General features: G+C 50.8%; 2 protein-coding genes and 1 long non-coding RNA gene across 3 annotated transcripts; 2 read left to right on the top strand and 1 right to left on the bottom strand.

The window, feature by feature from the left end:
• Window positions 1–8,915: 8,915 nt before the first annotated feature.
• Window positions 8,916–35,496, bottom strand: WNT9A (Wnt family member 9A). Its single transcript, XM_070460943.1, has 4 exons — window positions 34,951–35,496; window positions 15,070–15,326; window positions 14,057–14,319; window positions 8,916–11,883 (listed from the first exon to the last, which is right to left on the bottom strand). The coding sequence occupies exons 1-4, from the start codon at window positions 35,043–35,045 to the stop codon at window positions 11,401–11,403; spliced, it is 1,098 nt and encodes a 365-aa protein (XP_070317044.1). The 5' UTR covers window positions 35,046–35,496; the 3' UTR covers window positions 8,916–11,400.
• Window positions 35,497–35,575: 79 nt separating this feature from the next.
• LOC110140800 (uncharacterized) lies at window positions 35,576–40,841 on the top strand. Its single transcript, XR_002314855.2, has 3 exons — window positions 35,576–35,976; window positions 36,372–36,478; window positions 39,572–40,841. It is a non-coding gene; the product is annotated as an uncharacterized lncRNA (long non-coding RNA).
• A 27,839-nt stretch (window positions 40,842–68,680) lies between these two features.
• WNT3A (Wnt family member 3A) lies at window positions 68,681–135,505 on the top strand. The gene is made up of 4 exons (XM_020899425.2): window positions 68,681–68,783; window positions 91,837–92,078; window positions 128,040–128,305; window positions 134,935–135,505. The coding sequence occupies exons 1-4, from the start codon at window positions 68,713–68,715 to the stop codon at window positions 135,412–135,414; spliced, it is 1,059 nt and encodes a 352-aa protein (XP_020755084.1). The 5' UTR covers window positions 68,681–68,712; the 3' UTR covers window positions 135,415–135,505.
• Window positions 135,506–142,597: the final 7,092 nt, after the last annotated feature.

The following is a 142,597-nucleotide window of genomic DNA, read 5'->3' as shown; positions in this document are numbered from 1 at the left end:
GTTCGGATCTTGCTCTGCACCTGACCTTTTCCTCCGGTCCAGGCTACTGGGCTCCGCGGGGCGGGCTCTCTGAGGACCTACTTGGCAGAGTGCAGACCCAAGAGACAACAGCACCATTCACTCTCTGCCCCTGCAACTCCCAGCTCACCTGCGTTGTGACCAGCACTCAGGTGTGAGTCCTTCCCTATGGTGAGCAGTGCGGGGGAGGTCACTGGGCCAGGCCCGCTAACATCTCCACACCTCGCACTGCAAGCCTGTTTGCCGTTGGGTGGTATGCTTCTTCAGGCACCGCCAGGGGCTCCTCTGCGGGCAGAAACTGGAGACGTCTTTCCCATTACTCTCTTCACAGTGGCCAGCAGAAATGCTTCTCCCGATACAACCAGCCATCTGTTTTTTCCTTATGGGTTGTGATCTTGTGGTGTGTCCGTAAAGCTTTCACACACATATTTTCCTCCGTTAAGCTGACGGCTTCGGTTCTAATGTTTACATCCTTAGTGTCAGCATCTGCACATATCAGGCGCTCAATAGGCATTTGTGCGATGAGTGAGTGAGTGAGGCGGGCGTGAGTGAAGATTCTTTAAAGAAAAGTCTTCTGGACCCCACGACCCTCTTCCCGCTGTGTCTCTTCCCAGCCTGGCTCCACAAGGGGACTGCATTCCTGCCCCACTGGCCCTCAGCCTTTCCCGGGAAGCCCTCTGTGGCCTGGCCACTTACTTGCTGGGGCCAAATCCACCTGCCTGTCCTTCCTTTCTTCTCTTGTCACCTCAGAGCATCGGTGAGATTGTCCATACCTCCTTCACTTTCAGGATGTCTTTTTAAAGAGACGAGATTGGTTAATGCCACGTATCTTTTTTAAACAAGCAAAACTAAAATGCACTGTGAAAGTAAATCATGACCCCAGACTCCTCATTCAAAAGTAAACCTTGTTAACAGAAAGTAGATTTCCAGGCAACGCACACAGTCCAGGTATCAACACAGAGGCAGAACTATCTACAGCCTAATTGAATTGATAGTGTTAACTGTGAAAATTATTTTCTGTGTAAATGAAGAAAAGAGGAAGGAAGAAAGGAAAAAGAGGGAGAGGGAAGGAGGAGGGAGAAAGTAGAGAGAAGGAGGGACGGAGAAAGGAGGAAGGGGGAGCCAAGTGAGGCAATGAGACGCAAAGATTTATTTGCTGAACTTGGGATAAATGTCTCGTCAACCCATGAGATACGTGCATGTTTCTAAATAATCCTTCTAGGATTGAGAGAGAGAATATGCGAATGAGGACATCGGGCTGGCTTCCGTTTCGCCAGCTCTGCATCTGAGCAGGGTCTGTCCCTGCGCCTGGCCCACTCCATGTGTACCCTCCAGAGTCTCCTGACTTTGCCAGCTTTCTGCAGTTTGCCGCACTTCCTTGCTTACATTTCAATGGGCTCAAAACTCACACCTTTCCCTCAACCCATGCTTTTGACCAAAAATCTCCCCATTCTAAGCTCTGTACTTCGGTTTGTGTTTCCAGTGTGTGTGTTCAGTCGCCAGTCGTGTCCAGCTCTTTGTGACTCCCAGGGAATGTAGCTCACCAGGCTCCTCTGTCCATGGGATTTTTTAGGCAAGAATACTGGAGTGCATTGTCATTTCCTCCACCAGGGGATCTTCCCAACCCTGGGATCAAGCCTGCATCTCCTGTGTCTCCTACAAGGCAGGCAGGCTCCTAACTGCTAAGCCACCAGGGAAGCTGTCTTTCCAGTGACTGGATCCAATCACAAGCAGCGGACCTGTTTTGTATTGTTTTTCATGAGGACCCACACATCCTGAATTTCATCAGTCCTGGGACACCTGCCATCTTCTTTGCACCCCACCCTGCTCACGCCTCTTGGGTCCCCCCGCCCCAGCCCCAGCCACCCCAAGGTTTCCTGCTGCTCTTTGGGTGGAGCCTTGTTCTCTGCATCCCTTTGGTTGCTCTGTGCAGCACATCAAATAGTTTACTAGAAAGGGTGTGTAACAGAAGTGAACTTTCTGAGAACTGGCCTGCCCAAAGTGCCTCTGGTCACTTTTTTATGTAAGCTTGGCTAGCCGTGGACTTCTAGGTTGGAGATGACTATCCCTCAGAGCTTGAAAGCCACGGCTCCATTTCAATCTAGCACCCTCCACTGCGGATGATATCCAGTACCTGTTTAATCCTCTGGGCTCTATGTGTGCGTGAGTTAGGAATGACCTGGGTAGCAGATAAGAAAACCCAATCAACGGGACCCTAAGCAAACAGATGTTCATTTGTTTTATTTTATTTTACTTATTTATTTATCTGTTTATTTTTACTCATTTTTTCCTTTTGGCTGCACCACATGGCATGTAGAATCTTAGTTCCCTGACCAGGGATTGAACCCATGCCCACTGCAGAAGAAGCACAGAATCCTACCTTCCCAAGTTCATTTGTTTCAAATCACATACACGCAACAGAAATAGAAGAGGCAGAGCAGGTTTAGAGTAAGAGATTTACCAGGTCACTGGGGACCTAAGCCTTTTCTGTTTTTGCCCATTCATCCTTCATGTGTGGCTTCTATACTCATGATCCCAGTATGACTGTTGCAACTCCTCCATCACAGCCTGTGTTTGAGCAAGGAAAAGGATGGAAGGATATGCAGGTGATGAGGAAAACGGGCATCCTCTTAAGGAAGCTTTTCCTTTCTGTTAGAGAAAGAACCCTGAACCCTCTCCACAGGAACTTGTCACCACATCTCCTTGGCCAAAACAGATGACCAACCTGGCTGAAAGCTATTCAACAAGAAGTTGACCTTCCATCACTAGATTTCTCGAGCTTTATCTTTCATTTTTTATTTAAAAAGATTTTTTATTCCACTAGCCATATTTTCATTTCCAAGAGTTCACTTTCATTTTTAGTGTTCCTTTTCCAATAGATTCTATTCTTGTTTTATGTAATTCCTTCACAAATCTTTCTAATGATACTTATGAGTTAATTTAAAACTCCTTTCTGTGCCCAATTATTTCTGTTTTTCCTTATGACTTTTTTTTTAGGAATATGTCTCTTGAGTCCCCAGAGTGACTTTCTGAACACTTTCACTTCTGTTTAAAAATTCTGGAATCCATAAAGCAAAGAAGTCTGCATAGATGGATAGGACAAAGAAGACAGCGGGGTGGCAGGGGGCGGGAGGGTTCCTCCTAGCCAAATTTGGAAAAATGTGAATACTAGAAGAGTAACAAATGTCATGGCATTGTGATCTTTTGGATTTAAAAAAAAGAATCTGTATGTTCTTGAAAATGGGAAAAAGCAAACAAAAGTTGGGGAGGGAAATTTTCTTCACAGAACAGTGACATGTAATGAATGTAGCAGGAATGATAGAATTTGTAAATTGCCTTTTCACAGGCACTAGAGCAATCACTACTTAGAGCAGAGTACCCATGAGTCCCAGGACCGCTGGTGGCCTGGCTTGCCCACCAGTCACAGGGAGACCACGTGCATGCACAGCCAGAGAAAGGGCAGTTACTGCTTCATTGAGGCTCACCCTCAGGTTCCCCACAGGGGCGAACAGCTACATCCTTGATTGGCCCTGGATTAGAAAACAAAAGCAGGGCTTCCCCGGTGGCTCAGTGGTAAAGGATCCTGCTAGTGCAGGAGACGGGTTCAGGCCCTGATCTGAGAAGATCCCACATGCCTCGGAGCTACCCAGCTTGCGTGCCACAACTGTTGAGCCTGTGCTCCAGAGTCCAGGGACAGAACGACTGAGCCCGCGTGCAGCAGCTCCGGAGCCCACGTACCTAGAGCCCTTGCCCCGCAAGAGAAGCCACTGCAATGAGAAGCCAGCATGCTGCAAAGACAATAGCCCGTGCTCGACTCAACTAGAGAAAAGCCGGAGCAGCAACAGAGACCCAGCACAGCCCACACAAACAAACCAAACACAGCCAGGCAACGACGCTGTCCCACTGATGTTCAGCGGTCAGGGTGAAGACAGGAGGGAGGTCCATGGGTAAGTGTCCATGTTGCAGGTAGATACACTGGAGAATTACAAGGGCAGACTGTCAGGATGTCACCAACACACTCTCAAAAGGTAAAAAGAGATGTGCCATGTTTTTTGAGAGTAAACAAAGTAAACGTGAGTGAATTAACAACTGTTGGACCAGCGCAGGACACACAGGCGTGTGGCAGGTCGACTCCCAGACAGTCCTGTGACGCCTGGCCCTGGGCTTTAAAGCACAGCCCCTGATAATTTCCATGTAACAGCAGATGACGGCTGCTGTTCGTAGGAGGGCCGCAAATTCTCTTTCCAAGCTGCGGAGGGAATCATGTGGCGATGCACAGTTGCCCCTGTGTTAAAATCCACGCTGAGACCTTGCTGGCTGGCCCCAGCCCGCCCTGCCCCCAGGACTTGGGCGCACTCTAGGCCTTGACCCAGCTGCCCCAGGTCTGGGCCATCCCCGCTCTTCCCAGGCAGGCTGTGAGGCTGCCCCACCTGCCCATGGCAGCAGGGCCTCCTGCCGCCCACTCCAGAATCAGCAACCCCCAGCTGCCCTGGCTTCTCCCTCCTCTGCCCCCCACCCCCTCCTTCCCTCCCCTCCCCCCACCGTCCCCCTCCTCCCTCCCCCTGCTTCCCACCCATCTCCTCTCCCCTCCCCTCCCCGCCCTCCCCCTCTGTCCCCTCCCCTCCTCTCCCTGCTCTGGGAGGTGGGCCTCTGGCTGCCCAGCTAATAACCACAGCAGGAGCCTCCCGGCTCTGCTCCCCAGCTCCAGCCGTTTCCATGGACCAGGGCCCACACAAACACAGGATGCTGCAGCTCCCCACTGCCAGCCCAGGACCCCCCACAGCACAGGGTTGGTGGCAGATGAGGTCATTGCCACAGGGGCCCTGCAGGCTTGTTGGGGGGACTATTTGTTTGGCCTTGTTTCTGTGGCAACCTGCTAGACCTCCTTCACTCCATCCACAGAGGTGTTTGCTGGTGTAAGGGATGAAGCTGCCCCGGAGCCCCCAGCTCCACCTCCAAGGGAAACAGGCTCAAGAATCAGGCAGAGGCAAGACCATGCAGCATGAGGACACTTGTCCCCAGACCAGACCGAGGTCTCCCTCTGCCAGGGGGCTCAGGCAACACGGGTCAAACGGGTCCCAGGCGTGCAGCTCACTGCCCAGAGCAGGGGCTCTAGCTCTGTCCAGCCTCTGTCCTGCCTGGGCATCCGGCCCCTCACCTCAGTGCTGACAGGGGGCTGGGAGGGTCCTGTCCCGAGAGAAGAGGCCTTGGGCAGTGATCAAGGAGGGGCGCAGAGGGCAAGGTTGCTTCCAGAAAAGACGCAGAAGCCAGGCACCGGAGAGGACCCGGCGGGCAGCCGGGTGGGGAGGGGGAGGCGGGGAGGCCAGTCACAGGCTGAGGCGGCTCCAAGAGGAGGGGCATGGGGACAGGAAGCTGGGGGGGCGCTGGGGAGCAGGAAGGCGAGTCAAAGCCAGGCTGTGTGTCCAGGGCACCAGCACACAAGCCCAACGCACACAGTGCCACCGTCCATCCGTCCAGTGGTCTTTGCAGCAGCCAAGAGCCTCCACAGCTGGGGGCAGGCCTGTGAGGGGCAGGGTAGGCTCGGGCCAGGCCAGGAATGGGGGCTACATGCTCACTGGGCTGGGGTCCAGACCCACCCACCCGACCCACCCACAGGCTCCCAGCCTTCGGTACCTCGGGGCTCTGGGCCTTGAGCCTTTCTGGGGGCCTCCTCACTCAGGGTTGCTCCCCGAGCACCTGCTGTGTGTGGCCCAGCCCGACCCTGACAGGGCAGCGAGCATGATTTCCTGTGGTCCCTGCGGTCCCAGGGCCTCCAGGGTCTCACAGCAAGATGAAACAGGGCCCCACCACTGCCTGTCTGGGCTATCTGGCCATGGTAAAGTGGCCTCACTTTTTCCACCCTTTCCCTCCCCCTCTTCTTCCTCTCCCTCCTCCCCTTCATCTTCCTCTGCCTCCTCCCCTCTTTCCCTCCTCCCCCTGCCCCTTTCTCCATCTCCTTGCTCCTCCCCTCCCCCTTCATCTCCCTCTCCCCCTCATGCTGTCTCTGAAGTCATCTTGGAAGGCAGGTGGGATCCAGCTGAATACCTTCCCAATGTGCAGGCCCGTCTGAGACGTTACCTAACCGCACCTTCTTACCTAATCCCCCAGCCATCTCCTGCCTCCTGTGCTTGCCCCAAACCCAGCAGGGCCAACCTGGGCTCGAGCCCAGACTTGCCTCTGGCCACCTGTGGTCCTGGGCCGCCTCCCCAGGATGTGGCCTGACAGGACAGGCCTTCCCCTGCCTCAGTTGAAGGAGGCCAGACACAGGGACAGGAGAGACTGTGGCCACTGGGCAAAGCAGGTGGCAGGAAAGGAGAGGGATAACCCAGCACTTTGTCCTCACCGTGTGCACATGCATGCACATGCATGCACAAGCATGTACACATTTGCACGGGCATGCACACATGTGCAGGCACACAGGCACATGGACCCAGCGCCCCCATGTGCCACGTTTGCACATACGCACACACACAGGCACATGCAGGATTCGCCACAGAGCTTATTCCAGCGTATCCCAAGAACCTAGGCTGGAGGGGAGACCTGGGTGTCCAGACAAGGATACTCTGCAGGGGGCTGCATGAAGCAGGAGGAGATTGGCCATGGCAGGAGGCTGTGCAGAGGGACAGCCTATGCTATCCTGACTGGCCCGTCTCCCCTCTGGAGCCCCCACTCACTTGCAGCCTGCAGTATGTACCTGGGTTGGTTTCAGCTACAGTTTCAGCCACCCTTTACCGTGGAAGAATGGCCCCATTCAGGCTGCCTGCTCTCTACCCCAGGCAGCTTGCAACCCTCTCCCACCCAGGGCACAGGGGCCTGAGTCCCTGGCCTGCCACTTCATTGCAGTGCCGGAGGAGGAGGTTCTGTGTTCACAACGTGCAACAAGGACGTGGGACCCGTGTCCCGTGGGTCCCCTACCCCCATGGATCCCACACGTAGCGGGGTGTCCTTGAGCCCCCCTCTGCCCTGTTACCACCCACCCCTGTCTCTCACCTGTGGATCCTGGTGCCCGGCCGGGGGGCCTCTTAGGTCAGGTCACCTGCAGCCTGGCAGAGGGTTTGGCACCAGGAGGAACCATTCAGTCTCTAGGGCAGTGCTCAGGAGGCCAGAGAGGGGGTGCTGTGCCCTCCTTCCTGATCATGGTGTCAGGCGGGCGGTTCCAATTCCTCAGGGGGCAGCCCCTCTCCTGGGTGTCCAGAGACACCTGGACAAGACCCGGGACGGCAGGAAGGTGACCTCCCAGGAGAGGGGCCACCAGGGGTCCAGCAGGCACACCTCAGGGGTGGGGAGACAGAGGCCAGCGGGGAGGGTAGGAGAGTAGGGACTGGAGACAAACGCAGGGGGAGGGCGTTGTGTTGGACCCAGAGGACCCCACACTCAGAGAAGGTGGACAGACAGATGGACAGGTTATGTCAGTGCTGCTACTCAGCGCTGGGCTGAAGCACAAGGGAACTGCTTCTGGAAGAGGCTGCAGGCTTAGGGTGGGGGAGGGAAACCTGGGTGTCTGGCAGGTTCCCTAAGAGGAAGCAGAGGCGCCCTCCAGCTGGCCAAGGGCCCCACACAATGGAGGGGGTCACACCTGGGGTAGAGAGACGGCAGCCAAGGCAGGAGCCTAATGCGTGCATAGCCAGGCGAGCCACGCTGCCAGCAGCCTCACGGCCTTGGCCCGCTGCCCCAGAAGGACACAGGCCTTGAGGTGATGGAGGAAGAACTACCCAGAAAGAGGATGCCTTTCCTGATGAGGCAAGAGGAGGAGGCGTGCTCTGTCCTGCCCACCACAGCGCCTGGCCCCACCCTTGCTCCATTCCAACAAAACACACTCCTTTTCCTCCTACGAACTTCAGGATATGGTTTTATTTGGGCAAGGGTCTTTGCAGATATACTTAGTTACCTATGTGTGTGTGTGTGCTAAGTCGCTTGTCATATCCGACTCTTTGCGATCCCATGGACTGTAGCCCGCCAGGCTCCTCTGTCCATGGGGATTCTCCAGGCAAGAATACTGGAGTGGGTTGCCATGCCCTCTTCCAGGGGATCTTCCAGACACAGGGATTGAACCTGAGTCTCCCTCCTGAACTGGCAGGCAAGTTCTTTACCATGAGCACCAGCTGGAAAGCCCCTGTGATTTCAAGATCAGAACATCCTGGACTGTCTAGACATGCCCTATGTCCCATGACAGGTATCCTCATAAGAGGCAGAAGGGGAGAAGACAAAGAAGACATGAAGATGGCCACATGAAGATGGAGGCGTAGACAGGAATGATGTGGCCACAAGCCCAGGAATGCCGGGAGCGCCAGCAGCTGGAAGAGGCAGGAAGGATCACCCTCTGGAGCCTCCCGAGGGAGCTGGGCCTGCCCACATCTTGATCTCAGACTTCTGGCCTCCAGAGCTTGGACAGAACAGATCCCTGTCACTGTAAGCCATGTCTCTCAGCTTACTTGTGGTCATCTGTTATGCCTGCTCCCCTAACACAGGGAGCAAAGCAACCCAGCGGTCCCTACACTCCTTTTCCAGGGCAAAGCGTGGGAGAGTCCGTCTCTGTGTGGCACTTTGTTAGAAGCAGGGGCCTGGGGCTCACTGCGTGAGGGAGTGCTGGGACAGAGGCCAAGCCAGATGGAGCTGGGCACCTTGTCCTCCAGGACCAGCCAGTGAGCGGGTCCGCAGGGCCACTCGGTGACTGGGGACCTGGGATACGGCCTCTGCACGTGAGAGCTGCTGCCTTTCCGGATGCTAACCGGGAGCTACCGCGCCCTCCCACCTTCGGGCAGGGCTGGGCTGGACTCGGTCTGCGAGAGACCCCTTTACTCCACAAACCCTCTCACCTCTCTGGGCCCTGCTCCTCCTCCAGGCCCATCTCCCCAGGGCCCCTGGGACCCCTCTGAAGGCAGCCGCGGAGAGGAGGCTATAATTTAAAAATACATTTATTTAGTGTTTCCATTTGTTTCTGTTCTGTTACACAAGGCCATTAAATAAATACATTCTCCAAGTCACTCGAGTACACACCTACTCACTATACAGATGAGGTAGAGAAATCGGTAGGCTCACACAAGACTCCTCTCGTGTGTGAATGCCCCTCTCCTCCCGCCCGCCTCCACCTGGCCTGATCGAGCACGCTGAGCAGAGAGCAGGTGGCCGGGACCTGCCTGGCCCCTCAGCATGGCTCTGCCCCTGCAGCCCCGGGGCTGGGGGTCTGGACCCCACCACAGACGTGTGTTCTTTGAGAGATCCTTTGCTGCACAGACAAGAAGCGTGTTAATAAGAGGCTCCGTCTGCGGGAGTGCTCCTTCGCGTAGCAAGACATTCTGATATATATTTATGTATAAACAAACCAGCCAGCAGACGTTTTCAATCTGCTTTGTTTAAAAAAATACTTTTCTTAATATTTATGACATAGAGCTAAATGTGGTATTTGACTTAGAAAAAATCCTTCCTCTGACTTGCTGCCCTTCCAACCCAGTAGTGACCGAGCTACAGTCTTGTCATAGAAACATGGCCAGCTCTGCCTGCTCCAGGCCCCAGCAGGTGGGAATACTTGGGGACAACTGGGACGCGCCCCCGCCTCTCCCCGCCCTCCAGCCAAGTGTGGAGGAGACCAGGCTGCAGGCCCGCGTCCCCCACGGCCACAGAGCCCACCCCAGCTCCCTCCCAGGGGACATGCCTTGGCTGCACCACTGTCAGCACGCAGTTCTTCACGGGGACGTTCTCTGAACCACAGGAGAAAAGACTCAACTATTTACACTATAGAACAGGGACAAAGAGACCCACATCCACATAAATAGGTTTTCTTTTACAAACACAGTCTCCAGGGTACCTGAAGCGCCCCCTGGACTCCGAGGAATCCCTTCACTCAGTAGTTCCCGCGTCCACACTGCCTGCCCCAGCTCCGTGCCTGCCCAAACCCCAGTGCACACCCTCTGGGCAGAGTCATAGAGCTGAGCAGGACGGGGCCAGGGCTAGAGGCCCTACCAACATGGGCAGGAGAGCTCCACACCTAGGAACAGTGCCCGAGCCAACCACTGACCACACCCACACACAGGCACACACAGGCACATAGACCACACATGCACAAACACACGCACATGGCCACACACACACATGCACCCACGTACGTAATGCACACCCATGCAGACATGCACTCTCATGCACAAATACACACTACACACGTGGAAACATGTGTGTGCGCACACACAAGCATGCATCTGCACTTATACACAGCACATACTCACAGATGGACATTCATGCATTCACACAAACATGCTCATGCACACACACCACACACTCATGCATGCACACACGTGTGCACACACCCTCAACCACATCAGGTCAGTGATGGCCATACTTTTCCCTTCTTTGCAAAATCGACAGCATGACCAAGAACACTTTCCATTTGCCAAATCCTATCTCCAAACTCTCTCCATCCATGTCTGCCCCCACCCTGCCTCTCCTACAGTGACAGAGGACAAGCTGTGTCCTCCTCATGAAATGAACCTCCAAGAGGCTGGCCCTGACCCTCTGCCCATGCCCACCTCTGGGGGAAGAACAGGCTGCCTTCTGCCACCCCCAGTCCCAGAATCTGCATTGAGGAGTCTCGAGTGTGGATCCACGTGCCCTCGGGGTGCAAAGGAGGGCCCATCCACCTCCCTGGTCAGCCTTGCTACGGGTAGCCAACCTGGACCATTGGACCTGGCTTCCAGAAACCCTGAGGGTGGTGGCCAGACACAGCTTGCTTTACTTCTTTAAAAACAACAACAGCAATGTCTCTCTTGATTTAGTGGTTTCAAACGACAAAGCAGATCAGGCAAACAGGTCAGGAGGGGGTTCGGAGGGGAGGGAGGAAGGGGCTCCTCCAGACCAGGCTCTGCTGAGAAGGGGAGGAGCCACAGCCTGGGAGGCTGCAGGGACGGAGAAAATAATATTATATATTAGTTAAATAAAAATAACTTAAAAGTCACTGATACTACTCCAAAGAGAAGTACGTGATGTCAGAGGGGCCAGCGGAATACCCCCCACAGCCGGGCGGCCAGGCGCCTGCTCTCTCTCCTAGTGGTTTGACTCTAAGCCAGTGCTGCTGCAGGTCAGCCCACACAGAGGTCGTGTGGTCACGAGGTGTGCCCGCCGCTCCTCAGAGGGCACCCAGCGCACAACAGGCGGCTGGTGACTTGGGGGGACACAACTTGGAAAGCATCCGTGCAAAGCTCTCAGGTCACGGGGCGGGACAAGCAGGGAGGACGCAGGGGTCAGACTAGGCCTCTGAGAGGCGGAGCTAAAGGGCTGGAGACGGCCCTCTCAGCCAGCCCCCAGGCCTCTGCCCACGCCCTGCAGCCAAGCGTGCTGGGGGCGCCCAGGCCGGGGACGCAGCCCCTGCAGCAGCCTGGCCAGGCCCGGGGCTCAGCCCTTGCAGGTGTAGACCTCCTCCCGCTGGGTGCACTGCCTGCACTCCACGTAGCAGCACCAGCGCACCTGGCACTGACAGGGCCGGGTCACCACCCGGCTCTGTGTGTTGTGGCCACGCCCGCAGCAGATGCTCTCGCAGTTCTTCTCGCGGTGGCACCTGCGGCCGGCGGTGCCGGGGGAGAAGCGGCCGGCCACGCAGAAGCTGGGGGAGTCGTCCAGGTGCACCAGCTCCGGTGTGCGGGGCAGCGGGTCGCCGCCACCCGGCCCGGTGCCCCGGCCCCGCGGGGCCGAGATGGCGCCGGCCTCGCCGGTGGCCTCGTTGGTGGTGCTGCCCACCTTGAGGGCCGTCTCGTACTTGTGCTTCAGGCGCTTGCCCACCTCGTGGAAGGGCGCCAGCTGCCGCCAGCACGTCCGCACGGTGCATGAGCCGGACACGCCATGGCATTTGCACGTCGTCTCCACCCCGGCCTTGATCACCTGGCGAGAGTGGGGGAGGTGGGCGTGAGGGCCCCCCTGAGCAGACGAGACCAGCCCCCGAGGCAGCTCGCAGAGGGGCTGGCGCTGCCAGGCCTCACGGCCAAGCGGGCCACCACTGTTTATCACCCAGGCTTCCTGGCTCCCACAAGCAGCCCTTCCTCTCCAAGCCATGGGTCACCCAGGACAGAAACCCCACCGCCAGCACAACCCCAGAGGGGCCGCCACAGCACCTGCACTGCCGAGGCGCCCCCTTCCCATCCCCATATCCCAGGATGTCCCCCGCCAGGGCAGGGCACCCCTCCCCGTGAGCCCTACTGTCAGCGACCCCAGGACCACACAGCCTGTCCTCAGCAGTCTGTTCCTTGAAAATTTAAGGACAAGCACATCAGTATGCCTAGGGGACAGAACTGGCCACCACAGTGTACCTTCTGAGTTGACTATGTCTCTGCTTGGGCATAGGGACCAGATGCAGCTGCATGCGCAGGCACCAGCTGCCACCCTGCTGAGCAGAACTTGGACAGAGGGAGAAAGCCTCCAGCGAGGAGCAGAGAGGACAGGGCTGCACCCACCCCCGCACACGGCGGGGGCAGGCGCGGCCTAGCACCAGCCTCCTGCTCTGCCCAAGACTCAGGCTGGCCCTTCTCCTCGCAGGACTCGGGACCCACGTGCAAAGCCATGGAGTCAGGCCAGCTGTCCCACAGGGCCTCCTGCCTGACTTCCCACACTGGGGTCCCAGGAGGGACGTGGGGACAAGGAACGGCAAGGAAGGGGGAGGTTCCTCTCCCAGCGGGGCCCCAAGCCAGGCCTGAGCTCCCACACAGCCCCCAGGGAGAGCCAACTCAAGGGGGATTAAGAAACATAGCTGCCCTCCAGCCAGGCAACAGAAGAGTCACATTTAATGATACTTTGCTGAGAAACCCGGACAAATTTAATTAAAATGTGGCTTACCCAGGACCAGTGGAGCTAATGGAGCACTTTCATATTCTGACTTTTCATTAATAGCTCACAAAAGGGCGAGTGCAGAGGAAAAGAAAGGGCCTCCCCTGGGGGATTTAATCAGCCTGCACCCCTCCCCAGAGGGTGGAAGGACAGGCAGAGCTCCTGTGGCAAAGGGGGAAATTGATTCTTTAATAAGCCCATACCTCAGAACCCTGGCTTCTCAATAAAGAGGGGCTCAGAAAGGGGCCGGTATTAATTACCTCATCACCCCCTCCAGCCCCCAGGCTGGGACTCCAAATCCCAAGGGCTGCCCCACAAGCACGCAGATCCCACTCCCGCCCCTGACGGCCCCACAGCCCAGGCTGAGCCTTGGGAGGCATCCGATTGTCCAGGCGGTGCAGGGGCTGAGAGGGTGGGGGGCTCTGTGCACAGTGAAGGTGGTGGGGCCCGAAGCCTCCTCCAGGGTGTGGGGCTGAGGGGCTGCCGGGGGGCGGGTTGGGGTAGAGAGTGGCTGCCCACAGCAAGAGAGCTGCAACACTCCTTTCTAGTTTGAGTCTTCTGTCTTGAGTTTCCTCAGAACAGAGTCCTGGCCACAGACAGGGCCCCTGAGGCAGAAGCAGCCTCCCCAGCTTGGGCCAGCCACACCCCTAGCATTTCCCCAAAACACCTGAACTACACACTGACCCATCTACCATTCACCTAGGTCCCTGGTGACAGGACCACCCACCCCTCAGCCCCAACAGGTAAGGTCTAGTCCAATCTCCACCTGGTTAGATGGTGCCCAGGAGACGAGACCCTCCTTGTGGCCTTGACCACCCAGGACGCCCCTCCCTGCCCCCCAGCCAGCAGCAAGCAGGACTTCTGGCTCTGCCCAACCCTGCAAGACCTTGAGGCACCCCATCCACAGAGCTCCCCACGACAACTAGCACCCTGCCCATCGGGTAAGTAATGAGCCTTGTAAGCAGAAGGGCTGGAGGCCCCAGCTGTCCCCAGAGGCTGGAACAGACATACCATGGCAGCCACCTTCACCTCCTCTCCGACCCCCAGCCCTCTCCCAGACTGGTGCCCTGCCCCTCAGCCCCTGCCCCCCCTCAAACACATGTGCACTCTGCCCACCACCTGCACTTTCCCACGCTGAGCCCCAGCGCATGCTAACTGCACCCACACCATGCCCTGCCCTGCCCCGGGCCCTGGACCCTACACCCTTTCCCGCCCCGCGCCCCGCCCGGCTTGCCTTCACACCCACGAGGTTGTTGTGGAAGTCCACGCGGGCTCGCAGATCCTTGCTAGACCGCCGGCCCAGGAACTCCTTGACGAACTTGCTGCTGTACTTGAGGTTGTCTCCGCAGCCACCCCACTGCCAGGCCTCGCGGTTCTCCAAGTCAGGCGCCTCATCGCAAGTGCAGCGTTCCATGCGGCCTGCACTGCAAGCCTTGGCCAGCGCGTGCGTCAGGCCAGCGGAGGAGATGGCGTAAAGGAAGGCTGTCTCCTTGAAGCCTGGGGGTGAGGGCAGGGGCAGGTCAGTGGGCCGGAGCGGCCCCATCTCACTCGGATGCAGCCAAAGCACAGTCTCCCCGCGCACATTCCACATAAAGCAGGGTTTGCGGGAAGGATCCTCCAGGGTGCGGGCCACAGGGAACCTGGGCAGACATGCGCTCCTGGGGTTCGGAGGTACCCTCTCATGCCCCAGACACAGGACCGCTCAGGGGCAGAGAACGCAGATGTACTGCAGCCACAGCGGTGCCCAGCACTCAGAGACCCCATCCCTCTGGGTCTCGAACCTACTGGACTGGCCAGGGGCCTCCATAAGCCTTGCCATGCCCTGCGCCCCAGGTCCCTAGGTTTCAAACAAAGCTGTTGAGAGATTCAGATGAGAGTCCCCCTTGGCACCCTCATACGGAAGGAGACGCGAAAGAGGAACTCCACGCTAAGAACTAGGGCGCCAGCTGGACCCCTGCCCCTGCGTCCAGGCACTCGGCCTCAGTCCCGGCCATGTGGCAAGAGCCGTCAGAGCTGCCTCGGGCCCTGTCACAGCTGTCCACATGCGCCTGTGCCACCAGCAACTGTTCCACGCAGGTGTGAGCGGGGCCAGGCGTTGGGGAGAGGGCAGGAGGCGGGGGGCGGGGAGCTGCGAGTTCAAATCCCACCCACCGCCCAGCCACCCGAACTCCGCTGAGGAGCCGCACGGGGGCACCCCAGGCTGGAGCCCCGCCCCCCGGCGCCCATCCAGGGGCCTGGCACACTCACCTCGCTTGAGGAGGCTGGCCCGGTAGCGGCCCTCCAAGGTGCAGTTCCAGCGTTCAAAGCGGAACTGGTACTGGCACTCGAGGGCACTCATGCTGACCGCCTCCACCAGCGTCTCGGCCACACCCGGGTCCCGGCGGCACATGCGCCGCTGCTTGCGCTCCAGCTTCAGCCGGTCACAGGCCTTGTAGTGGGCCTGGGCAACTGCTTCCGGCTCCAGGGTCAGCGGGAGGATGGTCAGGGGTTCACTGCCCGTCAGCCTGGGCACACAGAGGCCAAAATGAGCCCTGCTCCAGAGGTGGGACGTCGGCGCTGGGTGAGCTGCTGCAGACGCTGTGGCGGCAGCAGACCCTGGCTTCTGGAAAGCAGGGTGGCAGCGGGACGGGAGCCCCGGCGGGCCGCCCTGGAGGGCAGGAAGGGCAGCGAGCCCGGGGACAGGGCTAGGCAGGCCGCAGAGACCCAGCAGGGGAGGGGGCGAGCCCAGAGGACCCCTGCCCACCAGGCACGTCTCTGCGTCCGCTTGCCCCTGCCGACGGCGTAGGGACCCCAGCCCAGCCCCCTGTGTGCGCTGGGTTCTCACTCGGGCTGCCCCAGGAGCAGACCCCAGGCACCCGCGTGGCTGCTGAGCGCTCCCCAGCAACACTAGTCAGAAAGTGACACCCCAGCTGGCACCCGCCTCCTGCCCAGGTCTGATGACAGCGGAAGGGACAGAGAGCTAGAAACTCAAACACACACACCTGCGAGGGCTGCCCAGCCCGGGGCACTGGCCAGAGGCACAGACGACCAAGGCAGGGAGCGGACGGGAGTCACAGGCCGCGTGAGACAGACACCTACCACACCCTCCGCCACCCACTCCCGTGTCTGCTTATGCAGCTTGCTCCAGACCTCCAGCCTCTGCCATCTCCAGCTAGGGGTGCCCGGCCCTGCAGACCCTTTGGGGAGGCCCTGCTCCCTCTCTGTCCTCCTTTGTTCCCCATGGTTCCAGCCGGGTCTCCTGGAACACATGCACCAGTAAGGGCTCCCAGCCTAGGACCCGAGCGGTGCTCAGGAGGGAGCTGCTGGCTTGGGGCACCTCCATCCCCCCCTCCTGGCTGAGCCAAGGCCAGAGCTGGTCTCTGCCATCTGGCCTTCCTGCCCTAACTCCTTACCACCAGCTCTATCCAGGGACTGACCGGCCCTGGCCTTCTGCCTGCTCTGCGCAGAAGCACGGATCTCAGTGTCCCCAGACAGACAACTGCACATCTGAGATCCAGATACGTCCAAGCCAGCCCCACCCAGACCTTCAGCCCTTGGAAGGGAAAAGTGCCCACCTGGATGCGAACGGGGCTCAGCGCCCCCTACTAGAGCATCATTAGAAACAAGTCCACCCCCCATCTCTCACGCCAGCCAAACCCAGGCAACAGGGCTGGCAGGAGTCCACAGACGCTGAGCCCCACACCTGGCCCCATCCCCACTGCTGCTGTCCTTCCAAAACTCCCTCAGGGGAACGCTGGCCCTGGGCTGACAAAGAGAGCTGCAGCTTTCTGCAGGGGACAGGGTGTGGGCAGGGTCTCCAGCTGCAGGGGCAGGGAGGTAGGCGGGGCCTCCGAGACCCCACCCTCGAGCAGATGCCAGCACTCACGCAGCAGGCTGAGGCTCCTCTGGGGACAGCCTGGGGCACCACATTTTGTAGCTGCACACACACGCCTCTGCAGGCCCTGCCCTGCCTCATGGAGAGGGGCATCGCTGCATGTACCCTTAGGGTAAGGGTGGGGTCTTGTGCAAAGCAGAACCGGCCCTACTCTGAGACCCCCAGACCCCAGGCCCTAAAGGAGTTGCCCGTCTCAGCCTCACTGATCAGCTCCCTGAGAACAGGAAAGCAGGGTGCTGAGGCCCAGGCAGCAGCTGGACAAGGCAGCCGCCAGGACGCCCGAGCAGACTGGCCAGGTCTAGGGGTGTGCGGCAGGAAGGACCGCTACGCCCTGCCTCTGCACACCTAGGTGCAACACGAGCAAGGCCATGGTGGGCACCCTGAGAAGACCCGCCCCCCGCCTTGGCATTGCTCCCCACAATGCTGAGAACTACTGCGCCAGTGAGCAGAGGTGGCACCTGCTCCCGACCCTGCGACTGAGGGTGTGGGTGAGCAGCAAGCAGCGCTGCCAGCTCGAGTCCGTGCTGCAGAGCCTGTTCCTCTCTCCGTGAGCAACACTCGGAACCAGGAGGCTCCTGGGTATGCACTGGGAGGCCAGCGTGCGTGCTGGCTAGGAGAGAAGCTCCAAAGGTCCCTGAGATGCGGACACTTAACAGCAGTGGGAATCAGAAGCAGTGAGGCCTTCAGGGAGAAGACACAGGAGCCTGGAGCTGGGACAATGCATCAATGGGATAGCGGCCCATGCCAGCCCCAGGCCCTGGTTACCTGCACCCCTCACCAAGTGTTGGGACGTCATGCCTAAAAAGATGGGGGTGGGGCAGAAGCTGACATCAGAGGACGGCTCTGTATACTTCCAGGCCCCTGCCTGAGGACAGCTGCCACGCCAGGGCAGGGAGCAGGCAGTGGCCCGAGCACCCGGGGCCGGAGGCCGGGAGAGCCCCACTCCTCACACAAAGACAGCCCACACGGTGGAGACTTGTCCCCAGACAGGAATGCTAACAGCTGTGCCCGGAACTGCGTGCCACACAGCTAAAGCACTGTAGCGTCCCACCAGCACATCCCCCAGGCTGGATTCTCCCAGATTAACCGAGCTCCCACCACTGCCAAAACATTCGGCTTCCAGGAGGACCCCGACTGCCAGAGCCATCCTGGGGGAACGTAGGGCAGAGTTGGGAAGGGTAGCTGTGGGTGTGGACGAGGAGAGGTAGACAAATAGCAGGTGATGCTGCCTTCCAGTTCTCCAGGAGGCAGTGGGAGCACCTGTGTCCAAATTCTGTGCATGGGGAGGGAAGTCAGGGCCTCCTACCCACTTGGTACTAGCCTGTGTCCACACTGCACATGGGGAGCTGATTCAGGGGTCCCCCACACCCAGGGCCAGCCTGCAGAGCTACAGGTAGCTTCACTCCCATCTAACGTCAGCATGTCCATCAGGGGGTCAGAGGTGGCTCCGTAAACACAGCCACAGGCAAGCGGACCCTTTCCTGAGGCCAGGTGGTGTCTACATCTGTTCTGGGCAGAAGGATGTCCAGGTCCAGGAATGTCCGTCTGGCAGCCACGCAGCCACATGGCTGAGGCCGGAGGCCCAAGGGCCAGGCCTTCCTCTGAGCCACCACCCAGTTCCCATGGTGGGCATGAGGCTAGGACCCAAGGGGGCGACACTGCTCCATCCCCTAGCACCCTACCTCTTCAAGGAGGGCTCCAGGGCCCCTAACAATCAGGGTGGACACGGTGTGGCCAGCCTGTGAGCTTACAGCCTGGAACACAGCAACGGCGGACAAGGCCTCATGCAGGTGCTGGACTAGGGGTGCGGGGACCATGTGTGGGGTGCAGGGAGGAGGGCGGCCATCAGGTGAGCTGGGCTTAGCCGAGAAGGTGCCAGGGACAAGCAACAAGTCTCGCAGGACAGAAACCCCACCACAAAGAGGACCCACAGAAGTGCTGGAGGAAAAATGAGAGGTTCATAAAACATTCTTAGAATCAGGAAGGCCTTTATCAGAGCAACTCAGAATCCAAAATGCCTTGAAAATTTAATACATTTGACGAAATATACAAGAATCTCTGCACAGAAAAAAGTAGTATAGAGCCCAAAGACCAACAGACAAAGACCAGGGAAAATGCTGCATTCAGATCCCAGGCCAAGGGCCAAATTTCTTTGCTTGTGTGTGGGTATGTGCATGTGCACACACAGGTGTATCTTTTCCTCTAGATCAATAACTAAGGGATTAGCTGAATACAGGATATGAACGTACAGTTCAAGAGAAGGAAATACAGCTAGCTATTAAAAACATTTGCATTTCACTCAAAAAAACACAAAATAAAACTAAATTGATCAGTTATTTTTCATTCATCAGATAAGTGCAAATCAGTATCTGACTAATGTCAAGGACACAGGGAAAGAGGTGCTCCTCCTTGGCTGGAATTCTGGACACACCTACAAAAATTCACCACCAATCTCTTTTTAGAAATACAGCCTCCACATATTAATATGTTATCTTAAAATGTACAGGCAGGGACTTCCCTGATAGCCCAGTGGTTAAGATTTCATCTTCCAATGCAGGAGGTTGTGGGTTCAATCCTTGATCAGGAAGCTAAGATCCCATATGCATTGTGGCTAAAAAACCAGAAGCAATATTGCAACAAATTCAATAAGGGACTTTAAAAATGGTCCACATTTTTTTAAAGTACAAGTCAAAAAAAAATTTAATATCAGCAAGAAGAAACGTACAAGCATATGTCACTCATGTGTTACCCAATGCAATGCTGCCTAATCACTCAGTCGTGTCCAACTCTGCGACCCCAGGAACTATATCCCGCCAGGCTCCTCTGTCCATGGGATTCTCCGGGCAAGAACACTGGAGTGGGTTGCCATGCCCTCCTCCAGGGGACCTTCCCGACCCAGGAATTGAACCAGGGTCTCCTGCATGGCAAGCGGATTCTTTACCAGCTGAGCTACCAGGGAAGCCCATGCTATCATGCAGAAACACTGAAAGCGCTGATTGTTACAAAGACTGGAGACAGGCTGAATGAATGAATGGGACCCGTCCACTCCGGTGTTCAGCAGCCCTCAGAGGAGCCACGGCCCGCCTGCTGTGCACACTCGGGGCACAGGGGCGGGCCTCAATCTGCAGAGGATCTGTGTGCGCACGTGGGGGTGCCCGGGGTAACCCAAGACGAAGATGGCTCAGGGCGGAGGAAACCCGTCCTTCTCCTCACGGCCTGCGAGCCACGCGCATGCTGGCCTGTGCACATGTGGCCTATTTGAAATGACCAAGTCCAAACCAGGGGCCTGGAGAAGCACCCCCAGCAGGCTCTCAGCCCTGCAGCCCCACACAGCCCGTCTCCAGCCCAGACAGCGCCCAGGCCACTCGGCACAGCACAGCTCCTCCAAACACCCAGCTGTTCGTACCAGTACGCCTGCCACTGGGCCCGACAGAGCTGCCCCTCCCACCCCCGATGTCTGGCTGAGACAGGTGAGTGGATGGGCACAGAAGCCTGCCCGGGCGGCCCATGGAGGACCTGAGCCAAGGCTGGCTGTCCTTGCTCCATCCCACTGGCCTCTTCCAACGCTGGACCTACTTCCCAGGAAGAAACGAGATATACATGTTGGTCTGGCACTTCACAACACTCGAGGATTTTCAAGAGATGCAGTAAACACGTGGAAGGGAGTAGCACAACTGTGGAAAACAGCTCTCACGAAGCTCAAACAATAGCCCTGTGCACGGGCGCTCCCAGCTCCCACCACCAGTATCATAAACAAGCTCCCAAGCATCCTCCAAGAGCTGCCCAACTTGCCGTACACATCCAGCTCTCCGTCCAGCTGATGCCAACGTCTGCCCAAAAGAACTTGGTGGGGCCAGTGTCCCGCAGCATCCTGAAGGTCCTGTGTCCTCACCGCTGTGTGACGTCACAGCAGCCCCACCCGGGGCTCGCTCCCGGACTCCCCCCTGCTGGGCCCCTCACCGCTGTGTGACGTCACGGCAGCCCCACCCGGGGCTCGCTCCCGGACTCCCCCCTGCTGGGCCCCTCGCCGCTGTGTGACGTCACGGCAGCCCCACCCGGGGCTCGCTCCCGGACTCCCCCCCGCTGGGCCCCTCACTGCTGTGTGACGTCACGGCAGCCCCACCCGGGCTCGCTCCCGGACTCCCCCCTGCTGGGCCCCTCACTGCTGTGTGACGTCACGGCAGCCCCACCCGGGGCTCGCACTCCCCCCTGCTGGGCCCCTCACCGCTGTGTGACGTCACAGCAGCCCCACCCGGGGCTCGCTCCGGACTCCCCCCTGCTGGGCCCCTCGCCGCTGTGTGACGTCACGGCAGCCCCACCCGGGGCTCGCTCCCGGACTCCCCCCTGCTGGTTGAGCTGCCCGCATTTTACTGGGATTCCTTCGGGAGCTCCTTCCAATGACTCCAAGGTCACCTGCTGCCCCTGCATTTGCACACACACGGCAGGGTTTCCTGGGGCGGTTGTGACTGCTGTGTGTGCAATTCTGAGACTCTCCACTGGGGAAAACATTCTCTCTCCATTTACTCAGAATTCCTTCCTGCCTCTCTCTGAAGTCTTACAGTTTCCCCGACTGAAGTCTGAAGACTTACAGCCCCCCAAAGGGTGACCCTGGATTAGGCTCAGTCTGTTTTCCAGGGTGCGTGTGAGCGTAGTCGCTTCAGTCGTGTCCAAATCTTTGCGACCCTATGAACTGTAGTCCATCACGCTTCCCTGCTCATGGGATTCTCCAGGCAAGAATACTGGAGTGGGTTGCCATGACCTCCTCCAAGGGATCTTCCTGACCCAGGAATCCAACCCACGTCTCTTGCATTGGCAGGCAGGTTCTTTACCACTAATAGCATTTGTGTAAAAATAAAGTATCTTTATAAAGTCAGTCTTCTCTGTTGCTGACCTAAAAAATCCAACTGACCCTATGCTGATTTAGTATTTGGTGACCCTGCTACATGCTGTAATTCATTTCTGATGATTTTCAGATGCTCCATGTACAATCATGCAGTCTGCAGAGACTTTTATTATATTTTCTTACTACGTGATTCTTCCTGCCTTCCTATGCTGGCTAGGGCCATCAGCACAACTGTGCAGAATCTGCCAACTACCCTCTGGGGCCCAGCCTCCTGACCCCCCAGCTCCAGAGCCACCAGCCAGCACAGGCTATCCAATGCCCTTGCCAGCATGTTGGCCATAAGGTGAAGGAGAGAATCCTGGGCAACACCACCAGGAAGTGGGGACCCCCATCCTTGCTCATCTCCCCTCCACAAGCTCAAACTCATGTCTCTTCCACCCAGACCCACACTCCGGACATAAGAGCACCCTAAGAGCTGATACTATGGGGCCAGAGACCAGGAATCAGCGCCCTCACAGAGCCAGAACGTGACTGCTACGTGAGAGAAACAACTCCCACCACACTTCAGGGTCTGAGACAGTTGGCATCATTCAGATTCAGACAACGCTGATGACAGACATCCTTGTCTGACTCTTTGTCATAAAAGGGAAGGTTTTGCCATTTCACCACTAAGCATGAGGTCAGCTGTTTTTCTGGACACCCTGTAGCAAGTTAAAGAAGTTCCCTTCTGCTTTTAGTTTGCTAAGAGTGTTTTTAAAAATCACAAATGGATGCTGGACTTTATTAAATGCCATCTCTGCATCTTTTGATGTGTGATTTTTCTCCTTTAATCTGTTAAACTGAGGAATTTCACTAATCGATATTTCTAATGTCAGACATTAAGCATTCTTGGAATAAACCCAGTTGGCCATGATGGGTTTTATCCCTTCTCTGTATTGCTATGTAACTTGATCATGTTTTGTCTAGGATATTTGCATCCGTGCTTGTAATTTTCTTCTCCCATGCTCTTCCTGCTGAGTTTTGGTGCCTTAGCAAGAGCTGCCCTTTTTTCAATTTCCTAGAAGAGTTCTGTTAGATTAGAACCATGCCCTTTTGACTGCTTGGTGAAACTTGCCACGAAACCATGCAGCTTGATGTTTTCCTGGTGGAAAGATTTTCTTTCTGATCCAATTTCTTTTTTCTCTTGTTTAAAAACAGCTTTATTGAGATATAATTCACCTACCATAAAACTTGCCCATTTAAAGTATACAGTTCAACATTTGTAGTACATTTGCAGATATGTGCAAACACCACCATGTCAATTTTAGGATATTTTCATTGTTTTAAAAAGAAACTTTATAGGATTTTCCTGGTGGTCTAGTGGTTGGGAATCCTCCGACAATGCAGAGGACACAGGTTCAATCCCAGGTCCGGGAAGACTCCTCATGCTGTGCAGCACCTCAGCACACATGCCCCAACTACTGAAGCCCGAGGGCCTGTGCTGTGCAGTGAGAAGCCGCCACAGTGAGCTCCGCATGCCCGGCAATGAGAGCGTGGCCCCTGCTGACCACAGCCAGAGCAGGCCCATGAAAGGCACGGAAGACTCGGCGCAGCCAAAAGTAATAAACACACAGTGAAATTGTTTTTTAAAAGAAGAAACTCCATAATGTACTCTGTAACTATCAACTCCCTATTCCCCTCTCCCAACTCCTGGCAACCACTAATCTACCTTCATGTCTCTGTGGTCTGCCTGATCTGGACATTTCCTAAAAATGCAATCAAACAGTGTGTGGCCTTTTGTGACTGGCTTCTCTCACTTATCACAATGTTTTCAAGGTCCATCCATGCTGTAGCACATAGTAATATTCCGTTGTATGGATATACGACATTCTATTTTTCTGCTCCTCAAATGATGGACTTGTGAGTTGTTCGCTCTTTAGCTATTGTTCATAATGCCATTATGATCATTCAAGTACACATTTTTTCAAGAATATATGTTTTCATTTCTCAGGGGTATATACCCAGGAGTGGGAACTGCAGGGTCCTAGAGCAATTCCATGTTTAATTGTTTGAGGAACAATCAGATTGCTTTCCACAGTAGCTATATACCATTTTACAATCCCAATTTTTTTTTGATTACTATAACATTAGTCAATATTTTAAAATCTTGAATCTGTTTCTGTTACTTTTTTTGTTTTCTCCATTTCCCCTGCATTTGCATATTTATCAGCACGGAACTGCTCATTACATTCCCTTGTTTTTGCTTGCAGAATCCGTGATAATGTTCCCTTCGCCAGACCCTAGCACTCTGAGCCTCCTCTTCACTGGGTTAGTCTCCTCAGATGCTTCTGAGACCTTCATCCCAAAAAGGGATCTGTTCATCTTTAGTGCACATTTGTTTGTCAATTTCTGCACTACTTTAATTTTCTCTCAATTCACCTTTTTTCCCTCACTTTGGTGATGGGCACTTGCTGAGTCCTTTCAAGTGTCTTTCCACTTCTAAAATATGCATTTAGTTACCACTCTGGCAGCTTCAGGTCACCAGACTGAGCCTGATACAGCCCTTCCAGGGACCAGCTGAGGTCACTGTACTGAGCTGAGTCACAGCGCATCCTCTCTCTCTCATTTCCCTCTTTCCCTTGTGGCCCATTGAGCTGGTGCGTGCGTTCTCCCCCAGCCTCTCATCTTCTGTACCCTGACATCATGTATCCCTTACCCAGATCCCACAGTGAGACTAAGGACCTTACCACAACACCAATCACCGCAGTCTTATGCCTGGAGCATTTCATCCACTGGGGTCCTGGGGTCTGTTTATCCTTTCTGCTGGCCATGCCTCTTCCCATTTCTTTTTACCTCCTCTCTTGCCTTCTTTTGGGTTATTTTTATTACCCTGCTTTTCCTTTTGTTAACCTGAAGTCATATTTCCATTATTTTCATGGTTACCCTCAAAATTACAACTTGAGTCTGTAAGTTACCCATGTTCCATGTTGGTCAGGACTGCCCCCTTCTCAGTAACATGAGCCCTGAGTCAATCTTGTTGACTCCCTGGAATTATATGCTGTTGGGTATACGCTGTTAGTTCTACATTCAGGACCCAACAGGAAGCTGTTCCATGCTCCCTTATCCCTTCCTTCTTTTTGACTTTCTCTTTGCTCTTCACTCCTTTCTGTGTCTGGAACACGCAGGGCCATTTCCTATGTCTAAACTGCACTGTCAATGTTTCCTTCAGAGCAACTCTCAATTTGCCTGAAAACGTCTTTACTTCACCATCATTTTGCAGTAATCTTCACCGAGCACGGAGTTCTTGGCTGGCAGTCATTTTCTTTTCACGCACCAAGTGGATGGTCCTGCCGTCTTCTGGTTTTGCTCTCAGTTCTGAAGTCAGCTGTCAGCCTGATAATCCTTGGAAGGTGATCTATATTTTGTTTTTGGAGACTGCTTTGGTGTTTTGCAGTTACAATCTGTTATGTTATGGCATGATTTTTTTTTTTTTCCTGCTTAGAAAGACACTGGGCCTCTTGAATCTTCTTAATTGTTCTGATCAGTTTCAGAAAATTTTCAGCCATCCTCTCCAGACCTCACCCTGTTAATTTCCCCTCCTCCACCTCTGGGCCTCTGGTGGAGCGTGCAGGACCTCCTCACTGTGTTCCTAGGTTTCCCATCCTCTCTGTTGGCCGCATATCTGCCTGCCCATGCCATATTCTGTGTAATTTCTCTTGACCTATCTTACAATTTTCCAATTCGCTTCAACTGTTTCTAACCTGCTTTCAAATCAGTCTATTACTTAAATTTTCCCCCAGTTCTCTTTGGTTTTTCCAAACTTGCTGGGTCAGTTTTTGTGGCTTCTCATTCCTTACAGATATCCCTAGCTTATCTTGCTCCTGAAAGCACAGCGAGAATTGTTTTATTCAGTGTGGGACACTCTGTTTACTGGTCTGCTGCCATCAATTCCGCAAGTCCCTGGCTGCACTTGCTCACACACCAAGTTATCTCTGTCCATGTGCTGGTCACCATATTTGGGAACTGTCTGTAGGAATAACCTGAAGCAGAGGATAAAGGTGCCCAAAATTCACACCCACCTGGAACTTCAGAATGTACCTTATTTGGAATGAGGGTCCTTGTGGAAGTAATCAAGGTAAGGATCTTGAGACCAGATCATCCTGGACTAGGTCCCACATTGCTGAGGGCCCACCATCCAATCCCAACCAGCTCTGCAGAGTCCCCCACTCCAGCCCTGGGGGAGCCGGAAAGAACCTAGAATAGACAGAGCCAAGCTGGGGATGCCCAACACCCTCTGGACCAGGCCTAAGGCTGTCATGCCAGACTATGCTCTTGAGACTACCAGGCCTGCCCCTCTGAGCACCCCACCAGTCACACATCCTCACATCTGCCCTCCAGGGCAGCCAGGTGGCAGGACGGGCACTGTTGGAAGAGGGGGTGTGCAGGTTTGGCCCACGCAGGCACTGGGGCCACCCTGGTCCTCAGCACTCAGCCCCTAGAACACCTCACTCCTGCCCACTCACGGCTGGGGGTGGGCACAGGTTTTGATTTCCCTTCCTCCTGCCAGCAGGCCCAGCCACCCCAAGGGCCACCCTGCCCGCAAACCTAGCTCCTGGGGCATGGGGAGCTTAGACCCTGGGCTGGGCGGTCGGAAGGAGAGCAGGCCAGAGTTCCAGAAGCCACAGCGCCCTGCCAAGGAAACCTCAGCCCCACCAGACAGCGTTTAATTTCTGTGTGAATCAAATTCAAAACAAATTCCAGCCCTGAGAACCGGTTCTGAGATTAACCCTCCATCTGCCCGTGGCCTGCCGCCTCCCACCCAAGCACGTGGGGGTGGAGTAAGCACAGACCCCAGCAGCGCACGGGGCTCCCCGAGAGCGCCACCCTCCCTTGGCGCCCTGCTAAGGCACACGGGTGAGCAGCGCAGGAGGGAAGCCCCCTGTATAGGTCACACTGCGACACGGACTTTGTGTCCATGACGGCTGTCACCTCGGTCAGCAGAGAGAAGCACCCGGCCCCGCTTCCCCGTCTCAGGGGGCCCTGACATCCCAGGGCACAAATTGCTCCTGATCGGTCCCCGGCACCATCACCGACCGGCTACTCCAGGGAACTGCCTGGCCCCCCAGGAGTTGGCTGGCAGACCCAGGACTCGGCACACTCTGCTACCTGGGACCCGGAGCACTGCCCACCAGGCCTGGCATCCACCAGCCTCACAGAAATGCCCCCATCCACCCCTGGCTCCTGAAGTGAGCAGAACTCATGGGACCCCCCCAGACTCTAAGTGTCACCAGATAACGGTTCCCTTCCCAGACTAGGTTGATGGAGCCCCATTGGAGAATGGCGGGCCTGCAGGCCCCCAGGAGAGTGACTAAGGCTGCCTGCAACCCCCGAGACGCACTGCCTGCCGCAAGGAGAAGACGGGCTACAGTGGCTTCATGCAGGGACTAGAGGGGCCAGCGCACCTCTGTGTCCTGGCCACCACTTCCGCAGGCCTCAGAGACGGCTGTGGACTCACGGTGGGGTTGCCACAAAGGACAGGGGAGACTCAGGGCAGGTTGGGAGAATCCCAGGGCGCCCCCGCCCCACCATTCCCAGCATCGACGTGGTGGCCAGGCTCCTTCCCGGAGCTGGCCTCCCGGGGGCCCAGCACCACGCCAGACACAAAGGAAGGACGCTGGGACGGCCGTCATCAACACCCCGCCCTGGGGTGGCCTGGGGCAGCCACTGCTGCGCACTCTGTCCGAGCGGAAGCCAGGCTGCTGTGCTCTGGTCTGGGAGCCCCTGGCAGCCTCTACTCCTGGGCCAGACCACTTCCCTGGCCACGTCTACCTCAGGTATCGCTAAGAAAAACAAACGCAGCTTGAGGCTTGCCTTTTTCCATTCCCTCGTCCGGCGGCTGGTCTCGAGGCACAAGGCCTGCCAGCTGGGCGGCCGGGTTTCCTCCTGTGGCTAGAGGCACCAGGCCAGCCAGGAACCTCACTGGGAGGAGCAGGGCAGCATGGCGGACTGTGCCTGCAGGTCACGGAGCCAGATGGCCAGCAAACCACCCAGGTCGACACTGTCCAGAGTGGGGCTGTCCTCCTCTGGAGACCCTGGCCCAGCCCACGAATGTCCCTTATCATTAGCTCCTGCAGGAAGACAGGCTGGTCATCACCCAGACCATGCTACCAAGCCCCACTCCACATACCTGCTCAGACCTGCTACGTGACCTGGGCAGCCACCTGCCCCCACCTCCCCAACCCTTGCTCAACAGGACTTTCCGCTTCCCTCCTGCCCCCCGGGCGCTCCAACAGAGCTGCCCTCAGCACAGCACCCACAGCAATGGCCCACGAAGCCTCTGTCCAACGCTCAGGACCCAGGGTCTCAAGTCTGCGGTGCCCAGCCCACCATCTGTGTACTGGAAGGTGCACTGGTCCAGCCAGCAAGTGTGGGTACAGCGTGGTGGAGGCTGGGTGAGCAGAGAGCCAGGCTGCCTGGTGAACGAGCACATCAGACCCCACCCCAGACTCCTGGGTGCAGAGACAGGAAGCGGAAGGGAGATAGGATCCCCCACAGGACTTCGAAGAGCCAGCCCAGCGCAGTTTGCAGAAGACACCACAAGGGACCTACACCACAGGTATAGGGTGATACTACTGGGCTGTCCTGTGGCTTCCTGAAAGAGGCAACAGCTGAGGCAACCCCGGAGGATGGGCAGGCCCGTGAGGACAGTGGCCCTGCTCCCCACCCACCAGAGGCTGACCTCCAGGCAGGGACCTGGCCTCACTCACTTCCCTGACAACTGCACCTCCTCTGAAACCTCCTGCAGCCTGCTAAGCCAGGGTGGGCATTGCAGGGGCACCCCTACCACCGGGACAATACACAATGGGAGCCTGGTGCCCCCCAGCTGGGATTAAGGGGACTGAGTGCTGGGCCTGCTGACAGGTGTCACTTTTCTGCAGCCAGGAAAGCCAAGCCAGGCCCCTTATCAGCTCATCGCTCTGCCCCAAATTCAGGGCCCACTGCCCCCTAGGAGGAATCGTGTGCATGCATGCTTTTCCAGGAGAAAAAATACCCACACGTTTCTATTGTCCTTGATACTGCAAGGCCCCTGGGGTGGGTGGTGGGCACCAGCCTCAGGCTGGGGCCACCTGGAAGCTGGGCAGGACCCTGCTAGTGCCCATGGCCCGGGACTCAGGTCCTGGACCACAGTGGCGAGGAGAGGGTGAGATTAGGCCAGCTGTCCTCCCGTCCAGACGGCCGCCGGCTGTGGTGGGACACCTGCTCACACAGCTGAGGGGAGCCAGATGGCGGCGGCTTCCTCCTCACCTCAGGCCCCACCAGGAGGCTTCAGACCCCACCGCCTGTGCACATGGGCCCCCAGCCCCGAGGCCCAGGCCTGCCCTGATGCTCCCGCCTGCCTCTGTGTTAGGGGGCCGGGGCGGAGCCCCCACGGGAGCCTGCAGAAGGGGACAACGAGGGAGGCAGGAGCCAGTGGATTGGGAGTCCACAGACCCCCAGAGCAGAGTGGACCGGAGGAGGAGGACTCTGGAGACGAGAGATGCAACAGGCAGTCAGCCCACCAAGGGATCCCCTCCGCTTCCCCCACCTGCTCTTTCCACCTGCCTCCCCGTGTCCGCCCTGGACCCGAAGGCTGGGGAACTGGAACGCCTCGGTCCCTCTGCTGGCCACAGAGGTCCGAGACCGCAAGTCCAGAAAGAATCTCCCTTCCGCTGCGGGCAGGAAGCCCGGCCCGTCCACCACATCCCTCCGCCCTCTCCTGTCCCTGGAAGCCCTCCCCACATCGCCAGGCCCTTCCAGCAGCCTGCTGCCTCCACCCCCAGCCCCCAGCCCCCACTGCAGAACATTTCTTTGGGGGAAATGTCTCTTCTGTTTCTTTGCCTAATTTCTGGCTCAGTTGTTTATCTGTTGAGTTGTAAGAGCGCCTTTATGAAAGGGTGAGAGACAGCGTGCTGCCTCACAGGTCAAGAAAACAGGTTCTCCTGGGTCCAAGAACAGCTCTAGAACGCTTAAAGTAACCCGCAAGGCGACTTCCCAGGGGCGTCAGCAATCTCTCTGCCAGCCCCTCGGCGGCCCTGCACACTGTGGATAGGGCCCCATCGCCTGAGCCTCAGCTCACAGTGGAGGCCGACTCTCTCCTGACCCTCTGAAGCGCACTGCTCCCCATGGTCTCTCCCCCAGAGGCCATTTGCCTTGCCAGCCTTCTTAGGGCACGTCTGTCCTGAGGTGGGTCTCTGTGGGTAGCACCCGCCCTGCCACCCAGGCTCGCGTGACTCCCCGAATTCCGACTTACCTTACAGCACCCCCACTCCTGGCCAGGGGATCACCTGGGACACCTCACCCTGCCAGCCCCTCCCTAACCCCCGCGGACTCTGGGTCTCCCGAGCCCCCCACATCCCTCCCTGCCCCTACGAGGGCTGTGGCACTCTCAGCAGGTCTCCACCTCGCCCCCCGCCCTCTCACTGGCTCACCACGCAGCCTCATCCTTCTACCGTCAGGCCGGCTCCTCCCGCCCTGGAAGCCTTCTCTCCTCCTTTCTACTCCAGGGACCAGCTGGAAGCCTCTCCTTGAAGCAGCCAGCAGGCATGTGGCCACACAGGACCCCCAGTGGAACCCAAGGCTCAGTATTCAGAGAAGCGGAGGAGGTTGACCCTCCCTGACCTGCATTCAGAGACCACCCGCACCCCATGAAAGCACCCCTAAGCACAGTGCCAGGGGCCACAGCTAGCCCCAGTCTGCGGCAAAGCCCTAACCCCAGACCAAACCCCAGCAAGCGAACCTTCACCCCTGCCCCCACACAGTCCCCTGGGGGCCAAACAGGAAGGTCTGTTGTGACAGCCCAGGGATGCAAACCTTTAGGAAGGGCTGAGAGGCAGGTTCTGTGACCTGCTGGTTCACAGGTCAAGAAAACAGGTTCTCCTCGGTCCAAGAAGAGATCTAGGACATTTAAGGAGCTCTGACGTCTCAACAGAAAGACAAACAACTGTGCTAAAAATTAGGCAAAGAAACTGAATAGACATTTCCCCAAAAGCAGACATTGCAAATAGCCTCTATGCACATAAAAAGATGCTCAATATCACTAGCTCTCAGGGAAGTGTTAGTCACTCAGTCATGTCTGACTCTTTGCAACCCCATGGACTATAGCCCACCAGGGTCCTCTGTCCATGGAATTCTCCAGGCAAGAATAAGGAGTAAGTAGCCATTCCCTTACTCCAGGGGATCTTCCCAACCTAGAAACCGAACCTGGGTCTCCGGCATTGCAGGCAGAGTCTTTACCTTCTGAGACACTGTGGAAGCCAGTCATCAGGAAAATGTGAATGAACACTACAAGGAGATACTACCTCAAGTCTATCAGGATGGCCAGAATTTTAACAAAAAAAAAAAAAATGTTTTTTTAAAATCAGAGAATTAAGCATTGGTGAGGATGTGGAGAAATTGGAACCCTCATGCATTACTGGTGGGAATGTGAAATGATGCTGTGGAAAAAGAGTTTGGTGGTTCCTCAAAAAGTTAAACACAGCATTACTACATGATCCAGCAATTCTACTTTTAGGTATATACCCAGAAAAACTGAAAACATACATCCACAAAAAATAAAACTGTAAACCAATTTTCACGGGACCATATCCACAACCCAAAAAGTTGAAACTACCCAAGTACCTATCAACAGATGAATAGATGGAAGAGAACCATCATATGCCCCTCCAGTCGAATATTATTTAGTCACAAAAACGAATGATACAGTGAATCATCCTACAAATGTGAATAAACCTTGAAAACAGTATTCTCGGTGAAAAAAGCCAGATGCGAAAGGCCACATACGGTATGATTCCGTTTATATGAAATGTCCAGAACAGGCAAATCCACAGAAACAGAAAGTGGATTAGTGGTTGCCAGGGGCTGTGGGGGGGGGGGGGGGTATAAGGTTTCTGGGGTGATGAAAATGTTCTGGAATTAGATAGCAGTGCTGCTTGCACAGCCTTGTGGATGTATTAAAAACCACTGAACTGTATGCATCAACTAATAAGTTGAGAGGATGTGAGTTACATCTCAATAACAAAAAGCACTTGCCCCCCCCCCCCATTCACAACAGTCCAGAGCACCTCAGCTGCCAATTAAATTGACTGCCAGCACCTCTCATAGACTAGGGAAGCCCTCAGTGCCATTCCTAGTGCTGCTTCACCCATGCAGGCCTCCAGGCTGCGTGGAACAGAAAGTTGGGACAAACCCACAGACCTCACAGCAGTGCCCTGCTCCCCCCCTGTAACCTGCAAATGCTTCCAGTATAATGTGGAGTGCGGGGGCCAACACCTGGAAGAGCCTCAGCGCTCACTGTGCCCCTTCTTGCTTCTTTTGAAGATTAATCACCTTGGAAGCCTCAGGCCTCCACTCGCCTGGGCAGCTCCTGGATGCCTATCTCGCAACTTCCCTAGGGGCCTCTGCCGGGGGCTGGCTCCGCACATGGGACCTCTAAGAAAAAGGCAGTAAAGCACCAGGGAGGCCAGGCAATGCTTTGGCTGGCACAGATCCCCAAATCCCAGCCCCAGCCCCTAACTCCAGGCTCAGAGAAGCACAAGGGTAGCTTGCCCCAGGGCATCACCTTCCTGGGCAGATTTCAGCATACACGGCCCACCCTTTACCTCCATATTCTCACCTGAGGATAACACCAAGAGAGAAGCTGAGTATCAGAGAGCCCACCCAGGTCTATGGAGTGGAACAGGGAGGCCGGGGGAGTGGGGGGAGGTCGTTGGTGGCAGGGAGGGGTGTCCAAGTTTGTATCTCAAACGTGCCACAAGCCCTTGGGACAGCCTCTTCCTGCTTAGAGCCACTCTCCACTTCCTTCCAAGAGGGCATCAGGCCAAGCTGTCTAGGCCCCCAGAGCACAGACACCTCTGTCGCCCCAGGAGAATCATGGAAACACCACCTGCTAATCACACCGAAAAGCAGGGTCAGGCCCTGCCGGAGAGAGGAGCCCCTTTTCCATGGCAGGCAGGTGACCTGGAGGGCCAGCCTGGTGGCCAGAGGCTGGGGAGGACTGCGGAGGCCGGGCGGGTTGGGTTGCAGGCTGAGGGGGGGTGGGGGGGCAGGCCGGGCGGGCTCCCACCGCCCACGTGATCCTCCCCCAGGCCAGCCTCTCCGGGTTTCTGGGCTGTAACTGGAGCTGCCCTGCCTGTGCGCCCCGGTGCCAGGCAGAGCTTTCAGAGTGGGGGAAGGGAGAGGAGTGCTGGATCCCAGCGCCTTCCCCCTGTTCCCTCGGTACTCGGGGTGGGGAGGGGAGCCCCAGCACAAGGCACAGGGAGGCCCCCTGGCTCTGGCCCAGCCCTGCCTGGCCCTGCCCGCCTTGGGCCATCTCCGCCTCCCCCTGCCAGGAGAAACAGCCCCAGACCCAGGCTCAGCCGCTCACTGCCGGCCAGAGGCTGGGTCTTTACACCCGGGGCGATCCTGAGTGGGCTCCAGGACCAGGTCCCTTCCCGCCTTTGCCTGCTCAGCTGGCGCAGAGCCTGCCACCCTCCAGGACTTTTGTCCACCAAGCTGAGTCTTGTCTCTCTTGCCCGGCGTGGAGGAGACAGAGGGGGAGTACGCCCCAGCAGAGGAAGCACAACTTCTTCCTATGGGCCAGTCTTCCATGGGGTGGGCCTTGAGGAGCCCACTTGAGGTGACCTTTGGGATTACAGAGCAGGGCCAAAAGGGCTAGCTGGAGAAGCCACAGGGGCACCAAGCCCTCTCAACTTGCCACACAGCCCCTGGGGATTACTCTCTTCAAGGGAGCTAAGGAGACTTCCCTGGAGGTACAAAGAGCAGAGAAAAGATGGAGAAAGAGAGGGATGCTACCGGGGTGGCGGTGAAGGATGGGAGCCAGGACCCTGAAAACCACCCTGTGGATCCGATCTTCCCAGAGAGTAAAAGCTGGCAGCAGGGACTCCGAGCAGAGCACAGTGGCGCAGACGAGCCCAGGGTGTGTCTGAAGCCTGGTGAGCAGACCCACGGCTGCGCCTGGACAGCGCAAAGGCACAGCTGGCTGACAGGCCATCGTGACTCACCGCGGACCTGCAGCCAGACAGCCAGCCTCTGACCCTCCCTCTGCCCGAGAGGGTAGGCAAAGGCTGCAGAGACGGCATGCAGGGGCGTGCCAGCCTCTGCACAGCCTGAGCCCCAGGCAGGCCAGACTCAGAGCCACAGCCCTGGCTGCGGGATGGGGTCTCCAGGCTAAGAAGACAAGGAGCTGACCCTGGAAGACAACCCAGGAGAAGGGAACAGGAGAAGTGGGCGGGGGGAGAAAAACACAAAGGGAAAGTTTCCCATGAAAATGTTTTATTTTCTTTGAGAACAGGATACACCTGCAGGGCTTCTCGCCCAGTCGGCCGCTCCCCGCCCTGGCAGAGCCACATTTCTGGACCAACGGGGCCCTCTGCCGGCCAGGCCGCTGCGCGCCGGTGCCTGGTCCACGGGAGAGGGAACAGGTGACAACGCGTGCAGGGCGGCAGCCCGCAACGGGCATAAGGCACCCAGGACGGGGTCTGGGCGGGACTCGAGGCTGCCCTCAGCTCCAGGAGCGGCACGGGGCCAGGAGGCGGGGCGGCTGGGGAGAGCCGCAGGGCTGCCCACACGATGCCACACAAACCTCGGGGGCCCAGCTGCAGGGTACTGCGAGGGTCCCCAGAGCTCGCCTGGCAGGACAGCCCAGATCTGGGAGAGAGCGACCAGGAAAGGCAGGAAAGAACGATGGGGCGCGACGAGCCAAAACCACAAACACTGCTGCTGCGGAGAAGCGCGCGGGGCAGCGACCCGGGAGGCAGCTGGAGGCAGCATTCACAGCCCGCCCGGGCCCGGCGCACCAGAGAGGTCCCACAGACGCGCTCCCGCGGGTCGCGGCCCAAGCGAACGTCAGAAGCAAAGCGCAAGAAAAATAAAATTCCTCCAGCCTGGAGTTTTTTCCCCCTTTGGGGCTCAGTGCAAGGAACATCTGGATTTTGTACGTATTTTTTTGTTGTTGTTAAATTAACTTCTCCGGGAGAGAAAGGAGGGGGAAACTGCAAGGCGGGTGGGTGTGCAGGGGCCAGGGAGGCTCCAGACGTTTGGCAAGAAACCCCAGCCAAAGGCAGCCGATAACCAGAGCTTGGTCCCGCAGCTGCAGGGAGCCTCGCGCACGGCCGCGGGCGCGGCCACAGGGACTACGGCTCCGGGGTCACGGAGGACCGGGGCCTCACGCCAGCCCGTCGGGCACGCCGGCCCCTCTCCGTGAGCCGCGCCACAGGGACACCGACTCCCGAACCCAGCGACGCGGGCGCCGCAAACAAACAGCTCCAGGCAACCCGGCGCCCCTCGCCAGCCCGGGCACCGCGCCCCGCGCACCTGGATCGCCCCCGCCCTCGCGCCCGCGCCGGCCTCGGGCCCGGCCCGCCCGCCCCGCCCGCCGGGCAGCCGAGGCACCTACCCGAAGTAGGCGGCCGAGGGGCGCAGCGCGGCGAGCAGCAGCGTCAGCGCGAAGGCCGCGGCCAGCCAGCGCGCCAGCAGGGGCCCATCCAGCATCTTGCCGCGCCGCGGCGGCTGACCATCGCGCTCCCGGCCCCGCGCTGGGCGCCCCGCGGCCGCCGCCCTCTTATAGCGCCCGGAGCGCCAGGCCGGGGGCGGGGCGCCGGCCAGCTGGCCCGGCCCCGCCCGCGCCCGGGGAGGGGTCACGCCGGCGCCGGGGGCGGGCCGAAATCCGAGCCAGCGCACCGCCCAGCCCTGGTGCCTCCGGGCCACTCGGGTCTCAGGGCGCGCCTCGCGCGTGGGAAGCGAGGCACGCGAGGGGCGGGTGGGAACCCGGGCGGCCGGAAGGGGCGGGAGCGCGGCGGGGGCCCGGAGAAGGGAACAAGCCCCCGAGCGGCTGTGGGCGTGGGTGGAGCCAAGTCGGAGCGTTGGTGGCCTGGGGCAAGACGGCGAGGCTGGCGCTGGGCGGCTAGCCGGGTGGGAGCGAGCGAGTGGGAACGCCGGGGGAATCTGGAAGTGGGAGGTTTGCTGCAGCTGCGGGGGCGGGGTGTGACCTGGGGCGGGGCCGGGGCGGAGCTCTTGGCCGGCACGCAAGCGGGTGGTGCCGCGGGGGACTCGGGTGTCAGCCCGGAGCTGGAGCTAGCTTGTCGGCTCCCAGAGGAGTTTGCGTGAAAGGGGAGACAAGCCAGCAGGTGATGCCCCTGCCTTTGCGAGGCCAGACGGGCGCTGCTCCCTGGTTTGTTGTCTTGGGAATGAAGCGACCTGATCAGCGGTGGTGCGGCCGGGTAGATCAACCTTTTGGGACCTCTGTCTCCCTCTTCTTAAATCGAAGGAGGAGCTGGCTGAGGTCACTGCCAGCGCTGATCCTCGGGTGACCTCCTTCTCAGAACCTCTACTGTGAGGACTGGACGAAGGGGGCTTGGCACGGGGAGAGGCAATAGGAGCTGCCAGGGACCGGGAGGAGAGAGGATGCAGAGTCACTGCTGAAGTAAGTCAGGGTCCGAGAACCAAACCCCAGATTAGAACAGATAACACAGGTCAACAGGAAACAGGATGGGCTCAAGGAGAATCCTTAGAGACCCCTGGACCAGGGCCTCTCCATGTCAACAGCCACAGGGGGAGGGGAGAGCTCTGAGGTTCAGGATGTGGGAAAAGCGTCCACGAAATGCCAGCCCTCAGGTGACCCTGGAGGCTCCATGGGTCCACTTGGCCAGAACTGTGGGGGCCCTCAAGCCCTGGGCCTGCAGGGGAAAGCACAGCTTTCTATCAGCCGTCCGAACTGAGCTGCTGCTTCTGGGCAGAGCGACGCAGGGTCTGGGGGTCTGAGCACCTCCAAAGGCTGGGTTAATGGGTTCTGGAGATCTGCTTGGTGACATGTCTCAGGACAAGAACCGAAAGGCCAAACTGGAGGGCAAAAGAAGCTACCCTGATGGTGGCTCATGGAGTGGGACATGTTCTTGGGCTTCCACCTCTCTTGGAAGGCCACCCAGGTGAGCACACCCCATCCTCCCTGGGGGCCTCCTAGTGCTGGGCTGGTGAAAAGAGGGCAGAGGGGAGATGGGGCGTGGGCAAATCACCTCCTCTCTGGGCCTCAATTTCCCCATCCAAGACGCATCCAACTCTAGGGAATCATAATGTCTTTTTCTAAGTTGTAACGTCACGCTGCAGAAACCTCCACCCATGGTTTTGCTTCTGTGGGTGTGACCAGCCTCACGTCATCCCCCACCCCAGGGACTCCTCATGTAGGAGGGAGCTCTCCAACACTCTCGTCTGCTCACACCACTCTCAGCCACTTCAACAGGGCTGGCACAGCAAAGAGAACACCAAAGCAGCTCCAGCCCACCCAGGCTGGAGGGCTAAGGGACACCCTGTCCTGCCCCACCTCCAAGTGCCTGAGTTCAACCCCCAAGGCCTCCACCTGAAGTCCTGGCACCCACACCCCAAAAGCGTGAGGCATGAGCCGAGGGGATGCAGACTGATGACATCTTTAAAGGCACAGAGATTGCATCCAAAAAAACTGAAATGTGAGATTGTAAATGTGTCTGGAAGGCGCTGCAGGCCTTAATAGAGTTTCTTTCCATAGGGAGTGGAGAGTTCTCTTTTGGCCACCCAGCAAGTCCCAAAGAAAGAGGCAGCCAGCTGAGGTTCCAGCCAACAACTTGGGGGAGGGGGTCCACAGTTGGTGCAGTAGGGGCTGGAAAGGGGAATCGGGGTTTTCATCAGGGGCTGCCAACTCATAGCAGCTTGGGGTGCTAGCGCAGCCAGCCTGAGCAGCGCAAAGCACCTGTTTTTGAGTGCTAAGCCTCCCCCGCATATCAGCAGGGAAGGGATTCTCAGAGACACCTTTAGTCCAGGGAATAGGAGGACCAGGCTTTCCTAGGCGGTGCAACATGGGAGAAGGGTGAGGTGGGTGGCACTGCGTGGTGCATAGTAACATTGGGAATACACCTGAGGGTCTAGGTGGGGCCGCCCCTGGGGTGATGGCAGCAACTGAGGTGGTGCCACCAGCTACCACTCCAGCTGGACCTGGGGACACTGGCTGCCTCCCCCAGGAGTCTCCCAGACCTTAGACCTCTCCATCAGGTCTGACCACTTTGCCCTGCCCTTGCCTGCGTTCATACCTCCGCCATGACCACTGGTGGGCCTTCCTATCCTGCAGACAAAAACCGAGGTGGCCCTACTTATGAACCTCAAGGCACCCATGCAGTCTAGACCTCTTCACAGGGGGCCAGGTGCTTCCCACTTCCCTGTCCCCATCTCCTGCCTCCCCGCACACAAGCCCCAACCCACCTTTGCAGATTCTGGTCACCTGCAACACCTCCCCTAGCCATTCCGTGTTGGCCTGGCCTCTCTGTGCCCAGTGTGGAGAAGGAAGGTAAATTAATGTGGAACAGTCCTTAACAGACAAGCGTATGGTTTGGTTGACACTGGGTGGTAAACTGAGGCCCAGAGAACCCAGCAAATTAGCCCAAAGGACACAAAGCAACCTAGGGGTGGGAGAAGGAACGCCTGACCCCTGTCCCATGCTCTTACCTGCTGAGCCACCTCACAGGTGATCTTGCTGGCCTCAGCACAGCATGAGAAGGCTGTGTTATCTCAGGAGGCCAGAGCTTTTTCTTGCAGCATAGCATGCTCTGGCCAATGGCAAAGTGGTCCCATACTTCTGTTGGAGAAGCCTGGGCTTGAGGCTTCCTTATTCCCCTGCCACAGCCACCTAGGTCTGTTTGGCACACTGTCTGGGAAAGGACATCCCGAGTACCAGCAGGACAAGCTGTCACTAGTGCAGGGGCTGCGGCCACCCCATGCAGCGTGCGAGAGAGCACGGAGTGGTCCAGGCTGTCTGCATGGTCTCCAACCTGTACGTGTTCCTAACCAGAGTTATGGTCTCCAAGGGGCTGATGGGCACAGCTCCAAGAGGACTTTATCAGCACCAGGGGTGGTGTATGCTCTGAAAGAAAGCCCACCCCAGGAGGGGAAAAACTAGGGTGGCAAGCTCTGAAGGCTCACTGACACTTTTGCAAACATCCAACTTCGTGGAGACCCTAGCCCTGTGAACTGCCAGAATCACTCACAGCAACAGGTCCAGAGCACGCTGACGCCCAGCTGACAGAGGTCTCAGCATGACAGCAAACTCCTGCAAAGCTAGAGTGCTCAGCATGACCCCAGGCTGGGCACAAGCAGAACACCTCCCTAGGCCAGGCCCACCTGACACCTTCAAGGCCAGGTTTGGATGCAGCAGCAAGGCCTCAACTGTCAGTTCAGTGACCTCCTCAGTCACCTCCTCCCAGGGCCAGAGCCAGAGAGAAGGCATAGCAGACGGGAGAAGGCCCACCTTCCCAGCTGATGCCCACCTACTCCTCAGTCACTCGTCAGGCCTGAGTTGCCGAGCCAACAGCAAGATGAGAATGAGGTCTGGGGAGGATCTCGAGGGGCAGGCTGGGGAGGTTTCACTGCCCTTGATGCTGCCCAGAACCAGGAACAGTTCTCTCAGGTGGTCTGGAAGGAGTGGGTGAACAGCTGCTTATCAGAAAACATTGCCTAATTGGGGCCTAACTGGGAAGGTTTATGGGGCCAGGCAGGGGGGCTCCCTGGGGGGGATGGTGAAAGCCACTCATGAGTCATTTGAAACAGCCGGACAAAGAGCTTAAGGAGAAATGATCCCACCCAGCCTGCCAGCCATAGGTAGAATGAGCTCATGGACTCTGGGGCGCACATGAATGTGTGTGTGTGTGTGTGTGTGTGTATGCGCGCGCGTGTGTGCGTGCGTGTGTGTGCATGAGAGAGGTGGAGAGAGAGAAGGGAAGGGAGGGGAGGAAAAGAAAGAAGAGAGAAAAAGCTGGTAGTCACACAGTTGGGACTCAGAAGCCGAGCCCGGCTCTCCACTGGGTGTGGAGCCTCCACTCTGGGCCACGGTACTGCATGGGCAGACTGCCCCCTGCAGGTCAGCGAGGGAAGGGCCCAGTATCTCAGTCAACATCGTGGTTTAGCAATCCAGCCAGCATCCCGGCTTAGCATCCTCACCCAGCACCCCAGCCAGCTTCCTGGCCAGCATTCAGGCCAGCATGAACATACCTTCTCTGCAGGGCCAGCACAGGACCTGTTCCGGGATATATGCCAAATGGACATGGAGTGTTTTCTTCAGTGGAACACCATCTGTTCACACCACTTCACCCTCTGTGAGATGTGTGTTGGAGATGGATGCATAATAAACATTTTAACATGTTTATTCAGATGTTTAAAACTTGTTTTGATAGGATGGTAGATCCACATGCAACTATGAAAAATAATAAAGAGACTCCTTGTACCCTTCACCTGGTTTCTCCCAGTGATAACGTCTTGCAAACTATAGGACAGTATGACAAGCCAGGAAACTGGCGTTGACAAAATCCATTGGCCTTGCCGCATGCACTCATCTGTGTACATGTGTGTTTTGTTCTGTGTACTTTTATTAAATGCAGAGGTTCACTTGTCTGCCACAGTTAGTTACACTGAACATCTCCATCATTCATGCCACACACCCCCTAGCATCTGCTAGCCTGCTCTCCATCTATCATTTTGTCAGCTCAGGGATGCTATATGCATGTCATCATACAGTTTGCAACCTTTAATGATTGGCATTTGCACTGAGAACAATTTCCTGGAGATCTATCCAGGTTGTCAAGTGTATCAATGTGTGTGTGCTCAGTCTCCCAGCTATGTCCAACTCTTTGCAGCCCATGGACTATAGCCACCAGGCTCTTCTTCCCATGAAATTTTCCAGGATACTGGAGTGGGGTGCCATTTCCTCCTCCAGGGGATCTTTCTGACCCAGGGATCGAACCTGCTTCTCTCGCATCTCCTGCATTGGCAGGCGGATTCTTTACCACTAGCGCCACATGGGAAACCCACGTGTACCAATAGTTCCTTCCTTTTGGTTGTTTCATAGGATTCTACTGTGTGGATATACCATTCAGTCATTGAAGAACATCTGGGCTGTGTCCAGCTTCTGGTTATTATGAATAAAACTGCTGTTAACATTTGTGTACAGGTTTTGTGTGAACATAAGTTTTATTCATCTGAGATAAATGCTTAGGAGAGCAATGGCTGGGTCATATGGTAGTTGCATGTTTAGTTTTGTAAGAAATTGCCAAACTACTTTCCAGAATGGCTGCACTGTTTTACATTCCCACCAGCAATGTACAAGAAATTTAGTTTTTTTACATCCTTGTCAGTGTTCGGGGTTGTCAATGTTTTTTTATTTTAGTCATTCTTATAAGCATGCAGTGGTATCTCATTGTGGCTTTAATTTGCATCTCCCTAATGGCTAACAATGTTGAACATTAATGGATTTTATTGCCTCTTTGATAAAATGTCTGTTCATCTTTTGCCCATTTTCTAATTGAATTTTTTAATGTTGAGCTTTGAATGCTCTTTATATATTATAAGTATGATTCTTTTGTCAGATGCTAGTTTGCAAATGTTTTCTCCCAGTCTGTAGTTTGTCATTTCATCCTCCTCACCTGGGCTTTTGCAAAGCAAAACTTCTTAATATTTCCTTTTATTGTCATGCTTTTGGGGTTATGCCTGAGCTCTTTGCCTAGGCCAAGATTCTGAAGATTTTTCCTATTTTTTTTAAATAAAAGTTTTATAGTCTTACAGCTTTAAGTTCGTGATACATTTTGAGCTAATTTTTATATAAAGTGTAAGGTTTAGGTTGAGGTTCATTTTTCTGTCTATAGATGTCCAATTGCTTTAGCACCATTTGTTATAAAGGCTTCTTCCTCCACTCAATTGCTTCTGTGCCTTATTCTTAGAAATCAGTTGTGTATATTTGAGTGGAGCTATTTCTGGATTCACTGTGGTGTTCTGTTCGTGTATGTATCTATCCCTCTGCTGATACCACACTGTCTGATTTCTGGATCACACTGATTTTTGGAACTATACAGGAAGTCAACATTGCATAGGGTTATTCTTTCACTTTAGTCTTCTTTTTTCAAGATCATTTTAGCTATTCAAAGTCTTGTACCTTTCCGTAGTTTTACAATAAGCTTGTCTGTGCCTACCAAAAAAACCTACTGGGATTCTGGTAAGAATTATGTTAAACCTATAGATCAATTCGGAGAGAACATTTTTGCTGTGTTAGGTCTTCCAATTTATGAACACAAAATGTCTCTATTTATTTAGGTTTTCTTTGACTTTTTAAAATCATTTTGTAATTTCAACATAAAGATTCTGCACATTTTGTCAAGTTCATAACTGAATATTTCATTTTCTTCAGAGTGATTATAAATGGTATTGTATTTTACATTTCCATTTCCACATGTTCATTGTAAGTATATGGAAATGCAATTGATTTTTGTGTGCTAATCTTACACACAATCATACAGAGTATACTTAGTGCTGGAAGGTTTGGATTTTTTTCTTTTAAAAGGTTCGTTGGGGGACTTCCCTGGTGGCTCAGTGGTAAAGAATCCAGGGGTCGAATCCCAAATGCAGGAGACATGGGTTCGACCCCTGGACCAAGAAGATTGCACATGCCTCAGAGTGACTAAGCCCATGCACCTCAACTATTTAGACCTTGCTCTAGAGCCCAGAAGCCCACACCTACTGAGCCCATGCGCTGCAACCGCTGAAGCCCGAGAGCCCTGGAGCCCATTCTGTGCAAGGACAGAAGCTGCCACGGTGAGAAGCCCATGCCCTGCGACCAGAGAGTATCCCCCACTTCCACAACCAGAGAGAAGCCTGCACAGCAACAAAGACCCAGCACAGCCAAAAATAAACAAATAGAATTATTTTTTTTAAAAAAGAACAAAAACCAAAAGACATTCTTAAAAAAATAGAAGGTTCATTGGGATTTCCTACTATGTCATCTGCCAATGGGAATAGTTTTAGTTCTTCCTTTCCTGTCTACCTTTCATTCCTTATATTATTACACTGACTAGAACTTCCAATACTATGTTGGAAAACAGTGGTGAGAGCAGATATCATTGTCTTGTTCTTGAACAACAGAGGGAAAACTTCCATTTTTCACCATTGTGATGCCAGGTGCTTGTTTTTTTTCAGATGTTATTTATTATTAGGGAAAATGCTCCTCAATTCCTAGTTTGATAGAGATTTCTTCATGAATGGATGGATTTTTTTCAAATGCTTTTTCTGTATTAGTATAAGCATATGATTTTTCTTCTTTAGCCAATTGATGTGATAGATTACTTCGATTGATTTTCAAGGGTTTACCATTGACTCTCACTTGGCCATGTTATATAATTCTTTTTATATATTTATAAGTTCATTTTTCTAATATTTTGCTGAGATGTTTTCCCCGGAGTTCATAAGGAATATTAGTCTGTAGTTCTCTCTCTCTTTCTCTTTGGTACTGTCTTTCCTGGGTTTGGGTATCACACAGGGTAATACTAACTTCCTAACATGAGCTGGGATATATTCCTATCTCTTCTATTTCCTAGAAGAAATTGTATAAAATTGATGCTACTTCTTCTGATCATGAGGATTTCTTTGGGGGAGAGGGGCTTTTATTTACACCAATTTTTGAAATAGTTATAGGACTATTCAGGTAATTTATTTCATCTTGGTTGAGTTTTGGTAGTTTATAGTTTTTGAGGAATTTATTCATTTCTTCTAAGTTGTTGGATTTATGAATGTAAAGTTGTTCATAGCTTGCCTTATTATCTTTGTAATGTCCCAGGATCTGTAGTGATGTCTCTTGTTTCATCCTGATCTTGATGATTTGTGTCTTCTCTCTTTTTACATTCTTCAGTCTTACTAGAGTTTATAAACATTTTTTAGGACTAGCTTTTAAAATTGATTTCTTGGAGACTTCCCTGGTGGTCTAGTGGTTAAGAATCTGCCTTGCAATTCAAGGGACACGGCTTCCATCCCTGGTCGGGGAACTAATATCCCACAGAGCAACTAAGCCCACGTGCCACAACTACTAAGCCCCCACACTCTGGAGCCCATGGACCACACTAGAGTGTCCTGTTTATGCACCACAAGGAAAGATCCCATGTGCCAAAACTAAGACCAGACACAGATAAATAAATAAATATTTTTAAATGATTTCCTTATTGTTTTCCTGTTTAATTTCATTGATGACTGCTCTTAAATTACTATTTTTCTCCTGCCTTCTTTGGTTTTATTTTCCTTCTCTTTCTAGTCTCTTGAGACAGGAACTTAAAATATTAACTTGAGTCCTGCCCTCTTTTCTAGTGTAAGCATTCAGTGCTATAAATTTTCCTACCTGCACTGCTTCAGCTGCACCCCACATATTGTGATATGTCGCACTTCTATTTTAATTTCCAAATATGTATGCACCAGACAACAGAATCTCAAAATCCATGAATTGAAAACTGATAGAGCTGAAAGGACATGTAGATAGATTCACAATTATAGTTGGAGACATCAACACCCCTTACTAGACAGAAAATCATCAAAGACATTTAAGAACTCAACAACCCATTGACTGAGAAAGTTTGACACCACTTAACATGTATTCTTTGATTATATTCTTTGCAGCCAAAGACGGAGAAGCTCTATACAGTCAGCAAAAACAAGACCTGGAGCTGATTGTGGCTCAGATCATGAACTCCTTATTGCCAAATTCAGACTTAAACTGAAGAGAGTAGGGATAACCACTAGACCATTCAGGTATGACCTAAATCAAATCCCTTATGAATATACAGTGGAAGTGAGAAATAGATTTAAGGGACTAGATCTGATAGACAGAGAGCCTGATGAACTATGGACGGAGGTTCATGACATTGTACAGGAGACAGGGATCAAGACCATCCCCGTGGAAAAGAAATGCAAAAAGACAAAATGGTTGTCTGAGGAGGCCTTACAAATAGCTGTGAAAAGAAGAGAAGCAGAAAGCAAAGGAGAAAAGGAAAGATATTCCCATTTGAATGCAGAGTTCCAAAGAATAGCCAGGAGAGATAAGAAAGCTTTCCTCAGCGATCAATGCAAAGAAATAGAGGAAAACAACAGAATGGGAAAGACTAGAGATCTCTTCAAGAAAATTAGAGATACCAAGGGAACATTTCATGCAAAAATGGGCTCAATAAAGGACAGAAATTGTATGGACCTAACAGAAGCAGAAGATATTAAGAAGAGGTGGCAAGAATGCACAGAAGACCTGTACAAAAAAAATCTTCATGACCCAGATAATCACAAGGGTGTGATCACTCACCTAGAGCCAGACATCCTGGAATGTGAAGTCAAGTGGGCCTTAAAAAGCATCACTACGAACAAAGCTAGTGGAATTGATGGAATTCCAGTTGAGCTATTTCAAATTCTGAAAGATGATGCTGTGAAAATGCTGCACTCAATATGCCAGCAAATTTGGAAAACTCAGCAGTGGCCACAGGACTGGAAAAGGTCCGTTTTCATTCCAATCCTAAAGAAAGGCAGTCCCAAAGAATGCTCAAACTACCGCACAATTGCACTCATCTCACACGCTAGTAAAGTAATGCACAAAATTCTCCAAGCCAAGGTTCAGCAATATGTGAACAGAGAACTTCCAGATGTTCAAGCTGGTTTTAGAAAAGGCAGAGGAACCAGAGATCAAATTGCCAATATCCGCTGGAATATTGAAAAAGCAAGAGAGTTCCAGAAAAACATCTATTTCTGCTTTATTGACTATGCCAAAGCCTTCGACTGTGTGGATCACAATAAACTGTGGAAAATTCTGAAGGAGATGGGAATACCAAACCACCTGACCTGCCTCTTGAGAAACCTGTATACAGGTCAGGAAGCAACAGTTAGAACTGGACATGGAACAACAGACTGGTTCCAAATAGGAAAAAGAGTACGTCAAGGATGCACATTGTCACTCTGCTTATTTAACTTATATGCAGAGTACATCATGATAAACACTGGGCTGGAAGAAGCACAAACTGGAATTAAGATTGCCGGGAGAAATATCAATAACATTAGATATGCAGATGACACCACCCTTATGGCAGAAAGCAAAGAAGAACTAAAGAGCTTCTTGATGAAAGTGAAAGAGGAGAGTGAAAAAGTTGGCTTAAAGCTCAACATTCAGAAACCTAAGATCATGGCATATGGTCCCATAACCTCATGGGAAATAGATGGGGAGATAGTGGAAACCATGTCAGACTTTATTTTCTGGGGCTCCAAAATCACTGCAGGTTGTGAGTGCAGCCATGAAATTAAAAGACACTTACTCCTTGGAAGGAAAGTTATGACCAAACAGAGACATTATTTTGCCAACAAAGGTCCGTCTGGTCAAGGTTATGGTTTTTCCAGTGGTCATGTATGTATGTGAGAGTTGGACTGTGAAGAAAGCTGAGTGCCGAAAAAGTGATGCTTTTGAACTGTGGTGTTGGAGAAGACTCTTGAGAGTCCCTTGGACTGCAAGGAGATCCAACTAGTCCATCCTGAAGGAGATCAGTCCTGGGTGTTCATTGGAAGGACTGATGCTGAAGCTGAAACTCCAATACTTTGGCCGCCTCATGCGAAGAGTTGACTGATTGGAAAAAACCCTGATGCTTGGAAGGATTGGGGGCAGGAGGAGAAGGGGACGACAGAGGATGAGATGGCTGGATGGCATCACCAACTCGATGGGCATGAGTTTGAGTAAACTCCGGCAGTTGGTGATGGACAGGGAGGCCTGGCGTGCTGCGATTTATGGGGTCACAAAGAGTCAGACACGACTGAGCGGCTGAACTGACTGAACATGTATTCTTTCTAAATACCAAGGAACGTTTGCTGAGATAGATATCATATCTCATATGCAAAATAAACCCCAACAAATTTAAAAGAATTGAAATTATATAGAGTGTGTTCTCTAAACATAGTGGCATCAAACTAGAAAGCAGTACCACAAAAGACACCTGAAGAGCCTCTAAACACTCTGACACTAAACAACGCACTTATAAATAATCTATGGGTCAAAGGGAATCTCAAGGAAAATTTTTTAACATGTTTCTCAAATTTTTAGTTTTTAATTAAAGCAGAAATGATCTATCCCTTATTGGAGAAAAGATTTCACTTCTATAATCTACACCAAACCAGTTTTCTGCATGGCCTCTTTTCCTCCCTTGGTTTATCCACAGCTAACAGGGACAATGTCACTCCAGAGACATCTGTGGGGCCAGCAGAGAAAGTGGGCAGACACTCAGACTGAGACACCATTCCACCTGGACCCACAGATGGGGACTTGGTAGACAGGGTGCTATTTGCACTTAGAGGTTATGCAGGAGTATGCTAGGTGCAGGCTGGTGTCCCGTTTTCAAAGTCCCAGCCTTATGGATGGGACTCCCTTTTGGGACTAGGGAGCACCAATCCTGCATCCAGACTCTTCCTGGCCCATTGAGCCCATGCCTTCCTACCCTCCCAGGGAACAGCCTGGCTCTCCCAACCAGGCCTGGGTGGAGTTCTGACTCCACGACCACCACGTTCAGTCAGGTACCCAGACAAGAGGCCCTGGAAAGGTGCTCCTGTTCCATGGGGCTCACTGGCCTCCCCGAGTATCAGCACGTTCCCCAGTGGCTGGCCCCAGAGTTAGGGACTCACCCCAACGTTTCCAGGTTCCTTTGAAGTCAGGAGGGACAGCTGTTAGGCTTAGCAACAGGGTCGATTCTGCCAGCTGCCGTTCCTCTCTGGGAGCTCTGAGTGCCAAATCTCGCTGCTGCCGAGTTGGACCTGCATTTTCCATGGCTCCTTCCTGAAGAGTCAGGCAGCCTGGACCCGCCAGGAACATTTTGTGTGACATTTGGAAAAAGTAAGTGAAAGAGTGATGTGCTTTTGTGCCCAAGAGGTGGATGCCAGACCTGGATACCCTCTGTGATCAGTGAGGCCACCCAGCTCATGCTGGACCTCCTGGATTGGCCATGATGTGCCTACCACAGTACAGAGGCCCACAGCGCCTCTTCTTAGGACACCTCCATCTGCTTCCATTCCTTCTTGCCTACATGAACTTCCAAATGAACAGCTTCACAGAGAGATGCAAGTTAGTGTGGTGGCTGGTAAAGGTGCTATTTTAGTGTCAGTGAAGGGGCTCTTGGTATCACAGTAGGGCCGCCAGGATACAACAGTCATCCTTTCGAGCTCAGGCTCAGAAGCTGGTCCCACCCTGTCTGTGTCCCTCTCAACTACCAGGGCCAGCCCTAAGCCCACTGTGAGGAGGGAAGGAAACAGAAATGTCCAGCAGGGTTGAAAACTGATTTAACAAGAACTAACGAACTATCTGAAAAAGAAAAGGAAAGTCACACCCTAGCTTTTCTATAAACGATTTTCAGAGGGGTCAAAGAGGCATTAAAATAATGAAACTATAGGACAGCTTTCCATTGATGGGTTAGAACGGCTTTTGTAAGCACAAAACACTGATAAGATGATGCTCATTTTTAGGCCACCTGGCAATATACCTGCAAAGTTTTAACTTTGTCAAAACTTTGACCCAGTCTCTAGGCTTTTATGCTAGAAAAAGAACAGAGATGAGCAAACAATCTGGGAAAGCCTAGGGATCAAAGCACTATTTTTAATAGTACAAAATTACAAACATGATAAATGTCCTCCAGAGGAGATCTTTTATCAAGTAACATTTCCAGGAAAGTTTTAATTGCTAAAAAATACCAAAAAAAATTTCTGGTTAAAGATGGACGTTTATCCCACACATTAATTTCCTCTTCCTTCTAAGACTTCACTAAAATGATAATAAATTAATTAAAAGATGTGAGGCCCATGGGACAAAGTGATCCAAAGAAGCCAATGAGAGATTACAACAAATTTTTAAAGGAAAGAAAACAGATGGGTAAGTTTGGGCGGGGTCCAGGAAACCCCTGACTGAGAAGACAGCTGGAGTCCAAGGAGACTTATGAGCTAAACTGTGCCCCATTTTTAAATGTGGGTGCCCCAGCCCCCAGGACCTCAGAATTAATATATATGGAGGCAAGATCTTTAAAGAGGTGATCAAAGTAAAACGAAGCTATCAGAGTGTCCCCAATCCAAGGGAGGAAATGGGGATGAGAGTGGAGCCCACACGGGATGAGAAAGGAGGAGGGGGACAGGGTGGAATGCAGGGTCCCGTCCAGGCCAGGCCACTCTGCGCCGCCTGTAGGCAAGTCCCAGCCTCGCCAGGCCTGTTTGTCCACCTGGGAGGTATCATACCTGGGTATCATACCTGGGCTGGGTGTTTGAACCGACATTCTGCAATTCTCTGTTACATGGCACTGCCTAGGAGAGTAATGCCCAAAGGTGGGAGGTAAGGCATTGGCATCTGTCTTCTAAGGCATGGTTTTTTTATCAGAATCAGCAGCAGGTGGAGACTGCTGCTGTCTGAGTCAATCCTCTGACCGAACGTGGTCCCTGGGGACCAGGGCCCAGCTGCCCTGCCCCCCAAACTTCAGGGTCTTCCTCAACCAGGTCAACATGAAGCCCGTCCGAGATATCCGAGCTCCCCACTGTGGTTTTCCCGTCTGACCACAGCAAACTGAGTGTGGATATCAGTGCCTGGAGGTCAGTGAGTGAGGACTGGTGATGGGGAGAGAGTGAGTCAGACACACAGCAGGGAAGCAAATCATGCAGGGTCTTGCACTGAGCAAGTGGTCACAGAAGTCTGGAGACCAGGGCAGAGTCCCTCGGGCTTCTGCACCAAGATCAGACTATGGGGCGAACAACGTATGGATGTGAGAGTTGGACCATAAAGAAAGCTGAGTGCCAAAGAATTGATGCTTTTGAACTGTGGTGATGGAGAAGAGTCTTGAGAGTCTTGCAATTGTCTGTGGTCTGCAAGAGTCTTCCTTGGACTGCAAGAAAATCAAGCCAGTCCATCCTAAAGGAAATCAGTCCTGAATATTCATCAGAACGACTGATGCGGAAGCTGAAGCTCTGATACTTTGGCTACCTCATGTGAAGAACTGACTCGTTGGAAAAGACCCTGATGGCGGGAAAGATTGAAGGCAGGAGGAGAAGGGGATGACAGAAGATGAGATGGTTGGATGGCATCATCGACTTGATGGACATGGGTTTGAGCAGGCTCTGGGAGTTGGCGTGCTGCAGCCCACGGCGTCACAAAGAGTCGGACAAGACTGAGTGACTGAACTGAACTGAATGGGGCAAACAAGCAGGAACAAGGTGAATGAGAGCTGGCAGCGGTGGGGCAGTCTCCGGCCATCCCTGCAGAGAGAGCTGACAGGCCTCTCAACACTCCTGTCAGTATAGGAGGACAAGAACAGCCAGACAGCCCCAAAATTGGGCTGCTGTCAGCTCAGATGGAAGGACTAAGGGACCCGCAGTTTCGAGAACCTGATGATGACTGTCAACATCAAGGCTGGAATTGAGGAAAGATGGCCAACAGGGTGTCAAGGGCATTTGAAAGAACACTTTTGAGATTCCCGCTACACTGGCAAATAAAAAAAGCCGCGTTCTCCCTTCTTACAGATTTAACCCTGTATTCCGGGGACCACAGACGATTGCAATAAAGCAATCAACAGGAAAATACATGGCAGGCACAGAATCCCTACCAGCATCTTGGATACCTGAAAACAGTTTGAACTGGTACTTGGGGAAGCAAGTCCAGGGTGGGAGGGAAAGGCTATTGTGAGCCTGGGGACCCTGCATGTCCATCAGCATAAGGACATGCTTTGAGAAACCTTGTCCCCAAACTCATAGACAGTAGGAACTTTGCTATCTGAAACCACACTGTTAAGAGTCATACAACCCATTCTTGCCTGAGAGACAGGAGCCTCATGGATCACTCTGACATGGACATATCTTTTTTGCCTTTTCATGGGGTTCTCAAGGCAAGAATACTGAAGTGGTTTGCCATTCCCTTCTCCAGTATGCAGGTCAAGAAGCAACAGCTAGAACCAGACATGGAACAACAGACTGGTTCCAAATTGGGAAAGGAGTATGTCAAGGCTGTATATCGTCACTCTGCTTATTTAACTTACATGCAGAATACATCATGCAAAATGCCAGGCTGGATGAAGCACAAGCTGGAATCAAGTTGCTGGGAGAAATATCAATAACCTCAGATACACAGATGATACCACCATTATGGCAGAAAGTGAAGAGGAACTAAAGAACCTCTTGATGAAAGTGAAAGAGGAGAGTGAAAAAGTTGGTTTAAACCTCAACATTCAGAAAACTAAGATCATGGCATCTGGTCCCATCACCTCATGGGAAATAGATGGAGAAACAGTGGAAGCAGTGACAGACTTTAGTTTCTTGGGCTCCAAAATCACTGCAGGTTGTGACTGCAGTCATTAAATTAAAAGACACTTGCTCCTTGGAAGAAAAGCTATGACCAACTTAGACAGCATATAAAAAACATATTACTTTGCCAACAAAGGTCCATCTAGTCAAAGCTGTGGTTTCTCCAGTGGTCATGTATGGATGTGAGAGTTTCACTATAAAGAAAGCTGAGCACCGAAGAATTAATGCTTTTGAACTGTGGTGTTGGAGAAGACTCTTGCGAGTCCCTTGTACTGCAAGGAGATCAAACTAGATAATCCTAAAGGAAATCAGTCCTGAATGTTCATTGAAAGGACTGATGCGAAGAACTGACTCATTGAAAAAGACCCTGATGCTTGGGAAAATTGAGGGCAGAAGGAGAGGGGGACAGCAGAGGATGAGATGGTTGGATGGCATCACCAACTCGATGGACATGAATTTGAGCAAGCTCCAGAAGTTGGTGATGGACAGGAAGGCCTGGTGTGCTGCAGTCCGTGGGGTCTCAAAGACTGAGCAACTGAACTGAACTGAACTGAACTGAACTGACATGGACAAGCAGTTGGGTTCTAAACCTAATATGGCAAGCAGGGTTCTAGCTTACCCCTCACGATTCCCACCCACAGGTGTTCGCACCTTGCATAAGCCTCAACCGTTGAGTGGGAATGAACCCGTGATTGTGATGGGGTCGGGTTACTGACCAGTTGGCACTGAAAAGCTGAGTATCTAAGTGCATGCATGCGTGCTAAGTCACTGCACTTGTGTCCAGCTCTTTGCGACGCTATGGACAATAGCCCACCGGGCTCCACTGTGCATGAGATCCTCCAGGCAAAAATACTGGGATGGGTTACCACGCCCTCCTCCAGGGGATCTTCCTGACCCAGGGATTGACCCTGCATCTCATGCCTCTGCACTGGCAGGTGGGTTATTTTCCACTAGCGCCACATGGGAGGCCTGAGTATCTAGGTGGGCCTGACCGAATCAGGTGAACCTGTAGCTGGACCTGTCCCTCTCTGAGATCACACAGATTGGAGGTGTAAGGGGCCCAGGGAGGGCCAGGCTGTGAGAATGCTCACTGGCTTCTGAGAGCAGTCCCCAGTCGCAGCAGTAAGACGATAGGAGCCTCAGCCCCAGACCCACAAGGACCAAGGTTCTGCCAGTGGCCTCTGGGGTGTTGGGGTAGCTCTTCCCCAGCCCATCCCCCTAGTGAGACTGTAGCCTGCCCACCCTTGGTTTCAGCTTGACGACACCCTGACCAGAGGCCAGACGCATCCAGGTGCCATCTACAGAATGAGATGACGCTCAGGTTTTAAGTGCTGACCCTGTGCTAATTTGTTATGTGGCAAAAGAAAACTGACTCATCCATTACAAAGCTTAGATCAAGGGGTTTCTTCAGACATGACTTTCCACATCAATCCAAACTTATGGGTTCCAGCAGGTGAAGGCTGCATGAGCAACATTTCTCCGCAGACAGTGCCATCCATTCTCAACTGACCATTATTCCTTCCCTCCAGTCCCTATCTTGCCCCCACCCCACAAAGATGTTGGGAACCCCAATTGCTGACAGCACAATATTAGGGGAGCTGACCCTAATATCCCAAACCCTCTCAGAACTGCTCAACACAACACCAGGCCCTTTCAAAGGCCCCTCCTCCTCCCTAGGACACTTCAAGATTTCCCTTGGCACGAGGCCTCCCTGGTAAGTCAAATGCACCCAGTGTGGCTCCGTTATGAGGGTGCCCCTGGTGGTCTTTATCTACCTGACTTTATCAGCAGGTAGAAGGAGCAATCTGAATGTTCTGATCATATCTTCTCCCACCTCCTAAACCTGCCTCTTGGACACAGAGATCAGTGATGGATCCCTTCTTTGATTCTCACATGCACAGATAAACTAATCCCAGGGCCATGCAGGGGAGGATTAAACCCAGACTACTTCTCCAGGCAGGTAGAGGCAGCCTCTCCTGGTCCTGTGTTCCTTGAGTGTTAGGTCCTTCCACGCCACCAGAGCACGGAATGACAGAAAGTGCAAATGTCTCACAGTGGCTTTTATGGGTCTGGGCCCTTTGTTCTGGAGCATCTTCTTAAAGCATCTTCCATATGTGCAAGCATTCTTTAAGCATCTTCTTAAAATCATGAACTGACCCAGACCAATGCTGTCCTTGCTGTCCTTCACTTCCCTGACATACTGCAGTCCATAGGATCGCAAAGAGTCGAACACAATTGAGTGACTCAACAACAACAGCAAATAACTGCCTCTGACCCTCCTCAACTTATACTTCGTTGTTCTGACTTAGTCACTAAGTCATGTTGGACTCTTTGTGACCCCATGGACCGCAGGGGCCAGGGTTCCCCATCCTTCACTATCTCCCACAGTTTGCTCAAATTCATGTCCATTGAGTCAGTGATGATATCTAACCATCTCGCCCTTTGCTACCCGCTTCTCTTTTTGCCTTCAATCTTTCCTAGCATCAGGGGCTTTTCCAATGAGTCATCTCTTCACATCAGGTGACCAAAGTATTAATGCTTCAGCATAAGTCTTTCCAATGAATATTCAGGACTGATTTCCTTTAGGACTGTCTAGTTTGATTTCCATGCAGTCCAAGGGACTCTCAAGAGTCTTCTCTAGCACCACAATTTGAAAGCAACAATTCTTCAGTGCTCAGCCTCCTTTATGGTCCAAGTCTCACATCAATACATGATTATTGGAAAAACCACAGCTTTGCCTATAGGGACATTTGTCAGCAAAGTGATGTCTCTGCTGTTTAATATACTGTCTAGGTTTGTCATAACTTTATTTACAAGGAGCAAGTGTCTTTTAATTTCATGGCTTCAGTCACCATCTACAGTGATTTTGGACCCCCCCCCACCAAAAAAAAAAAAATAAAGTCTGTCACTGCTTCCACTTTTTCCCCTTTTATTTGCCATGAAGAGATGGGACAAGATGCCACTAGTTTTTTTGAATGTTGGATTTTAAGCCAATTTTTTCACTCTCCTCTTTCACCTTCATCAAGAGGCTCTGTAGTTCCTCTTCACTTTCTGCCATTTAGGGTGGTATTATCCATATATCTGAGGTTGTTGATATTTCTCCTGCAATCTTGATTCCTTGGCAGAAAGCTGGAGTCCCCAGAGGACAAAGAGCTGAAAATGCCAGCTGTCTCAGAGTGAGAAGGTCAGAGGCAACATTGGTCTGGGTCCATTCGTGGTTCTAAGAAGATAGCGCAGGATGAGCCGCAGCACAGAGGCCGCTGTGAGCCGTTTACACTCACTGTCGTTCCATGCTCTGATGGCACGGAAGGCACCCGACAGGCAAGGAACGTGGGGCGGGGAAAGCTGCCTCTACCTGCCTAGAGATGTAATCTGGGTTTAATCCTCCGCTGCATGGCCTTCGCATGGCCCTGGGATTAGTTTATCTATGGACATGAGAACCAAGGAATGGGATAAAGGCTACTGGACACCATTCACCATCTGAAGCAGAAGTAGCATGATGCTATTACCTAGGTCCATATAGTCACAGCTATGGTTTTTCCATTATTCATGTATGAATGTGAGAGTTGGACCATGAAGAAGGCTGAGCACTGAAGAAATGATGCCTTCGACCTGTGGTGCTGGAGAAGACTCTTGAGAGCCCCTTGAACTGCAAGGAGATCAAACCAGTCGATCCTAAGGTAGATCAACCCTGAATACTTATTGGAAGGACTTATGTTAAAGCTGAAGCTCCAGTACTTTGGCCACCTGATGAGAAGAGCCTACTCAGTGGAAAAGACCCGATGCTGGGAAAGATTGAAGGCAGGAGAAGAAGGAGGTGGCAGAGGATAAGGTGGTTGGATAGCATCACTAACTTAATGGACATGAGTTTGAGCAAACTCTGGGAGATAGTGAAGGACAAGGAAGCCTAGCAAGCTGCAGTCCATGGGGTCTCAAAGAGTCGGACACAACTTAGTGACTAAACAATGACAACCACATTAACAAAGTGTAGAATAAAAACCATATGATCATCTTAATAGATGCAGAAAAAGCTTTTGACAAAATTCAAAACCCATTTATAATGGAAAAAAACTCCCCAGAAAATGAACTTAGAGGGAACCTACCTCAATGTATTAAAGGGCATATATGACAAACTTACAGCTAACATTATATTCAATGGTGAAAAGCTGAAAGCATTTCCTCTAAGATCAAAATGAGGTAAGGATGTCCACTCACACTGCTTTTATTCAACATAGTTTTGGAAGTCCTAGCCGCAGTTATTAGAGAAGAAAGGGAAATAAAAGGAATCCAAATTGGAAAAGAGGAAGTAAAACTGTCACTGTTTGCAGATACCAGAAAATCCTAAAGATGCTACCAGAAAACTATTAATCAAGATCATCAATGAATTTGATAAAGTTGCATGATAAATTAATACACAGAAATCTCTTACATTCCTATACAGTAACAATGAAAGATCAGAAAGAGAGATTAAGGAAACCATTTCATTTACCATTGCATCAAAAAGAATAAAATACAAAGGAATAAACCTACCTAAAGAGGAAAAAGACCTGCACTCGGAAAACCATAAGACAATGATGAAAGAAGCAGAAACTCACACAGACAGATGGAAAAATATACTATGCTCTTAGACTGGAAGAATCAGCATTGTCAAAATGACTATACTACACACAAAAAATCTACAGATTCAATGCTATTAAATTACCTATGGAATTTTTCAGAGAATTAGAAAAAAATTGTACAACTCATATGGAAACACAAAAGACCCCAAACACTCAAACAAATCTTGAGAAAGAAAAACAGACCTTAAGGATTCAGGCTCCCTGACTTCAGACTATACTACAAAACTACAGCAATCAAAATAGCATGGTAATGGCACAAAAAGGGAAATGTAACTCAAGGGGATAGGACAGAAAGTCCAGAGATAAACCTACACACTTGTGGCTACCTAATCATGGCAAGATTACACAATGGAGAAAAGACAGCCTCTTCAATAAGCAGTGTGGGAAATCTGGACAGGTATATGAAAAGAATGAAATTAAAATATACCTTAACATCATACGCAAAAATAAACTTAAAATGAATTAAAGACCTAAATATATGGCCTAAACAAATGGGCAGAACATAAGCAGAACACTCTTTGACATAAACTGCAGCAAGATCCTTTTTGATACACCACTTAGAGAAATGAAAATAAAAATAAGTAAATGGGACCTAAGTAAACTTAAAAAGCTTTTGTACAGCAAAGGAAAAATAAACAAAATGAAAAGACAACTCTCAGAATGAGAAAAAATATTTTCAAACAAATCAACTGATGAGGGATTAATCTCCAATATACAGAAACAGGCTCACACTGGTCAATAAAAAAAAAAAAATACAATATAATACAATCAAAAAAATGGAAACGATTCATGTCAATGTATGGCAAAAACCACTACAATATTGTACAGTAATTAGCCTCCAACTAATAAAAATAAATGGAAAAAAAATGGAAACAAGATCTAAACATACATTTTTCCAAAGAAGACATACAGATGGCAAAAAAACACATGGATAAAGGCTGAACATTAGTTATTAGAGAAATGCAAATCAATGCTACAATGAGGTATCACCTCACACCAGTTAGAATGGCCATTATAAAAAAAAAAATCTACAAACAGCAAATGTTGGAGAGGATGTGGAGAAAAGGGAACCCTCCTACACTGTTGGAGGGAATGTAAATTGGTAAAACCACTATGGAGAATAGTATGGAGGTTCCTATAAAAACTAAAAATAGAGCTACAAGGTGATCCAGCTATCCACCTCCTGGGCGTACATCCAGAGAAAACCTTAAGCTGAAAGGATGCATGCATCCTCGTGTTCATTGCAGCACTATTTACAGTAGCCAGAACATGGAAAAAAACTAAATGCCCACAATAGAGGAATGTATAAAGAAGATGTGGTACATATATACAGGGGAATATTGTTGTTGTTGTTTAGTCAACAAGTCATGTCCAACTCTTTGTGACCCCATGGACTGCAGCACACCAGGCTTCCCTGTCCCTCACCATCTCCCAGAGTTTGCCCAAGTACAATGGAATATTATTCAGCTATAAAATGAAATGAAATAATGCCATTTGCACCAACACGAATGAACCTAGAGATTGCCATACGGGGTGAAATAAGTCAGAAAAAGATAAGTATCTTATGATATCATTTATATGTGAAGACTAGAAAAATAGTACAGATGAATTTATTTGCAAAGCAGAAATAGAGTCACAGATGTAGAAAACAAACTTCTAGTTACCATGAGGAGAAGGAGGCGGGATTAACCTGGAGATTGTGGTTGACATATACACACAACTATATATATAAAACAGATAACTATGGAGAAGGAAATGGCAAACCACTCCAGCATTCTTGCCTGGAGAATCCCATGGACAGAGGAGCCTGGTGGGCTGCCGTCCATGGGGATGCAAAGAGTCAGACACGACTGAGGGACTAACACTTTCCACTTCCCATACCACCACTTACATTTGTCATGGGATCTGCACTGTTAAAGTCACATGGTTGCCAATTAAAAAATAGGTAGCTAATGAGAACCTACTGAGAGAACCTACACAGAGAATGCTATTCAATGCTCTGTGGTGACCTAAATAGGAAAATAATCTTTTAAAAAGTGGATATATGTATATGTATAACTGGTTCACTTTGCACTGTAAAGCAGCTATACTCCAAAAAAAATTTAATTTAAAAAATAAAAACTTCTGTCCTCCTAAAGACAGTATTGAGAAAATAAAAATGCAAAGCATTAGACTGAAAGAAAAAATGTTCACAGTCATGTGTGTGTGTGAGAGAGAGAGACAAAGGTCTTGCATCCAGGCTGTATAAAGATCTATTCAGGAATACATCATGCAAAATGCTGGGCTGGATGAAGCCCAAGCTGGAATCAAGATTGCCAGGATAAATAGCAATAACCTCAGATATGCAGATGACATCATCCTAATGGCAGAAAGAGAAGAGGAGCTAAAGAGCCTTTTGACGAAGGTGAAAGAGGAGAGTGAATAAGTTGGCTTAAAACTCAACATTCAGAAAACTAAAATAATGGCATCTGGTCCCATCACTTCATGGCAAATAGATGGGGAAACAATGGAAACAGTGACAGACTTTATTTTATTGGACTCCAAAATCACTGTGGGCAGTGACTAACAGCCATGAAATTAAAAGATTCTTGCTCCTTGGAAGAAAAGCTATGACAAATGTAGACAGCATATTAAAAAGCAGAGACATCACTTTGTTGACAAAAGTCCACATAGGCAAAGCCATGGTTTTTTCAGTAGTCATGTACAGATGTGAGAAATGGACAATAAAAAGGCTGAGCACCGATAAATTGATACTTTTGAACTGTGGTGTTGAAGACTTCTGAGAGTCCCTTGGGTAGCAAGGAGATCAAACCAGTCAATCCTAAAGGAAATCAGCCCTGAATATTGAAAGGGCTAATGCTGAAGCTCCAATACTTTGGCCACCTGATGCAAAGAGCTGACTCATTAGAACAGACCCTAATGCTGGGAAAGACTGAAGGCAGGAGGAGAAGGGGATAACAGAGGACGAAATGGTAGGATGGCATCCCTGACTCAATGGACATGAGTTTGAGCAAACTCCAGGAGATGGTGAAGGACAGGGAAGCCTGGTGTGCAGCAGTCCATGGGGTCGCAAAGAGTTGGACACGACTGAGCAACTAAATAACAACAACAAATCAAAAGTAAAAAGATAATGATCTCAGGAAAACATGTTAAACACTCAAATAGATACCTCAAAGTGAAAAGATGGACAAATGTTATTATAAAAACGCAAATGAAAACCACAGTGAGCAATCACTTCACACCCACTAGCAGAACAAAAATTTAGACGAGTGAATAACATCAGGATTTTTGTTTCCAAGGGGTAACAGGGAATGGATTTATCTTACGATCTAAAACAATAGCATCGAAGAATGGAAAAGAGAATAAATGGGCAAAATATAGAAAACAACAGATAGTGAGTGTCCAAACAAGTGCAGGGCAGTGATTCCTGAACAAGGGAAAGCAAGCAAGTTCATCTCCAGTGGGAGATTTCACATTGAGGCAAGGAGGAGGATCTTCCTGGTGTCTTCCGGAGCTGAGGATGCAGTCAGGAGTCTAAGGATCCAGACTGGATGGAGTTCACAGGACAGAGCATTGGAGAGGAGAGAGCTGCGTGGAGAGGGTACCGAGACTTGCAGAGTGCTCCCTCGAGCCAACCACGAGCGCTGATCAGCGCATGCATGTGGTGAAACGCCTGAAAGAATTAGAGAGATGGGCTCCATGGCTTACACAGGTCAGCAACAGTTTCTGTTTCCAAGAGCCAGACTGGAAAAGCCTCATAATTCAGAAAACATCAAACAGCATCATCAGAAGTACATGGCCTTGATGTCAGGGAAAAGTTAGCCCTAGACTAAATCCTGCTCAGGTCTTGACAAAGTTTAAAAGAAAGCCTCAGGAGAAGTTTTCAAGTAATTTAGTTGCATTCAGAATAAAGCCGAAGAATTTTTAAAAGAATGTAAAAGTATTCAGCCAAATAAGGTAAATTTCACAATGGCTGAGTCTCAATTGAAAATTATCAGACCTGCAAGTAAGTAGAAAAAGGACCCGTAGTGGAGACAAAAAGTAATCGAGCCACAGAAATAAACACAGATGAGGCAGATGAGAAAAGTAGCAGGCAAGCAGATCAACAGAATGACCACAGGGATTTCACATATTTGTGAAGGTAGAGGAAAAACTCAACAGGTTGTGTTGTGACAAGGAGTATATTAAGGTGATGACCCTTCTAAAGTTGAAGACTACAGTACTTGAGAGTATTTGAGATGACACATACACTGGATGTGCAGATCAGACTCGGCAGAAAAGAATATTAGTGAACTAGAAGACACAGCACAGACGCAAAGGCTGAAAATATTAACAGAGAACCAGTGAGTTGTGGGAGAGCTTCAGGCAGACTAATACTTGTATCATTGGAGTCCTAGAAGGTAGGATACAGATATATTATTAGGAATTGCTTATATGTTTGTGGAGGCTGAGCACATCCAAAAGCCACAGAAATCCAGGGAAAGAAGATTACAGGGAGGTGCAAACCATGGGCTCTTTGAAAAGATCACTCTAGCCAGACTAATCAGGAAAAAGAGAGAGAGACTGATAATATCAGGTATTAGAAAGGTTACATCTCTACAGATACTACAGACATTAAAAATAAAAAATATTTTTACTGAGCATGCATGTAAGAGTTCATATATGTAGTTGAACAGCTAGCCAAAAATAAAAAGTATTTTTAACATTTATATACCAATAAATTCTACAAGATCTATGAAGCGGACAAATTCCTTAAAAGACAGAGGCTATCAAAGCTTACTCAATAAGTAATAGATAACCAAAATAGCCCTACATTTATTAAAGAAATCAAATGTATAGTTAGTTATCAATCTTCCTGGAGAAAAATTTTCTTCCTAAGAACACTTTAGGCCCAGATGGCTTCATTGGTAAGTTCTACCAGACATTCAAGGAAAAATGGCAGAAATAATCCACGAACTCTTCTAGATAATTAAAATTGGAAACACTCATGAGTAGTGTATGAGGTCAGCATTATCCTGATGCCAAAATCCAACAAAGATATCAAAAAAGGAAATACCAGACCAATATCGCTCATGAACATAAATGCAAAAATTCTTAACTAAATTTTAGCATATCCAATTCAGCAGTATGTAAAGAAAACAATACATCATGACCAAGTGGGATTTATCCTGGAAATGCAAGGTTGGTTTGACATTTGAACATCAACTCATATAATTCAGTATATTAACAGACTGGAAAATAAAAACCATATAATTGTCTCAATAGATGCAAAAGAATGAACAAATGCTGACATTTGGATAAAAACTTCCAGCAAACTAGGAACACAAGGGAACTTCCTCAACCCTTAAAAGGCATCTATGAAAAATCTACCAACATCATACTCGAATGCAGAACAAAGCAAGAATATCTACTCTCATCACTTTTATTCAACATTGTCTTAGAGTTTCTAGCCAATATGACAGGCAAGAAAAAAATGAAAAGTATCTGGAGTCGAAAGGAAGATGCAAAAATGTTTTTATTCATAGATAACACCAACATCTATGGAGGAAATCCTACAGAATCTATGGGGGTAAAAAAACTGCTAGAACTAACAAGTAAGCTTAGGAAGGATACAGGATCAGTGTACTAAAATCAATACTATTTCTACATTCATCAATACTATTATCTACAGCAATGGATAATGGAAATGGAAAATGAAAGAAACAATATCATTTAAAATAGCATTTATCTCTTAGACTAAAAAGAAACAGCTGGTCTAGAGGGCAAGTTGAAGATTTAAGAGGCAAGATGATTGCTTAGCCTGGAGACAATGAGAACAAATGCTTGCTGAATCTTCTGGATGAACTAGGTTGGTGGAAGTTTCGTCCTCCGAGGCAGGGAAGATGAAGGCCCCATAGCAGGTTGTACGGGGAAAGCTGATGACATCAATTTCCTTGTAAAACCTGCTATACAACACAAGAGAAGGGGGATGCCTTTTGAAAGCAGGAAGAAGGAGCTGTGCTGGTAGGGGGACGTGGGGATGCTAGGTGGAGAGTCTCAGCAGAGCAAGGAGATAGGGAGAAGCCCTACCAAGAGGCTGATGGCCTCGTAGGAAACATTGTCAAGTCTCACTGGAGCCAGAGAATAGCAAAAGGGGAAGGGAGTGCTCAGTGAGGACCTTGGACAGCTTCAGCCCTTCTGCCCTCCCTACTCACATGCTCCTATGATCATGCCTCACCCTTTCTGACCCGCTAACCCCAACTTGGAGGTGTGTGAAGGCAACAACCCAGCCTCTCTTGACCCAGGGAGATGGAGACCAATAACAGCATGCTTCCCCCACCAGCAGTGGTGGAGGCACTGGAGATGATGCAGAGGATTCCGTGCACCAGAGGAGAAGGCAATCTTGCGTGCAGAATGAATCAGAGGCCGAGTGACAGGGAGGCAGCAAGGATGCCACGGAGGGGGCGTCCAGACCCTAAGTCTGAGCCTCTGAATGCCAGCCCCATGGATCTTGCACTCAGCTCCTCTGGGCCTCAGTTCTGACCCACATCCTGAGGAGAGTCACACTGTGTCTCAAGTTGTGACTCTCACAACCTGCCTAACTCAGACCAGCCGGGACTGAGCTCACTGCCGTTCCCAGGAGGGGGACCGGCTGCACTCAGTCTTGGGGGCGCCAAAGGCTGGGCAGGTGCTGAGGCTCGTTCCATCCACAGCTGAGCCCAAGACTCACAGCCTGCACGCGACAGACCTCAAAGTGGCCCCGTGTCCTCCCAGGCCGCCTCCCTCGACATCTCCACATGGTGGCAGTGTTGTCCCAGAAGAGGACTTCTGGCAGGCGGCTACTCAAATACTAACGGCACCACGGGGAAGCGATCACAACAAAACTTAGCAAGTTAGAATGGCTGGGATAACATAACACCCTCACTTTACAAGTGAGCAAAGCCTCAGAAGGATTCTAGGCCTCACAGGAAGCCAAGATTCCGGGACAATTGATGTACAGATCCTAATGCTCATGATGAGCGTCCAGGATTCCAGAAAGTCCAAGGTGTTGATTTTAAAATTCTTTTTGCTTATGGTTCTAAGACTCCATATGTGGCTCCCTGCTTGAGAATCAAGTGATGTCAAGATCTGATGGCTCAGCTCTGGGCCCCATGATTCTGTGACTGAGTGATGCCAGTGTTTCGAGAGTTCATTCATTCCATTAAGCAGAATTCAGCATGTGGCTACTTGCCTGCATTCTAAGTTGATTCAGTTGTGTCCAACTCTTTACAATGCTATGCAATGGAGCCCTCCAGGCTCCTCTGTCTGTTTAATTCTCCAGGCAAGAACACTGGAGTGGGCTGCCATACCCTCCTCCAAGGGATCTTCCCAACACAGGGTTGAACCTGTGTCTCTTAAGTCTCCTGCGTTGGCAGGCAGGTTCTTTACCATGTGGCTACTTAGGGAGTTAGAAAACTCAATGGCCCTACTTTTTGACTCTTGGATTCCATCCTCCTCCTCCCCGCATCCCTTTGCAGAGATCCACAATTCCCACATCACCAGGCCACCTCTGCCATCCAAGGAGGGCAAGCTCAAGGATAACGCAGCCTGAGAATTCCCTGGAAGTGCAGTGGTTAGTACTCAGCATTTTCACTGCAGTGGCCCAGGTTCAATCCCTGGGGCGGGGGGACTAAGATTCTGCAAGCCGCATGGTGTGGTCAAAAAAGTAAGAGTGCAACCTGCAACCAGAACAGGCTCAGCCATATCTTCTGCACTCCAAGTCCTAAATGGAGGGGATGGAAAGTTAGGGTGCCAACACAGAAAGACATATGAGGTAGGGCTGCACACAGAAGTCTGCGTTACTGGGGATGTTTGCCAGCCTTCGATAATAGCTTCCCATATAACATCCAGAGCCTTGGCTTTTGGTGATCCAGGAGCAGACATCCTGAAAGGCATGAAGAATCCCTGGGGTATGAGGTCTAGAAATCAGAATCTTTTCACCCTGAGCCTACTTTCTCTGAACAAGGAGGGAGCTGACCTAAGGTTCTGGTCACAGATCAGAGCCTCCGATCAAAATCAAAATGGAACTCTCAGGGGAATTTAGAAGAGGTGAGGGGAGAGCCAGCTATAGTATGCTGTCTTGAGACAAATGGATTTGTTCTCGAAGAGACTTCCCTAAACTTCTGCAAATGCTCTCTCCAAGGGCTCCAGGAGGCAGGGAATGCAGCCCTGCCTCAGCCTTCACTCACAGGCATCAGCTCAGAGGGAACAGGCACAGAACGAGTGTGCTGTCCCGTGGACACATGCCCCCGTGCGTGCCCTGGCCACCTCGGGAGTGTGTGCTGTCGCTTCAGTTGTGACCCTGTGGACTGTAGTCCGCCAGGCCTCTCTGTCCATGGGATTCTCCAGGCAAGCATGCTGGAGTGGGCTGCCCTCCTCCAGGAGGTCTTCCCGAACCCAGGATTGAATCAGCATCTCCTGTGTCTCCTGCATTGCAGGCAGGTTCTTTCCCTGCCGAGCCACCATCCCGAACCCCCTCTCCATCCCGGCCATAAACTCTTCAGGCTTCTGCCATGCAGCCTTCAGAATTATGAGTCCCTCCACTGGTAACTGAATCTCAGAAGGACTTACATTATCTCCAGGTATGCAAGTTTGAGAGAGACTGAGACCCCAGTCCTGCCTTGACTCCTGGGGATCTGGGGAGAGCTGTCACCAAGCCTCCTTGCCTCCTTGTCCCCTTCAGAGACAGATGCTTCCAGGGGCACTGGATGAGGCCACGGCCCACAGCACTGGGCGGAGCCCTGGGCACCCAGAGCATGTGGTGGAGTCACTACCTCAAAGAGCATCTGGGAAGTCATCTGATCTGCCTGCCCGCCTTTACCAGGAGAATCTTCCAGAGGGACAAGAGGAGGGGAAAGTTCACTAGATCTGAACTGCAGAGGAGAGGTTCTTCAAACATTAACAAAACTACAAACCAAGTTGAAAAGATGTGGGCCAACAGTAAGGACCAATGCGCACACACAGCAGGATTAGACACAAGGCAGGACACATGAAGACATGTACCCGCAGCCAGGAGAGGGCGGCATCAGCAGAAAAGCCGAGATGACTCCCACGGCTCATGAGCTGCTCACTTAAGAATCACAGTTCCCAAAGTGTGTGCCAAGGCACCGTGGAGTGCCACAGCAAATTCCCAGGGTACTGCAGGATATTTTAAATGTTCAAGGAACAGGTAGCAATATGGTCATCTGTAGGACAGATACCTACTAGCTCCAGGTAATTCTGTTTCAGCTTGGACAGTGGCATCTTCCTTTGTGAAGCTCAGTTTCCGGCTTTTGCTCTGATTAGAATGCAAGTACAAGTGAAAACTGATGGAGAACAGGAAGCAAAGTGTCTCCCCTGAGGCTGCAGGCACACACTTCCCATGGGTAAGTGACTGCAGTTACGTGAGGATGAAATAAATATAGCATTTTTTCTTTTAACTTATATAAATTTCTTTTCCCAAGAGCTACTAACTAATACATTATTTGGACCTAACTACTTGCTAAACAAAACTATTATGCATCTTTTGACCTCAGGCAAAAAACCAATGACAGAAAATGGACAGAAATTCTGCCTCTGAGTATAAGCACCCACCTCTGAAGAGCAGGTGTCCCAGTAATGACAGCCCCACAACATGTCAGGGAAGCTGCTGGAAAGAGCTTAGAACCAAATGGACCTGGAGGTAAAAAGAGCAACCCCTCCTTTGACTTTAGACCTTCACCCTGTCCTCTCGTAGCCCCTCCGAGGTCACAGCTGCAGGGCTTCTCAGCTACCCAAAGCCTTTCCTGCCTCCCCTCAACTTTAAAGAAAATTTTTTTTGCCACTTTATTTTTTAATCCCTCAACTTTTTGAAAAAGAAGAAAGAGAATGATTAGACATTTAGTGTCTGAAAGCCTGGCTCCCCTCTCCCCAGTACCGGAAGGATTTCTACCTGATACCTACCCCAGGCTGGGATTCAAATGCTACCACGGACGAGGGTTCACTGGCTCAGAAAGCAAACTGCCCTTTCATCTGGGCTCCTTCCCCCACACTGGGTCCTTGCCCTCCCTTCCCTGTTTCCTAGCAGGGACCGCCAACGCTCCTGGGACCATACCTTCCTTCCCCTCTGGGACTACTCTGGAAGGAACGCAGCCCCAACGGGCCTCTGGAAGATCTGTGGTGAGGCAAAAAAAAAAACAAAACTTTTCTCCAAGGGCATCCATAATTCTTCAGAATGCTGTATTAGACCTGTGGCCACGGGCCAGTCCTAGAAGCTCCCTCTGTGTGACAGCAGACAGCGCTGCCAGGAAGGCATCCTCCCCTTCACCTTCAGGGAAGGAACCCAGACTCCACGGCCGGCGTGACCAGCGAGCAGCAGTGCAGAGCAGACATGCCACGCCACAAAGCTGACTCTGTCCTTAAGTCAGGCTGCAGAACTCCCAGCTGAACATCAGGGGGCAGGAGAGAGTTCCACTGACTCAGCCAGGACAGAGACATCCCCCTCCTGCCCCTGTATTCTTCACTACCCCAGCCTGGGGACGGTCCCCACCCCTATGATCCTGGGCTCCTCAAGGGGCTTCTATGATGCCCAGAGAATGCAGTGGGATCCCCGTTTCCCCATGCCACAACCCCATGAGAGCCTCACAGGGCCTGTGGAGAGCTGGTGGCCCTCGCCATCTGGACTTGGGTGGCACTGCTCTCCAGACTTCCCTCTGAGGTCCTGCCACCCAACTAGGGATCGCTGTTCCCCCTTTTCTCTACACTTACATGGGCTGTTTGAGGTCAAAGCCTCCAAAAAACTACAGAATGGTGGCAAAGGAAAAGAACCCTGCAAGATCACCATGCCAGCTCGGGAAGCCCCCAGCGCGGCGCCACCATGCAACTTGCCCTCGCTGCAGCTCGCTCAAAGGCACACTGTGATGCACATTTTTCAGGGAACTCTAAAGACCTGGGAGTCCATGTGGGAGAGGAATCGGAGCAGTTATCTCTCTGTCTCTCTCCCTGCACCACAGGAGGCTTCCCAAGCTCAGGGTGCCCAGCTCTCTCTCCCTCTCCGCCACATAGCTTAGGCAGAGAGCACAGACCAAATGAATGGGTTGATTCATTTCCCAGTGGCTTAGCGGTAATGAATCCACCGGCAATGGAGGAAATATGGGTTCAGTCCCCAGGTAAGGAAGATACCCTGGAGAAGGAAATGGCAACTCACTCCAGTATTCTTGCCTGAGAAGCCCCATGGACAGAGGAGCCTGGTGGGCTGTCCACGGGGTCACCAGGGTCGGACATGACTTAGCAACTAAACAGCAACAGCAGCAAGCAGGGATCAAATGAGGGAGAAGCAGGCAGAAAAGGAAGACAGGAGGGGCGTGGCAGATGAGGAGGCAGGAGGCAGGACTGCGGAGACAGCACCCACCAGCTCCGTCCTCTCCAGCCCGTCGCAGCGGGACAGTCCGTCGTTGGGCAGGACACAGCCATCCACTCCCCTTGTGTGTGAGGAGCCAGCAGCCTCTAATCCCAGGGCCCCACAGCTGGGGAGGGAGGTGGGAGCCTGCTGCATCAGGATTGGCCCCACCCTACTCCCACAGCCCAGGTCCCCAGTAATGCGATAATTGGGTGGGATTTTCACTGAGAGAGGGGAAGTCCAGAAGAGGACGAGCTAACTCCCCAACCTGCCTCATTCCAAAACTCTTCCCTCCTTTCCTCTGCGGGCGAGGGGGCACGGTGACTCAGAGGAGGCGTAGAAGGACCAGGCATGCGTAGACTCAACTGGATCCCACTGGCAGTGCTGGGAAAAGGCAACACTCCTTGAAAGAGAATGACTATTACTCCCCATCGATAGGACCCCACAAGCACCCTCTACAGATGGGAAAACCAAGGTGGATGGGCCAGCATGTCACAGGGTCTGGCCTGCCTCTAGTTCTCCAGCCAGTGCTAAACCTGTAGGGTCACTAATTCACTCCCTGCCCTAAGAAGCAGCCACATGCCAGCCAGAGGCCTCTTGGTGGAGCCACACACTCTGCAGATCACGTGGTAAGGCAAGGCTCAGGGGCTCTGGAGAGGCCGAGGGTCCACACGAAGAGACAATACAGAAGAGCCTGGAGTTGGGATTTTTATTCATAGTCCTCCTCTCAATTGCAAAACACTAGCATGGATTCCTGCCCGCCTTTCTTCACAGTCATTGAGACTGACTGGTCTCCTGCTAATACACAAAGTGGGGGAGGGAAGGGAAACCGGGAAGACCTCTTGACTTGGATCTTCCTCTCCCCAAATAACTCTGGCTCCTGTCTCCCTGGGCTACAGATGAATATGCAAACACAGCTTTGCAGTGGAGTAGGAGCTAGAGAACTGGCTAGCCACTCTTTGTGACCTTGGATAAGTCACTTACCCTCTCTGGTCTTCCCTTTCCCCATCAGCAAAAATCATAAGGCTTACCCGAATTGTCAGAAATCGCTTCTGGTTGAAGAAGCCAGCCGCCCTGGGCAGACTCTGCGGTCAGTGCTCCCAGAGCCTGGGCACCGATCGGCTACACTGTCCCTGGGGCCCAGAAGCGCCAGGACTGCTGTTCCCTTCCCTAGCAGGGTGTGGGGGAGAACGCGGAGCCATCAACACCTGGCCCCTAAACAGAGCTGGACTGTTTCCCAATAGTCACCTTCAGAAACGTGGTTGCACCCTAGATGCCCACCCAGCAACTGTCCCCGGGCAGGCCTCCCCCTGTCCTGGCCGCTCGCCATTGGCCCAGCTCCCAGCAGAGCCGCAAGGCGCGGCTCAAGGAGCCCAGCCTCGGACGAACGGCACCCCAGTAAGGGGATGGACGAAATGGAGCCGCAGCCCAACCACCTGAGGGCAAGGGGCAGAGCGCGCGACCAAACCGGGGCAGGATCGACAGCGGGGCAGCGCGTCCCCCAGTGAGCGCAGGGAGCGCGGGGCAGCAAACCTCAGGAACCTTCCATGAGCCCCGAGGGGGCGCGGCCCGGGAGCTCGGAGGGGATACCTGCGGACTCTGTGACCTCTGTCCGGCCGCCGCCAGGCCAGCTGCCCGTCCGGCACAACGCAACCCGTGCAGCCGGCGCACCCGCGCACCCCCGTACACCCCTGGCACCCCCGCGCTCCCCGCGGCCACGGGAGGGGCCGGCGCCGCAGCCGCCTCCGAGCTAGCTCCCAGGGCCCCGCCCGCCCCCTGCCTGCCCCGCCCCGGCCCCGGCCCCGGCGGGCGCCCCCCGCGGCGCTGCCCCGCCCCCGCCGTCCCGCGCTGCCCCGGGCCCCGGCCCGCCGCCCGGCTGCCGGCCCACCTGGCTCAGCGCCGCCCTCGGAGCCCGCGCACCCGCGCTCACCCGCGCACCCCGCGCACCCCGCGGCCGCAGGAGGGCCCAGCGCCGCCGCCCGCGAGCTCCCAGGGCCCGGCCCGCTCCGGCGCCCGCGCTCTCGGGGCGGACTCCTGGCCCTCCGAGATCTCCCGCCCGGCGATGGCCCCGCTCGGATATTTCATATTCCTCTACGGCCTGAAGCAAGCCCTGGGCAACTACCCGATCTGGTGGTGAGTGAGCCTTCCTCACGTTCTCCCCAGCCTGTGCGCGTCCCCTAGTCACCGTCCCCTCGGGCAGGGCCCCGCGGTGGCCCGGAGCCCGCGCTCTGCCCTGCCCTCCTGTTCCGCGGGTGGTTTGTTTTCCTTGGCGGCCACTTTCGACCTGTTCGGGCCGGGGCTGGGACGCGGGTGGCGGAGTTTCCGGGGACATTGATCTCTCGGGCAGAGCGGAGCTCCCGGCGTCGGACGGGGCGAGCAGTGAGCTGCGAGAGGCAGAAACTGGATCCACAAGGGTGGCACGAACGCTTGGGCAGCCCGAGGTCACGAGAAGCCAGGAGGGCGAGCTGGGAGAGGGAGATCCGCCGGAGACTTTCCTTAGGACATGTCTTACACACCACACACGCACACACACACCTTAAAGCAAAGTCAGTGAGACAAGACCGAACAGCTCGAAGCAGCGTAGTTACGTAAAGACTGCGGGGACCCGGCCGGGAGTGGCGGGCGCACCGGGGCCAGCACCTGGCCCTGCTGTGTCTTCCTGCCGCGGTCCCGACCGAGATGGTAAGAAGGGGCTTCGGGAGAGATAAAGAGGGAGAAAGCATCGAGTTTGAGGGCTCCTTAGTGAGAGGCTCCGCGAACCCACATCGGAGACGTCTTGCACTCCAGACAAGACACATTCCCGTGAAACCCTCCTAAACCTGGTGATGGAAGTGCAGATGAACCAAGAGACGGTCCTAAGGGGAGGACAAATCCCGAGGGGAGGAGGGAAGCTACTTCGGTAGAGCCCCCACAGGCAAGGGTCGCTCCAGCTCCCCAGGGGAGAGGGCAGGGGCGCTCTGAGATGCCCGAGATTTGACGAACACAGCTGGGGGAAATACGGGAGCCGAGGGGCCTGAACGCGCCGCTGGAGGAGACCGAGATCAGAGACAAACCTTCACATACACATGCGCGCGCGCGCACACACACACACACACACACACACACACACACACACACACACACCAGGAACTCTCTCCGACGGCTTGCCTGGAATTATAATAATTATGCCGAGGGGAAGTTGGGGCGGGGGGAGACTGAGTGAGCCGAAGTACATCTAATCCGATAATAATTTTTCTCTTCGAGATTGTTCAGGAGCGGGGGCGCCCTAGGTGTGGGGCGCGGGTCCAGGCGCAGCCTGGCGGGACGGGGCGGGGCTCAAGAAGGAGGCACCGGCGGGTCCGAGGGCTCGGGAGAGGTGGCGGGGCGGCGGGGACGTGCTGCGGAGACCCCGCGCACCCGCGCGGCACCTGCAGCTCCTGACTGCAGCGGGCGTGCCCCCTAACGCGGGGACACTGACTCCGGGGGAACCAGGGGAGCGCGTCGGAGAGAGCCCTCGGCTGCCTGCTCCCGCGGGGGCCTCTAATTAGAACCCGCCGCCGCTGCATTCCTGGGCGCTAGAGGAAGCGCCTTCGCCCCCGCGCTTCTTCCATAAAGAAGGGCCCTGTCACCAGCCTCTGGCCACCCAACGCCGTTGAATCTCTGTCCTCTCGGCCCTGAGCGTCCCTGGCCTTGCTCCCCTCAACACACCTATGCCACCCTTTGCGCCGGGGCCAGACGTGTTCCATCCGAAAGATCCTGGGGCCTGCTGGGTGCTTCCGGCACGCTCCCGGTGAGTGGGGAGGGGCGTCCTGTCCCCACCCCCTCCCTTTCAATGACCCACCCAATCAAGAGTCTAGAGCAACTCTAACCCCGAAGGGAAGAGGGCGCCACGGAGCCGCCCCGCCCCGCTTTGCTCGCTTGTTTCTTGAGAAGAAGCATCTTTGGTGGCCACAACCCCAGGGCTCACTGAGGACCAGCACTTTTCTCTCTTCCTTCCCTTTGCCCCCAGGCCATCTGGACACAGCAAGGATGTGGTCTCTCCACGGTGCACATGAGCATAATGAAAAGGAGGGCTCACAAAGAAAGAAATGGCGTTTAACAGCAGCAGGAAGGCTCTCTGTCTTCATATCCAACCTGATGGAGTTTCCCACAGGTGGCTCCTTCTTTTTTCTCGCCAACCCCTTCTCCTGCTCCCCCACCCCTCAGTGAGGCCTTGGAGTGAGGGGGAGACCCTCTCTTTATAACTTCTCACCTTCACACTCAGCCTCCCTAACTGGTATTCTGTTTCACCTTCCCTCCCCAAAATGAAGCCCCCGCTCTCATCACTTCCCCCCACCCCACCCCCAACCCCTTGCATATGAAAGTGAAAGTGACAGGGACTTCCTCACCTGGAGAAACAAGGAAACAGCCCAAATTGGGAGTAATTAGGCTTTGAAGTTGGTGTAGTCTTGGTGGGAGGGTGGAAGGAGAGGAGGCGGTGGTGCTGCATCCCGTGGGGATTTAAAGAGCCAACCGCCTCCCCAGGACCATCTTGGAAGTGTCCTTCACCCTAGATGTTCAAGGTCCAGAGACAGGTCCCAGCAGAGGCACAGACAGAGAGCCCTAAGACCAGAACGTTGGAAGTTGCAGAGACCTCCAAGAACGTGTGTTCTGGTCTCCTCGGGTGACAGGGAAGGGACCTGGGAGGTGGCAGAACACAGGCCTGGGCACGTGATCCCAGAGGCCAGCCACCAGCATCCCATGGGGCCATGTACTGCAGACCTACGAGGACGCGCTAGCCCCTTCCCCCACACTCCCCTGATCCAGACTGAATTCTTGTTTAGTTAGAATTGATCAGAAAGATCTATGTGAACACAGCACAGGCATCATGGTCCAGGGGAACACACGGAAACCTTGCAGAACTATGCTCAGTTCACAGCTGGTGATGTGCTACCAGCACCTGCCTCCCACTTCACGTGTCTGGGCTGATGGCGTCTTGTGATCCCCTCCCCTCCCCTGGGGCTGACCCCTGCCCCCTCGCCACAAAGCTCGGCCCCTCCATCTCCTGCACCAGACTGCAGTGCCCCATCTCCCCACCTTCCGCGTCTGTTCTCAGCTCCTTCCACCCTCCCCTCTCACCCTCCTGGAGTTCCGGCTGCAGTGTCTTTACCTGCACAGAGAGCCTGGCCCTCCTTTTCCTGTCGGTTCCCCTTTCCTGCCACCCAGCACCCCACCAGTCTCTGCTGTACCTAGATCTCCCCAGCTCTGAGTGGTACCTGGAGTGGATGTCACCCCAGCCGACCCCGGAAATTCCCTGGGAGGCCACGTCCAGTCTTCTCCCACCCCTGAGCCAGCTCAGCAGCTTGAGACAGACTCCCAGTGCAGTGCTCTCGGTTCTCCCCACTTTCACTGCTTCTCTGTCCTCCTCTCCAGCCCACCGCACCCCACACCCTGCTCTGAGCCTGTGTCCAGACCCTGAGGAATGCCAGCTTGGCCATCACCCCACCACACACTCTAGAACTTTCTCTCTGCACAACCTTCCCTGGTGCTGGCTCTACTGGTTCTTCACACACAGGGGTCTTCTCCGCCCCAGGTGGAATAGAGGCTCTCCCCCCCGCCCACCGCCACCATGGACCCTGATATCTGTGAGGCAGAGGTGCATGTGGAATTCAGGGAGAGTGAAAGAGAACTCGAAAGGCTTTCTGCAGGACCCACAGCCTCAGAGGGTGTATGGCGGGAGAGTGAGGGGGAGGAGGAGGAAGGGAGAGATGAGCAGTCACACGGAGGAAGAGGTTGCTTGTGTCAGACAACACGGGACCTGGGAGGGCTGAGCCAGGCTCTGAGGCTTCTCAACCGGGAAGGGCCCAAGCAAGCCAGACTCCCTGAGCTGGCGTTTCCCGGTGAGCCTGCCCCGCTGCGGGTCCCTCCCAGGGCAGCCTGTCCCTCCTGCCAATCCTTCCTTCTCACTTCACCCTGTTTGTCTGCCCCTCTCTCTGTGAGTGCGCGCCTCTCCACCTCTGTCTCTGTCTCTCTGTGTGTCTGTCTGTCCTCGTCTCTCTCTGTCTATATTTGTCCCTCTGAATCTCTGTGTCTGTCCCTCTCTCTCTCTCTGCCTCTCCCTGCAGCCCTGAGGCTGGTGATGGTACCAGCTAGCCTATGAAACTAGAGAAATCCAGATGCCAGTTCGACACCCTTGGTGTTGTAGGATCTCAGGGTACTGGGAACGATGCTCCTCCACAGAACCACCAGTGGACATCCTTTTATTGAAGAGCAATGTTAGAAATGACCATAGGTAAAATATGTATGACCAGAAATCGTGTTTGATATCACCAAGTTGAATATGCATCATCTTGATCCCTTGAAAGCTCATCATGGTACTCAGTCCTTCCAGAATGCCAAAGCATCACCCACCTCTCACATCTAACTTGATATGTCTTGGCCACCTACGCACTCGGGACTCTGGGACTCAGATTGGGGCAGCTTCTCCCACGTTAGCTAACCCTGCATTTCACTGGGCTTCTTGTCATCTTTTAAAATGATTCTGTTTTATTTGCACGAATCCCCTAGAATTCTTTGTGAGAGCGAAGGGGGTGAGTAAATACAATCAAGGAGGAATACAGTCTGGAGAGGCTATAAAATCACACTTTTCACGGTGGGTCTCACTTACAAATCTCCAGCCTGTAAGGATGGAAGTTGCCTTGTTCCAGAGGGGCTCTGCCACCATCGTGCAGGCCAGGACAGGGAAGGCAGGGTTTGGGTAAATCTCCTGTCCCTGAAAGTATCAGTTATATTCAAACTGTAATCCACAGACCAGAGCCCATCATGGATGGTTGTTCATGAAGAAATAAGAACAGAAGTTGAAAACAGGTGTTCAGGAAGAATCATGGCAGTTTTAAAAATGTATTATGTATTATTTTAGCAGAGTTTTAATGTAATTTATAATAATATTAGGAATTTTAAAAACCCCAAACCCAACTTCTATAGCTAGTTTGAGCAACTGAAGCCGCTTCTGCCATGCCCAAGTCAAGGGTCATTCCCCTTGAGGCTCCATCACCTAGCCCTTGTCATTTGCATTTTTGAGCCAAGTCTTAGAGTTTGTATTTACCCCTTTCAAGTGCAATTGAAGGACTGGAGCCTCCTGTGGTTGAGAAGTGTTGGGGGAACACCTCACTGCAGTTTGGTGTGTGAGAAGCTGTTGGCCAGGGAGGACTGGACTTCTGTGTGGCTCTAGCAAATCCTGGGAGCAGAGGCTATGTAAGGTAGCCAGAAGGCAGATTTTGGTTCAGTATAGGAAAGGCTTCCTCGATCTGAGAGTAGTGGTAGTGAGCTGTCCATCCGTGGAAGGGTGGAAGCAGAGGCTGAGGAAGGAATAGCCTGCCTTGGTGGGGAGGTGGGGGGGGGATGTCCCACAGACACTACAGTGGCTGAGAATCCAGGGTTTACAAGACCCAACTCTTCCCCCGCCCCCTCCCAGCTCAGCACTGCACTCATAGTCCTCCTGGTAAGTCCCCTAAACTCCCCTAGGCACAGCGGGGATAGTTCACAGTTACACAGTGATCAATGAACCCATCCTGGCATGCCTTTGCCCCCCACACCCCAACAGCATGCCCTCCCCTCCTAGTGCCCCTGCATCCCATCACACTTCCTCCAGCCTTGCTCAGCTGATCCCAGATCTGACCATGACTCCTCACTCCTCACCAGACTGGGCTGGATGCTGTAGGGTAACATGAAGAGGTGGACAATAAGGCCCTGACTCCGGCCAGGCTGCCTGATCCCTGTGAAACCTGACCCCGCCCACCTGTGTGGAACTGTCATAAGAATGGCACCTATATCACCAGGCTGTGAGATCCTACAGGGTGTATGCTATCCTTCCCCCCAACCTTGGCCCTTCACCCCCTGTAGCTGTTAGATAAGACTTTGTTGAACAAGTAAATGAAGGAATAAATGGGTGGAATATTTCCTATGAAAAACAGAAACTGTATTGGGTAGCCTGTGCTTGGGGACATGAAAACATAGCTGACTGTTTTTACAGCCCCCTCGACTGAACCCCTGGCTCTAGGGCTGGGTCCCCCCCACGTACCAGACCAGCTCTGCCTCGGTCTCCCTCACAGTCTCTCCAGGTGACACCCTGGAGGTGTCTCACACTTTGGTGCTTCCACATTCCTTCCCCGACGAAACGTGCCGCTGCCGCCCAGGGAAGCGGGCAAATGCATGGCCGCGGGCACGGGAGCCTCTGCCCGCCTGCTGGGACTTGCGCAAAGTATGTGTCAGTAATCCCGGCTCGGCCCGCTGGGGCAGGAGAGGGTGCTGGGAGGGCTGCAGGCAGGGCCACGCAGCCCAGAAGCTGGGAAGAGGTGGCCCCCGACACCAGGGATCCAGGTCTTGGGACACCCCTCCTCATAGGCCCTCCCATTGCCAAAAGTGCTCCAGCCACTGGGGAGGGGTCTTCCAGGCAAGAGACAGAGAGAGCAAGGAGGCATGTGGGCCCTTCTTGGAGATGTCATAGTGCGTAGGGAGATAAGGTAAAATCTGGAACACCTTGGGGCAGATGAGCACCCTTGGGGGACTCTGAGTCCTACGAGCCTCCTGAACAGCTCCATCCAGAAAGGACAGAGCCTACCCATCAAGCTGGGTAGCCATCAACCTACAAGGCAACCAGCCCGAGGATAGGAACCTGGTCCAGCCTTGGAGAGGCCCTGACCTTAGAAGACAGCAATTTAAAATGGGACAGGCACTCTGGAATCCTCATGTGTTACGAGGAGAGTCCATGGGACCAACCACAGTCCTCCTCCGCAGAAGCCCTATAGGCAGAGAGGGCAACAGGGGGCCCCAGATGAGGAATGAGCAGAGATCTGTGCCCTCTAAGGACAAGGGAAAGTGTCGCCATGCTCTCTGGGGGTGGCCCCTTGTGGCCCACATGTGGGAGGATGGGCAGGCGGAGTGGCAAGCTTCAGCGGGGTACAGAGAAGGCAGCTAGGAGCGCTGAGAGCCCAGAGCACTTCCTGGAGAGGTGACCCTGGATGATGTATAGATAGAATGTGGGTCACCCATCCCCCAAGGTGCGGATGAATCCGCCGTGTCTATGACTCACTTCCCCTCCAGGAGCCTCTGATAGAATGTGGCCCACCACCTCCTTGGACAGATGGAGAAACTGAGGCCCAGGAGAGAAGAGCAAGAACAGTTAGTTCAGTGAATACCAGGAGGTGGTGATCACATCCTTTCCCCTAGACCCGGCCGAGCCCTCCTCCCCACAGAGCCCTTCTCTCTTTGAGAATTGCTGTGAGGTCCCAGCCTCAGCAGGCAGCCGTAGGCAAGGGCAGAGTGGTGCCCACAGTGCCAGGTACCCTGTGTTTGCTGATCTTGCAAAAAGAAATCAGACCAGAACTCAAGAGACCTAAGAGCCTGTGACTCCGTTCTCATCTGTCAGATAACGGCGCACAAGCATTTAGGCACTCTGATTGAGGGTCCATCCCCAAAGGACCCAGGCAGGGACAGGGGGCAGAGGGGGTCTGCGCCAGGTCCTGCCTTTGCCGCCAGCCTCTCTCCGTGAGAAGTGGCTTCTGTCCTCGGGTCTCACCGCACATTTACAGTGAACTCCGCTTGAGTGAAGGCCATCAGCCCCGGGGGGCACAGCTGGCCCAGACTGGGTCCTGAGTGGCCTCCTTCCCCTGCGTGTCACAGCCAGCGCCTCTCCTCTATCTTGAGTAAGACCGTCTGGCAAGGCGCCTGGCCTTTCAACAGTGCAACTGTGCAGTCCTCAACAGGAGCGAACAGGGGCAGAGAGAGAAAAATCATTAGTGCTTTTGGGTGGCAGGCGTGACTCACGTGGCCCCAGCCATAGGCTGGAACTGGAGTCTAGGGGCCACTTTGCAAACTGCACAAGTGTGTGCTCTGGGTTGAAAATGATGCCCTCACCCCCAAACAAATTATTACCAAAAATTAACCAAACATAGCATTCACAAAACCCTGAAAAACAAACAAGCTCTTCATCTTACCAACTTAATACAGGCATTTCCTCACTTTAGGTTCTTCTCATTTCGCTTACACATTTTCCATGATCATAATAACAGTGTGCAGAGAAGGCTATGTTCTGTTTTTTAAGGCTTACCATCTTCCACTAAACATTTTGCATCTGTGGGGCCGTCTCAGCAACGGCACTAGCAGCTACTCAGGCTTGTGGTGTGGGCATGCTGTAATCTCCTTGCCTGACCATTGCCCTCTTCTGCTGTGTGGATGGCCCTGCAAGCAAAATCTCTCCAGAACCTAGTGTGAAGGCTCAGGGCTCAGAGAGGGGTCCTGGCCGTATCTGCGGGGAAAGGATGCATTCAGTTTGGGACAGTCTGATTTTGAGGGGCCTTTGGGACAGCAGATGTGACATCCAGCTGGGCATTTAAGATTCTAGCTCCCAGCCAGGGGGTGGCTGGCAGTGGGGATGCGGGCACTTCCTGGGTTGCCATGCGGCACTTCAGGGTTGGCAGTAGGAAGGGAAATGGAACAGATTCCTCATCGGGTGAATCATGGCGACCAGGTGCAGGGTGAAGGAAATGGGTGCAGTGAGGGCAGGGCCCCCACGCCCTGGTGGTTCCCAGGAGAAGGGCGGCACACCCCCTCCCGCCTGGCTTTCCCTGAGGCCACAGGGCACAGTTTTTGTCCATCAGGGCAGGGCTGATGAGATCTGAAGTCATCATTGGCTAGAACATCCTGCGCTGGCAATGGCTGTGAGGAGGAAGAGATCGCGAGACAAGGTCAGGACCTCACAATGACCTAGATATATGGGCCAGAGGGTAAATGAGGGGTGACTGGTTATGGGGTTCCCACACTCAGGGCTCACCTGACGCCACCTCCTGTGAGTGGCCCTAAGCCAGGCCCTACCATCTCCATCTGGACCTCAGTTTGCACACCCGAAAAGCATGTGAGAGTCTGAGGGGGAGACTGAAAAATTAACCTGAAGCCCCAGACACCCAGGTAAAAACTCAGAGTGGGTTCCTGGGAGATTAATGAGACCTCATCCATGCTTGTGACCCCTCAGAGAGCCTCTCTCAGCAAGACCCTGAGTTTGCCTCCTCTGGGTTTGGAAAATTCTGAAAGAGATAGGAATACCAGACCACCTGACCTGCCTCTTGAGAAATCTGTATGCAGGTCAGGAAGCAACAGTGAGAACTGGACATGGAACAACAGACTGGTTCCAAATAGGAAAAGGAGTATGACAACGGTGTATATTGTCACCCTGCTTATTTAACTTATATGCAGAGTACATCATGAGAAATGCTGGGCTGGAGGAAGCACAAGCTGGAATCAAGATTGCTGGGGGAAATATCAATAACCTCAGATATGCAGATGATACCACCCTTATGGCAGAGAGTGAAGAAGAACTAAAGAGCCCCTTGATGAAAGTGAAAGAGGAGAGTGAAAAAGTTGGCTTAAAGCTCAACGTTAAGAAAACTAAGATCGTGGCATCTGGTCCCATCACTTCATGGCAAATAGATACAGAAACAGTGGAAACAGTGGCAGACTTTATTTTCTTGGGCTCCAAAATCACTGCAGATGCTGACTGCAGCCATGAAATTAAAAGACACTTACTTCTTGGAAGAAAAGTTTTGACCAACCTAGACAGCATATTAAAAAGCAGAGACATTACTTTGCCAACAAAGGTCTGTCTAGTCAAGGCTATGGTTTTTCCAGTAGTCATGGGATGTGAGAGTAGGACTATAAAGAAAGTCGAGCACTGAAGAATTGATGCTTTTGAACTGTGGTGTTGGAGAAGACTCTTGAGAGTCCCTTGGACTGCAAGGAGATCCAACCAGTCTATCCTAAAGGAACTCAGTCCTGAATGTTCATTGGAAGGACTGATGTTGAAGCTGAAACTCCAATACTTTTGCCACCTGATGTGAAGAGCTGACTCATTTAAAAAGACACTGATGCTGGGAAAGATTGAGGGCAGGAGGAGAAGGGATGACAGAGGATGAGATGGTTTGGCATCACTGACTCATGGACATGAGTTTGACTAAAATCCAGGAATTGGTGATGGACAGGGAGGCCTGGTGTGCTGCAGTCCATGGGGTCGCAAAGAGTTGGACACGACTGAGCGACTGAACTGAACTGGATTTGGAAATGGGAGGTCAGTGCCCTGCCTCAACATCATCCTTCCCACCACAACACTTCTGGAATGTTCACCGTTATTGCTTCCTTCTTCTGTCACCACCTGGCTCTTTTTAGGATGCTCACCACCCCCAGATGAGAGTTGGGGTCTGGCTCCTGGTGATCTCGCTTATTGCTGGCTCTGAGATACTAGACTGGAGAGAAGCAAGTGGCCAGCCCCATGGAGACAGATGGGGCTCTGGGGGGAGGGATACAGTGGCCCCACTCCTGAGCCTGGCTGAGCGTGCTCTCTCCTGCCACTCTAATGGAACTCATGTTCTCAGAGAGCAGCACCAGAAGTTGCCAGAAGCCTTGGGATTTAAAAGCAGAAATCAAAGGAAACCTTGATTGCCAGACCAAAGGGTTTGGACTTGAAGCTTCAAGAGGCTCCCTGGACTCAAAGTCCTGGGACTCAAAGTTGGCTCACTTTCAGTGATCCCAGAATCAGTGGTTTCCAAACACGGGCAAGAAACAGAAGCCCCTGCAGGGCCTGTCAGAGCAGGGCACTGGCCCCGAGGTTCTGACTCAGCAGGCCTGGGGCAGCACCGTGGGGAGCTTGGCTTCTGACAGGTTCTGTGGCGCACATGCTGCCAGCCCAGGGCCACCCTAAGCGTGCCCAGCTCTCCCTCCAGCCGTCTGGTGTGTTGGCTGGGAAACCCAGGTGCAAAGGCCACAGCAGCAGGCAGAGGGGACCAGCCAGGGACAGATGGGAGCCACCGTACACGCTGCCCTTCAGTGACGGTTCTGTGCTAGAAACAGTGTCACATCAAACGCAGGAGTCCCACTGTGTCCTCTGTCTTTGGGTTCAGTGGTTTCTGTGTGGGGCTTGTTCATGAACATGACGTTTACCTTACTCTCTGTCATAAACTGCATGTTCATGTTCCCCCAGATTTATACATTGATCCCCCAACCCCCCAGTGTGATGGTATTAGGAGGTGGGACCTCTGGGAGGTAATTGGGGTTAGATGAGGTCATGAAGGTGGAGTCCCCGTGATGGGAATAGTTTCCTTAAAAAAAGAAGACACTAGACTTCTCTGTCTGCCATATGAGGGCACAGCAAGAAGCTGGCCATCTGTGAACCAGGAACCCTTCGCCAGAACCCCACCATGTCCACACCCTCATCTCAGGACTGTGAGAAATGAATGTTTGTTGTTTCAGCCACCCAGTCTATGCTGTTTGTTGTGGTGGCCCATGCTCACCAAGATAGCTGTTCATAAATGTTATCTTCCATGACTGGTATTTAATATGTTTTAAGAGTGTAATAGCATACTGGAAAGGGGAAGCCAACATGCCAAAACCCCATCCTGCCAAGTTAAAGCAATGATGTTGGTCAGGTGTCTTGCTCTATCCCCAGCTTCTTGGTCCAGGAGATTCCCTGGGGTCCCACCTACCAGGTTGCATCATTTGGCAAGAGTCATATAGCAGGCAGGGCCAGGCGCAGGACCACACAGGTGATGCTGGTTGGGCAGGTGGGCCAGATAAGCAGCTCGGCTTATGCAGGAAGAAAAGATTCCAGGGGCTTGAGAAGAAGAAGTAACCAGCCTCCGCGAGAGTGGTAGTGGGTCCCTGAGGAGGGGTGCTGTTGGGGACAGAGGCGGAGGAAGGGGAGAGCTGTCTAAAGGTTGTGGTGACCAGCCCTTGAAGGCGGCAGTGGCTTGAACCTGGAGGGGCTGCCTCCTGGCCTGAGTAGCTTTGAGGGCAAGAGAAAAGAGCCAGCATGCAGAGGAGAGAGATGGGGAATATTTAGTCTTTGCTGAGTAACAACCAACCAGAGTTATGGCTTCAAACAGCACCTGTGCACTAGTTCACAGCTCTGCAGGCCAGAGATATTGGTGGTTTGCCTGGGTTTCCTGCTTATGGTGTCTAGAGGCCAAAATCAAAGTGTTGGCCAATCTGGCAACAAATATGCTCCCAACCTCACCCAGCTGTCAAATTCTGGTCCTTGCGGTCTCCATGTTCTTGCAGCTGTCTGCCACGGTGGTTCTCAGCTCCTTGAGGCTACTTTCTGGTCTCAGAACGCAGCACCTTCATCTCAGAGCCAGCAATAGCTTCAGACGCTGTTGATGTCTCTGACTTCTGCTGCTAGGTGAAGACTCTGCTTTGAAAGCATACTTGGGGTTAGAGTAACCCAGATTGGTGGCCCTGATATGTCTGCTTTCCACTGCATGTCCTGCAGATATAGCAAGTGTAATCTGTCTGTATTCACAGTCCCAGACAGGAAGGTGGGCACTCTGGAGGCCTTGTGAGAACCTGGACTTGGTGGCTAGGAGAGCAGGAGAGCAACCACCTCCTTCGGGGTGTGCACAGCCGCTCTCTGTCCCATCCCCTCAAATCTCATGTGTGTGTGCTAAAGTGGCTTCATTCATGTCCAACTGTTTGTGACCCTATGGACCATAGCCCACCAGGCTCCTCTATCCAGGGGATTCTTCAGGCAAGAATACTGGAGTGGGTTGCCATGCCCTCCTCCAGGGGATCTTCCTGACCCAGGGATTGAACCCGAGTCTCTTGTGTCTTCTGAGTTTGCAGACAGGGTCTTTACCACTGACACCACCTGGAAAGCTCAAACCACATGTCCCTTCCCAAATGCTCCTGAGGCATCTCCCTCTGGGCGCCAGTCCCCTGGGACAAGAAAATGACATCTTTATTTGTACCCACCACTAACTGCAGTTGAACTCACCTTCAGTTATGAATGGAGGTGACAAACTGCAATAGCCTTTGTGGTTCTCTGCTATCACCAGGGGAAAGCAGATACTTTCATCTCAGAAGACGATGGCAGTTGGTGCAGAGATTATAAAATGTCATTGGGCCCTCAGCCCACTATGTAGGCTCAGTAAAGAAACTCATGGTCCTGAATCACAAGCTTGTTCCCTGTTGTTGTAACCCAATGTCAGTCTGCTTGTTTGGTTGTAACTGTTTCTTTCTCCTCCGCTTGGGTCTGGGATGATGACTTGACTATAGAGCAGAGAGTTTCTACAGGCCAAACCTGCTTTCTAGTGCTCACATCTCACATAATCGGTTTGTCTATCAGGGTGGAGACCTTGCTAGTGCACAGCCCAACACAGGCTGACTTCGGCAGTCTCTCCACGGACCTGCTTCTCTATTCCAGGATCTGACTCAGGAGTCCAGCCTGCATTGGTGTTACTGCATTTTATGTGCTCTGAGCACTTGGGGAGCACATTACACCAAGGTGGTGGTGCCCTGTAGTTGCAGCACTTTTCAGTTTACAGCATCCCTCTCCCACTAAGCTGTCTCTAGTTCCTGGAGAGACCCTTAAACAGGACAGTACCTGGTTGTCCCTGGGGTCTGGGGCCCAGAGTCCTGGTGGACGCTGCTCCCCACCAACCTGTCCAGCCCCTAGCCCCAGGTCCATGTACCTTCCACCTCCTCCCGGAAGACCATGGGAGGAAGGAGTTACAAATCTTCATCTTCCAAGTATTAATTGACTGAGGGTACCTACCACCTCCTCGGATTAGAAATCTGAATCTTGGAAGTGTTGAGAAGATAGCACATGTCCAGTTTGGAGTTTTCTTCCAGCTTTATGGAGATATAGAAGGCAATGGCAACCCACTCCAGTACTCTTGCCTGGAAAATCCCATGGGCAGAGGAGCCTGGTGGGCTACAGTCCGTGGGGCCGCAAAGAGTCAGACACGACTGAGCAACTCCACTTTCATTTTTCACTTTCATGCATTGGAGAGGGAAATGGCAGCCCACTCCAGTATTCTTTCCTGGAGAATCCCAGGGACGGCGGAGCCTGGTGGGCTGCCGTCTAAATGGTCACACAGAGTCGGATGTGACTGAAGCGACTTAGCAGCAGCAGCAGTTGACATATGACATTGTGTAAGGTTAAGGTGTATAATGCAATTATTTGATGTCTGTCCATGTAATAATGATGCATATATTGCAAAATGATTACCACCGTAAGGTTAGTGAACACACTTTGGATATTCAATATAAATGTTTATGAACCAATTTATCCTTGAAGGCTCAACCAAAATTCAGTGACATCAACTGGGCCCCCTGTGACCCTTCTCTGCCCCCTTTCTCCCGCACACAGACTCCTCTCATGTCTGACGGATCCCCCCCCCCCCAACTTTCTGCCCTACATAGGCAGGGTGCATCACCAGGATCCTCTTGATTGCCCAGCTCTGGGACAGAGGAACCTTTCTGGAAATAATTCAAGGAACTTAAGAGGCCACCAGGTCTAGCGTGGGTGGAAGAGGGATCCAGTTGGGGTTGGTGGAGGCCAGAACAGGGGAGTTCTGGGCTGGGAGTTCTCCCTCTGGGCTGGGAGCTGGCTGCCAAGACTGGCTTTGCTTGGGGAGTGGGAATACGGGCCCTGACTGGGAGGAGGCCAGGAGAAGGCAGGGGCAGGGGCGCTAACTCAGAACCGCAACCTTGGGATGAGGCTGGGGAGAAGCCGTGAACTCGGGAGCCCCTCTGCTCTCCCTGGAGCTGTGGCCTGGCAGTGTGAGGAGAGGTGGGGAGGGGCCCAGGTGGGGACAGGCTGCGGGGTTCTGGGGATGGGCAGCTCAGCCGCCACCCACAGTGAGCCCCAGCATCTGGCATCTAGCAGGGGGACAAGCACCCTGGGACTGGTGAGAATAGAGAGAGATGGAGTCCGCTATTTTTTTTTCTGTCTGAATTAAATGGCCCTTTGTTTTACCACTTGTTCTGAGTCTCCAAGTACATTCAGCCAGTTAAAGAAATCCACTCAGAAATCAACTGAGTGGATTTTCCTTCTGACAGACCGTCTTCATCCCTTCTCCAGTTTGAGCACGGCTGCCAGCAACAGAAGAGAAGGAGAGAACACCACACACCTCAGGAGCCAGTCCCCTTCAGAAAGGCTCCAAGACCAGAGCCATGAAGGGCAAACCCTACCCTAATGTTCCATCAGGAAGTGTTCAAACATCCAAAAAGATGCAGGACTTGAACAAAGAACACCTATGTACCCACAATGCACATTCTGCTTGACCCAGTGTATTCCATACCTCACTATCCCTTCTATTCACCCACCTATTCATTGCGTGTTTTTATGTGACCTCAGTCCACTCTTTCCCTGAATACTTTGGCTGGCTCATCATCAACTAGAGTTCGACATTTGTTTGCAAATCACATCTCATGTGGAGCATCAAAATGTGGAACAGATGGGTGCAAAACATCCTGAATCACAGGGTGGAAGAGCCAGAGCTGATCAGGGCAGCCTCACCTGGAGTGACAGCTCATTCCTGCTTAAAAAATCCCTGGTGGCCCAATGGTTAAAAATCCAGTTTGCAATGCAGGCTACACCAGTTCAATCCCTGGTCCAGGAGGATCGCACATGCCGCAGAGCAGGTAGACCATTGCTCCGCAGCTACTGAGCCAGCACTCCAGAGCTCACGAGCTGCAGTTCAGGAAGCCTGCTCACCCTGGAGCCCAGCAAGAGAAGGCACTGCGGTGAGAAACCCACACACTGTAACTAGACAGTGGCCCCCACTTGCTGCAATGAGGGAAAGCCCGCTCAGAACAACGAAGACCCGGCGCAACCAAACATAAGTCCTTTTTTTAAAAAATGGAAGCCCCTTTAGTCCCAGGCAAACAAGGCAGTTGGTCCCAGCCCCACCTGACCTGCTGGCCTCTGAGGCACCTCTGCTGGGAGTCCTGGGTGTGCTGAGGAACATAGATTGAAAACCACTAGCCTGGCCCCGACAGCGCTCTCTCTGGCCTGGCAACGCCATCGAGGCCTCCAGAACTGGCCACAGCAGCCCTGTCTTTGCCTGAGGCAGAAGGAGCCTGGTGAGTGACCAGCCAGGCTAGCAGAGGTGGACTCCAAGCTATGGAAGCACAGTAGCAGCTGCTGAAGGGCCCTGAGCCAGAGCCCTGAGTCTTCCCCAACCTAGCTCTCACCCTGTGTTCCACCTGCTGGCTTCACAGGGCCACCTGGCTGTTCAGTTCTCGTGGCCCCCTCCCCATGAGTCCCCCCGCTCTTTACAGAGGTTGTCATCCGAAACTTATGCCGCCAGTTCCAAGTTACACCCTGCTTGTGCCAAGTGGAGTCAGAGAATGATGCTGGGCAAAGGTGGGAGGCGAAGACATTCAAGATCACTGTGAGAGGTACCACACGGTGGAAACGGATGGCCAGCCTGAGCCAGGAGCAGTCAGAGCCAGCCACATATGCCGATATAGGCAGAGTGGTCACCGGGGCCAAGACAGGGATGGCTCAGTGGGCGGGAGGGCACAGAAATTGGCTGAAGTCACTTGGGTAGGTGGTGGAGGTGACAATGTTCTGAAGGAAACTGAGGTCCGGGGAGTTTCGCGCTCTGATTTATAAGTGGGAAGTGAAGTGAACTGTTAGTTGCTCAGTTGTGTCTGACTCTTCGCGATCCCACGGACTCTAGCTCGCCAGGCTCCTCTGTCCATGGGTCTCCAGGCAAGAATACTGGAGTGGGTTTCCACTCTTTTCTCTGGGGGATCCTCCCAATCCAGGAATCAAACCCAGGTCTCCTGCATTGCAGGTGGATTCTTTACCGCCTAAGCCACCAGGGAAGTGGGAGGTTATCCACAAAAGCTCAGACTGAGAGTAGCAGAGGGCATGCGGGTTAGACACAGTCTACCTCACCCGCTGACCCACACGAACCCGTCTTGGACATCTGAACTCAGCCTGGAGTGGGCAGAGCTGGCCCATCGTTTCCACCCTGAAGTCCTCACCCTGCCCACTGGGTGCCCTCAAGAGCAGAGACCGCTGACCCTGGCCTGCATGCCACGTCTCAGTCCAAGTGCCAGCTTCCCCCCATCCTCCCATCTGTGCATTCGGCCCGTACTGGTCCATCGGGAAGCTAAACACCTCGGTCAGCACAGGGTCCCAGAGAGACACGGCAGCCCCTGCAGTCTCCACTCAGAGCCGTCTGTGCAGGACAAGGAGGCTCAGATCACAGAATACTTCCCAGAGAGGAGAGACCTCACAGCTGGGTGAGAGAAGGGGGCTGCCCTTTCCGAAAACCTTGGGGTCCCAGACTCTGGGATGGGGGTGGGAGAAAGCTGGGGAGGGTCAGGCCTGGCCAGGCACCCAGGATTCAGTAGGCTCTGCAGGTAACGAAGGAACAAGTGAGGGAACAGGCCAACCCCACAATTGGAATGCCACTCCAGGAATACAGACTCAAGCAGGGCCATGGGGATGTCTGTGATATCCGCTGTGAGATTATGGCTGGGTTTTGTCTCATCAAGGCATGAAGATGTATAGGATGGAGACGGCACCCAGGGAGGAGTGTCAGATATTAAGGCACAGATGTAGGAGGGACCCAGGAGACCAGGAGTCTGGTTTGGAGGCTTCAGGTCTTCCCTAGAAATGGGGGCACTTGAGATGGCCACCCATGAAAAGAAGGCTCAGCTCCACTTGAGCACGTGGATGCATGGTGTCATGGAAATTCCCCAGGGAAAGATAGGTTTTAACTCATGAGAGATGCATTTGATCAGGAAGGAAGAGCAAGCCGAGGATAAAGGTTGCCCAGAAATGGTGGGCAGAATGGACACAGGATGACACGATACCAAACTTGGGAAACCCTGTGTTCAAGACTTCAAAAAGTTGCCCTCTCCTCAGCCGGCTAACTGAATATACAACTACATAAGTGCTGCAGTGGAGAGGTGTAGAGGGTGACGCTCACACAGGAGGGCAGGGGGATTGTGGGAGATAAACGTGACTCTGTGTAACCACAGAGTTCTGTCTCAGCCCCTGTGGGGTCCCTGGGTCCTGGTGCACACAAGGTTTGTTTGAGCCCTCTGAGCGTCTCTGGCAGGAATGGGGTTTGATTCTAAACATGATTTCGCCCCTCCTACCATCTTGCTGGGGCTTCTCCTTTGCCCTTGGGCGCGGGGTATCTCCTACTCCACATGGGATATTCTCCTTCAAGAATACACAGAAGAACTATACAAAAAAGGTCTTCACAACCCAAATAATCATGATGGTATGATCACTCACCTAGAGCCAGACATCCTAGAGTGTGAAGTCAAGTGGGCCTTAGGAAGCATCACTATGAACAAAGCTAGTGGAGGTGATGGAATTCCAGCTGAGCTATTTCAAATCCTAAAAGATGATGCTGTGAAAGTGCTGCACTCAATATGCCAGCAAATTTGGAAAAGTCAGCAGTGGCCACAGGACTGGAAAAGGTCAGTTTTCATTCCAATCCCTAAGAAAGGCAATCCCAAAGAATGCTCAAACTGCCATACAATTGTACTCATTCACACGCTAGTCAAGTAATTCTTAAAAGTCTTCAAGCCAGGCTTCAACAGTATGTGAACTGTGAACTTCCAGATGTTCGAGCTGGTTTCAGAAAAGGCAGAGGAACCAGACATCAAATTGCCAACATCCGCTGGATCATCGAAAAAGCAAGAGAGTGCCAGAAAAACATGTGCTTCTGTTTATTGACTATGCCAAAGCCTTTGACTGTGTGGATCACCACAAACTGGAAAATTCTTAAAGAGATAGGAATACCAGACAACTTGACCTGCCTCTTAAGAAATCTGTATGCAGGTCAGGAAGTAACAGAACTGGACATGGAACAACAGACTGGTTCCAAATAGAGAAAGGAGTACGTCAAGGCTGTATATTGTCACCCTGCTTATTTAATTTATATGCAGAGTACATCATGAGAAACACTGGGCTGGAGGAAGCACAAGCTGGAATCAAGATTGCTGGGAGAAATATCAATAACCTCAGATATGCAGATGACACCACCCTTATGGCAGAAAGCAAAGAAGAACTAAAGAGCCTCTTGATGAAAGTGAAGGAGGAGAGTGAAAAAGTTGGTGTAAAGCTCAACATTCAGAAAACTAATATCATGGCATCTGGTCCCATCACTTCATGGCAAATAGATACAGAAACAGTGGAAACAGTGGCAGACTTTATCTTTTGGGGCTCCAAAATCACTGCAGATGGTGACTGCAGCCATGAAATTAAAAGATGCTTGCTCCTTGGAGGAAAATGTATGACCAACCTAGACAGCATATTAAAAAGCAGAGACATTCCTTTGCCAACAAAGGTCCGTCTAGTCAAGGCTATGGTTTTCCCAGTAGTCATGTATGGATGTGAGAGTTGGACTATAAGGAAAGCTGAGTGCCAAAGAATTGATGCTTTTGAACTGTGGTGTTGGAGAAGACTCTTGGGAGTCCCTTGGACAGCAAGGAGATCCAACCAGTCCATCCTAAAGGAGATCAGTCCTGGGTGTTCATTGGAAGGACTGATGCTGAAGCTGAAAGTCTAATACTTTGGCCACCTGATGTGAAGAGCTGACTCATTTGAAAAGACCCTGATGCTGGAAAAGATTGAAGGCGAGAGAACAGGATGACAGAGGATGAGATGGTTGGATGGCATCACTGACTCAATGGACATGAGTTTGAGTAAACTCCGGGAGCTGGTGATGGACAGAGAGGCCTGGCGTGCTGCAGTCCATGGGGTCGCAAAGAGTCGGACATGACTGAGCAACTGAACGGAACTGTGGCCACACAGATGCTTATGACAAAGTCCCACATTGACTGAGAGATGGATGGAGACAGGAACTGTGCCCAGAGCCTGGTGCGGCAGGAGCAGGGGGCTGGCAGAGTGAGAGGATGGAGGTGGACAGATCTCACAGGACTGTGCGGAATGAGGAAGTGTTCTCTCTGGGTCATCCAATGAGGTGTCTCCAGGTGCTGAAGGGCGTGGGCTGTGTGCCTCGAGGCAAGGTGGCCTCTGGAGATTTTGGAGACAAAGAGTGAAAGATGTTAGGGTCTGATTTGTATCTCCAGAGGGTAGGTTTGTTTCTCTGAGAGAGGGTGATTCCTGTTTCCTCTCATTCTCACCACAGATGGATGGATCTGGGTTGGACTCAGAGTAGGATTTACTGCAAGCATCATAGTGCTGGTGTGTGGCTTGCTAAGGAGCACAGAAACCTTTGTCCCATGTTCTTAGGGGCGCCTAACCCTCCAGGAGAGAGGAGATGCTGAACAAGAGGAACCTCTGGGGGCCCAGCTGAAATGTTTACAAAGTCACCCACCAAATAAAGGAAAGGGAAACAGACATTTCCACCTGAATCCCACCAGAGAAACCTACCAGATAAGCAGGGACCACCTTGCCAGGCAGAGGGGTCAGTCTGGGTCTGGGACACACCCCACCAGAAACCCCACTGGGAGGAGGAGATGGGGCTCTCAGAGGAGGAGGAGAGAGTGCTGAGGTTAAAGGCCAGGTGAACATGGCCAACACCGGTACCACTGTGCCAAGAGAGTGAGCAGATCTCCGGGGACCAAGTAAGAAAGCACAGAGCCACCCCACACCCAGTGGTCCCCCTAGGTCCACAGGGCCTCCTGTGCGTTGGTCTTCTCCTACCATCCTGAACACTTTCATGACCCTGAGACACCCTGAAGAGCCTTTGTGATATCCGTGGTTGATGGGAGGCAGGCTTCAACAGATGGCCCTGAAAAAGAGCAGCGGCCACACAGTCGTTCACATGGAGTTTCCACCCAGGGGTGAAGGACGCATTGAGACACAGGAACCAAGCAGAGCTCTGCCGACAAGAGCCCATCACCCCACTACAAACACAGATGCTCCCACAGATGGCAGAACCATGGGTTATCCATCAGATTGGGCAGGTACAACAACGTGTCACTGTGGGATTGGGGAAGCTCTTTCCCTCTGAAGGAAAGGTTCAGAGGAAGAACCTCTGAAATCAAGGAGTAATCAAACCTGTCCATCCTAGAGGAAATCAACCCTGAATATTCATTGGAAGGACTGATGCTGAAGCTGAAGCTCCAATACTTTGGCCACCTGATGCAAAGAGCTGACTCATTAGAGAAGACTCTGATGCTGGGAAAGATTGAGGGCAGGAGGAGAAGGGGACGACAGAGGATGAGATGGTTGGATGGCATCATTGACTCAATGGACATGAGTTTGAGCAAACTCCAGGAGATAGTTAAGGACAGGGAAGCCTGACATGCTGCAGTCCATAGAGTTGCAAAGAGTCGGGCACGACTGAGCGACTGAACAAAAATCACAAATAGTAACATGACCACATTTCAGTCAGTTGTGACACATAAACATGGGTGTAACCAACAGCCCCATCAAACACAGAGCACTTCCTTCACCCTAGACCCTAGCAGTCCAGTAGAACTTTCCACAGTGACCGAAATGTTCTTATATCTAACCATCCAACATGGTAACCACAGATCATGTATAGCTAGTGTGACTAAGAAACCAAATTTTTCTCTCATTTTTTGTCATTTTGCTTAAATTAAACAGGCACATGTGGTGAGTGGGAACCATTTGGCCAAGCACAGCCTGAGATATGTTTTCTCATACCGCCTTTTGGTCAGGCCAGACCTCCCAAGAGAATGAGGAAACTACCCTGATTTCTGTACCTATCCACAGTGTTGCTGGGCCTTGGTCTCCATCAGCAGAATCGTGGTCACCCACACCGTATCAGGTGTCGCTTAAGCTCCCTGCCAGGGAGATCTCTGACCTTTGCACCAGCAGGCCACTCCTCTCTATTTCCATGTAGCATTCCACTGCAAGAGTAAACACTGTCTGTTCATCCACGCTTCTGTGGATGCATCCTTTGGTGGTTTCCAAGTTTTTCTCTGATGATCACAGCCCTGTGAATATTCTTAAGCACATTTTATTGTGTGCATCTGCTTTGATATCTGTTAAGTAAATAGCCAAAAGCTTGCTGGAATGGTGAGCATGAGTTCAGCAGTGGTTTTCACCTATATGATTTATTTACCCAGTGCTGTGCCCCATCTCTATGTGTGTGCGTGCATGCTAAGTCGCTTCAGTCATGTCTGACTCTTGGTGACCCCATGGACTGTAGCCCACCAGGCTGCTCTGTCCATGGGATTCTCCAACAAGATTACTGAAGTGGGTTGTCATGCCTTCCTCCAGGGTGCCCCATCTCTAACTCCACTCTAACAGCAGAAAGAAGAGAACTGAAGAGCCTCTTGATGAAGATGAGAGTGAAAAAACTGGCTTCAAATTCAACATTCAAAAAACTAAGATCATGGCATCCGGTCCCATCACTTCATGGCATACAGAAGGGGGGAAAGTGGAAGCAGTGATAGATTTTCCTTTCTTGGGCTCCAAAATCACTGCGGACGGGGACTGCAGCCATGAAATTGAAAGACACTTGCTCCTTGAAAGGAAAGCTATGACAAACCTAGACAGCATTAAAGAACAAAGACGTCACCTTGTTGACAACAGTCCATATAGTCAAAGCTATGGTTTTTCCAGTGGTCATGTACAGATGTGAGAGTTGGACTATAAGAAAAACTGAGCACTGAAGAATTGATGCCTTCAAATTGTGGTGTTGGAGAAGACTATTTAGAGTCCCTTGGACTCCAAGGAGATCAAACCAGTCGATCCTAAAGGAAATCAATCATAAATATTCATTGGAAGGACTGATGCTAAAGCTCCAATGCTTGGCCACCTGATGCGAAGAGCTGACTCACTGGAAAAGACCCTGACACTGGGAAAAATTGAGGGTAGGGGGAGAAGAGGATGGCAGATGATAAGATGGTTAGATAGCATCATTGACTCAATGGACATGAACTTGGGCAACTCCAGGAGACAGTGAAGGACAGGGAAGCCCAGCATGCTGTAGTACCTGAGCTGGACATGACTTAGCTACTGAACAACAACAGCATGCTCTAGAAGTGATTGTCCTCCTGCCACAGACCCAGCAGCACCTCCTCTGGGCAGCCCCTGTACTGACTCAGCATCACCTGTATCCTTGAGTTCTGTTCTCTGTGTTCCTGAACAGTTTCAGGGTGCTGCTGTCTCCACCCCACTGGGGCCAGGCCCTCTGCAGTTGTGCAGAGAAGCAGGGAAGCCTCCACCACTTCCTTGATCTCTTTTCTGTCAATCCATGTGCACGTCATGATGTCTTGTGCTAAGTCTCAGGTACAGGATAGGGACAGGCTTCCTCAGTGGTAGAAGCACATCTTGCCCTGGAATGCTCAAGTATCTGGAAGGAAAAGGCCTGTGTGCATCCTCCAAAGAAAGTTCACCCTAAGACAGGCCTGACTCCTGCTCCCGGTTCATGGGCCAGAAGGGCACTTCCCCTACTAACCAGGCCTCCTTGTGCTCCTCCCCCAGGTCCCTGGCTGTTGGACCCCAGTACTCTTCCCTGGGGACACAGCCCATCCTCTGTGCCAGCATCCCAGGCTTAGTACCCAAGCAGCTGCGTTTCTGCCGGAACTACGTGGAGATCATGCCCAGCGTGGCAGAGGGCATCAAAATCAGCATCCAGGAGTGCCAACACCAGTTCCGAGGCCGCCGTTGGAATTGCACCACTATCAACAACAGCCTGGCCATCTTTGGCCCCGTGCTGGACAAAGGTACACGTGGTACCCGTCATGGCTAACCAGGCAGAGGTGGCAGCCCAGGGATGTGGATGCAGCAGGGCTCAATCCAGCTTCCCCCCTCAGTGGGAGTGGGCACAAGCCAGGTCGTTTCTTTTCTGCCTCTGTTTCTCACTTGTGCTCAAGCATAGGAATGGCACTTGAGTAAGGGGCCATGCTCATTACTATAGGGATCTCCCATGTGGGTCCTTTCCAATGCTCACCCACTCTGGAGTGTCCGCCTGGAGTTTGGGAAGGGTATAGGATCACACAGAGATTCCTCCTGCTTCCCCATTCCCAACAAACAGTTACACAATTCCACGGGGACAGGATTAACCACTGCAGTTTTCCTGAAGGAGCCAAAACTTCAGGCAGGTCTTAGAGAGAAAATACAAAAACAAACAGAAAACACAAAAAGGGGTGAGGGTTGGGGATCACAGACGCACACAGCCGAAGTTATCCAGGGTCCTGGAGCCAGGGAAGAAGAGGAAGATCTGGCAGGCTGGGTGTTGGTTAACTCTTGGTGAAGAGCAAATTTGCACAAGACATAGTAGCTTAAACAATAATAATCATGTGTTGTCGGTCCCAGCATCTGCAGATGTGGGGAGATGCAGTAGGCAGGGCTGGTCTCTGCTAATGAGAGAGAGAGAGAGATGAGCTGGTTTTCATCTCTCTTACATGCCTGGTGGCCCCTGCTGCTTCTGCACATGACCTGGGTTCCCTTAAATGCAGTGGCTGGGCCCTCCAGCAAGTGAGGAAAGAGGGAGGGAAAGAGAAAAAGAGAAGAGGGAGAGAGGCTTCTTTCACTGAGCATAATGTTTCCAAGATGCATCCACCTGAAGCATGTTTTGGTACTTTATTCCTTTTTATGGCTGAATTATATTCCATTGTATGGATGGATCACATTTTATTTATCCATTCATTTGTTAGAGGACAGTTAGTTTGTTTCAAGCCTTTTTTTTGGCTGTTGTGAATAATGCTGATGTTTCAAGTATCTGAACACCTGTTTTTCAATTCTTCTGGATATATTCCTAGAAGGAGAATTGCATAGTAATTCTGTTTCGAGGAATTACCAAACTCTTTTTCCGCAGCAACTGCACCATTTTGCTCTCCCACCAGCAACACAAGAGGGTTCCAGTTTCTCCACATTTTTGCCAAAGTTTGTTATTCTCTCTTTTTTTTTTTTTCTTTAGCCCTCTCAGTGGATCTGAAGTTATATCTCATTGTAATTTTTATTTGCACATCCCTGATGACTAATGATGTTGAGCATCTTTTCATGGGATTGTTGAACATCTGAATATCTTCTTTGGAGACATGTCTATGCAAGTCCGTTGCCCAGTTTTTAATTGCGTTGTTTGTGTTTCTATTGTTGAGTTGTCAGAGTTCTTTATATATCCAACACTGGACACTTATCAGAAATATAATTTTCAAATATCTTCTTCCTTTATAGATTGTCTTTTCACTTTTATGACAGGGTCCTTTGATGTACAGAAGTTTTAAATTTTGATGACATTCAATCTGCCTATTTAGATATCATATCAAAGTAAACATTGCTTAATCTACAGTTATGAAGTTTTACACTTGTGTTTTCTCCTAAGAGTTTCATAGTGTTACTTCTTACATTTAGGTATTTGGTCTATTTTTAGTGAATTTTTGTATATAGTGAGAAGTAAGGGTCCAGCTTAATTCTTTTGCATGTGGGAAACCAATTATTTCAGCACCATCTGTTCTAGTCTTTCCCCTATTGAATAGTCTTGGCACCCTGCTTGAAAATCAATTGTCCATGGATGTCTGGGTTTATTGCTGGACTTTCAATTCTATTCCATTGGTCTATATGTCTACCATTCTTCCAATATGACACTATTTTGATTTCTATAGTTTTATAGTATGCTTTAGAGTTGGGAAGTATAAGTTCTCAAACTTTATTTTTATTTTACGATTGCTTCGGCTTTGATTGTTTTGGCTTTTGGAGAATCCCTTACGATTCCATATGAATTTTAGGGTTGTTTTTTCATTTCTGCAAAAAAAAAAAAAAAGATTTTTTGAATTTTAATGGAGATTGCATTGAATCTGTATATTAGTTTGAGAAGTATTACCATTTTAACACTATTGTTTTCTAATCCGTGGACATGGGATTTTTCCATTTATTTAGGTCTTCCTTAAATTTTTAGCAGTGTTTTATAGTTTTCAGTGAATGAGTCTTATGCATCTTTGGTTAATGCATTCCTAAGTATTTTATTCTTTTGAAGCTATTATAACTGAAATCATTTCATTCACTTCCTTTTCAAATTGTTCACTATGTATAGAAGTACAATTGATTTTTGTGTTTTGATCCTGTATCCTGCAAATTTGATTAATTTTTTTCATTAGCTGTGAGAGTTTGTGTAGATTCTTTAGAATTTTCTATATATGAGATCAAATCATCTGTGAATAGAAATGTTTTTGCTTCTTGCTTTCCACTTTGGATGCCTTTTCTTTCTTTTTCTTGCCTAATTGCTCTGGCTAGCACTTCCAGTACTATGTTGAATATGAGCAATGAGAGTGGGTACCCTTGTCTTCTTCCTGATCTTAGAGGGAAAGCTTTTAGTTTTTAACCATTGAGTATATGATGCTAGTTGTGAATTTTTCATAACTTCCCTTTATCAGGTTAAGGAGATTGTCTTCTATTCCTAATCTGTTGAGTGTATCATGAAAAGGGTACTAGATTACATCAAATGCTCCTTCTGAATCACTTAAGATGATCACGTGGTTTTGCCTTCATTCTGTTCACCTGGCATTTCATCTAAGGAATTCCCACAGTAGTAGATATAATGGTCATCTGAATTAAATTTGACCATCCCGTCCATTTTAGTTCACTGATTCCTAACAAGTTGATGTTCACTCTTGCCATCTCCTGTGTGACCACTTCCAAGTTACCTTGATTCATGGACCTAACATTCCAGGTTCCTATGCAGTGTTGTTCTTTACAGCATCAGACTTTACTTTCACCACCAGACACACGCACACCTGGGTGTCATTTTTGCTTTCGCTCAGCCTCTTCATTCCTTCTGGAGCTATTTCTCCACTCTCCTCCAGCAACACATTGGGCTCCTACTGACCTGGGGGTGGGGGTCGGGTCTCATTATTCAGTGTCCTATCTTTTTGCCTTTTCATACTATTCATGGGGTTCTCAAGGCAAGAATGCTGAAGTGGTTTGCCATTCCCTTCTCCAGTGGACCACATTTTATCAGAACTCTCTACCATGACCTATCTGTCTTGGGTGGCCCAACATGGCCTGGCTCATAGTTTCATTGAGTTACCCAAGGAGGCTCTGATCCATGTGATCATTTTGGTTAGTTTTCTGTGATTGCAGTTTTCATTCTGTCTGCCCTCTGACCGACGAGGACAAAAGTCTTGTGCAAGCTTCCTGATGGGAGGGACTTGTGGGGAAAACTGGGTCTTGCTCTGGTGGGTAAGGTGATGCTCAGTAAATCTTTATGCAGTTTTCTGCTGATGGGTGAGGCTGTGTTCCTTCTCTGTGGTTTGGCCTGAGTCTAGCCCAGTCCTAGAATCTGTAGTCTGTGGTTGGCTATAGGCTCTATGGTAGGCTCTAGGCTCCACGGTAGGGGTCATGGTGACCTCCTCCAAGAGGACTTACGCCAGCATGCTGCCCCTCCCAGGACCACTGCTGCCAATGCCCTGGTCCTGAGGCCGTCCACTGTTGACCCACGCCTCTGTGGAGACTCCCAAACTCTCACAGGCAAGTCTGGCTGAGTCTCTTGTGGGGTCACTGCTCCTTTCTCTTGCATTCTGGTACACACAAGGTTTTGTCCGTGCCCTCCAAGAGTCTTTGGCGAGTATGAGGTTTGATTTTAAACATGACTGCACCCTTCCTACCATCTTACTGTGGCTTCTCCTTTGTCCTTGGACATGGGGTATCTTTTTTTGGTGGGTTCCAACATCCTCCTGTCAATGGTTGTTCAGCAGCTAGTTGCAATTTTGGTGTTCTCTCTGGAAACTGAGTGCACATCCTTCTACTTTTCTCATATATACATGTATATATATGTATATATGCTGTATTATATATATACACATCAATATACAGTATTTGTTTTTCTCTTTTGACTTACTTTACTCTGTACAGCAGGCTCTGGGTTCATCATCCAATTCAGCTGACTCACATTCATTCCTTTTTATGGCTGAGTAATAGGCCTTGTATAATATGACCACATCTTCTCATGCATTCATCTGTTGGTGGACATCTAGGTTGCATCCATGACCTGGCTATTGTAAATAGTGCTACAGTGAACATTGGGGTGTGTATGTCTTTTCCAGTTATGGTTTTCTCAGGGTATATAACCAGTAGTGGGATTGCTGGGTCATATGGTAGTTCTATGTTTAACTTTTTAAGGAAACTCCACACTGTTCTCCATAGTGGCTATACCAATTCTTCTTTTTTCTCCACACTCTCTCCAGCATTTATTATTTATGGACTTTTTGATGATGACAATTCTGACTGGTGTGCATTGATACCTCCTTGTAGTTTTGATTTAGTATTTCTCTAATAATTAGTGATATTCAGCATCTTTTCATGTGTCTTTTGGCTATCTATATGTCTTCTTGGGAGAGATGTCTATTTAGGTCTTCCACTCATTTTTTTGGCTGGATTTTTTTATTTTTTGAAGTTAAGCTCCATGAGCTGTTTGTATATTTTGGAGATATTATTTGTATATATTAATTATATGTGTATAGATGATATTTGTATATATTAATTTCCCTTTCTGCTCTATTTGTATATATTAATCCTTTGTCTGTTGCTTAATTTGCAAATATTTTTACCCATTCTGCTGGAGTTTCCCTGGTGGCTCAGATGATAAAGAATCTGCCTGCAATACAGGAGGGTTTCCCTGATAGCTCAGTTGGTAAAGAATCCACCTGCAATGCAGGAGACCCCAGTTTGATTCCTGGGTCAGGAAGATCCACTGGAGAAGGGATAGGCTACCCACTCCAGTATTCTTGGGCTCCCTTGTGGCTCAGCTGGTAAAGAATCCACCTGCAATGAAGGAGACCTGGGTTCAATCACTGGGTTGGGAAGATCCCCTGGAGAAGGGAAAGGCTACCCACTCCAGTATTCTGGTGTAGAGAGTTCCATGGACTGTATAGTCCATGGCATTGCAGAGTCAAACATGACTGCAATGCAGCAGAGTCAGGTTCGACCCCTGGGGTTGGAAGATCCCTAGAAGAAAATGGCAACCTACTCCAGTATTCTGGCCTGGAAAATCCCATGGACAGGAGAGCCTGGCAGGCTACAGTCCACAGGGTCACAAAGAGTTGAACATGACTGAGCGACTAACACTGTTTTTCCTTTACCCATTCTGAGGGCTGTCTTTTCATTTTGTTCATGGTTTCCTTTCCTGTGCAAAAACTTTTAAGTTTAATTAGGTCCCATTTGTTTATTTTTCTTTTTACATTTTTATTATTCTAGAAGGTGCAAGAACTTCTTTGCAAGAAAGATCTTGCTGTGATTTATGTCAAAGAGTGTTTTTTTCCTATGTTTTCCTCTAAGAGTTTTATAGTGTCTGGACTTATATTTTGAGTTTGTTTTTGTGTATGATGTTAGGGAGTATTCTAATTTCATTATTTTACATGTGGCTGTCTAGATTTCCCAGCACCACTTATTGAAGAGGCTGTCTTTTCTCCATTGTGTTATTTTTGCCTCCTTTATCATAGATTAGGTGATCATAGGTGCATGGGTTAACTTCTGGGCTTTCTATCCTGTACCATGGATCTATTTCTCTGTTTTTGTATCAGGACCACACTGTCTTGATTACTATAGCTTTGCAATATACTTTGAAGTTGGGAAGCCTGAATCCTCTAGCTCCATTTATCTTTCTCAAGATTATTTTGGCTCTTTGGGGTGTTTTCATACAGATTGTAAAAATTTTTGTTCTAATTCTATGAAGAATGCCATTGGTAATTTGATAGGAATTCCATGGAATCTGTAGCTTGCTTTAGGCAATATACTCATCTTCATTATATTGATTCTTTCAATCCAAGAACATCATATTTCTCTCCATCTGTTTGTATCCTCCTTGATTTTCATCAGTGTTTTATAGTTTTCTGAATACAGGTCTTTTGTCTTCTGAGGTCATTTTATTCCTAGGTATTTTATTATTTATGTTGTGATGGTAAGTGTGGTTGTTTCCTTAATTTCCCTTTCTGCTCTTTTGTTATTAGTGTGTAGGAATGCACGCAATTTCTATGCATTAATTTTGTATCCTACAACTTTACCAAATTCACTACGTCCAGTAGTTTTCAGGTGGCATCTTAGGATTTTCTACATATAGTATCTTGTCATCTGCAAACAATGACAGTTTTACTTCTTCTTTTCCAACTTGGATTCCTTTTATTTCTTTTTCATCTCTAATATCCATGGCAAGGACTTCCAAAATAATGCTGATTAAGAGTGATGAGAATGGACATCCTTGTCTTGTTCCTGATATTAGGGGAAATACTTTCAGTTTTTCACCATTGAAAATGATGTTTGTTATATATTGCCTTTATTATGTTGAGGTTTCCTCTATGCTCATTTTCTGGAGAGTATAGTAGATAGATGTTTAATTTTGTCAAAAGCTTTCTCTGAATCTATTGAGATGAATGTGGCTTTTATTCTTTAATTTGTTAATATGGTCTATCACTGCATAGACTATCACGCTGATTGACTTGTGTACATTGAAAGATTTGTCTATATTCCTGGGATAAATCCCACCTGATCATGGTGTATGATCCTTTTAATGTATTATTGGATTCTGTTGTCTAGTATGTTTTTAAGCATTTCACAATTATTTTAAATCAATTTATTTGTAAAAACAGAAAAAGGAAAGAAATAAACAAAACCATTAACAGTAGTACAGTCGATACAGTTGCTACGGCATTAATAACTTATAAAAGACATAGTAGCTAGATAAGTGTGTGTGTTCACTTGCTAAGTCATGTCCAACTCTGTGACCTCATGGACTGCAGCAGCCAGACTTCCTTGTCCTTCACCATCTCCCCGAGTTTACTCAGATTCATGTCCATTGAGTCAGTGATGCTATCTATAACCATTTTGTCCTCTGCCACCCTCTTCTCGTTTTGCCTTTCTTTCCCAGCATCAGGGTCTTTTCCAATAGGTCAGTTCTTCATATCAGGTGGCCAAGTATTGGAACTTCAGCTTCAGCATCAGTCTTTTCAATGACTATTCAGAGTTGATTTCTTTTGGAATTGACTGGTTTGATCTCTTTGCAGTCCAAGGGACTCTCAAGAGTCTTCTCAAAAGCATCAATTCTTCAGTGCTCAGCTTTCTTTTTGGAGAAAGTAATGGCAACGCACTCCAGTGTTCTTATCTGGAGAATCCCATGAAAAGAAGAGCCTGGCAGGCTACAGACTATGGAGTTGCAAAGAGTCAGCCATGACTCAGCAACTAAACAAAAACAACAGCCTTCTTTATGGTCCAACTCTCACATCCATACATGACTACTGGAAAAACCGTTGCTTTTACTATATGGACCTCTGTCGGCAAAGTGATGTCTCTGCTATTTAATACTCTATCTAGGTTTGTCACAGCTTTCCCTCCCAGGAGCAAGCGTCTTTTATTATCACAGCTACAGTCACCATCCACAGTGATTTTGGAGCCCAATAAAATATAATATGTCACTGCTTCCACTTTTTCCTCTTCTGTATGCCATGAAGTGATGGGACCAGATGACATGATCTTAGTTTTTTGAATGTTGAATTTTAATCTAGCCTCTTCACTTTCTGCCATTACAGTGTTATTATCCGCATATCTGAGGTTGCTGATATTTCTCCTGGTAATCTTGATTCCAGCTTGAGTTATCCAGCCTGGCATTTCCCATACATTAAATAAGCAGGGTGATAATATACAGCCTTGGCATACTCCTTTACCATTCTGAACCAGTCTGTTGTTCTATGTCTGCTTCTAACTGTTGCTTCTTGACCTGCATATAGGTTTCTTAGGAGACAGGTAAGGTGGTCTGGTATTCCCATCTCTTTAAGAATTTTCCAGCTTGTTGTGAACCACACAATCAAAGACTTTAGCATACTCTAAAAGCATAAGTAGATGTTTTGCTGAAATTCCCTTGTTTTCTCTATGATCCAAGAAATATTGGCAATTTAATCTCTGGTTCCTTTGCCTTTTCTAAACCCAGCTTTTATGTCTGAAAGTTCTCGGTTCATGTACTGCTGAAGCATAGCTTGAATAATTTTGAACATAACCTTTCTATCATGTGAAATGAGCACAGTTGTAGGGTAGTTTGAACATTCTTTGGCTCTATACATGGACATCATCAGATAGTTAATACCAAAATTAGATTGATTATATTCTTTACAGCTGAAGATGGAGAAGCTCTATACGGTCAGCAAAAACAAGACCTGGAGCTCACTGCAGCTCAGATCATCATCCCCTTATTGCAAAATTCAGGCTTGAACTGAAGAAAATAGGGAAAACCATTAGGCCATTCAGGTTGACCTAATCAAATCCCTTATGATTATACCACATAGGCGACCAGTAGATTCAAAGGCTTAGATCTGGTTGACAGAGTGCCTGAAGAACTATGGACAGAGATTCATAACACTATACAGGAGTCAGGGACCAAAACCATCTGAAAGAAAAAGAAATACAAGAGGCAAAGTGGTTGTCTGAGGAGGCCGAACAAGTAGCTGAAAAATGAAGAGATGTGAAAGCCAGGGGAGAAAGGGAAAGATACCCAACTGAATGCAGAGTTCCAAAGAATAGCAAGGAGAGAGAAGAAGGCCTCCTTAAGTGAACGTTGCAAAGAAAAAGAAGAAAACAATAGAATGGCACAGACTAGAAATCTCTTTAAGAGAATTGGAGATATCGAGGGAAAATTTCATGCAAAGATGGGCATGATAAAGGACAGAAATGATAAAAGACAGAAAACTATTAGGTAAAGACCTAATAGAAGCAGAAGAGATTGAGAAGAGGTGGCAAGAGTTTTGTTGTTTTTGTTCAGTTGCTCATGTCCAACTCTTTGCAACCCCATGAACTGCAGCACGCCAGGCTTCCCTGTCCTTTACTACCTCCTGGAGTAGGCTCAAAATCATGTCCATTGAGTCAGTGATACCATCCAACCATCTCATCCTCTGTCGTCTCCTTCTCCTCCTGCCTTCAATCTTTCTCAGCATCAGACTGTTTTCTATTGAGTTGGCTCTTCCCATCAGGTGGCCAAAGTATTGGAGGTTCAGCTTTAGCATCAGTCCTTCCAATGAATATTTAGGATTGATTTCCTTCAGGATTGACTGTTTTGATCTCTTTGCAGTCCAAGGGACTCTCAAGAGTCTTCTAAAACACCACAATTCAAATGCATCAATTCTTAACCAGTCAGCCTTCTTTATGGTCCAACTCTCACATCTGTACATGGCTACTGGAAAAACCATAGCTTTGACTATATGGCAAAGTGATGTCTGCTTTTTAATATGCTATCTAGGTTGGTCATAGCTTTTCTTCCAAGAAGCAAGAATCTTCTAATTTCAAGCCTGCAGGCACTGTCTGCAGTGATTTTGGAGCCCAAGAAAATAAAGTCTGTCACTGTTTCCAGTGTTTCCTCATTTGTTATGAAGTGATGGGACCAGATGCCCTGATCTTAGTTTTTTGAATGTTGAGTTTTAAGTCAGCTTTTTCACTCTCCTCTTTCACTTTCATCAAGAGGCTCTTAGTTCCTCTTTCCTTTTTGCCATAAGGGTCATCTGCATATCTGAGGTTATTGATATTTCTCCCAGCAATCTTGATTCCAGCTTGTGGTTAATCCAGCCTGGCATTTTGCATGATGTACTCTGCATACAAGTTAAATAAGCAGGGTGACAATATACAGCCTTGATGTACTCCTTTCCCAATTGGAACCAGTTTGTTGCTCCATGACCAGTTCTAACTGTTGCTTCTTGACCTGCATACAGATTTCTCAAGAGGCAGGTAAGGTGGTCTGGTATTCCCATCTCTTTAAGAATTTTCCACAGTTTGTTGTGATCCACACAGTCAAAGGCTTTAGTGTAGTCAATGAAGCAGAAGTTGATGTTTTTCTGGAACTCCCTTGCTTTTTTTATGATCCAGTGGATGTTGGCAATTTGATCTCTGGTTCCTCTGCCTTTTCTAAATCCAGCTTGAATATCTGGAAGCTCTCAGTTCACATACTGTTGAAGCCTAGCTTGGAGAATTTTGAGCATTACTTTGCTAGCACGTGAAATGGGTGCAATTGTGTGGTAGTTTGAACATTCTTTTGGATTGCCTTTCTTTGGGATTGGAATGAAAACTGATCTTTTCCAGTCCTGTGCCCACTGCTGAGTTTTCCAAATTTGCTGGCATATTGAGTGCAGCACTTTGACAGCGTCATCTTTTAGGATTTGAAATAGCTCAGCTGGAATTCCATCACCTCCACTATCTTTGTTTGTAATTATGCTTCCTAAGGCCCACTTGATTTCACACTCCAGGATGTCTGGCTCTAGGTGAGTGATCACACCATCACAGTTATTTGTGTCATTAAGATCTCTTTTGTGTAGTTCCTCTGTGAATTCTTGCCACCTCTTCTTAGAATCTTCTGCCTCTGTTAGGTACATACTGTTTCTGTCCTTTATTGAGCCCATCTTTGCATGAAATGTTCCCTTGGTATCTCAACTTTCTTGAAGAGATCTCTATTCTTTCCTATTCTATTGTTTTCCTCTATTTCTTTGCACTGTTCACTTTAGAAGAATTTCTTGTCTCCTTGCTATTCTTTGGAACTCTGCATTCAGATGGATGTATCTTTCCTTTTCTCCCTTGCCTTTTACTTTTTTTCTCAGCTATTCATAAGGCCTCCTCAGACAACCCTTTTGGCTTTTTGCATTTCTTTTTCTTGGAGATGGTTTTGATTACCACCTCCTATACAATGTCACGACCTTCCATCTATAGTTCTTCAGGCATTCTGTCTATCAGATCTAATCCCTTGACTCTATTTCTCACTTCTACTGTATAATCATAAGGGATTTGATTATAAGTCATACCTGAATGGCCTATTGGTTTTCCCTACTTTCTTCAATTTAAGTCTGAATTTTGCAATAAGGAGTTCATGATCTGAGCCACAGTCAGCTCCCGGTCTTGTTTTTGCTGATTGTGTAGAGCCTCTCCCTCTTCGGCTGCAAAGAATATAATCAATCTGATTTTGGTGTTGACCATCGGGTGTTTTCCATGTGTGGAGTCATCTCTTGTGTTGTTGGAAGAGGTGAGAATACACTGAAGAAATATACAAAACAGTTACTCTCTTAGTGACGGGGATAACCACGATGGGGTGGTCACTCACCCAGAGCCAGACATCCTGGAGTGCGAAGTCAAGTGGGCCTTAGGAAGCATCACTTCGGACAAAGATAGTGGAGGTGATGGAATTCCAGTTGAGCTATTTCAAATCCTAAAAGATGATGCTGTTAGAGTGCTGCACTCAATATGCCAGCAAATTTGGAAAACTCAGCAGTGACCTCAGGACTGAAAAATATCAGTTTCCATTCCAATCCCAGAGAAGGGCAATGCCAAAGAATTTTCAAGCTACAGTACCTTTACATATAATGATTCTAAAAATAGTTAAACAGGGTGATGATCTTTTCTCAGTATTGATGTGAAAGCAGGCAGTTTGGAATTTAAAAATACTTGTTGACTCAAATAGTTAATGCTTATCTGTTCCCTAACTTCCATAGTTTTTCAGAGAAGGCCAATTTTAAAAGTATTCTTCTTTTCATTATAAATACTTTAAGGAGAAAAAAGTAAAAACAATTAAAAAATTTAGTTCTTGTTACCTTTCTATATATTTCAAAATGATCTTTACAGTAAGTCTAGTTACCATCTGTCAGTATACAAATATATTACATAGTTTTTGACTGAATGTATTCCCCACTCTGTGTATTTCTTACCTGTGACCCACTTATTTTGCAACTGGAAGTTTGTACCTCCTGATCTCCTTCACTCATTCTTTCCTCAGTATTTTCTCTAATCAGTAGTAAGAAATAATTGAATTTGATTTGAGCCTTTAGTGGCCAACCTTCATAATGTTGGCTAGTATTTTGTTAAGGATTTTTTGCATCTATGCTCATCAGTGATGTTGATCTGCAATTTTCTTATTTTGTGAAATATCTTTGTCTGATTTTGGTATCAGGATGTTGACGGTGGCCTCATAGAACAAATTTGGGAGTGTTCCTCCCTCTGCAATTTTTTGAAAGAGTTTGAGAAGGTACAGTGTTAGCTGTTCTCTAAATATTTGATAGAATTTGCCTATGAAGCCATCTGGTCATGGACTTTTATTTGTTAGAAGATTTTAAATTACAGTCTCAATTTCATTGCATGTGATTGGTCTGCTTATATTTTCTAAGGCTTCCTGGCTCAGTCTTGGAAGGTTGTACCCTTCTAGAATTTGTCCATTTCTTTCAGGTTGTCCAGTTTATTGGCATAATTGCTTTTAGTAGTCTCTTATGATCCTTTGTATTTCTGTGGCGTCAGTTGTGATTTCTGCTTTTTCATTATTAGTTTTATCGATTTGTGTCCTCTCCCTTTTTCTCTTGAGGACTCTGGCTAAAGATTCATCGATTTTTGTTTATCTTCTCAAAGAACCAATTTTTGCTTTTGTTTATCATTGCTATTGTTTTCTTCACTTCTATTTCATTTATTTCTAATCTGATCTTTATGATTTTTTTCCCTCCTACTGGCTTTAGATTTTCTTTGTTCTTCTTCCTCTGGCTGCTTTTGGTGTAGGGTTATATTGTTTATTTGTGATTTTTCTTGTTTCTTGAGGTATGAATGAATTGCTATAAACTTCCCTCTTAGAATTTGTTGTGTCCCATGGGTTTTGGGTCATCATGTTTTTATTGTCATTTGTTTCTATGTTGTTTTTATTTTCTCTTTAATTTCTTCAGTGATCTCTTGGTTATTTAGCAGTGCACTCTTTAGTCTCCATGTGTTTGTGGGTTTTTACAGTTTTTTTTTTTTTCCTGTAATTGATATCTAATCTCATAGCGTTGTGATCAAAAAAGATGCTTAGTACAATTTCAATTTTCTTAAATGTACTGAGGCTTGATTTGTGACTCAAGATGTGGTCTATCCTGGAGAATATTCCATGTGCACTTGAGAAGAAAGTGTATTCTGCTACTTTCAGGGGGAATGTCCTATAAATATCAATTAAATCTATCTAGTCTATTGTGTCATTTAAAGCTTATGTTTCCTTATTTATTTTCTGCCTGGATGATCTGTCCATTGGTGTAAATGGGATGTTAAAATCCCCTACTATTATTGGGTTACCGTCAATGTCCCCTTGTATGTCTGTTAGCATTTGTCTTATGCACTGAGGTGTTCCTATGTTGGGTGTATAAATATTTGTAATTATTTAATCTTCTTGTATTGATCCCTTAATCATTATGTAGTGTCCTTCCTTATCTCCTATAATGGGTTTTTTGGTAATTTTAGTTATTTGTTTATTTCTAACTGTGCTGGGTTTTTGTTGCTGTGCAGGTCCTCCTCTAGTTGTGGTTAGCAGAGGCTAATCTTCATTGCAGTGTGTAGGCTTCTCAGTGCTGTGGCTTCTCTTGTTGCAGACCTCAGGCTCCAGGGCATGCAGGCTTCAGCAGTTGTGGTGTGTGGGCTTCAGTTGTTGCAGTTCCCGGGCTCTAGAGCACAGGCTCAATAGTTGTGGTGTATGGGCTTAGTTGCTCTGTGGCCTGTTGCTCCCAGACCAGAGACTGAACCCGTATCTCCTGCGTTGACAGCTGGACTCTACCACTGAGCCACCAGGGAAGCCTGGTAGTTTTTATTTTAAAGTCTGTTTTGTCTGATATGAGTATTGCTACTCTAGCTTTCTTTTGATTTCCATTTGCATGGAATATTTTTTCCAACCCTTCACTTTCATTCTGTATGTGTCCCTAGGTCTGAAGTGGGTCTCTTGTAGGCAGTATATACATGGGATTTTTTTTTTTTTATTCATTCAGCTAGTCTGTGTCTTTTGGTTGGAGCATTTAATCCACTTACATTTGAAGTAATTATTGATATGTATGTTCCTGTTACCATTTTCTTAATTGATTTGGGTTTGTTTTTGTGGGTCTTTCTTCTCTTGTGTTTCCTGCCTTGAGAAATTCCCTTGGCATTTGTTTCAAGGCTGGTTTGATGGTACTGAATTCTGTTAGTCTTTCCTTGTCTATAAAACTTTTGATTTCTCCATCAGATTCAGATGAGATTCTTTCTGGGTTAGAGTAATCTTGGTTGTAGATTTTTTCCCTTTCATCACTTTAAATATATGCTACCACTTCCTTCTGGCCTGCAGAGTTTCTGCTGAAAAATCAGCTGATAGCCTTATGGGGATTCACTTGTATGTTATTTTTTGCTTTTCACTTGCTTTTAATACTTTTCCTTTGTATCTAATTTTGATTAGTTTGATTAATGTGTGTCTTGGCATGTTTCTCATTGGGTTTCTCCCATGTGGGATTCTCTGCACTTCCTATTCTTGGGTTGCTATTCTTTCCCCATGTTAGGCAAGTTCTTTCCTGCAATTCCTTCAAATATTTTCTCAGACCTCTTTCTCTTCTTCTTCTGGGACCCCTATAATTTGAATGTCTGATACTGTCCTCAATTCTTTTTCATTCTTTTTTTCGTTGTTCTTCTCCTTGGCATTCCCTCTTCCAGCTCACTTATTATTCATTTTTTCTCAGTTACTCAACTGCTGGTTCCTTGTAGAATACTTTTAATTTCAGTTATTGAGTTGTCCCTCACTGTTTGTTTATTCTTTAGTTCTTCTAGGTCATTATTAAATGGTTCTTGCATTTTCTCCATTCTATTTTCGAGATTTGGGAATACATTTGCTATCATTTCTCTAAATTCTTTTTCAGATAGAGTGCCTATTTCCTCTTCATTTATTTGATCCTGTAGATTTTTTACCCTGGTCCTTCATCTGTAAGATATCTTTTTGTTTTCTCAATTTTTGTTTTAATTGATGGGTGGGACTGTTCCTGTTTTACTAGTTGTTTGGCCTGAGGTTTCCAACAGTGAAGTTAGTAGGCAGTTGAGTAGAGCCAAGTCCTGGTGTTGAGATGTGGACCTTTGGGAAGCCTCATTCCAATTAATATTCCCTGAGGCCTAACAGTCTCTGTTACTCCAGTGATTCTGCCTCATTGCTCCAACCACAGGAGCTCAGGCCTGATCTCCAGCCCATGAACTGAGATCCCACAACCCACAGAGTATGGCAAAAGAAAAAAAAAGCAGAGCAATAACAAAGAATAAAAATAAAATAAATTTAGAAAACTAACAGATGTTTTAGAAAAAATGAGAATATATGTGAAACAACCATTGGAAGGTAAAACAGAACTCCAACAGCAAAGAACAGAAGAAGAAAAAGGCAGAAGCCTTGGTTGGAGGGGCGGGACTTAGGCCGAACAGGGCTTAGGTTGGGGTGGGGTCTAAGCTCAGGACCCACACCTCTGGAAAAGGCCCTGGCTGGAGGTACAGGGTGGTGTCCAGGCTTAGTGCAGCCCAGAACAGAGTGTATAAGATCAGGCCCGGGACCTTAGGAGGCTTCCCAGGGGTTGAGCCGGTGGAGAACTCCAGGTGCTTCCCTCATCCTCCAACCCTGGAGGCTCCCTTCCTGTCCCCTTGATTCCCAGGAGTTAAGACAAGTGTACTTCTTTAGGCATACGAAGCCCTGCCCTCCCCAAGCTACCCCGCAGGTGTCCTGTTCCTGCAACGTCTTGCTTCTCCTGCCCCCTTGCTCCCCACAAACTCCTATCCTGTTGCTTGGGGGTTCTTCCCTTCTACCTGGGCATCTGATGTCCCCGACCAGTGTCTATTAAATGTCCTAGCTGTGGGGAGACATGGACTCTTGGTCTTCCTTCGCTGTCATCTTGGCTCCATCCTTCTGTCTCCATCTTTTGATAGTTTGATTAAAATGTCTTGGTGCAGAGCTCTCTATGCTTATCCAGCTTGAAGCTTGTTGAGCTTCTTGGGAGTATCTTGAATCTTCAAATATTTTTTTAAATCAAATTTAGAACTTTTGGCCATTATTTCCTTAAATATATTCTTTCTGCTCCTTTCTCTCCATTGTCTTCTTCTGGGACTTTCATAATATGTCTGTTGCTATATTTGATGGTATCCCACAGATCTGTTCACTTTTCTTCTTTTTTCTTCCTTCTCTTCAGACTGTATAATTTGAGTTGAGCTGTCTTCAGCTTCACTGATTCTTTTTTTTTATTCTTTTTTTCTTTCTTTTTTTTTTAAATTATGAAAGTATGATGACACATTCAGAGGAGACTTGGAAAATACAGAACAAAGTTACATACAGTTTTGCTATATGTTACAATTATTTTTTAAGTAGATAAATTAAGATTTTTGGTTGAAGTTTCAATAGCAAACTCTCAAAAATTAATAGAATGAATATACAGAAAAGTAGAAGGGTATAGTAGACCTGAAAAGCACCACAGGTTCACTGATTCTTTCTTCTGCCTGCTCAACTCTGCTGTTGAAAACTTCAAGTGAACATTTTGTTTCAGTTATTGTACTTTTCAGCTCCACAAATTTTATTTGGATATTATTTATAATGTCTATCTCTCTATTGATTTTCACTCTCTCTTGAGACATTTTTCTTCTGGTTTCTTCTATCTTTTTGAGAATATTTAGGACAATTAATTTAGAGTGATTGTCTAGAAAGTTCAATATTTGTGCTTCCTCAGAGATAGTTTCTGTTAATCTAGTTTTCTTTTTCCTATGGATGGTCCATACTTTCTTGTTTCTTTGCCTAGCAATTTTTTTGTGAAAAGTTGTACCTTTTGAATATTATCATATGGTAACTCAGGAAATTACATTCTTCTTCCTCTTCAGGGTTAGTTGTTGCTGTTGTTATGGGTTGTTATTATATGTTTGTTCAGTAACTTTTCTAAACTATGTTTAATTACCATATTCTACATTATATATGGTTCTCTGAAGTCTCTGTTTCTTTAGCTTAGAGTCAGCTAATGATTTGGCAGAGAGTTCCTTAATATCCTGGAATAACAACAAGAAAAACCCTCCCACTCTGCCATTTTGCTGATACCACTTTGTATCACCTTCTGAGACCTGGCCTCAAAGGCTGTGCAGTCCCACAGTCTGTTGGTTGAGGTAGATACAAAGACCTCCCCACCCCCAGATTCTAGGGTAGTGACCCATCCCATTCTTGATGGCACATCAAGGTCACATTAGAAAATGGGACATCCCCTGATGTGGCCACCTCTGGAACATACCATCCACTCTAGGATGGGCCAACAGAGATGTGATGGCTGAGATGGGTCCCCAGAGGCCATAGCCGAGCATGCTGTCAGTAGCTAGAACTAGACTAGACCTAAGAAGAGAGTGATGCCAAAGGAAGGCCACTAGGATGGAGATAAAGGGGACATGTCAGCAAAGATCTGCTAGGGGCTCCTGCTGTAGTCCCACGGGGCATTGGTGACAGGATGGCCGAGGCCATGTGCCTCTCCCACACACCCGCTTTCCCATCTTTGTAAAAGGCAGCCCCATCCTTCTGTTACTTTGACTTACTTGTGATTCCTCTCCATCACAAGTGCAATCAGCAATACCTTCAGATTCAATTCTGAATCCAGCCATCTACCACCAAGCCCAGACACCCTGACAGCCTGTATGATCAAAGTGGCTCCTATATAACTGCTTGGTGGCATTTTCAATGTCCCCAAGGCCAAAAGAGCTGTGTCAAGCACACTCCTCCTTCACCTGGGCCCTGCAGGGCTCCCAGCTCTCTCAAACTCTGTGGCCCTGCTGCCTCTTTTCCTGCCTCCTCTTCATCTTTCCTGTGTTCCTCTCCATCCCACTGGCCTCTTGGCTGCTTCCCAAACCCTGAGGACAGTTCTAGCTCCACCTTTGCTCTTGCAGATCCCCAGCCATTGCTCTTTTCTCTGCTTCTGTATGATTTTCCCCGTCCATTTCCCTCTGTCTCCTTCTAAATGTCACCTTGTCTCCATATCACATAGCCCCATGCTGGCCTCTCTCTCCCCATCACCTGAAATCACCTCTTGCTTCTCACTGTCCTCAGTCCTTTACCAACACATCCATCAGCCTCCCCATGAGCACTGTGAGGCCCACCCCAGCTGCCCTTTCTGTCTTGCCAGCACATGGCCACTACGTTTGGGAGGAACAAATGGCCTTGCTCAGCCCTGGTAGCTGGAATGCAGAGGAAGGAAGAACAAAAGATGTCTGGGAGGAAGACATACCAGGCCCTGAGACTGCTGGCGTGCATGTGCACAGAGGTCCTGACAGTGCAACTGAGCATTGCACGGACGGCAGGTGGGGCTCGATGGTGTTTGTTCAAGGGGTCAGGGCTCCTCGACATCAGGCAATCATGGTCACGCCCCTCCAGCTTGGCCTATGTTCTCTAGAGTCAGGAAGCGGCAGGGGAGAGTCACACCATGTGACCTTGACCAGCAAGTCAGCTCACTTCCTGGAGCATTAGCGTCCCCATCTATAAAATGGGAGAATAATTGCCACTCAGCCAACTTCACAGAGCCACTGGCTGGGGTAATTACACAGCAGGTCCTGTGGGGATGGCCACTGCCATGAGTGGGAGAAGTTAGGGCCACTGGGTGATGTGACACATCGAGTGTGGGGGCATGTGTGCGTGACTGTGTGCAAGTGTGTATGTGCATGCATATAAATATGTATGATTGTGTGTGTGGTGCATGTACATGTGGAGTCATGTGTGCATCATGCATAAGTGTGTATGTGTTCACATTTCTGCATGTGCAAATTTGTGTGTAGTGTGCATGTGATTCCAATCCCAAAGAAAGGCAATGCCAAAGAATGCTCAAACTACCGCACAATTGCACTCATCTCACACGCTAGCAAAGTAATGCTCAAAAATCTCCAAGCAAAGCTTCAACAGCATGCGAACTGTGAACTTCCCGATGTTCAAGCTGGTTTTAGAAAAGGCAGAAGAACCAGACATCAAATTGCCAACATCTGCTGGATCATCGAAAAAGCAAGAGAGTTCCAGAAAAACATCTACTTCTGCTTTATTGACTATGCTTTTATTGACTGCTTTATTGACTATTTGACTACTGACTATTGTCTATTGACTATTTGACTATTGACTATTGTTGTGTGGATCACAACAAACTGTGGAACATTCTTAAAGAGATGGGAATACCAGACCACCTGACCTGCCTCTTGAGAAATCTGTATGCATCTCAGGAAGCAACATAGAACTGGACATGGAACAACAGACTGGTTCCAAATAGAGAAAGGAGTACGTCAAGGCTGTATATTGTCACCCTGCTTATTTAACTTATATGCAGAGTACATCATGAGAAACACTGGGCTGGAGGAAGCACAAGCTGGAATCAAGATTGCCAGGAGAAATAACAATAACCTCAGATATGCAGATGACACCACCCTTATGGCAGAAAGCAAAGAAGAACTAAAGAGCCTCTTGATGAAAGTGAAAGAGGAGAGTGAAAAAGTTGGCTTAAAACTCAACATTCAGAAAACTAAGATCATGGCATCCGGTCCCATCCCTTCATGGCAAATAGATGGGGAAACACTGGAAACGGTGACAGACTTTATTTTCTTGGGCTCCAAAAATCACTGCAGACAGTGACTGTAGCCATGAAGTTAAAAGATGCTTACTCCTTGGAAGAAAAAGTATGCCCAACCTAGACAGCATATTAAAAAGCAGAGACATTACTTTGCCAACAAAGGTCCATCTAGTCAAAGCTATGGTTTTTCCAGTAGTCATGTATGGATGCGAGAGTTGGACTATAAAGAAAGCTGAGCACCAAAGAATTGATGCTTTTGAACTGTGGTATTGGAGAAGACTCTTGAGAGTCCCTTGAACTGCAAGGAGATCCAACCAGTCCATCCCAAAGGAAATCAGCCCTGAATATTCATTGGAAGGACTGATGCTGAAGCTGAAACTCCAATACTTTGGCCACCTGATACGAAGAGCTGATGGCATCACCGACTCCATGGATATGAGTTTAAGTAAACTCCAGGAGTTGGTGATGGACAGGGAGGCCTGGCATGCTGGAGTCCATGGGGTTGCAGAATCAGACACGACTGAGTGGCTGAACTGAACTGTGCATGTGCATTATGTACGTGTGTGTGGTATGCGGTGTGTAGTATGCGTGTGGTGCAGGGTTTTATGCTGTGCCATGGTCAGCGGTGTTGTGATGCAGGAAGGTATTGTCATCAATTTCACCATGCCCAGGAGGGTCAAGACAGGAGCATGGTGCCATCTGGGTTCCTGGCTCCAGAACCTAATGTGGATGTCTAAGGTTTCCACTCTCCCATGTAAGAAGAAATATCAGGGATTTTGGGAAGAAGGAAGAAACCTGTCCCACCTGGAAAAGCTGTCATCCTGGTGGTGGAGGAATGCTGCATCAGGTGGGGTCAGGCTCTACTGAAAGCCAGAGAAGGAAGAGTGGGTTTATTTCTGGGCTCTATTCTACCCACAGGTTCATGTGTCTGTCCTATGCCCAGGCCACATTGTCTTGATATCTGTGGCCCTGCAATATCTTTGAAAACAGGGAAGTGTGAGTTCAATTTTGTCTGCTTTTCCAAGCTTGTTTCACCTCTTCAGAGCCCCTTATTTGGCTTTTAAGATCAGCTAGTCAATTCCTGGGGGGGAAACTTGCTTTTTTTAAAGGTTACACTGAATCTGCAGATCACTGAGAGGAATATTGACACCCTAGCAGTTTTAAGTCTTCTGATCCAAGAACATAGGATGTCTTCATTCATTTAGGTCTTTAATGTCTTTCAATGACATTTTGCAGCTCACAGCATACAAATCTTATATTTCCTTTGTCAGATTTATCCCTAAGCATTTTTTTCTTCTTGATGCTATTATAAATGGAATTGTTTCCTTAATCTCATTTTTCATTGCTCATTGCTGGTATATAGCAATATGGTTGATTTTCAGATATTGACCTCTTGAACTCTATGGTTGATTTTCAAATATAGATCTCATACTCTAAGAAAGTTTATCAATTCTAATAAATGTTTCATGCATTACTTAGAGTTTTCATGTCATTTGCTAATAGAGACAGTCTCGTCCAATCTGGACCCTTTTTATTTATTTATGTTTTTCTTGGTCAGTTGCCCTGGCTGGAGCCTCCAGGACAATGTTGAAAAGCAGTGAGCAGAGCAGGTGCCCCTGATTTCCTCCTGATCTTGGAGGAACAGCTTTCAGGGCCCATTGTGTTCTTAAAATTTAAATATCTAGGAATGAGAACTATCCTTCACAGAAATAAATAGATAAAAGAGGGAGAGTTTTGATAGAACATGTCTCGATTCTTTGAATATTTTCTCAGTTATATATGCCAAAAATCTCACAGTGATATATTGATACAGTGATGTATCAAAACATTTTTAAAATTTGTCAGCTCATCCTTCTATTGGGTCCTCTTTCATTCTGAAACAAGAAATTGGAAACACCTGATTTACACAGGTCTTGGTGTCCCAGTCTTTATAGCTGACACCAGGGCTGGACATGGACCAGGAGAACTGGGGGTGTCTTCATGGGTCAAGTGGCAGAAGGGTGGTCCTGGAAGGAAAGGCCAGAGAAGAAGCAATGATGCAGGCAAAAATGACAGTCAGGATGCCTTGGGGTGACCTATGCTGTCCTATAGGCCCTGGTCTGTTTCTGTGTACCCCTAGGGATATGTGAACCTGCCTTGGAGACCTTTGGGGCACAGCATCGCCCTCACTGGCCTACAGGCCTTGTCCCTCTTCTGCACATTCAAGGGATCCTGTCATGCTCGACCCCAAACTGCAATCTTCCAGCCATGATCAAATACACAAGCACCTTAGTCAGGACAGCTGTGGTGACAGTCAGGACGCTAACTCCCTTCTGTGTCACCCACCCCAGCGTGCCACAGCACCCACGCCCTCTCCCTGGTGACTTTTCCAAGTCTCCGTGGTAGACGGACCTACCCTGCCAGTCCAGCGCTGCCCGCACCTGCTGCTTCCTGGGCCCCGCAGTCCGAAACGGGATCAGTCTTTGTGGCCCCCACTGTTGCATCCTCCATCCTCTCCAGATCCGTCTTCTCTTTAGCTCTCAGCCCACAGGGCCCACCTAGGGGACAGCTCCCATCCTCCAGGGCAGCTCCTAGTTTCCTGGCTCCATCCTCAACATCACTGTCCCAGGACAAGCGCTGAGCCCCACAGGCTGCTCTCCAGTCTGGTGCGGGGCTCCCTGCCACGCACAGCGGGTTCACATGGCAGGCACAGAGGGCAGTGCCAAGGTTTGCTCTGGCACAGAGTGGTTACTTCATAAGGACGTGCTGGGTGAATGACTGAAGGATGAGCACGTGGGCTTGAGGGTGCCCGTGCAGGCAGGCTTCTCTGGGGAGGGGGAACCTAAGTTAGATCTTAAAGAGCTTTCTTTTCATTTAAAACGTGTATACAGTGCTTTTGAAGCCATGTGTTAAGAGTGTCTTACACACAGCAGTAAACTGAATCGTAACACTCATCTCATGAGCCAGCACCATGGTTATAAGTTAAGGAAACAGATACAAAGAACGGGCTGGGCCAGGACTCCTAAGAATGCACTAGCCTGTGGGGGGTTGGCGGGTTCTGTAGAGGCTATTCAGGTGAGAGCAGCCCTGAAGGTGCCCAGGGCCTGCGTCAGAGCTGGAGGCCCAGGAAGCTCCCCCTCTTTGCACGCCCTCACTTCCTCGAAGGCTCTCAGAGGGAATCTAGTCCCCAGCAGACCTCCAGGCTCCTTGGTGTCCCCGCCCCCTCCCCCGCACCCGCCCTTCCGAGCCCATGCTCCCCTCTTGTCTCTCCCTCACGTGCACCGTCCCCCACGTTCTCCCCTTCACGCTCACCGCCCCATCTCTGCACTCCGCCCTTTGCCCTTTGCTCCCCTCTCCCCTCTGCCTCTCTCCCTCTTTCTGCCTCTGTTTTCAGCGGGATGAAACTCACCTCAGTTGCATTCGTCCTCATCACTTGGTCTAACGGGAAAGGAAGGACCTCTCCCCCCGTCGCTCGCCACGGGGCTGAGAAATGGCCGGATGCATTGTGGCGCAGAGCTGAATGGCCCAGGAGGAAGGAGCCTGCCAGGGGCCCCAGAGCGAGGCCAGCTCTGGGAGGCCATTGTGGAGGCCCCCGCCTGCCCACCCGGCCACACTCACAGTAATCAATCTGATTGGATTAGGGTCAGGGCGACCCTAATCGTGTCAGAGGTCACTCGGGCTTTGTGGCAGGGTCCATGGGGCGCTTGACCACCCCTGCTGAGGCGGCCTAGTTGAACAAAGCTTAACACTGCCGGCTGAGGCGTGGGGCCCAGCCCCATGTGGAGGTGTGCGAGTGTGTGTGTGTGTGAGCGTGTGTGTGGGGGTGAGGATGAGAGGGAAGGAGTGTGTTCACGTGTCCTGCCCCCAGCGCGCTCAGTCTCTCTGTCTCTCACACACACAGCATCTGCCTGCCTGGCCCGGGACCGCGGACTGGTGGGCCGGGTGGACCCCTGACAGGCTCCCACCAAGGAGCGTGAGGCTGGGCGGCAGAGGTGAGCTGGGGCTTGGAAGAAGCACCGTCCACTCTCATTTGCGCAGTGGCAGGACAATTTAACCTGCACTGGGCGGAAAGCATTTGAAGAATTTTGAGTGCGGGGAGGCTGGCACACGAGGCAGCTTATCTGTCCCTCCCGGACACCTGGAGCACCAGCTTTCCCTGAGAGCTGGCCGACACCCACTCTTGACCTCCAATGAGGTGAAGGGAGAAGAGGCCGAGAGGCAGGGAAGGCAGGTCCCAGACGTCAGCGCTTTCGCAGACACTCTGGAGGAAGCCCCGCCAGGACCACACCCCTCAGGAAGTGGGATAGCCGGTCCAAGGTCCGGGCCAGTGGGTTTGTGGGTGGCGCATACTTTGAGGGGCCTGTGTTGCAGCTAGGTGGGGCATTTGCACCTCAGAGAAATGGAGGGGGCTGTAAGAGGTGACTCATCCATGGTGGGAAGCAGGACCCTCGATGTCTCTCCCACTGGTGTCCCAGCACGTCAGCGTGAACAGGTGGGGCAAGGGCCCCAGCTTCATCATCAATGGCCCCTAAGAAGCTGGGCCTCAGCCTGGGTCCATCCACGAGTTAAGTGCCCTTGGTAGAGTGTCCTTGCCAGCGGCTTTCCCAGGCACCCCCCACCCCCGCCTGCCCCCAGCCAAGGCCTCGGAGGCTTCCCTAGGCTGGAGGAGCCGCTCAACCCTGCCTCTGATTCCAGCCTGTGTGCCTCTAAGTGTCCTTTCGGGGTCTCAGTCCTCACCTGAGTCCTCACCCACTGGACCTCACCCACTGACAGCTGAGCTGGGGGCCCTGGCTGACCCCCTCAAAGCCCATCATGTCAGAATCCTGGCTGTTTACTTGAGGTCTGTGGTGTCAGTCGAAGTCTCAGAAAGTGTGTTCTGGGTGCCTGAGGCCTGCTGTGGCTCCCCAGGCCCGGCTTAGCCCCTCAGAGCCCTCCGCCCATGCCCTTGGGCAGCCCTGGGACAGGCACCCACATCTGCCTCCCTTCTACCCCCTTTTCCTCGTGGGGCCGGCTGGAGAGGGCCGGAGGGGGATGGCACAGCCTGGCCTCTCCCGGGCAGAGCCCCTTCCCTTGGCCAGGCTCCAGGGGGTGGTCTGTCCACCTCCATGTGTGTCCTGGCGCGATCCTCGGAGGGCCGGAGTGCAGGCACGGGGCCAGGGCAGGACAGCCGGGCCGGCACCAACCGCGGGGCTCAGGAGGGGCCAGAGAGAAGGGGGGCCCTCCAGAGAACCAGCATCCCTGAATCCAGGTTGCAACCCCTGACCCCCATCGGAAAGTGTTTCGGTTCACGGTGGCTGGGGGGCTCCGACCGTCTCTGCGGCCGCCCCTGTATATCATTAACTCTCCCCAGTTGGGGGTGTGTGTAAAGAGGCCAGGAGAGACCCCGGTGACACCCTGCCGGGCCCGGCTCAGAAAACAATATCCCCACGAAGACGACAAGATTAAGCACAAGAGAAAAGCGAAAATGCTGCTGGCGATTCACACGCCCTCAGGAGTGCTGTGTTAAAGCGTGTGAATAGTGAGCTCCCCTCGTGCCCCAGGCCCCTGGGCCGCGCATACCTCCTGGTTGCTATGACTGGCTTGCTATGGCCTAATCGCCGACGAGGGGGAAATTCATATAAAATATCGAGGGCCATTGTGGGCCTAACGCGGCGTGACAGTGGCTCACAAAGCCAGATTCATTAGCCCCAGCAGGTAATCAGGACGCCGGCCGTGCTGGCGGCCGGGCGGTGTCAGGGGCCGCTGCGACGGTGGGGCGCAGGCCGCATTCCGCTCTCAGGTGGCTCCATCCTTTGTGCAGGACGGGCCAACAGGATTACCAAATGCCACTGCCCACTGCGGCACCCCCTCCTCGCCACCCCGCCAGCTCCGAGACCGAGGAAGGTGGGCTGCGTGGGAAGGGGGCAGACTGCGGGCTAGGGGCTCTGCCAGTCTTCTGTCTCTCCTTTCCTCACGTTGGAGCATTGCTAGGGGGAAGAGGGAGCAACCTCTGGATGCTCTGAAAGTGCTGCTGAGGACTTCGTGGGCCAGGGAGACAGACACGGAGCATTTGCTGACCTCTCTGCACCTGGCCAGGCTCTGTAGGACTTGCTTGTCTTTGCGGGGCGTCGGTTACCCCTGGACCTCCCTCTCTGCATCCCTCCCCTCCTACCGCCTCTCACCGGCCAGGTGTGCAGAGGCCCGAGTCTGGCCCAGGGAGGCTGAGAGGGAGCCACGGTCACTGCCTTTGAGTGTGTGCTGGGGATGTGGCAGAGTGAGGTCACTAAGTTCTTTTTGTGTCTTGCCAGGGGTGCTCTGTAGGCAGGTGGGAGCAGAGAAATACCCCCACTGAGGCTCCCGTGGAGGCTCAGCATCCACAGGAGCCATTTGCCCCAAGGCGGCCTCTCTGCAGGCCTCTCCCACTGTGAGCGCCAGCACGCGGCACAAAGAACTCCTTACCTGGAGCACCGGGGAAGACTCAGAGGACCCCCAGCTGAGTAAGAGCAAGCTCCTGGTATGGGGGAATTCGCCTCACATAGCTGGTGAGAGAGAAGCTTCCCTGCAGCGTAGTAGAGTGGTGGGGCGAGGATCCAGGACTCCCCACCCTGAGCAGGCGATTGTGGTCTCAGCCATGGTCCTGGCAGGGAGAAGGGGTCTCCATGGAGGCAAGGAAGCCTGCCTCCTACCTGCACCTCCTCTGCTGAACAACTCCAGCATCATTACCCGTGGAAGAAGTAGAGCCCCAGGTCTCAAGGGACCACAGGGGAGGCACACCCAGGTGAGAGAGGGCTGTCTTTCAGGCCAGAACTCAGCCAGGAGGCTTCGACAGGCAGGTCCTACAGCTCTAAAGGAGGAGTCACATCCCACCCTGCCCCAGGCTGTGTCCCCACCCAGCTACCAGATGATAGCAGCCAAGCCCCAGGGACCCTGGGCCTCACTTCGCTTAGAAGCCAGGCCAGAGATGCGTAGCCCACTGCAGGAGCCTGCAGTAAGGGGGAGCAGGTGACATCCCCCGTATCAGCTCTTTCCATGTCCCTCCAATGGCAGGGAGTGTGTCAGAGACACCCTTGCCATGGTGAACCCTCTCCCTGCAGAACCCTGTCCCGGGACCTCCTTTCCAGATGCCTCTTGGGTCTGGCCACCTTCCAGAGGAGGGGCTTAGGAATCTGAGACCATAGTGGAGCTTGAGTTCAGCTCAGGAATGTATCAGAATCACCGAAGGATTCTTCACATATATACATGCTCCCCTCCCAGAACTGCAGCCCTGGGTCCATTGGTGGGTCTGCAGTGACCACTGCTGGGGCATCTAGTTATCTGCAGAGCTTCTCAAAGGGCCCATTGTGTGGACCCCACAGACAGAATGCCCCAGGAGCTTGATTTCATTGGTCAGTGGTCAAATTTGAACCACAGTCCCCTTCCAGGAACTTCCACTGCCTGAGAGTTTATACTCATTCCTCAAGAAAGGGATCCATGGCCCCTTCAGGCCAATGGGTCCATCCCAGGAGCCCTGAGCCATCCCCTCCTTCTCATCCAGGACCAGCCCCTCACAGCCTTCCCCTCCCAGGAGAGGACTGGAGGGTCTCCCCCCATGCCCTGTGGCTGCGAAGTATGGGGCCAGCCTAGCAGGGAAGGTGGACCCTCCACCTCCTGAAAGCTGCAACTGTGGAAACAGCCTGGTGGTCATGGAGCCCATTGCTGGGAGACGCAGGAGCCTCTGTCTGGGCTCACTGCTCACGGCTGGGCAGTCTGGGGCCTGGGCTGACTATCCCGAGCCTCTACCCATCTCTGCGGCTGAGAGGGCCTGCAGGACCCGTTAGGGTGGCTCAGCAGAGAGGAGCCCCCTCTTTTTGTCTGGACCAGTTTTAAAAGGATGTGCAAGGCCTAGGGCAGGGAGGCCTCTGGGGTGGTGCTTTCCTACCAATCCCTGATAAAAAGACCTTCTGGGTAATCTCCCAGAGGGAAAATTATCTCTGAGACAGAGGCCGCAGTCTTCTTGTCCACTCAGACCACAGTCTTAATAAGTAGTTGCTAACCGCTGGGGAATGTTAAAGACAAGGACCTTGGAATATTTTTTTGAACTTTCTTCAGCATATAGGACTTCGGAAATAAATCCTTTTTTTGATGTAAAAAAGGTCCTTTTCTGAAATTATGACTGTCATTTCTTATGTATCTTATTCTCTCAAAAAAGTAACAAAATTTCACAGTCCTATGTCAGTCCCCAAGTAATCTTTAGTACTTTCCAAGCCTATGACATCCAAATCTGGAAACAGGATTTATTAAAATCCTTCTAGAGTCTAGAACTAGAGTTCTAAAGTTCTAAGACCCAGGGAAGTAAAGTAACCGCCAAAGCCCATCTCACATGTGACACTTGACCCTGGTACCCAAGGCTGCACTGGTCTCAGTGATGGTGCAGCCATGCCAGACAACTCTCCCTGCATGTCCCTCCCCTCTCACCCCCGCCAGGACTCCAAGCTCTTACAACATAGTAACCAGCCCCAGATTTTACCTCTGCCCATCCATCCATCCACCATTCATCCATCCATCCATCAATCCATCATTCAGCCATCATCCACCCGCTATCCACCACCCACTCATCTATTCATTCATTCATTCATCCACCCAGTCTCCACCATCCACCCATTCATTCATCTATCCACCGACCATTCATTCAGCCACCCCTCCATCCCAAACCTGCCCCAGAGCTTACATTGCCAAGCCTATTGTGTGTCCTTTTCCCCTACTCTCTTCATCATAAACTGTAATCTCCCAAAGGCAGGTGACCCAGCACAGCCCAAAGCAAAGAACCTAACTTGCAATAGCAGGGCCTCCCACTAAAGGAATGCGAAGACTCCTCTGGTTCACCCTTCTCCTCCCAGTGAAGGGATTCCCTCTAGCTAACAGTTGGTCATTCAGTTTATGCTTAATTATCACCAGGACACATAGCTCCTTCAACTTTCAGAAAATCTAGGTTCTTAGAAATTTCATCAGTGCAGCAATCCACTTTCTTACAGATTTCTTACTTTGGTTCTTGAGAATGGGCACCTTGCATCTTACTTATCTTGTACTTCTAGTTGTGAGCCTAGTGTATGGTTCATTATAGACTCTTGGGACTTGGATGGACTGTATTGATAGATGGATGATGGGTGGTGAATGAATGAATGGATGATGGATGGATGGATGTATAGATGGTAGAGGGATGGTAGATGAATAGATAGATGGATGGGTTGATTGTAGATGGATGGATTGTGGATAAATGAAAAAAGCTCATTGATCCTTTGAATGAACTGAATGAATAATTGCTAATGAAACAATTATTAGCAATTAGGAACTAAAGAGCCTCTTGATGAGGTGAAGGAAGAGAGTGAAAAGGCCGGCTTAAAGCTAAATATTAAAAAACTAAGATCATGGCATCTGGCCTTATTACTTAACAGCAAATAGAAGGGGTAAAGGTGGAAGCAGTGACATATTTTCTCTTCTTGGGCTCTAAAATCATTGAGGATGGTGACTGCAGCCTTGAAATCAGAAGATGATTGCTTCTTGGCAGGAAAGCTATGACAAACCTAGACAATGTGTTGGAAAGCAGAGACATTACTCTGCCGACGAAAGTCCATATAGTCAAGGCTATGTTCTTTCCTATGGTCACATAGAGTTGTGAGAGCTGGACCATAAAGAAGGCAGAGTGCAAAAGAATTGATGCCTTTGAACTGTGGTGCTAGAGAAGACTCCTGAGAGTCCCTTGAACAGTAAGGAGATCAAACCAGTCAATCTTAAGGGAAATCAAGCCTGAATACTCGTTAGATGCTGAAGCTCCAGTATTTTGGTCATCTAATGCAAATAGCCGATTCATTGGAAAAGTCCCTGATGCTGGGAAAGATTGAGGGCAGAAGGAGAAGAGGGTGTCAGAGAATGAAATGGCTGGATGGCATCACCGATGCAAGGGCCATGAACTTGGACAAACTTCGGGAGATGGTAAGGGACAGAGGGGCCTGACATGCTACAGTCCATGGGGTCGCAAAGAGTCGGACATGACTGGGCCACTGAACAACAATGAAAAAATATCAAGCTTCTAGGGAGGATGGTTTTCTTGATGAAGATACTTGTCTTACAAAAAGACTCTTTTAGGAGATTCCCTTTCTTCTTCCTTTTCCCAATCCCAGATTGCAGTGTGGGAATGAGAGTCCTGAGCTGGCACAGAGCAGGCTTGGGGAACCCTAACAGCTCATGTAGGCTCTATTCTAGCAATGCACCCCTTTCTTATAGGCTGTGTCCCTTCCTCCTCTCTTGACCTGCCAAAGCCCACTCACAAGAAAGCATTTTGCTGGTGACAGGGTGTATTTCCAGTCTCATCTCCAAGAAGCAATTTCTCTTCCCACAGGCTGAATGGTTCTCTCTCCCTATCTGTACGTGTCTATGGTTTGTGGCTAAAATTTTGCTGTAATTGGAGTTGCTACTGTGCTCTCCCAGCCCATGACCTCAGGAGAGCCCTGTGTCCCTTCCTTTCTAAACTGAGGCTAATCCAGAAGGTCATGACTTTCTTGGTTCAGACCCCTGTGGAAATCTGATTAAAAAGAAACAATCTATCCAGAAAAACCACGAGTTTTCAGACATGCCCTGGAATTCAGCTTATGATTTTGGGGGGGTTATGTTCTGGACTTTGTTGATATGTTACTGTTACATGTTGACAAGAACTTTAGGTTGAAAGACTTCTGTAAGTCTGCAATAAACCTTGTTTTAGGGATAGAGTAAACGAACACATGGACTTCCCTGGTATCTTGGTGGTAAAGAACCTGCCTGCCAAAGTAGAAGACTTAGGTTTGATTCCTGGGTCTGGGAGATCCCCTGAAGAAGGAAACAGCGACCCACTCCAGTATTCTTGCTTGGAGAATCCCATGGACAGAGGAGCCTGGCGGGCTACAGTCCATGGGGTGGCAAAGAGTCAGACACAACTGAGCAACTAACACAGCAAACAACAATGAACACCCTAAAGCTTACCTGTGGTTTCCTGCATTAAAAGCCCCACAGCTGTGGGATGTCAACTGGGCATTCTGGGGGTCTTCTGCACAGCATCAGAATGTGTTTTAACTTTTTCTTTGGAAATAATTGTGTAGACTTACAGAAACATTGCAGGAATCCAGATCTCTTCCCAGGCCTCCCCATTGCTGAGATGACACAAATCCAGATAGAGCCATCAAAACCAAGATCCATCACTAAACTCCAGGCTTTACCCAGATTTCATCCATTTCCACACTGATGTCCCTAATCTGTCCAGGACCCCATTCCACGTCCATGGGTTCCTCAGCCCAGCCGTTACCCTTCATGCCCTTGAAACCAGGAGGAATTTGGTTAGGCCTTTGGGGGTGTCTGATGTTTCCTGATAATTAGATCTTTAAAATGCCTCAAAGAGGGTGGAATTTCCTTGGGACATCATCTTAGGAGGCACATGGCATCCATCCATTTTCTGTCTCGTTGCTGGTGACAGCAACTGAGATTTCTCTGGTGAGAGGGACCTGTCATAGTGTCCAGTGCGAAGTTTCAGCTTTTCCCTTTGTGATTGATCAGCTTCTCTGGTAACTGCTTAAAGACCTGTGTCTTCAATTTTAAAAGGATTTTCTTTGGCAGAAAGAACCATCTTACTTTTTTCTTTTGGCTTATGGTCTTCGTAAGGCATCTTTTCCTCATGAGCAATTTGAAGGCCAGCTCCAAGGTGTCCTTGGTCCTCAGATCTTTATTTGTGAGGAGCCCCTCTCCTCACTTGACAGAGAAGGAAACGGAGGTGCCCAGAGGAGAGAGAAGTGTGCAGGCCCACACAGCTAGTTGGTGACAGAGCAGTGCAGGAATGAGTTTTCTCCTCTAAGTTCAAGGGGGAACACCCCTCCCATCCCCGCCCACCCTTCCCCTCAAGTTGTCTGGAAGCCCTGGACTGTTTGCCTGAGCTTGATAAGCAGAGATCTCCAAGCCCTGTTCAAGGCAGGGCAAAGCCCCAGGCCCGCTTTCTCTCCCCTTATCTCAGTAGCTGGAGAGAGGAGGTGAATAGGGGCTAGGAGGGGGTGCAGAGCAGAGGCAGAGACAGAAGGCAGGATCCTCCTACAGGGGCTCGCCCTGGGCCTCTGGGGACAGGCTCAGAGGGACCTGGGGGAGCATATTCAGGACTCGGAGACGCTGAGCTTTGAGAAGTTCCACCAGAGAGCACGCGGTAGGGGAGGCATCAGGCTGTGCGTGGGTTCCAGGGATGCCCAGGACATACTGGCTCGACCCTTCCCTGGGAGGGGTGGTGAGGACCCCCCAGACCTCCAGCTCACAGCCCCGAACCCAGGGTCACTGCATGTGCAGGAGGGCAGACACCAGACCAGGACTCTGGAGGGGCGAGAGTCAGGTTAGCCCAGCCTCCAAAGAGTTGGAGGTGAGGGACAACCTGAGTCCTTGAGAAGACAAAATGAGGGTGCGGGCTCTGCGGAGTGGAGGAACAGGAAGGAAGGGGGTCTGTGTCCCAGTTGTGTGTGCCTGGAGTCAGCAGGAAGTGGCTCCAGGCCGCCCTGAAACTAATCAGGTGTACTATAAAAGGGAAACAGGACAGGGGTTCGTGTCTTGAGAGGCAGCTGCCCGGCTGATGTCTGGGAAAAGGGACAGTGAGGGGAGCCGTCCTGAATTTCTTCCAGGACAAGCTGAGTAGGGAGAGGCAGAGAGCCAGGTCCCTGGGGGTGGGCCTGTCCAGGTGTGCTCAGACTCTCCTGGAATTCCCTGCCCCAGCCCAGGGCCTCTGCCCTCTCCTCTGACCAGGCCCTTGCTCACCAATAACCATCTGGGGGTGGGCCTGGGGCTTCAGATTAGAAACAAAAGGTGAACTCGACACAGCCCCCACCTCAGGGAGCTTTCGGGCAGAATGGGTGTGAGATGGTCCTTGGGGAGCCCTAGGGCCCCAGGGCCAGGCGTGGACTGAGCCCAGACTGCATCCTCGGATCCCCAAAGAGCAGGGATGGGGCCACAGCAGATGCACAGCAGCAGAGAAGCAGCTGGAAAGAACCCAGGGGAAGGACGAGGGCTGAGTGTGGCTGGCGGCCAGGGAGTGTGATCAGGGCTGAGAGGGCAGCAGGTGGAGCAGAGTCAGCCTGTGTGTGAGTCAAGCAAGGACACAGTGGCAAGGACTGGAGAAGGGGCTTGGCAGGGCCAGATGGGCTCTGGACAAAGCATTCCTCCTACAGTATGTACAGGGGGATGTGCATACTTGTGTGAGTGTGTGCATATATGTGTATGTCTGTGTGTGCATGCATATGTGGGTATGAGAGGTGAGAGTGTCTCTGTGTGGATGGGGGCTAGGGAGCTGGAAGCTAGAGGCAGTTGTCCCAACTAGGATCCTCTTCTGGTGCAAGTGGGAGATTCTGAGGTCTGGACTCATAGTCGAGAACCAGGAGAGGCAAGATGGGCCACGGCCATTTCAGGAGGCCAGAGCAGCCTTCAGACTTGGGTAGATCCCAGCCAAGCTGTCAGTGGGAGGCTGATGGGGGAGAAATGGGGAGTCCCTTTCTGGGTTTGTGACTGGGTGCTTGCCACCTGGGAGTTTCCAGAAAGAAGCAGGTGTCCAGGCCTGCTCTGGGGAAAACATGGGGAGTACATAGGTTGGCTGTCGCCTGCAGAGGAGCTTCCAGAAATGCTGACAAATCCATAGAAAAAAAGTCACCAAAAGCAGGGTGGAGCCTTGCAGCTATCAAGAGGCTGGTGCCTAGGGAGAGTACATGTGCTTTTCTCAGTGGCAGGTGTGTGTGGATGTGTACAAACCTGTGTGGCTGAGTCTGAGTGTGTGCACACTGCTCACTGGAACCCTATCTTACCACTTCCCTGACTCTGCTGCCTGAGTTTTGGGACACACATCCTTGGCTGCAAACCTGGGAGCAGGTAAGACCATGCAGTTGGAGGAAGTGTGGGGCACAACTCCAAACCTCTGCTTGCTCCCCAGGGTGGAGCCCCCTCTCCACCCCCCTCCCAGGAAAAAAGCCTCCTGAGCATTGATGTGGGTGAGGAGATAGCAGCCCCCTGGGATGACTCTCCTGTAGCTATTTCGAACCCTTGCACAGTCCAGGCCTGCGGTGGGGCCTCTGCCCAAGAAGAGCTCAAGGAGAAAGTGGGGCACATACCCCTTGCCAGACGCAGAAGGCCCTGGTTGGTCCTGTTCTTATATCTCTCCAGCTCACTCCTCAGTCCATAGCAATTTTTTCACCTGGGATTTTAAACTTCTGGCTAATCAGCGGGTAAGCTCCACAAGGTTATCTTGCTTCCTGATGTTTCTCCAGCAGGGTTTGGCAAACAGCAGGTGCTCCACACACGTGTGGAATGGTGATTTGAGGAGTGAGTGAGTTCTATCAGTTCATACAGGACCCAGGGTACCCCCAGGACCTGGTCCTCCACCTGGAGCAGATCGTGGCTTGGCGCGTTGAGGAAATGTTTGTACGCACTCAGGAGACATGATGCATTGATGCATTCATTCACACCGTCTGGGGAAGCCTGGCTGAGGACCCAGCCTCTACAAAGTCCAGGCTGTCCCCCACATGCCCTGCATTTCCCTCTGGTCCTGCCAGCCCAGCCCCTCCCCACCTGGAGAGCTGACTTTGTGAGCCCCCAGGCAAAATACCCCTGCCTCCTGTTTTTCCTCTGCCGACTTCCTGCCTGTCCTTTGAGACCAGCTCCTCTAGGGTTCTGTCTGCCTGGCTGAGGCGAGGCCTCCCACACCCAGCAACCCCCTGCAGCTGGCCTCTCCAAGGCAGGCCTCTGCTGACTCCCTCACATGCCTGTCTGATCCAGTTCAACCCCACTGGCTTTTTCTTCCTAGGCTTCAGCCACCCCCAACTGGCCTTCTAAAAACAAATGCCACATCCCCTGATTCAGTTCCTCCATGTGTAGAAGGAGAAGGCAGCATTCAGGGGCCCAGCAGCTCCAATATCAGGTCAGAGGCAGTCTGCCAGCTCCTGGAGGGCATTCAGTTCCAGACCCAAACACGAGGGGCCAGCATAGGGCAAAGTGCACATGGAGGCACTGCCCTTCAGACGGTTCCAGAAGAGGTGGCCCTTCCGCTGGGCCTCTCAGTCCCCAGTGTCTAAGGTGGAAGAAGGGAAGGGTGTGCAGGCAGTAAAAGAGGCACATGTGGGCAGCATGTGAACCAGGAGCCACACCCTGGGCAGGGCTGCTAGCAGCTTCCAACAAGGACATCTGGGCAGGCGGGCTCCACCATGGGTTAGAACACTAGAAGGAGTATCTGCCTTCTTGTCTCCCTTTTAATCAATCCACATAATTATTTTGAGATTCATCCATCCTGTCTTTCCTGGTATGTCAAGTAGAATTCCACTTCATAAATATGCCACAGGTTTTAATTGAAATATAATTGACATATAACATTATATTAGTTTCGGGATTCCCTGGGGACTCAGACTGTAGGTGTACAAAATAGTGATGGGCTTCCCTCATGGCTCAGATGATAAAGAATCCCCCTGCAATGCAGGAGACCCTGATTCAGTCCCCGAGTCGGGAAGATCCCCTGGAGAAGGGAATGGCTACCCACCCCAGTATTCTTGTCTGGAAAATCCCATAGACAGAGGAGCCTGGCGGGCTGCAGTCCATGGGGTTGCAAAGAGTCAGAGAGGACTGAGTGACTAACACTACTACTACTAAAACTGCAACAAAATGATTCAGTGTTTGTACACACTGTGATGTAATCACCACAATAAGTTTAGTTAACATCCATTACCCCACGTGGTTACAAGACTTTTTCTTATGATGAGAACTTTAAGATCTATGTTCTTAACAACTTCCAAATATACAATATTAATTCTAGTTGACATCTGTAACCCACGACTTATTTACCTTGTGCCACTATTTTTCATCCATTCACCTGTTGATAGACATTTTAGAACTCAGTTTAGGACTATTACAAATAAAGTTGCAGTGACATTTGCTTCCTGGTCTTTACATGAACACAGGTTTTCTCCAGGGTTAATACCTTGGAGGTGAATGACCAGGTCATAGGGTAGGTAGGTATATGTTTTCAAGAAGCTGCCAGATCGCTTTCCAAACGGGAAGCACCAGTTCCTTCCAGTCAGCAGTCTACAGCATTCTGATTTCTCTACATCCTCACCAGCACTGGTTATGATCTGACTTTCTGGTTTCAACCGTCCCTGCGGTTCTCCAGGATAAGTGATGTCCAGCATCTTGCCTTGGCTCCTTAGCTCTCCGTCTACTTTCTTTGGGGAAGCTCTCTCCCCTCCTTGGGGCCTTACTCGGGGACGCGCGCTCCTGTCCCACCGCAGCCCTGCCTCCCCATCACTGTGCAGCGGTTACCCACTCCCACTGTGGGTGCCCAGGGCCCAGCCCGGGAAGAGGCAGCCACGCCCCCCACGGCCAGCCCCACCCAGCCATGCCGGGTCCTGCCAAGCAAGTCATCTCTTTTCGCAGCTACTCGGGAGTCCGCCTTCGTGCACGCCATCGCCTCTGCCGGCGTAGCCTTCGCGGTGACGCGCTCTTGCGCCGAGGGCTCCGCTGCCATCTGCGGCTGCAGCGGCCGCCATCAGGGCTCGCCCGGTGAGGGCTGGAAGTGGGGCGGCTGCAGCGAGGACATCGAGTTCGGCGGGATGGTGTCTCGGGAGTTCGCAGATGCGCGGGAGAACCGCCCAGACGCTCGCTCCGCGATGAACCGCCACAACAATGAGGCTGGGCGCCAGGTACGTCTGTGGCCCCCTTCAGTCCTGGCGGCGAAGCAGAAATCCCTGAGACCCCACTCCTGCGGGGCTCCGGGAAACAGCTTTCTGAATAGGCTGTGTGCCCTGGCCCCCTGAGGGGTATGGCCCGCTGGAGGCAGGGTGGTGGGCCGTGGGGGGGATGTATCTGATGGCCAAACTAGGGGTCTGATCGCCTCCTGCCCGGGAGTGTCTGAAACACGGGGCTGTCCCGTTGCTCCACGAGGTCTAGGGCATTCTCACAGGATGGCGGGTCTGCCTGTGACGTCGGGGTCCCAAGGAAGGAGGGTCGGGAGAAAGGCCTGCTCCTGCACATTCCAGTAGGGAGACAGACAGGCTGCTCCACCGCAGGGTGGTAAGTTCTCCAATGAACAAATGCACACACACACACACACACACACGCAAGATGATCTGGGCATATGGAGAGGTCAGACCCAGACTGGAGTCTCAAAAAAGAGTTCTACCGACAGAGGTGGTGAGTGGAAACAAGCAGAGTCATGGGCAGACAGGGAAGCCCGGCGCGCTGCAGTCCATGGGGTCGCAAAGAGTCGGACACGATTGAGCGACTGAACTGAACTGAAGTGAGATGAGGGGGAGCCGGGAGAGCCTCTGAATAACCCACAGTGAAAGAATGCACAGGAGTTAGTTCAGACAGAACATGGAGAACAGAGAAAGAAAGATGCGAGGAATGGAGAGGCTGCCAGAGACCAAGCTGTAAAAAGCTTTGTGAGCCTTTTTGAAAAGAACTTGATTAGAGGGTCAGTGGGGAACTGCTGATAGGAAGTGATGTGTGTAGGGGCTGAAAAATGTCCAGTAAAGTTGGCTCTGACCTTGGCCAGTGAAACTGGGGCATTGCAGAGGGCTGAAGAGTGAACATTTAATTTCCAACAACAGACAACAGGGAACTTGGTGACTCACATTAATCTTCTGACTAAAGAGTACAAAAGTACAAATGTAGGATGAAATGTAAAAATCACCCTTTATACCCTGATACAGTTACCTGACTTATCACAGGGAAGAAGACAGTGCAGTGCAAAGGGGGAAATGGTCTTTTCAATAAAGTATGCTCAGTCAACTGGATATCAATATGGTAAAGAATTAATCTTGAGCCCTACTTCACACCATATTTTAAAAAATCAATTTCCCATTTCCAAATAGGAAAGAGTAAACAAAAAATGTTTAGAAGAAAATATCTTTGTGACCTTGGAGTAGGCAAAGTTTCCTAAACAGGCCAAAACAGCACTCATAATGAAAGAAAAATGTTATAATGCAGAGTGTATTAAAATTTGTAAAACTGCACCACCATGAAACTGAAAAGGCAATCCATACAGGAGGAGAGATCCACAATATATACTCAATCTGTATATTAAAGTTATAGTATTAAAAAAATCTACAAAGTAATACGAAAAAGACTGATAACCCATTAGAAAGGTTGCTAAAAAATGGAAAGCCACTTCACAAAAGAAAATCTAGAAATGACCAATATGTGTGAATATGTGAAAGGGTGATCGATATCACTAGTCATCAAGGAAATGCTGTTGGAATACATGCCCTGGCAGGAAAGAAGATAACAACTGGAAGAGGGCATGATGGGAGTTTCCAAGGAGCTGGTGTTCTGAGGCTGGTAATTTGTGAAATTTGGTCATATTTCATGCTTATGACATATAAACTGTTGCATGTATACTACACTTCCAAAAAAATAATTGTTAAGTGTCAAATAGCTAACATATAGTAAGGAATTAGCAGTCCAAAGTTCAGAAGGCAACTATAGACTCCAAGCCTGGTGGCTGGGGGCAGCTTTTATCCAGGGGTCATTTGCTGGTCTGAGAAAAAAGTATATATGCTGAGCTGCACTTTCAGCAGCCTCACCGAGCTAAAAGGGACCATCAAAGGTTCTGTGTCTGGGAAATAATTCCTCAGTTTAGGCGGGATCCTGAGGAGTAAACGAAAACCAGAAGTAGACAAGCCCTTATGCACATGTGCGGGCTAGCAAAATCTCAAAACCGGATTAAGGTGATCCCAAATTGCTGGTATCCCCACGCACCTGGAAAAAGAAGACAAATCCTTTTCGGAGAATGATAACCTTATGATAGGCTGATGTTTTTTTCCACAAACAATTTTCCAAACACAGTGTTCAACACATGATCAAATATAACCTATTAAATGAGCTGGTGACATAATGAGTGATAACCAGCCAAACAAAACAAAGCAAAACAAGAACAACAACAAAAACAGAAATAAGAGTCAAATACTGAAATTATTAGACACAGATCGTGAGAAAAAAAATATGCTTACTTGTGTTCACAAAGCTAAAATGTAATACAATAGATTTGGGAAAGAATCACAAAGAAATTGTAGACCTGGAAATTGAATGGGAGCTTCCAGTTAAAAAAAAATGACAAACTAAATATGAAGGATTTTTGTCTGCAGTCTCCTAGAACATCACTAAAATGACAATGAATTAATTTTAAGATACATAAATAAACTATAGAGAACATGGAAAACAGAAAAGGGAGCAAAGGCAATAAAACTTTGAAAGCAAAAAGCATCATCTCAGTACAGTCAAGAAAGCTGAATCTTAAGCCAGTAGAAACTCTTAAACTAGATTGGCTTTAAAGCAATCAACCCAGGAATTTCTAGTATCCAATATCTTGAGAAGTAGAGATAGATACAGAGCTTGGAAACAGAAAGATTGGTTGAAATCTATTTTAAAAGCACTTTAAACCTACCAGCTCTTCTGTCCAACCTCTTGCATCCAGACAACGCCCCTCCATCACCATGAAGAAGCCTGGAGGCTTATTCCCTAATGAGGGCAAAGCAGAAGATGTCTGGACTGCTGAGGGTGAGGCTGCCCAAGTGAAAGGAGTCTTGTCTATATACACATTTCTCTTCTTAATCTTCTAGTGTCACACCGAATCTTGTATGCTCTAGGTGGGAGAATGGAAGACTCTCCCCTGAAAATCAGACTAATCCAAGAGAAGAGACTTGAAGATATTGATGTGGGGTTTCCCCTAAAAGCAATGTGGCCAGATCACTCTACAGTGAGGGTCCAAGTACATGAGTCTCTTCTGTGTACAGGAGGTTCCAATAAGTTTTTGGTGCCCCACTTTTAAATATAGCAGGTAGTTAGGGATCACTGAACATGATGCCTTCCTACAGCCACAAAGATAAAGACCAAAATAAATAAACAAAAACCAAACTTATGGGAAAGAGACATTATAAAGAGAGATAAAAACTTCAAAAAACCATCACTACCCCCAGAGAGTTAATACCTTGAATCCATAAAACTGGAATAATCTGTTAACTTAAAAGAATATTCAGGGGGGAAAGGAGGCTCTTAGAAATTAAAATAGAACAGCAAAAATCTCAGCAGAAAGGTTGGAAGACAGTTGAGACAGCCTTCCCACAGAGTAGAGGAAGAAAGACCTGGAAAATAGGAAAGAATAGAAAATATAGATCTGTCCAAGAAAGACAGCGATGAACATGAAGGTGAGGAAATTTGGTAAAGAAGTTTCCCAGAGCTGATGACCAGAAGTTCAGACCAAACAGGCCTTGTAAGTGATCAGCACAAGAAAGGGGGAAGATCCATGTCCAGACTCATTGTGAGGGCTTTCTTGGTGGCGCAGTAGTTGACTCTGCCTGCCAGTGCAAGGGACATGGGTTCAATCCCTGGTCTGGTAAGATTCCACATGCAGCACAACTAGGCCCATGTGCCACAACAGCTAAGCCTGTGCTCTAGAGCCCGTGAGCCGCAACAGGAGAAGCCACCACAATGAAAAAGTCCACACACGTCAATGAAGAGTAGCCCCCACTCACAGCAATGAAGACCCAGCACAGCCAAAAGTAAAATAAATAAATAAATAAATAATTTAAAAGAAAACTTATTGTGAAATTCATGGCCTATGACACAGAGAAGCCTTCCAAACTTCCCTGAAAAAGATTTGATTTCACGCAAAGGATCGGGAATCAAAATATCATCAGTGTTTCTAAGAACAACGGTGAAAGCTAGGATAAAAAAGAGCAATACTTTCAGAATCCTGAAAGGGGGAAATATTTTAAGCCAAGACTTTTATACCAAGCTAAATCATCTTTTCAACTTTTCACGTAGAAAAGATTTGTTTGCAGACATGCACATTTCACAAAATTTACCAGAGGGGCTTTGAAAAAGATGTCTCCAAGAAAATGAAATCCATGGAACATCTGGTGTGTTTGAAAGTCTTCAAGAGAATATTTACATGACTAGAGAGTATATGAGACTGAATCTGTAAGTACATTAAAAACAGCAACAACAAAACATTTTGTAGAAGAAAAGCAATCACATCATGTGGCTCAACTAAGTATGACATTTAACACAGCCCCAACACTGTCAGCTTCCCTGGTAGCTCAGCTGGTAAAGAATCTGCCTGCAATGCAGGTGACCCCGGTTTGATTCCTGGGTGGGGAAGACCGCTGGAGAAGGGATAGGCTACCCACTCCAGTATTCTTGAGGTTCCTTGGTGGCTCAGCTGGTAAAGAATCCACTTGCAATGCCGGAGACCTGTGTTTGATCCCTGGGTTGGGAAGATCCCCTGGAGAAGGGAAAGGCTACCCACTGCAATATTCTGGCCTGGAGAGTTCCATGGACTGTATAGTCCATGGGGTCACAAAGAATCAGACACGGCTGAGCGTCTTTCAACACTGTCAGCACTAAGTTTTGATCTAACTGGGACTATGCTATAGTTTTTAGAGTAGGGAGGGGGCTTGGAAAAACTGTGCATCAGAGTTGTGGCATAAGGTCCCCCCATGGGACCTCCATGGTGTTAGGTCCATAAGACAAGGCCAAACACTGAAAAATCAAGAAGTAACAAGTGAAAGTGTTAGTCGCTCAGTTGTGTCCAGCTGTTTGCAATCCCATGGACTGTAGCCCACCAGGTTCCTCTGTCCATGGCAAAGATACTGGAGTAGGTAGCCATTCCCTTCACCAGGGGATCTTCTTGACCTAAGGATCAAACCTGGGTCAAGACAAGCATCTTATTAGAGGTGCAGAGGTGAAAGGTGCTGCCCCTAGCAGGTCAGGAAAATGCTGTTAATGAGAGTGTGGGAGCAGAACTCCTGTTTTTCTTAACAGGTCTTAGGAACTCTTGGACTCTTTAAAGTATATGCATATATAACTTTGATCAAAAGTAAAACTAAAACAAAAGACTTAGGAGGCAGAGATGGAAAGTGTCAGCTCCTCTTTGGAAAAGCTTGGTCATGAAAGCGAAGAAAATGGAGATTAGACAGAACTGGATTTTGGTGAGGGAACATAATTTACAGATGCCCCTAAAAAAGTGCCAGGATGAGAATGAAGGGTTGAAGAAAAAAGCAGGGAGAGGCGAACAGGGTGGAGGAAGCATCTGGACACGGAGCCCACCTGAAGTCTTAGACCAGTGCTGTTCAATAGAAGTGTAGTGAAAACCACACAGTATGTATCAATTTCTAGTAGCCACATTTTAAAAGGAAAGAGGTGAAAATTGTTTTAAATAATAAATTTTATTGAGCCCAATATAACCAACATGTTACCATGACAGTAATGCAATCAATATTAAAATTTTGAATGAGATATTTTACATCCTCTTATGAAATCTGGGGATTTAGTGTGACCCAGCAATGTAGTGTGCCCTTAACAGCATTTCTCGGTTTGGACCACCAGCCACATCTCACGACCTCACAGGTGGCTATTTCTGAGTACATCACAGGACCTTTCACCCCCAGCCCCACTCCTTCCCCCAAAGAGAGAAGGGAAGAGAACCTGCTGCTGGGATGCCCACAGGAGAAACATAATGTAATTCTCAGCTGCTGCTGCTGCTGCTGCTAAGTCGCTTCAGTCATATCCGACTCTGTGTGACCCCATAGACGGCAGCCCACCAGGCTCCCCCATCCCTGGGATTCTCCAGGCAAGAACACTGGAGTGGATTGCCATTTCCTTCTCCAATGCATGAAAGTGAAAAGTGAAAGAGAAGTCGCTCAGTCGAGTCCGACTCTTAGCTTCCCCATGGACTGCAGCCTACCAGGCTCCTCTGTCCATGGGATTTTCCAGGCAAGCGTACTGGAGTGGGTTGCCGTTGCCTTCTCCAAATGTAATTCTCAGCACTTCCCTACAATGCAATAAACCCAGTTTCCTGGGCCCTGAAGATACTGTGCTCAAGCCACTTGCATTATTCATGCTCAGGTCAGCCTGAGCTGACCTGAGGCTTGCCACTCAGCCCATGTGCATCTCCTCTAGACCAAAGCCTTGGATTTCCTCAGTTAGAAGGAACCATTTCCCTTTCCCACCCCTGCACTTACATGTCACATGTTACAGCCCCATCTTTCCTTCACTGAACATAGATGGCCTAGAAGTAGACTCAGCACAGGAGGGGGCTTCCCAGACCCTGCCCTCCAGGGATCTTGGGTCTGCCAGGGGAACCACATCAAGGGTGGCATTGGGAGAGGGTATCTGCTCCGCCTGGGAGTCCCAGAGCTTTATGGAGCAGGTTGGGGGATTGTTTGACAGATGAGTGGAAGGAAGACTAAGGCAAGGAGCACAGCCATCCTCCGGGGGGGTAGGGAGGTTGAGGGCCTGCCCTGACTCCACCGCTTGCCCACTTCTGTAGGCCATCGCCAGTCACATGCACCTGAAGTGCAAGTGCCATGGGCTCTCGGGCAGCTGTGAAGTGAAGACCTGCTGGTGGTCGCAGCCTGACTTCCGCGCCATTGGTGACTTCCTCAAGGATAAGTATGACAGCGCCTCAGAGATGGTGGTGGAGAAGCACCGCGAGTCGCGCGGCTGGGTGGAGACCCTGCGGCCACGCTACACTTATTTCAAGGTGCCCACAGAGCGCGACCTGGTCTACTACGAGGCCTCACCTAACTTCTGTGAGCCCAACCCTGAGACGGGATCTTTCGGCACGCGGGACCGCACCTGCAACGTGAGCTCGCACGGCATAGACGGCTGCGACCTGCTGTGCTGCGGCCGCGGCCACAACGCGCGCACCGAGCAGCGGAGGGAGAAGTGTCACTGCGTCTTCCACTGGTGCTGCTACGTGAGCTGCCAGGAGTGCGCGCGCGTCTACGACGTGCACACCTGCAAGTAGAGGGCGCCGCCACCGGCCCCGCGGGTTAGAGCTCCACCTGGCGGGGGCGGGGCCCCGTGGGCGGGGCTGGAGGCGGGGCTCTGAGGTAGAGCTCCTCCGTGGGCGGGGCGGGGCGGGGCGGGGCTCTGAGATAGAGCTCCTCCGTGGGCGGGGCGGGGCTGGAGGCGGGGCTCTGAGGTAGAGCTCCTCCGTGGGCGGGGCAGGGGCGGGGCTCTGAGGTAGAGCTCCTCCGTGGGCGGGGCTGGAGGCGGGGCTCTGGGGTAGCGCTCCTCCGTGGGCGGGGCGGGGCGGGGCTCTGAGGTAGAGCTCCTGGAGCGGGGCGGGGTCCGAGTAGGACAGGGCTCCTGAGTGGCAGAGTTCTTCCCCGTCCTGGAGTGAAACCCAGACCTCTCCTGGGTCCTCCTCTCTGGAGTTGGGGCTCCAGAGACGGGGATTTAGCCTGCTATTACTGGCCCCCGAAGACCGCATGGTTTCATCCTCCCGACCTCGTCTGTGTAAAGCAGAATCTCCTGGCAGAATGAGCTGTGGAGAGACTGTGGGGAACATCTTGTCCTCCTACCCCTCCCACTGAGGTCCGAGGTATATCCTCCAAGGATTCCTCCGCAAAGATACCTGCCAACGCTCTCAACCAGGCCCTGCAGAACCGCAAGAATGGCTGGGGTTTGGGTCAAGGAGATAGGGCCCAGTGGCAGAAGGCCGAGGAAGGGCCTGAAACGTGTGGCATGACTCTGTCCTGGCTGCTTTGTGCTGGGCATCAGACACCTGGGCCCTCTGCCCAGTGTTCTGCTGTCACCCAGGCCCCAGCAAGGCACCACGCAGCCTGGTCAGCCGTGCCCTCGACTTTGCCGCTGACAGCGTCCTAGCCTGGTTCGCCCACCTCCCTGTCTTCACATTCCCACGTGCACCCGATCTCATCCACAGGAGAGGAGCAAAGCCTCCTGTCCCAGTCTTGCTGTTGCCGGCCTCTTGGCATCAGCACCTCTCTCCAGCTCCCTCGTTCACAGTCCTTTGTAAGGGAAAGGCAAGAAGGGGACCTAGACTCTAAGGCTGCCCAGAGTCACTGGGCTGCGCTGCTGCCCAGGTCCTACTCAGCTCTATAACCTAGCTTAGAGGCTTACCTTGGGTTGTTTGGGAGATTTGGAGTCGGGGGGTGATACAACACTGGTGCTACAGAGAGAGGACCCAAAGAGCCCAGAGGAGTGGTCTCTGCCCCAGCCCCTTGTGGCCAGGACTGACCCCAGGTCCTGCTGCTATGTCTTTGGTACACCAGACCTACCTGTCACTGGTCATTGCGGAGTCTCCGGTTGGCTACTTGGCTCGGCCCTCATCACATCTGATTCATCCATCCTGTCTGGGAATGAGCAAGGCCGATGGACCCCTCAACTAATGCCCATAGGAGCTGCCCACCATGTGAGGCCTTGCCAAGACTCTTCCTCCTCCGCCTCTGGTACTGTGAAATGTTGCCTGGCGCCTGGCCCCGAAGGCCTCCTGTCCAGGCAGGGGGAAAGACAATGGAGGGACCTGCACACCCCACTAGGAATACGACCTTCCTTTGCCTTCAATTTTGCATTTGTGGGTTTTAATTTTATTTCTGATGCTGCTATATCCACCATACACAGGAGCTAGACAAACAGATGTGTTGTTGTTGTTTTCCTTTTCTTTCTATGAAAGAAACTTTTAGTCATAGCTTGTGAGTTTCAAACAATGGGGAAAGTAAAAACAAACAAACAAAAAACAAAACAAAGAAGAAGAAGAAACAACCAAACAAGCCTGTGGATTGTGCTGGATTTTTGGTGGTGGGTCAGCAAGACATGGGACCTGGATTGGCCTTGACCCTCTGGGAGGGGCCACGATGGGAGGTGGTGGTGGGCATGTTTAGCTCAGAGACTCCTGGGGGCTCTGTAGTGGCCTCCAGGGCCAGAATTCCAGAGGAAGGAAGAAGGATGGCCACTCCAAAGAAGGAAGGAAACAGCCAGTGGTCTCAAAGTCGAGGGGGAGACAGGCCTGTGAAAAGTGCAGACGGCGGGGAAGGAGGCCTGCCTGTTGCAGAGGATGTGTGAGGCAGCAAGCAGGGCCCCACGGCCGCCCCAGGGGGCAGACCCCACACCAGTCAGGGGTGCAGTAGGACATCCACCAAGTCAGCTGGAAGCCACTTCCCCAAACATCCACAGCATGCTCACTCAGTTGACATCTGAGCTATGTGGCCAAGACTAGCTATGTGGCCATGCTTCCTGGGCTTGGGGACACGAACTGTGTGTGGGGTCCCCTTCTCAGCCTGTCATGGGGCACTCTGGGAGCCTGGTCTGACATGGAGGCAAGACATGTTCCCTCAATCGGAGGCTCACCAGCCAGAAGCCTGGAAATCAGGCAGGAACTTCTCACTGGGCCTCGCCTCCTTCTGCCTCCTGCAAAGGCCACATTAGAAGTCACAGCTCATGCAGCAGGAATCCAGTTGGGAGATCATGAGGGACATCCATTGCTGGCAGAGAGCTAATGTATGAAGCCAAGAACTCTCAGGGGCTCCTTCCTGCCTCCGTCCATCCTCAGGCCTGAGCTGACCCTGGACCCTGGCCTCCTCTCCACCACAGGGCATAGCTCAGGTATCTGAGGACTGGCAGGGGTCAGCACTCTCTATATGTATGGTTGGCCAGATCCTGGAATCGTGCTCAGAATCTTGGGGTGGGGATCTTTCCAAGGCAAACAGGGAGAGACTCAAGGGCAAGCAAAGCATACTCTTGGCAGAAGTGTCACGCTGTGCCTCCATGGCTATTGCCTACATCCACCCTCAATCCAGGGTATTCAGGATATGCGAAGCTGGATAGCCCTCTGAAAACTGAGGCTACAGGAGCCAGGAGATGAAGGGATGGCTTTCTCAAACCACATCTTCACCTCTTCAAGCCAAGAGCAGGGTCCTTGCTTCTCTCTCTGTCCCTCCATGCTCTCCTCCCTACTATTACCACTGCCTCTGAGCCCTGCCCTGATATCCGAGCAGACCCACAAGGAGGGAGAAAGGGGAAGCAGGGGTGGAGGGGCATGCTGGGGCAGGTGGGACATGGGGAGAGCTGATGCTGGAGCTGAGGCGAGGAGGCCTAGTTCCCACCCTCTCAGAGGTCAGGCTCAGCACAGCCACCCTGCAGGAGCCGTATGCGGAAAGGAGGGGGCTGGGGGCAGATGGGAGCTTCATAATCAGGAGGCTTGTGCCTGCTGAGAGCAGAGGGAGGGAAGCCCAGTTCAGCTGGCTCCATGGCTAGACATCAGGGCCACATGGTATCCTTGAGAGCAAAGGAATGAAGGGTGACCCTCTGCCAACAGACAGCCAGAGCTGGCTGGCCAGGGTCCTGGCCAGGGCTGTGCAGACCCAGCATGGGCAAGAGTATCCACTCCACACAGAGCCCTGCACTGGGAGAGAGGGTTTGGGAGCTGCCTGGTGGAGGGAGTAGGAACCCTTCAAGGGAGGAAGGGAGGAAAGAGGAAACATGGTGATAGGAGGTCATGGCCTCATCACTCCAGAGAGGACCTGGAGAATACCACCCCCCATCACACTAATGGCCACACTGGTCTTTGCTGCAGGCTCCAAGCCACTAAAGTCAGAGCCGGAAGAGGTCCAGCAAGGCTAAGGGACTAGAGGCAGGGACTTCCCCACAGTCATCCAGTGGTTAAGAATCTGCCTCCAATGCAAGGGGCAGATTCAATCCCTGGTCCAGGAAGATTCCACATGCCAGAGGGCAGCTAAGCCTGTGCGCCACAACTACCAAAGCCTGCGCACCCTAGAGCCTGTGCTCTGCAACAAGAGAAGCCTGGGCACTGCAACTCGAATAGCCCCCACTTGCTGTAACTAGAGAAAGCCCTTGTGCAGCAACAAAGACCCAGCACAGTCAAAAATAAATATAAGTAGATATAATATATATTTTTAAAAGGGACTCAGAGAGACACAGGGCTCTGGACTCCCAAATCCTCTGCTTTCACACTCCAAATCATTATCACCTTCCCAGGCTGGCACACCCAAGCCCCACCCAGGCCACTCACCCTTGTTGGCCCGGGGCTCACTGCCTCCTTCACCAGGCCCATTCCAGGCCAGGTCACCACTGCCCCAGCGCTGTAGCTGACCACCAGGGACACCCTCCTGGGGCCTCAAGGGGTCAGCTGGAGTCAGATGGACTACAGGCAGACTCTATAAAGAGGGAGACACTGATTAAGCTCACAGGGCAGTGTCCAGGCCTGGAGCACAGGTGGCCAATCTCATCTGCAGGCCTGAGTCACCAGCAGAAAGACCCCAGGCCCACATAGCCCACCAGTCAATAGAGCCAGATCAGAGACTCCACACAAGGGTCAGGTCCTGGGGCGGGGGGTGACAGGTGCCCCACTCGAGCTACCTATGGGCCACATCCACAGTGCACAGACAGTACAAACGGTGCAGCACCTCTTATTAGTTAGGGTCTGGGCAGGAGTTGCCCTAATTGGCACCTGCTGAAAACTAGGTGCTAGGGGCTCCACAGATGAAAGGGTAGGAGAGACGGGCTAGTCAGGGAGTGGAGGCATAGCCACAGGGTCACAAGGGTGAGACGCCAAGAGAGGAAGCAAGGACACAGCCAGGCTTCCTAAGAGAGCAGAGGCCAGACACCCAGAAGGAAGATGGAAGCTACCTGGGCGTTGATGTAGAGATAGGTTCTGCCTGCTGGGTCCCAGCCCTCCACCAGGTGAGGCACTAGGCCCCCACTCCCCATGTCTATGACTCAAGGGCAGAGAGAGGCAGAACCCCACCAGAAGAGGCCCGTAGGTCCACAGGACAGGCTCCAGTAAATGGTCGAGGGGAGCTAGCAAGAGCCTGTGTGAGTGAGGAGGTGAAACCCTCAACTCTCTGCCAGCCAGGAGCAAGCCCCACCTTAGTTTCCCTCCAGAGGAAGAGGAAGTGGGATGATGGGGCTCCCCTGGGTCTTTCTGCCCCTGCCTTTTGCTAATGTGGGATGTTCCATCTGGAGCCCAACTGGCCCCTCTCACCTGCCAACATCAGCATGTTCCCATGAACTCTGGTCCAGCCTCCCCACCCCCACCCTTTACCCCCAGCTCACAAGGAGGGCAGAACACAGGGCGGCCAGCCTGCCTGGGCCTTAGAAGCCACCTCTCCAGGGAGTTTACAGCCCCTCCCGACAGCCCTGAAGAAGGAGGAAATGGGCCTGGTGGGCCTGTTCACAGGTAGTTGAGACAGGAGAGGAATAACCATATTAAAGGCCCGGAGGTAGTGGGGCCTCACCCCACCAGGGCCCCTCCTTGGCCCAGCTCCCTGCAAATCTCACACCCCCAGGGCTTCAGCTTTGAAGTCCTGGAGGGGGTGTGGTGAGCCCCCTCCTCCTAGGACCCCCACAGGCCCTCCTCTCCCCTCCCCCCTCTTCCCTCATACTCCCACTTTCTGGGTCCTTAGGACCTGTTTCCACACTTCAAGGATGCTCTGAACCATCCCATCCCCCCACCCCTATGCTGGCCCAGAATCTCCAGGGCTGGGACCCTCAGAGCAACAGGTGCAGGGCTCTGGGTCACCAAGCCTGTTACAGAGCACTGAGGACCCCCAGCCAGGTTCCCTAGTCCTACACAGTGATGGTCTTCACCTCTACAGTAGAGCTTGGACTGGATGGGCCTCAAGATCCTGCTGCCATGCCTCTGCCCCTTTCCTGAGGGTCTGGTCTGGGGACATGACACAGCCCATCCTGGGGTCTGGCCTGATGGCCTAGGGCAGCCCCAGTCCCTCAGCTCTCCGCTCAAGAGGCCTAGCCCCACTCCAAACTGCATGGTCCCTCCCCAAGCTGCGTGGTCCTCTTGCCTGCAACTCATCTGCCTATAGGAACCCTGTGTCCCTTCATGAAACTCTCTGGTTGGGACTCCCAAGGACAAGGCATCCGAGCAGTCAGCAGCTTCCTCTCCAGTAGCCCCCCGGCCTCCTGGCCTGAGCAGGAACAGGGCACCTCATGCACCCACACTGCACTCCAGTTTCAACTCCAGCTTCAGTCTGGACAGCAGACAACCTCCCAAGGTGATGCCCGAGCCTTAGAGGAACAGGACCGCATCTCTGCCATCCCACCTGGGTGGGAGTTCTTCCAGTCCTTCTATTCATAGGCACTGGCAGGTAAACTGAGACCTACTGGATAAAGCCTCTCTCCCCAGTGTGAGTTCATGAAGGCAAGATTACCCCATTTTCTCCCTCCCTGTCCCCCCATAAAACGGGGGTGTCAGGAGCAGCTGACAGAGGGCACGCCCACTTGCACACTTCTCATCCCCGCAGATGACCTTGGCCCCAGAGATCTGCGTGATGGGCCCTTCCATACCTTCCAGGTCATCTGGGACGGCTCCCAAGAGGAGGTGAGCACGTGGTGCAGTTTCTGTGGCTCTGACATCCTCGATCTGGGCCCCTTAGGCATCCTGTACTTCTGAGAGGTCCGCCCTACAGATGCCAGGATCAGGCAGGTACCCAGGGCACTGGGGAAGCCCTGGAAGGGCCCCAGCCTGGGAGCCGCCAGTGCCTGGCCTGGCAGCTGGGACAGGAGCTACTCAGAAGGTGCTAATTGATGTTTAGATCCAGGCTGGCTCCTCAATCACGTCTCTCTCTCTCTCTCTCTCTCTTTTTTATTTGAGTCTCTGGAGCACACAGTAAACAGTCATTTGGCTCTCAGGGCCCTGCAAATTGGTGTTTATGGTATAAGGACCAGGACTCGTCCACCCAAACACAGCAGGCTGGGAGGGAGGCACTGGGCTGGCAGGGATGGCATGCTCTCCCGCCCATGGAGGCCCGGCTCTGGGAAGGCCTTCCCTCCACTCTAAAGGAGAAGGCAGGCCTGCTCCCAGTAACCTTGATGCCTGCAGCCTGGCCCAAGGCAAGGAACTAGCTGGTTCACCCACCAGCAAAGGGCCAGCACTGGCCAGAGTCCTGCCAGCCAGGCACTTGTGTGTTTGGAGCTGGCCAATACTTGAGGCATTGTCATTAATCCATGAGGGCTTCTTGGAGCCAGTGAGTCTCTATGACAGAGAGGACCCTCCAAAGGGAATCTGAAGGTTCATCAGGGCCCTCAGATTCCCCTGGGGCTCTGTGTCCGAGCTTCTCCCAGGCTTCCATTTCCTTCAAGTTTCTCCAAGTCCCTGCTGTGGCAGATGCTAGGACCTTCTACCCACACACCTTCTCCCAACCCCGGCAGCC

Source organism: Odocoileus virginianus, chromosome 3, assembly GCF_023699985.2.
Source record: "Odocoileus virginianus isolate 20LAN1187 ecotype Illinois chromosome 3, Ovbor_1.2, whole genome shotgun sequence".
Taxonomy (NCBI): Eukaryota; Metazoa; Chordata; class Mammalia; order Artiodactyla; family Cervidae; genus Odocoileus; species Odocoileus virginianus.
This window is presented reverse-complemented; position numbering and strand designations above follow the sequence as displayed.

What these genes read in the sequence shown, in the direction of transcription:
- WNT9A (XM_070460943.1), bottom strand. Translation starts at nt 35,045, where the DNA reads ATGCTGGATGGGCCCCTGCTGGCGCGCTGGCTGGCCGCGGCCTTCGCG. An exon ending in CCCTCGGCCGCCTACTTCGG is followed by an intron (nt 15,327 to 34,950) that starts GTAGGTGCCTCG and finishes CTGTGTGCCCAG; the next exon opens with GCTGACGGGCAGTGAACCCC. An exon ending in ACAACCTCGTGGGTGTGAAG is followed by an intron (nt 11,884 to 14,056) that starts GCAAGCCGGGCG and finishes CACTCTCGCCAG; the next exon opens with GTGATCAAGGCCGGGGTGGA.
- WNT3A (XM_020899425.2), top strand. Translation starts at nt 68,713, where the DNA reads ATGGCCCCGCTCGGATATTTCATATTCCTCTACGGCCTGAAGCAAGCC. An exon ending in TGGCCCCGTGCTGGACAAAG is followed by an intron (nt 92,079 to 128,039) that starts GTACACGTGGTA and finishes CTCTTTTCGCAG; the next exon opens with CTACTCGGGAGTCCGCCTTC. An exon ending in ACAATGAGGCTGGGCGCCAG is followed by an intron (nt 128,306 to 134,934) that starts GTACGTCTGTGG and finishes CCACTTCTGTAG; the next exon opens with GCCATCGCCAGTCACATGCA.